Below are 144,179 nucleotides of genomic sequence, written 5' to 3' on the forward strand. Positions count from 1 at the left end.
CTAGTGGTTTCGTCCAGCATTTGTTTTGTGTCCAGCTCTCAGCCCAGTTTCATGCCGTGTCTTGAGCCTTGTTTCAGATACTCGGGCATTTGTGTCCAAGCCATCCTCATCAAGGACTCTCATCACAGTAGGATTGAGCCTCCCATCAGCTGTGGCCAGTCACAGTGAGAAAATTTCAAAGCAGAGCTTGGAGATACATGACCTGCAGGTCTCCATGAGCCAACTGTTGCAGGGAGGAAGCCAAAATCACTCAGGTGAGGCTGCGGTCACTCTGCAGAGCTGGTCTACCTTCCAACCCTGGAGAGATTCAATGGTGACCCGGGTTCTTGCTGCAGCTTCCTCATCCAATGCTCATTGGTAATTGAACTCCAGCCATCCCTGATCCCTTCAGAGCATGGAAAGGTGGCCTTAATTGTCTTTCTTCTGATAGGAAGAGCCCTGGCCTGGGCCACAACGCATTGGGAATGTAGGTCATTGATTTGCTCGGATTCATGGTGGATGAGGAAGGTGTTCCATCACCCTGCTGGAGGCAGCTAAGCCTCGACCTGAATGATGAAGTTTTGATGGGGGGGGGGACAGTGATTGGAATGAGGTGTCCTTGGCCACGCTATACCACCACTAACTCCGGATGAACTGAAGGATGCCCTTGCCTTGGGAGAGTCAGCAGAGAACTTGGAGGTCCTGATAAACCAGTCCGTCCATCTCAATAATGGTCTGGCAGAGTGAAAGTGGGACCACTTCAGGAGGTCAAAGAGAACCTTAATGATCCCAGTCCCTATGTATCATGTTCCACTCTCCTACCTTGGACCGTAACTAGTCCATCGCCAGCTCACGATCCAATCAAATCCACGTAGGGCCAACGATGAGAGGTGCCAGATCAGGGTTGAGGTGGCTGCTTTTACTGCAGGGAAGCAGGTCACCTGCGGGCTGAATGTTTGAGACAACCCAGTGTCAAAAGGCCTGTGATGCTAGCAGCCACTGCATCCAATCCCACATATTCTGGCTTCATGCTGCAGATGGAGTTCACCTGGGTTAAAAACTTGAGGCAGCTGAAGGCTTTTGGGGACTCTGGGGCAGCAGCTAATTTTCTGGAGTTAGGAATCGTCCATCAGCTCAACATACCCCTGCGAGTGTTAAGCCAGTCCATGCCCGCAATGGTCTTGGATGTCCTCCTGCTGGGTTCTGGGCAGATCCAGCAACAGACCATGGTTTTGTGAATGAGGATAATGTGGAGGTTTCCAGATTATTGACTTTCCACTAATACCCCTGACCCTCAGGTACCCTTGGCTCTCCCAGCATAACCCATCTGTGGACTGGAGAGAATCGTTGCTTGGTCCAGTCATTTCAAGAGGGTTTGTATGCGGCGTGGTGAACTGACGTTCAGACTCTCACATGACTAACAACCAATAAGGGGGTAGCCTTCTGTACAGCGTAACCTGAGACCTTCTGGAGACCTCGTCCTGCCCTCAAGGATGCACAAGCTGATTCCAGCCAAAGGGACTGTGCGAGTCCTGACACTGTCTAGTCAGGACCCTACAAGAACTAGAGAGAGGGGAGCTCTACTTCCGGAGAGAACCAAGGAGATATCTGGAAACTTGCAGCTAAACTTAAGGAATCCAACCGCCAGGTCTGAAGGAAAGGAAAGATTCCTTAGCAATGAACCTTGAAGCCGCTTCCTGGGTGGGCTAAGGGAGAGAGGGTCAGGCGGGGTGGGGGTGGAGGGCAAGAACCTTCTGTAACACATCACTGCCATTGATGAGGATATTGTTGGGGTTTTGGACTATGATTTGGCCACTGCTTCTGTGAATGAACTTTGCGAGCCCAGGGAGAGGTCCCTCAAGTCTATAAAATCACCCCTGCTACCTAAGAAGCATCAGGAGTCATCTCCAAAGGAAGGTCCAGAGGGGATAGCAACACCCAATCTGATCGAAATATCTTTGATCTACAAACATTTGGTGGAGGTTGTCAGCAAGGGAAAGGCCTTGACTGTTCCACTGCACTGACCCTACAACTCAGCCATAGACCTGCTGCTCAATACTCATCCCCCATGGGGTTGATTATACACACTCTCAGCATAGAGAGAAGCAAAATGGAAGAGTATGTAAAGGAGGTTCACCTCACCCGCCAGCTCAGGATTCTTCTTCATACAAAAGAACGATGGAAGCCTGCGGCCATGCATTGATAACAAGGAATTAAACTGCATTATGACCAAGAATCATTACACTCTTCCACTCATGAATACAGCCATTGAGATGCTCCAAGGAGCAGGAGTATTAACAGAACTAGATCTACAGAGTGTTTACAATCTGATCTGTTTAAGGGAAAGCAATGAGTAGAAGACTGCATTCATTACACCAATGGGGCTCTATCAGTACCTGGTTATACCCTTCAGCCTTGCAAACACTCCAACAATTTTCCAGGCATTTATAAATGACATGCTCTAAGATCATCTCCATAGCATCCTTACTTGGAAGCTATCTCCATAGCATCGTCTACTTGGATGATATCATAATCTTATTGAGGTCCATGGAAGAGCATGTCACACATGTCAGGTTCATTTTAAAGAGATTTCTAGACCATAGATTTTATGTCAAGTTGGAGCAGTCCGAATTTCACATTAGCTTTGGAGGAATGGCAGAACTGGCTTTTATTGATTGGACTGTCCAAACAAACTTGGCTTATATTTAGGAAGCCAAGAGGCTGAATTCCAGGCGGGTCACGTGGTCTTTGTTCTTTAACCACTTGAATTCATTTTGGCCTATCAACCGGGGTCAAAGAACCCGAAGTTAGATGCCCTGTCTGTCAGTTTGATGAACCAGAACAAGGTGGGCATGCAGGTACAGCAGGTGGTGAAAAAGGCAAATGGTATGTTGGCATTCGTAGCAAAAGGATTTGAGTACAGGATCAGCGAGGTTCTACTGCAGTTGTACAAGGCCTTGGTGAGACTGCACCTAGAATATTGTGTGTAGTTTTGGTCCCCTAATCTGAGGAAAGACATTCTTGCCATAGAGGGAGTACAGAGAAGGTTCACCAAATTGATTCCAGGGATGGTAGGGCTTTCATATGAAGAAAGACTGGATCGTCTAGGCTTATACTCACTGGAATTTAGAAGATTGAGGGGGGATCTTATTGAAACAAATAAAATTCTAAAGATATTGGACAGGCTAGATGCAGGAAGATTGTTTCCAATGTTGGGGAAGTCCAGAAAGAGGGGTCACAGTTTAAGGATAAAGGGGAACCCTTTTAGGACCGAGATGAGGAAAAACTTCTTCACACAGAGAGTGGTGAACCTGTGGAATTCTCTGCCACAGGAAACAGTTGAAGCCGGTTCATTGGCTATATTTAAGAGGAATTTAGATATGACCCTTGAGGCTAAGGGGTTGGAGGGTATGGAGAGAAAGCAGGTACAGGGTTCTGAGTTGGATGATCAGCCATGATCATACTGAATGGCGGTGCTGGCTCGAAGGGCCAAATGGCCTACTCCTGCACCTATTTTCTATGTTTCTATGTAACAAGAGGAACAACCTACCACAATTTTGCCTCTAGTCAGGGCGGTAGCATCAATTCATTGGGGTATTTATGCTCTTGCTCACAAGGCCCAAGTGCAAGGGGAGATTCCGAAGAACAGTCTTCCAGGTTGGCTGTTCGTCCTATGTTCTGTCCAACTTCAGTTATCCAATGGGTCATTCATCAAGAATGACTGCATACTCAGGGATTGCCGGGAGCCTCGAGTTTACCAAGAGGAGGTAATGGTGGCCCAGAGTGACAAAAGAGGTTTGACAGTACATGCTGGCATGCGAAGTGTGCGCCCAGAACAAGGAGCACAAAACTGACCTCAAGGTCTCCTCCATCCTCTACCTGTTCCAGAAAGACCATGTGCATATATTTCTTTGGAATTTGCAATTGGTCTCCCGCCATTCAAGGAAAAGATGGTTATCATGGTCATTGTAGTATCAAAAGCCTGCAAGTTCATTGCCTTAGAGAAGCTACCATCTGTGGTGGTGAGGGCTGAAATTGTCCTGGACCAGGTCCTCAGCATCCACGGAATCCCACTGGACGTTGTCTTGGATTGTGGTCCACGATTCACATCACAATTCTGGAGGGTATTCTGTAAGCTGATAGGGACAACAACAAGCCTTTCCTTTGGCTTTCACCTGCAGACCAATGGCCAGACAAAGCAAACCAACCAAGATTTAGAATGTACCCTAAGAGACCTGGCGTCAGAAGGACTTGGTGAGTGGTGAGGCCCTTTGAAATGGGCAGAGGTCGCCCACACCATGTTACAGCATTTAGTACGTGGGATGTCACCATTCGAATGCCAGTTTGTGTATCCTTCTCCACACTTCCCAGAACAGGAGGCTTGAAATCTCCGTAGTACAGATAACCCGTGCAGCTCCTATAAGGGTTCAGGACTGTCCTGTGAATTGGCAATCATGTTTTGGGTGCTAAGAATTTTGTATTTGAGGAACCCCTGAACTCAGATTCAGGTGCCAATCGTAAGCCTACTAGTGATTTTGTCTAGCATTTGTTTTGTGCTCATTTCTCAATCCAGTTTGATACCGTGTCTCGATCCTTGCTTCAGATACTCCAGCGTTTGGCTCTAAGCCAACCTTGTCAAGGAATCTCATCATACATGCAGTATTGGTGGGGAAGCATGGTAGCACTTGTGGGGGGCTCCAGCACAATCCTCCCTGAATTGACGACACATTTCACTGCATGCTTCTTTGTTTTGATGGAGATTTGACAAATAAATCTATTTTAAAAAGAAATCTAGAATACACCCAGTTAATCAGGTAGGCATTATCCAGCAGGGCCCAGTGGTGTTTGGGATAATCACCAGAATCGAGATAGGAGACTAGAACCAGCAGGAATTAAAAATAAACAGGAATTGTGAGGTTGAAGGGAAATCAGAGAGTTTGTGCAGCTGATGGTTTCAATGGGACACTGCTGAACCTAGAGCAGGTTGGGACCTAGGAATGTGGGTAGATAATATATTCACCTTTGACACCATCTAGGTACTACCTTGACTTGTCACTTTACAGTTGTGTTCAAAGGGAAAATGACAAGTCAACTGAAGGATATAGAAAAGTACAGCAAAGGAACTGGCCATTCAGATCACAAAGTGTGTGCCAAGCCTAATGTCAGATGAAAGTAAATCTCTTTTGCCCATACGTGATCCATACTCCCACCCTGCAATCCCTACAAATTCATACACAATGCGAGAGTAGTATACCCGCTCTTTACCCACGTCCCTCTGCAGTCTCTTGGTGTGGAATTCATATCAGGATCGCTGAAAGGGAACTGTCTGACCAAATTTTCTCGGTGAAGCAAGACAACAAATAGTCATGATCATCATTCACTCAAGAAGAAATAAAGTTTTCAATGACATACTGTCATACAGGAACATTTCCTGCCATTGAATTTCCAGACATATCACAGCAAGCATTTCAGAGAACAAACTGTATCTCCACATTTGTCAGACAATTCCCAATGGAATACTCAAACTTTGATCAGCTACAGGAATATATTATATGAAATATATATCATATTGCAGTAACAACCAGAAGAAATAATCCAGTGAGAAATAGTTAAGAGTTTCAGGTTAGAAACAGTGTCATTGATCTAAAATGTTGGCTCTTTCTCTCCCTCCATGGATGCTATCTGATCCGCTGAATTTTTTTTCTCAATATTTCTCATTCCATTCTTTCATGTAGCTTTGGTGAGGTTCCTTCATTTTATTCAGCTTGCTCAGCGGCGTGGGCCAATATTAGGTGCAGGGATCGAAAATGAATGACCAATCTCAATTCAGTGTGAATATGTAGTAACACAGTCATCTACAAGCTTTGTTCTAGTGTTGAGTGTGCATGAACAAACATTGGCATGAAGATCGCGCTTTTGCACCATGCATCGCTGTTTTGCACATGCACCACATTAGAACATCAGAATACAAGAATCAGGGGCAGAAGTAAGCTATCTCAGTTGCTCAGTCATTCAACATTTCCTTGCACTATATGAATATCTCTTGAATACTGCACAACATATTGACCAGTATATAAAAACAATACATCTGTTTTAAATTAGCAATTAATAAGCTTCCATCACCCTATGGAGAAGAGTATTCCCAAAACTCACCCGTCCTCTGAGTGAAGAATTTCTACCTTATATTTGCCCAAAAATGGCTTGACATTCATTCTGAGTCTTTAGTCCCTGATTCCAGACTTCTCCGCCAGGGGAACATCTTTCTGGCACCCATCCTGTCAAACCTTGTAAAATTATAGCAAGTTTTAATTAAACCTCCTTTCACTCTTTTGAACTACTGTATACAGGCCTCGTCTGCTCAGTCTTTCCTCAGAGAGAAAACATTCCAGAAGCCAGTCAAAGGTTCAAAGTCTTAGAGGTTAATTCTATTATTAAAATATGTGTGAAGAATACAACTCTGAGGTTTGTCTTCTCCAGATAGCCATGAAATACAGAACAGGCATGGATATCGCCGAGAGAAAAAGACATCAACCCTCTCTGCTGGGGAGAGCGACAGCTCAAACTCACTCCTTCCATGGGGAGCAACTGCCAACTTGTGGCCTCCAACCATCATCCCGACACAGCCTTCATGAAGAGCGACCATTGACCTGATGTGGCTTTTGTGGAGAGTGTTCACCGAATGGCCTTCTCCCCAGCTCTAGGAGTTCCTTGCTGCAAGCCATCTATCATTGATTGCTTATGGGTAAGGAGACAAAACCAACACACAGTAGTCTAGATATGTTCTCATCATGGCCACATGTAATTATAGTGAGGCCTCTTTGGGAAAGTATGCAATCCTACAATCATAAAAATGAGCATACCAATATCTTTCCCAGTTGCCTGTTGTCTCTATTTCGTATTGCTCCAAATATAGAATCATCTCACTGTCCTAAGCACATAAATGACCTGCATGTCTACTCCCATATGGTCAAGTGATGCTGATTATAGGATAAGTTACCAATCTCATAGAACCATAGAGTTTCATCTTCTCCCCTGCATATTAGTAGCTGATTATTCAGCCTGCCTGGGTCAGGAGGAAACCCAATGCATGTCATTGATAACATGCAGACTCCACGTCCTCCCTGGTGTCAGCAGTAAGCATTAATGTGTTTCATGTTCCCAACTGGGATAAGTAAGTAAGCAATCAGGATACACACACAAAATTCTGGAGGAACTCAGCAGGTCAGCCAGCTGAGTGCCCGAAATGGAGTGCTAATATCCCTGCGTCTAATATTGGCCTACGCCGCTGAGCAAGCTGAATAAAATGAAGGAACTTCACCAATGCTACATGAAAGAATGGAATGAGAAATATTGAGGAAAAAAAATTCAGCGATCAGATAGCATCCATGGAGGGAGAGAAAGAGACAACATTTTAGATCAATGACCCTGTTTCTAACCTGAAACTCTAACTATTTCTCACTGGATTATTTCTTCTGCTTGTTACTGCAATATGATATATATTTCATAGATAATATATTCCTGTAGCTGATCAAAGTTTGAGTATTACACTGGGAATTGTCTGACAAATGTGGAGATACAGTTTGTTCTCTGAAATGCTTGCTGTGATATGTCTGGAATGGACTATGGAGTGCTGATGTGCCCGAAAAGTCGACTGTTTATTCCTCTCCACAGAAGCTGCCTGACCTGCTGAGTTTCGCCAGCATTCTGGGTGTGTTGGTCTGGATTTCCAGCATTTGCAGTATCTCTTGTGGCTATCAGGATAAATTACAGTAGCGTAACTGAGTCAGAGAGTTGAGAAGGGAATATCAAGTCACCTCTAACTCATAATCGTTCTTCTTGAGGGCGAACTCACAGAAAGCATCGAGCCTGAATGGTGTCCTTGGCTGCATCCTTAGACACGTTGTAGATCAACTGGCAGCTGCTGACATTTTTAACTTCACCCTGTTGCAGGACCTGGTTCCCTCCTGCTTTAAGATTACCATTATCATCCTGCTACCCAAGATAAACAAGGTAACTTGCCTTAATGTCTACCGCCCAGTTGCTCTAACATATATCAGCTTGAAGTGCTTTGATTGGCTGATCATGGCACGCATCTTGGCCTACTGCAAGAGGTCTGCATTGACAACACCTTCCTGGTCTCACTGATCTCTGGAGAACCTGGAGAGTAAAGACATGTACGTCAGACTATTTTTTTATTGACTGCAGTTCTGCTATCAATTCTATTATTCCAAGCCAGCTCATCAGCAATTCTTGATCCTGGAAGTTAATGACTGTCTCTGCAACTGGATCCTTGACTTTATGACCAACGGACTGCAATCAGTAAAGATAGGCAGTAACATCTCTCCCATGATTATTCAAAGCACTGGTGTCCCGCATGTTTGTACCCTCAGATCCTTATCCTACTCCTCATGCACTTCTGACTGCATAGCCAGGCTTTGCCACTCTCCATCTACAAGTTTGTGAATAATATCACTGTAGCGAGCCACATCACAAATAACAATGAGTCAGAGAATAGAAAGGAGGTTTGTGTACATGGTGGCTTGACAATAACATTTCCCTAAATAGCAATAAAACAAAAGAGCTGGTCATTTGATTCAGAAAAGGGGGCTGCGCTCTTGTCCACATCAACCATGAAGAGGTTAAGAGGTTGGATGTTTGAAGTTCCAAAGTGTGAGCATCATCAATAGTCTGTTCTGGTCCAAATCACAGCTGCTTTGCATGAGACTACAAGCAACTGCAGAGAGCCTGTGGACGCAGCACGCAAAACACAGGAACCAGCCTCCCCACTATATACTCTGATTATATTTCTCACTGCCTCAGTGAACATGCCAACATATTCAAAGTCCCCACCAACCCCAAACATTCTCTCTTCTTTTCTCTCCTATTGGGCAGGAAATACCAAAGCCTGAAAGCACACATCAGTAGGCTCAAGGACAGCTTCTATCTCACTGTTAACAAGCTCTTGAATGGACCTTTTGTAGAATAAGATGGAATCATAGCCCCACAATCTACCTCGTTATGATCTTGCATCCCACTCTTTACCAGCACCAGATATATTCAAACACATTAATGCTTTATTCGGAGCTGTTATTGTTTTCATGATTCTAGCACAATGCACTGTGTAATGGTTTGACCTGTAGAAACAGTATGCCATCAAGCTTTTCACTGTTTCTTGGTACTTGTGACAGTAATAAACCAATACCAGTACCATCTCAGTTTGACTTTCTAAACAGAAAGCCACCATAGGCACAGAGTGAAGTCAATACATTTCCTCATGGTTGGACACCGAAAAAGCAGAAAAAAATAAGAGAAAATTAGTGCAGACACAATGGACACCTATGCATTGATGATAGTGTTAATAAATAGAACACAGTAGAACAACTTAATTCTTAAATCTTTGACACCAATAACATATTGCAAATTATTTATTATTATTAAATTAAATGTTTATATAGTGAAACAATGCAAATAGAATAATAGGTAGTTCAGCTAAGTTTAAATAATGTTAAAGATTGATTGGGTTAAATGGTCTCTTTCTGTGCTGTAAAAATAAAGATATTTTATATTGAGCCTTCTTCCAGTATTGGCAGTGATATCATGCCAGGAATGTAACAATATGACATAACTAATTTTAACAGAAAATATTATATTAAATACTTATATTTAATTAAAGCCGTCCTAATGAAAATTAATCGGAGTAGAAACATGTACATATTTAATATAGCATAATAATTTTAACGTTGGAATAGAAAATGCTATTTAGTTTATTGTATCTAATAAAAATGAAAAAATGGTTATAATTTTACTGAAATTGGACTTTAACATCAGTGAAGCAATACCTTTGTTAACGCACTGTCCAGTACAAGTAGTTTTAGTATCTGTGGCACACACATACAACATAATCCAAATGAAGCATATGAACGTTTGAACTGCATACCATTGCATTTAAGGCACTATTCCCAGAAAGCTCCAAACATTACACACTAGACAGTGTGCTAAAAGCATAACCAAATGTCATCAGTTAAAGTCATGGTGCAAACAAACAAGCGGTATGCAAGAGAATTCCTAGAAGTGTGGTTTTCCCCAAACAATTCTGTAAACAAAGATGTAGACCTCAATCCTATTTATGTGCCAATTTGGGCAAAATTCCAGACCACAACACATGAAGTTTGCCACGCAGCCAATCAGCAATGAGAATTCCTCCCCACATCACCAATGAGTTTCCGTAATGACGTCCAATCAGCTGATTGATAAGTATATAAAAGCCAAGCATTCGGAGGACACAGCGCACTGACAATTTCTCCTTGCAGAGTGACAAACACCTACAAGCAAATTGCCGAGGTCAGAGAAGAACTCAACCCAGCCATCAACCACCCGAGTCACACATCTTCTGAATTATTTCAAAATAATCAAATATTTTAAATGCTATATTTACACTAAAAATGCTGAATTCATTTGTGGCTATAACAAATTGTATTGTGTACAGTTCTGGTCACTGAATTATAGGAAAGATGTCAACAAATTAGAGAGAGTACAGATGAGATTTACTAGAGTGTTACCTGGGTTTCAGCACCTGAGTTACAGAGAAAGGTTGAACAAGTTAGGTCTTTATTCTTTGGAGCATAGAAGGTTGAAGAGGGACTTGATAGAGGTATTTAAAATTATGAGGTGGATAGATAGAATTGATGTGGATAGGCTTTTTCCATTGAGAGTAGAGGTGATTCAAACAAGAGGACATGAGTTGAGAGTTAAGGAGCAAAAGTTTAGGGGTAACACGAGGGGGAACTTATTTACTCAGAGAGTGGTAGCTTCCAGCAGAAGTGGTAGAGGGAGGTTCAATTTTGTCATTTAAAAAAAATTGGATAGGTATGTGGACAGGAAAGGAATGGAGGGTTATGGGCTGAGTGCAGGTCGGTGGTACTAGGTGAGAGTAAGCGTTCAGCATGGACTAGAAGGGCCAAAATGGCCTGTTTCTGTGCTGTAACTGTCACATGGTTATAAAAAGACCAATTCTCCATCAAATGCATGCCAGCTGTCAACATATTTAATTTATTTCATTTCATTAAGTATTTCAAAATAGCCTTTTCTCTCTACATGCCATCAAACCACCAGATCTACCACCACCTATTGTATCTATGCTAGTGATAATTTACAGTGGCCAATTAACCTAGTATACAGTGTAACACACATAAAATGCTGGAAAGACTCTGCAGGCCTGGCAGCATCTATGGAAAAAAACAGTCGACATTTCAGGCCAAGACCCTTCGTCAGGACTGAGGAAAAAAAGGTCTCTGGCATTTTGTGTGTGTGCTTGGATTTCCAGCATCTGCAGATTTTCTCTCATTTGTGTTTAGCATATAGAGTGTCTTTGGAATGAGGGTGGGAACTGGACCACCTGGGGATAATCCACATGGAGTTCATTCAAACTCCACACACACAGCACCTGAAGCCAGGATACACAGGATCAAACCTAGATCACTGACGCAGTTTGGAGGCAGCACCTTTGCCCCACTGTGCTATTACGGAGGAGTAGTAGTACAGTAAACATGGAAAATCATTTTGTTTTAACTAAGGTGAGGTCATGACAAGAAATAATCAAATTCAAGAAGGTAAACACTGGTATAAGAGTTTCTGTTAAGATTTTACAGTTAGAATTATTTTAATGACACCTACCTATTAATTTTATATAAGTTTAAGCCATGTCCAATCCTTGCTATATTAAAATTTCTTAAAAAAACAGAAAATGATGGAAACACTCAGCAGGACAGGCAGCATTTGTGGGAACAGAATCAGAAGCAGATTTGTTATCACCAGCTTATATCATGAAAACTGTTGCTATGGGGCACCAGTACAATACAATATATAATAATAGAAAAATGTGAATTACAATAAATATATGAATATATTAAATAGTTAAGTAAGTAGTGCAAAAATAAAAATAAAAAAATGTAGTGAGTTAATGTTCAAGAGTTCAATGTAGATTCAGAAATCAGACGGCAGAGGTGAAGACGCTGTTCCTGAATTACTGAATGTGTGCCGTTAAACTCTGTACCTCCTCCCTGACGGTGACAATGAGAAAAAGGCACGACTTGGGTGATGGATCGACAGTTAAAGTGTCATTTTGTAAACGATCCTTCAGGACCTATCCTTTGACTTACTCATCAACATTACTGATTGTTACCTGTCCTGAGAAGTGCTATCAATCTGTTACCAAACAGGTCAAAATAACTTCAGGATGCACAACAGCATACTTTTTCAATAGTAGTTTCCAATCTGTGGATGTTACTATTAGAAGGATATGGACAACAGGTGAATTCTAAAGTCAAGGCCAATGACCATAATATGGAAGCAAAATAATTCTTATACTATATGAGAAGGATCATTTCAAAAAAATAATGTGCAAGTAATCTGATGCAAAATGTTCTGGCTGCATAGGTTTCCTTGCAGTGCTCTGGTTTCCTCCAAAATCCCAAAGATCTATGTGTTTGTAGATAGATCAGTCACTGTAAATCGTTCTAGTTTGCTGGTCAGAAGTGGAATCTTAGTGGTGGAAATGGTGTGAATATAGTGAGAATAAGTTTGTCCAACAAGTGGACTTTTCCTGTTCTTTCCTGAAGACACTGATAATCAGACTATCCTGACCTGCAACTCAAAGCAATAGCATAAAGGATAAACAAGAATAATATTTGCAGTGTAAAGGTTTCAAAGTTTGAGAAATGGTTTTGGCAGGGTTTTGGTTACACATAATTTAGAGTGAAAGCCTGACTTTTGTCATCAGTACTCATCCATACTCAATATTTGGATTCAAGCCACAGAGAATTTTAATACAGGCTTTGCAGCTCAAAGTGAAATTGAGAAGTTCAGTGGAAAAGCTGTTAGTATTCAGCATATAATGAAATCAAACAGTTCAGTGCTTTCAAGGTTTCAAGAAAGCACTGATGACTTGAGTAGTGATTGAATTGTAATTTTTTCTTTCTGCGATTATTAGAATGAAGGAGTCCACTGAAGTCCGGAGTATGCAAGCTGATATCATTTATATTTACATCATTTCAAGAGATGGTATGGGGTTGGAAGCAAGAGCTTTAAAACTGATACTTTCAGCACAAATATTTAGTTGCTGATGCTGCACCCTTGCTGCGTTGTGTGTTCCTCTAATAGCGCTGCAGAATTTTCACAGTGCAAGAGAGCAACTCATTTGATTAATCATCAATGTCACCTGCACAAGATGCACCTACATAAGAAAAGGCACCATTCTTCATAATCACTAAAACAGGCATCAAAAATGTCATCAGGGCATTTATTTCACAGAAAAAATTATTAACTATTTAATAATCCATAGATTCAAGGCTGCAGTAAATATAGTTATCAGATTCATCATTAATGTGTGCTATTTTGAATCTTCATATCTCTATCAATACACAATTCTATAATGCTTAACACAAGAGATTTTGCAGATGCTGGAAACCCAGAGCAACCCATACAAAATACTAGAGGAAGCCAGCAAGTCAAGCAGCATCTATGGAAGTGAATAATGTCCATATAATTCCTGGCAACCAAATTCTCTTCCTGGCCTCCTCCTCTTCCATGATGAGGCCATTCTCAGGTTGGAGGAGCAACACCTCATATCCCATCTAGGTAGCCTCCAACCCGATGGCATGAACATTGATTTCTCCAACTTTTGGTAACTTTACCACCCTTTCCCTTCCCTGTTCTTCATTTCCCCACTTTGTCCCCCTCTTCCTTCTTCTCCCCCACCCCCACCTATCACTTCTCTCAGGTGCTCCTTCTCCTTTCCTTTCTCCCATGGCCCCTTCTGCTGTATTATCATATTCCTTCTTCTCCAGCCCTTTAGCATTTCCACCTGTCAAGTCCCAACTTCTTACTTCATCCTCCCCTCCACCCATCTGGCTTCACCTCTCACTTTTTAGCTTGTACTGCTTCCCCTTCCAGCACCTTCCTACTCTGGCATCCTCCCCCTTCCTTTCCAGTCTTGATGAAGGTTTTTTAGGGTCTCAGCCTGAAACATCAACTGTTCATTTATTTACGCAGATGCTGCCTGATCTGCTGAGAATCTTCCAGCATTTCCTGTGTGTTGCCCTATAGTGATTATTTTCTCCAGTCCCACAAGTATTTACCACTGAAGTCCAACTAGGGGTCAAATCCAATTATGTTAATTATCTGAAAGAAAAAAGTCTTCAACACCTGTTACGAAGACTGAATACATTTTCAATACTGATTCATATAGTTCAGAAGGACCAACATAGCCAATTAACATGGACCTAGGTTCCTTCCATTCTCTGCCAGGTTAACAAAGTAAAACAAATATACTTGAATTTCTTTAGCAGCAATGCTATAAAGCACTACCGGACCACTGAAGAACAAATACAATTTCATCACTGCTGTGATTTAGGGGAATTGGTAGCCAACTAGTATACAGCAAGCTCTCTCACAATTAATGGGGCAATATATATATTTAGATGATGTTGATTGACAGATAAATATTCAGTCTGCCACTTTAATATTGTGACAAATTAGTACCATGAGTTATTTTACATCAAATTGAGAAAGCATAGCAAGCCTCAACATAAGGTCTAACATCAATCATGTCATCTGGCTGAGAAATAATTTATTGCTTTTTTACCCCAAAACATCCCTTTGCCTTTCTTTTCCCCCCACTCACCACTCCTTAAGTTTCACTAACTCTGGCACTGGCTGTACTGTTTCATATTGAAGGGTTTCACTACCATGATATTTCCCCAAGCCATTGGGCCTTCATTCAATTTTAAATTCCAAATTTACGGACTTGTTTGGATGCCAATTCAGCTTGCTTCTCTGGAGTATATAAGTCGCATATCATGAATCTTGGACTCTGGATCTGTGTTCTCTTTGTCACTGAATACAGACTTCAGCCAGCTGCTGCTATGTTTGTGACTAGGAAGTTACACCCGTTATGTACCCCGTAACTGGGTTAACAGACCAGCAGAAATGGAAGGATACGTTGGAGTCTGGTGGTACTGTAACTAAAGGTGTTTGTTAGTAAACTAAGCAATACAGTATCAATAATGCAAATATACATATAGAACAGTTTAGCAATAATAAAAACAGAAGTTTAGGAATAAGAATCAACAGTAAAAAAACAAGCTCTATCAAAGTCTAGGGGTAAATGAATAGTCATAAGTGAATATAGAGTTCAGTTCGTGCTGAGGTAGTTGTTGTTGTGTTACAATTGTTGGAGAAAGAGAGAGAGAGTTGAGCAGCTGCAGCAGGCAAACTTTCCATCATCTTCTTGTTCCGTTGTACCATTGGGGTCATTGGTTATGACCCTTCTGTTCTAGGCTAAACCGTTCTTCAGTGGTGGACTCGTCACCCAGGCCAGGGTGGACACACACACAAGTCCCCACTGGTCTGCCTTCATCCACCGTGCTGCAAACCGATTCCCCTGAACAGCTCCTCCAGGCCCCCACCTTCCCGTGGGTGCACAACACTCTTTCAGTTAACACTCTTTCAGTCCACTGGTGTGTCTGTGTGTGTCTCCACAGACCTGTCTTTTATTCTCACTGACGGGGCATCAGCCATCCATCAACTCAATATGTATATGTCCATCAAACTAGGCCACTCCCTGCTGTCTCAGCAAGAATGTTAAAGAGCAAGGAAGTGTCCTTGTAGCCAAAAGATTGTTTACCTTTCTGTCAGTGAAGAAGCCATAATACTTAAATCATTTGTCTCTCTCTCTCTCTCTCTTATCTGTAGCAGATGCCTCTACCTCTGTTCTTCAGCTTTCTCTCTCATTAGCAGCATAGTTCCTGGGGGGGGGGGTGGTTTAACTCTGGACCCCATTTCCATCTGACTCATTCAGCACACATAGCACACCCACTTTGTCAGCTTCAGCTGCCTTAAGAATTCCTGAGAGACCTTTCTTCAATTTTGAAAAGTGTCCTTTCTAGGATTTAGGTAGGGTGGGTGCATGTTGAATGCTACATACATAAATGGGAAATGAGCCTACCTGTAAAATGAAACTACCTGTCTAATTGTAGAATGGTAGTTGTTTTGGATTAACGCTCGTGATACTACAGCCAGGATTTGACAGACAGCATCGAGCATCATTCATTTGTCTTTAACACCTGGAGTAACTTCAAACTTACCTCATTATCATCCTCTAAGTAAGAACACTTGAGATTTATTGGAAGGAGTACTTTACAGTGAAGATGACCTTGGTCTATCTACGATAGGACTTCCTAGAAAACATATTAACAGTCAGCTAATACTCACCATTTCCCACTCCCGCTTCCCCTTTCAAATAAGTGTGAGGGAAGGAGGGAAGCTGAGGAGGAGGAGAGGCACCAGTGGCATTAAAAGGATAACATAACAACTACAAATTGCCCTTTTCTACTTATGAAACACAATGTTGTGTCCCCTCCCTTATTTGTAAATCTTTCATCAAATACCCAACCAATTTTACTGATCTTCTCTTTCCCAGTTTATGGGGCTGGTTATTCTGTCCACATGGATCTCTGAACTTCTTTAAGCAATTTACCAATGCTCAATGCTGAGCACTACCTATCTGCATCATATTGCTTCATTGCTTGTATTCTCCATATAATTGCATATTCATTCCAAGAGTGTATCTATCCTAATAATGTGTACATACTGTGAATAGTCCATAACAAATCCTTTACTTGCAATGCCTATGTGTCTTTGGGCATTGCTGCTTTGGACCTGAGCCTATCACTTTCACTTCAACAATTTGTCTTTGTTTTTAACTGCTCTTCCTTTTACCATCCCTTAAATCTTGGACTTTCTCCGATGATCCCATTGTGCTTCAGTTCACCGTGTCTTCTGCTCCCGCATATCCTGACTCAATTCTGCTCACTTTCCCTACTCTCTTGCTTTTGCTTCAGGCTTCTCTCCCTCTTCTGGAAGACTACAGTGTCCTGCCATGCCTGCCATGTCACCCTCAGAAAGCTCTCAAAATATCCTACTTATGACCGTCTTATTCTTCCTGTGATCTCCCTGACAAGCCCTCTTTCTGTGGCATAAGATTGCCAACTTCACACCTGCTTTGCTTATCCTATCCAATGGATATTATGGACTTTTTCAGTGAGCTAGCTAACATTGACTTTCTCTGCTACTACCAGTTAAATGTCCATTCAATCGTGTAGAAAGGCGATGAGATGCACAAGCTCATTAGTGGGCAATCAACTTCATTTTCCTTCAAAGCTGTTATTTCTTTAAGGGCTGTTTCATGTTGCCAATTGCTTTCCAGGCTATAACAATTTATTGAAAATTGCAGTCTGTAAGGAGCCCTTGAAAATGAGGATACACCTTATTTTGATCTCTTGTGTCTCCTGTGTATTTGTCTATGATTTGCAAATTGACTTTGTTGGATGTTGCAATCCACAGGGAACTCTCAGCCCATGCAGACATTAAAAGTGACAAAGTCATTTTGCATGAGTCAAGGATTCAAGGAAAGTCCAGGCAAGGTGAGATGCTGTCTCCAGCAGGGTTGAAAATGGAGTGAATTTGCATTGTTTGAAAGCAATAGGCCAACCGGCTAACTGAGGGAAAGGTGGATAGTATGAAGTGATAGGTCGACAGAAGATCAGAAATCCAGAGATCCTGAAGGCCTAAGAAAGGCTGCAAGTCTGTCAATTCATCCTCAAAAGGTGTTTCTCTGGGTCATCAATACGAATGAAATGCATTCAGAAAGGAAAGCAGTGAAAGTGCAGCAGCTTCATGCAAATATGTGTTCAGCTTAACAGTGTTGAAAATGGTGGAAGATCCAGCGATGAATCTAAGCCATGTGAGCTTAAAGTGTGTGAACACTCTGCGGTGAGAAGCATTGTTATTGTTGTCATGGAAACCGCTCAGAACAAATCTGCGGGTTTAGAGCTTCAAACTATTTTAATTGCTACAAGTAAGGCTACATTGCATTCCAGTACAAGTCTGGACAGACCAGAATGAAATTCTCCCCACTTTTCACCATTTACTCCACCCAGAATATCACATCAATGGTCTGGCTCTCATCTACAAATGACACATCAGTCTGGCCCCTTACTTTGATCACAGAACCTGCTTGCCAGCTGGATCCACCTCCCAGTAAGTGTAATTATATTGTGTTGTTAACGTGTAGCTACAAAATAATGAGAAGGCATAATTAAATGTTAGATGACCCTAATGATCTGCAAGCCACATTAATAATTTAAAGTGATGTAAATATAGGATCTCAGATTTGATCTTTGATTTGTAATTGTAATATTGTCCAAAATTAGAGTGACCTTCATTTCTATTGATAATACCAAATTATCATTCTTGCCTTTTGTCTTTGTTTTACTACAACTGGATCTACAAGAATCCAATTTATTTTATCCTAGTTTTGCACTTTTACATAATACAATGCAAGCTTTCAATTAAAGTGGGACCTAACAAAATGTCAGTGTTGAGTTGGTACTTAATTGCGCTGTATATACAGAAATAATGGTTAAAAACAAAATTTTCAGTTGGCCTTACAGAAAGGGCACAGTTTATTATGCTGGACTCTCTTTTCTGCTTTTGTAACATTGTGAAAGCAACACTTTCTCTGTAGCTGTTGCACTTAATTGTGCACTCTGTTATTGTTTTGCCTCGTACTATGTCAATGCACTGTGTAATGAATTGATCTGTATGAATCATATTGCAAAACAAGCTTTTCGCAGCATCTCTGTACATGAGATGATAATAAAATAATTCCAATACCAAACAAGAAAACATCTGCAGATGCCGGAAATCAAATGGGATACATACAAAATGCTGGTGGAATGCAGCAGGCCAGGCAACATCTATGGAAAAGAGTAAACAGTTGCTGCTTCCTCAGTCCTAATGAAGGGTCTCAGCCGGAAACATCAGCTGTTTATTCTTTTCCAAAGGTGCTGCCTGACCTGCTGAGATCCTCCAGCATTTTGTGTGTATCACTAAATAATTCCACTAATTCCTTGTCTAACATTTTCCATCAGAATCAGAGAAGGAACAGCTTCATTATCTGTCCACTGTACACTAAGGGGATGAAATTTCCTCTTAGTTCCAATCCCTTTACATATATTTGTTTTAATTACCTTTCCTTAATACGTCCCTTGAAGTATTGAGATTATATCCCTTGGGATGTATTGTTAAAATTGTACAAGGCATTGGTGAGGCCAAATTTGGAGTATTGTGTACATTTCTGGTCACCAAATAATGGGAAAGGTGTCAACAAAATAGAGAAAGTACAGAGGAGATTTACTTGAATGTTACCTGGGTTTCGGCACCTAAGTTACAGAGAAAAATTGAACAAGTTAGCTCTTTATTCTTTGGCGTATAGAAGGTTGAGGGGGGACTTGATAGAGGTATTTAAAATTATGAGGGGGATAGATAGAGTTGACGTGGATGTGCTTTTCCCATTGAGATTAGGGGAGATTCAAACAAGAGGACATGAGTTAAGGGGCAAAAGTTTAGGGGTAACACAAGGGGGAACTTCTTTACTCAGAGAGTGGTAGCTGTGTAGAACGAGCTTCCAGTAGAAATCGTAGAGGCAGGTTGATTTTGTCATTTAAAAACTTGGATAGGTATATGGACAGGAAAGGAATGGAAGGTTATGGGCTGAGTGCAGGTAGGTGGGACTAAGTGAGAGTAGGCGTTTGGCACAGACTAGAAGGGCCGAGATGGCCTGTTTCCGTGCTGTAATTGTTATATGGTTATAAGTATCCATCATCTATGTCACTCACAAAAGCTGTGTTCACTTTTACTAGAAAATTACGCTAAGTCTAATGATAGCTTGCAGACTTCATCTGATCTGTGCCTGGTAAATAACAACTGGAAACTGCTGAAAGAGTATCTCAAATCTGCCCGCTTATCATCACCCTAATTGTAATCAGCACGGCTATGTTTAGTCAGTAATGAGCTGTGAAATAAGGATTGATTTTTGATGTTGTTCATGAGCAATAACTATGAGGATACAAACACAGAGAGCTTTATTTAACTGAAATTGTCTTGCATTGAAAAGATTGTAACAAAAAGCTAAACATTATAAGTTTGCAAGAACAATCTTTCCAGAAAATATCATGCTCATTATTTATGAAGTAATTGTCCTTTGTTTAATTGAACAATAAACTTTTGCAGATTTGATATCCGTACCAATGTGTTCTACTTACAATAAGAATACTGCATTCAGTAGAACATAATTATTTCCAATGTGCTTAATGTAATGATTGTGTGTTAGACAGAAGATGAAAACAAAAAACACCATGTACTGTCAGAGGAAGGAATTTGTAACAAAATAAACATGATTTGGGGGATAAGAGTAGGAACGCTGGCAGAAAGGTGAATTGCCTCCCAGGTGCCAGGGTCCGGGATGTTTCAGATCGTGTCCAGGATATCCTGCAGTGGAAGGCAGAACAGCCAGAGGTCGTAGTACATATTGGTAGCAATGACATAGGTAGGAAAAGGGAAGAGGTTCTGAAAAAAGACTACAGAAAGTTAGGAAGGAAGTTGAGAAGCAGGACCGCAAAGGTAGTAATCTCGGGATTATTGCCTGTCCCACATGACAGTGAGAATAGGAATAGTATGAGGTAGAGGATAAATGTGTGGCTGAGTGATTTGAGCAAGGGGCAGGGATCAGATTTCTGGACCATTGGGACCTCATTTGGGGCAGGTGTGACCTGTACAAAAAGGACAGTGGGACCAATATCCTGGTGGGGAGGTTTGCTAAGGCTACTGGGGAGAGTTTAAACTAGATTTGTTGGGGGTGGTAACTGAACTGAAGAGACTGGGGAAGAGGAGGTTAGCTCACAAATAAAGAAAGCTTGTAGACAGTGTAAAAGGGAGGATAGACAGGTGATAGAGAAGAAACTTGCTCAGACTGAAGGCTTGAGATGTCCCTATTTTAACGCAAGGAGAGTTGTGAACAAAGTGGATGAGTTTAGAGCGTGGATCAGTATTTGGAGATATGATGTAGTAGCCATTACAGAGACTTGGATGGCTCAGGGACAGGATTGGTTACTTCAAGTGCCAGGTTTTAAATGTTTCAGAAAGGATAGGGAGGGAGGCAAAAGAGGTGGAGGTGTGGCACTGTTGATCAGAGATAGTGTCATGGCTGCAGAAACGGTGGACGCAATGGAGGGACTGTCTACAGAGTCTCTGTGGGTGGAGGTTAGGAACAGGATGGGTCAATAACTTTACTGGGAGTTTTTTATAGGCCGCCCAGTAGTAACAGGGATATCGAGGAGCAGATAGGGAAACAGATCCTGGAAAGGTGTAATAATAACAGAGTTGTCGTGACGGGAGATTTTTATTTCTCAAATATCAGTTGGCATCACCCTGGAGCAAGGGGTTTAGATGGGGTGGAGTTTGTTAGGTGTGTTCAGGAAGGTTTCTTGACACAGTATGTAGATAAGCCTACAAGAGGAGAGGTTGTACTTGATTTGGTATTGGGAAATGAACCTGGTCAAGTGTCAGATCTCTCAGTGGGAGAGTATTTTGGAGATAGTGATCATAATTCTATCTCCTTTACAGTAGCATTGGAGAGAGATGGGAACAGACAAGTTAGAAAAGCATTTAATTGGGGTAAAGAGAATTATGAGGCTATCAGGTGAGAAATTGGAGACGGATTGGAAAAAGATGTGCTTGGGGAGGAGTGCAGAGGAAATGTGGCAAGAATTCAGGGGATATTTGTGTGGAGCTCTGTATAGGTACGCTCCAATGAGACAGGGATGTTATGGTAGGGTACAGGAAACGTGGTGTACAAAGTCAGTAATAAATCTAGTCAAGAAGAAAAGAAAGGCATACAATAGGTTCAGAGAGCTAGGTAAAGCTAGAGATCTAGAAGATTATAAGTCTACTAGGAAGGAGCTTAAGAAGCAAATTTGGAGAGCCAGAAGGGGCTATGAGAAGGCCTTGGCGGGCAGAATTAAGGAAAACTCCAAGGCATTCTACAAGTATGTGAAGAGCAAGAGGATAAGATGTGAAAGAATAGGACCTATCAGGTGTGACAGTGGGAATGTGTGTATGGAGCCAACGGAAATAGTGGAGGTACATAATGAAAACTTTACTTCCGTATTGACTATGGAAAAGGATCTTAGTGATTGTAGCAGACTGAAAAGCTTGAGCATGTAGATATTAAGAAAGAGGATGTGCTGGAGCTTTTGGAAAGCATCAAGTAGGATAAGTCACCTGGACCGGACGAAATGTACCCCAGGCTACTGTGGGAGGCAAGGGAGGAGATTGCTGAGCCTCTGACAATGATCTTTGCATCATCAATGGGGATGTGAGAGGTTCCAGAGGATTGGAGGGTTGCAGATCTTGTTCCTTTATGCAAGAAAGGGAGTAGAGATAGCCCAGGAAATTATAGACCAGTGGGTCTTACCTCAGTGGTTGTTAAGTTGATGGGGAAGATCCTGAGAGGCAGGATTTATGAACATTTGGAGAGGTATAATATGTTTAGGAACAGTCAGCATGGTTTTGTCAAGGGCAGGTTGTGCCTTACGAGTCTGATTAAACTTTTTGAGGATGTGACTAAACACATTGATGAAGGAAGAGCAGTAGATGTAGTGTATCTGGATTTCAGCAAGGCATTTGATAAGGTACCCCATGCAAGGCTTATTGAGAAAGTAAGGAGGCCTGGGATCCGAGGGGACATTGCTTTGTGGATCCAGAACTGGCTTGCCCACAGAAGGCAAACAGTGGTTGTAGACAGGTCATATTCTGCATGGAGGTTGGTCACCAATGGTGTGCCTCAGGGATCTGTTTTGGGACCCCTACTCTTCGTGATTTTTATAAAGGACCTGGATGAGGAAGTGGAGGGATGGGTTAGTAAGCTTAACGACACAAAGGTTGAAGGTGTTATGGATAGTGTGGAGGGCTGTCAGAGGTTACAGCGGGACATTGATAGGATGCAAAACTGGGCTGAGAAGTGGCAGATGGAGTTCAACTCAGATAATTGTGAAGTGGTTCATTTTGTTAGGACAAATATGATAGCAGAATATAGCATTAATGGTAGGACTCGGCAGTGTGGAGGATCAGAGGGACCTTGGGGTCTGTCCATAGGACACTCAAAGCAGCTGTGTAGGTTGACTCTGTGGTTAAGAAGGCATATGGTGTATTTGCCTTTATCAATCATATAATTGAATTTAGGAGCAAAGAGGTAATGTTGCAGCTATATAGGACCACGGTCAGACCCCACTTGGAGTACTGTGCTCAGTTCTGATCACTTCACTAGAGGAAGGATGTGGAAGCCATCGAAAGGGTGCAGAGGAGATTTACAAAGATGTTGCCTGGATTGGGAGCATGCCTTATGAGAATAGGTTGAGTGAACTCGGTCTTTTCTCCTTGGAGCGAAGGAGGATGAGAGGTGACCTGATAGAGGTGTATAAGATGATGAGAGGTGTTGACCGTGTGGATAGTCAGAGGTTTTTTCCCAGGGCTGAATTGGTTGCCATAAGAAGACACAGGTTTAAGCTGCTGGGGAGTAGGTACAAAGGAGATGTCAGGGGTATATTTTTTACTCAGAGTGTGGTGAGTGCATGAAATGGGCTGCCAGCAACGGTGGTGGAGGCAGATATGATAGGGTCTTTTAAGAGGCTTTTAGATAGGTACATGGAGCCTAGTAAAATAGAGGGCTATAGGTAAGCCTAGTAATTTCTAAGGTAGGGACATGTTCGGCACAACTTTCTGGGCCGAAGGGCCTGTATTGTGCTGTAGGTTTTCTATGTTTCTATGTTCCTATGTAAAGCAAGTTTTAATTTGTGTGCTTTGAATCTGTATGAGGGCATCATTCACCTCAAGGAAATGACTAAAGTTAAACAAAAACACTGAGTTGAAATGAAGTCCATCCAAGCACCACATTATTTTTCCAGAACTAAAAGCACGCTGTCTTGTCAACATATTAAATTACAATATGTGTCAGAAATTTAAGTCTGCTCTTGTCTAATTGAATTTATATTTTTGATTCAATTAACTTTCCAAGCTAAATCCATAAATCATCTAATATTTTCTATTACATGGAGACTTTTTGCTTTTCAACTTGAATGGATTCCATGGGGGTTCAGTTTACCCTCATATAGTGCTCACCATGCACTTACTCATAAACGTTTTCTGTGGTCTCATCTACTCATCGTCTATGATAATCCGTCTCCATTTGAATATGGTGCCTTCTTCTGCCATAGTTCTAAAGAATTAGATGGGGCAGCATTTGTTAATTGGTCAGGAAATGATTTCTGAAACATTATGTAGATGGGACTTCTGGGAAAGTGGTTACAATCGAAATCCTCTAAGGGAATAAGGCTGAACGAGTGGCTAATGAGTTAGTGGGGATGCACTTTGGGAACTGTGACCTCAATTCTAGTACTTTGAGAATAGTTATGGGAAAAAAGGTAGGACTGGTCCATAAGTTAAAGTTCTAACATGAAGCAAGGCTAATTTTGAAGGCATTAGACAGGAAGTTGCAAAGCTTGATAGCGATGGGCTATTAGCAAGTAAAGGGACATCTCCAAGAAGGAAGCTTTTAAAAGTGAGATAGGAAGGGTTCATAGTCAGCATATTCCCACAAAGCTGGTAGGATTATTGAATTGAATTGACTTTATTTCTTACACCCTTCACATACAGTATATGAGGAATAAATATTTTTATGTTACGTCTCCATCCAAATGTGCAATGTGCAAACATAGTAATTTATAATATTTTATAATAAATAGAACAGTCAATGTAATAGAATACACTCAAATCAGTGTGAATTCATCAGTCTGATGGCCTGACAGAAGAAGCTGTCCCAGAGCCTGTTGGTAATGGTTTTTATGCTGTGGTACTGGTGGCACCTGGAATAGATTACGGTTAGGGTGATTAGGGTTCCCAATGATCCTATGGGACCTTTTTACACACCTGTCCTTGTAAATGTCCTGAATCATGGGAAGTTCACAACTACAGATGTGCTAGGCTGTCTGCACCACTCTCTGCAGAGTACTGAAATTAAGGGAGGTACAGTTTCCATACCAGGCAGTGATGCAGCCAGTCAGGATGCTCTCAACCGTGCCCCTGTAGAAAGTTCCCAGGATTTTGGGGTCCATACCAAACTTCCACAGCCGTCTATGGTGAAAGAAGCACTGTTGTGTCTTTTCACCACCCAGTCCCACTTGATGTGGGCATGCAGGCTCTCCTCAGGAAAGGAAGGATATGTCAGATATAGGGAGCTGGGATCAAGCAAGTGTAATTAGAAATTCAAAAGATAAAGTAGACCACTTAATAAAGATATTAGAAGGGCAGAAATGGGTCATGTATGGTAAATAAAGTAAAGGAGTGTGAAAAAAAAAAGATTCTAGAAGTATGCCAAGAGCAAAAGCATAAGTTGGGAGAGAGTAGATTGTCTTAAAGATTAGTGTGGTAATCTATATGTGGAGCTAAGTGATGTGGGTGAAGTTTTAAATGACTATTCTCAACGATGTTTCACATGAGAAGATCAGGGAAACTGCCAAGTTCAGTGATATCTGGAAGCATATTGACTTTACAAAGGAGCAGATAGATAAAGGTGGATAAATCCCCAGGGTGTATACTATAAGACTGCAGGAAATAAGGAAGACAATTGTTATGGTCATGGCCAAGATTTTTGTATCTTCATTAGCCATGAGTGAAATACCAGAAGACAGGAAGATGGCTAATGTTGTCATGCTATTTAAGAAGCACTGTAAAGATGATTTAGGAATCTGTAGGCAATTGGAAGAAGTTCTAAGGGACAGAACATGAGCATTTGTAGTCAAAATGGCATTGTTCATTGGAGATCATGTCTCACATATTTAACTGAGATTTTTTGAGGATTAATGAGGGCATAGTGGTGGATGTTGTCTATGTGGACTTTAGCAGAACCTTTGACACTTCCTGCACAGTAGGTGAGTCCATAAGATTCTAATATATGCGATCAAAGGTGAGATAGCACATTGTCTACAAAATTGGCTTGGTAGTAAGAAACAACGGGTGAAAGTGGAAGGCTACATTTTAAATTGGAGGCCTATGACTGGTGGAGTGCCACAGGGATTACTACTGGGTTCCTTATTGCTTATCATACATATTAATGATTAGGAAGAAAAAATAGGTGGCAAGATTAATAAGTTTGCAGATGATACCAACATTGGTACTATAGTCAAATTTATAGGCATCCATTAGTCTCGTGAGACCATGGATTTGCGCCTTGGAAGGTTTCCAGGGTGCAGGCCTGGGCAGGGTTGTATGGGAGACCAGCAGTTGCCCAGGCTGCAAGCCTTCCCCTCTCCACGCCAACAATGTTGTCTAAGGGAAGGGCAGTAGGACCCAAGCAGCTTGGCACCGGTGTCGTCGCAGAGCAATGTGTTGTTAAGTGCCTTCCTCAAGGACACATATAGTGAACAACGAATGTTATTATTTAAGGTTTCAATAGGATCTAGATCAGTGGTTCCCAACGTGGGGCGTATGCCCCATGGGGGGGGGGGTAATTTGATTTTTAAGGGAGGCAATTCGAGAATGAGTTATTAACAGTGAATTTTTTCTAGTAAGTCTGTGTGAGTATGAGTGTGTGTGTGAGTTACTACATATGTGTATATACAGTATGCATACGTAAAAATACTTGTGTGTATGTACATGTGTAATTGCGTATGTACTGTATATATAGTGTATCACCATCATTACAACCATCAAATGGCTTTCATAATTAAACTAATGAATTGACTGATGTAGGAAGGAACGAATGAACAAGTCCAAACGCGTAAGAAACTCGTACGAGGTTGCGCCAATGCTGCTTTTTGCAGAAGCTTTCGGTTCTTGGTGGTGTGAAGGTGTGTACGTTGCGTCATCTCTTTTAAACGGTATTTGTATGCCATAGAAACGAATCGGCATTGTTTTATTTATTTATTATTATTATTTTAATATCACTTAATGTTCTTTTTTTTACAATTTCTTAGTAATTTCTTCCTCAGAACTTTAACAGTCCTTTGGTTCTTTTATTTTTCTCTTTCATGAATGCCATGTTCTTTGGAAGCTTGTTTAAACCAAGTTAATGGTCTTTTAGGCTTCCTCCAGGTGAATAGGAGTTCACTTTTTGAATAATAAGAATTATATATCACCACAGGGGGCATCAGGATTTTAGAGGTGATTAGTTGGGGCATGGCCAAAAAAAGGTTGGGAACCACTGATCTAGATCAATGGAAAATGGGCAAGGAAAATGAGAAAATGAGCAGCTGGAACATAACTCAGACAAGCATGAAATGATGCATTTTGCGAAGGTAAATTGGGCCAGGGCATTCACAGTGAATAGCAGGGCTCTGAGGGGTGTTATTAACTTCAAACTTTCTGCATAATCACTCAGAGTTGAATTTCATGTGCATGTAATGAGACCTGTATAACTCATCTCCTTCTACCCTAGGCCACAAACTTATCAATCAACCATCTGTGGACCCTTTCTAGAGGTCCAAGATCCATATGCTCCACGACCGCTGGACTAAGTGTGTAAATGTAGGAGGGGATTATGTTGAAAAATAAATGTGCTTGGTTTTCTAAAATTGACTCCCTCTACCTTTGGCCACAAACTTATCAATCACCCCTCGTATATAGTTCCCTGAAAGTTGTGACACACGTAGACAATGCGGTGACAATACTAGCCTTCTTTGATTGAGGCGTTGAGTATTGGGATGTCATGCGACTGTGGTACAAGTCATTGGTTAGGCCAGGCTTGGGGTACTGTGCAAACTATTGTTGGCTGTGTTATAGGACTAATATGATTAAGCCAGAGAGGGTACAGCATAGTACAAAGTACTATTATTATCAAAGTACATGTACTATGTAAAAAGGACAAATCATGCAAGCAATTTAAATGTGAACAAATAACACACAGAGCTCCTGAAAGTTATTCCACAGCTACGGAACTAGTTCAGCACTTAGACAAATGAAGTCTAGTCCAGCAGCCTGATGGCTGCAGGTCACAACTACAGAGCAAGCTCAGTGCTGATGGTTGCAGACTGCAGCTGCACAGACAGTTCAGCACCGAAGTGAGTAAACCTCGACACCTCGACCTTTTTAATCTGGCTCGGCGTTTAAGTCGATCAAACATTGGTTTGTTTTTCACTCTCGGGCCCCGGCCCTGCGGCTTCAGTCCTGACCCAAGTCCACTCCAGCAATGGCTGCTGCTGCCATACCTGCATTCTCGATAGCTCAGTTCACTGAATCCTTCAAAACGCCATAGAAACGCCAGGTTGTATAGACAATACAAAAGCACAACTCCCAAACGTAAATTAAAGAATTACAGACTGCAGATTGCAGAGATCATAGATCATAACTAATAATTAGTTAGTAGTTTTGTTTGCTGCCATGACTCACTAATACCAGAAGGTCAGTTTAAAAGATTCACAGAAATGATGGAAAATTTCAATTATAAGGAGCAATTGGATAGGTTGAGATAGTTTTTCCTGGCTCAAAGGAAGCAGAAAGATGCCCTTATAGAAATTCATAAAATTATGAGGGGCATAGAAGGATTGAGTATGCTGTGACCCTCTTTCTCCTAGGTTGAGGGAGTCTGTAACTAAAGGCAATTGGTTTAAGATAAGAACGGAAAGATTTAAAGGGGATCTGTGGGAAAAGATCTGACAATTCATTGCAAAGAAAGTGGTAGAAACAGGTACATTGTTTAAAATACATTTGAACGTGATAGGAAAGAATTGCATGAATTTGGGCCAAATAGGTTTAATGTAGATAGGCATTTTGGTCAGCATGAACAAGCTGGGACAAAGAGCTGATCTCCCTGCTGCACAATTGAATGGAACGAAGCAAAACACACAACTTTTATAAACCCTTAGTCGACTTTTCAGGCCGAGAACTTTCCTTGGGACCAGCCAGGAAGGGAGAAGATACCAGAATAAAAAATTGGGGGTGGGGGGTGGGAGGAAGGGGAAGGAATCTAGATGGAAAGAGATGGGTGAAGTTAGTTGAGTGGAGAAAGGTCAAGGGCTAGAGAAGAAGGAATCTGCTAGGAGAGGAGAAAGGGAAGGAGGAGGGGACCCAGAGGGAAGTGATAGTCAGAAATGAAGAGGTGAAAGGTCACAGTGGGGACTGGGAGCCGGGGGTAATTTTTTACCAGAAGGAGAAATCGTTATTCAGGTTGGAGGCTACCCAAACTGAATAAAAGGTGTTGCTCCTTATAAGGTATTTTAATAACACTATATTTTGTTTTTGATGGCCTCTAGAATTTCAATAATAGAAGTCTGTCTATCCACTTCTTCCCATGCTCCTGTCCAAAATATTACACTCTTTTTCACAGATGTTGCAGATGTTACAGTGGGCTTGTTATAAGCTTTGTCCTTTCCTCTAAAGTTGAGTACTAAAATATAAATCAAATAATTATTTCATTTCACATCTTCAGTTTGTTTTAAATTATAATGTAGTCTTCGATTCCTTTTCCCATTCTCACCGACCAAAGCTTATCTGGTCCTAATGCTATGTGCACAATTGTTGAAGACATTAATTGAGCCACTTCATTTCTGAATTAGGAATTCCTTAAGCAACACAGACATAGCTGTGTTATAACAAGATCTAAGTTGTTGCCACCTTTACTACCAAGGGACAAGGAGAATGTAAAAATATGCCTGATTATGGATCAAATGAAATGATAATACAATGTCTGATTGATATGATACTGCTGGTAAACTGAAATACATTCATTGAGTATTGGTGGTCACACAGAAAAATAGCTCAAAGTGCCTTAGGATTTTAATGCTGGCTAATTCTCTGCTCATAATAAATGTTTTCCATGGGATTAACACTAATTTGAATCGGGAACAAGTTACAGCTTGTGATTCAGCTGGGAGCTCAGAGAATTCGACCGTGTAGGTAGGATTTAAGCCTACCTGGTCAATACCTGTGGAGGAGGGGGAACTGCGCAGGCGCGAGTGACGTCAGCGTCGAGCGCGCACTTTAAAAGGCAGGACTTCTTTTCAGAGCGGGCAGCGGAGTCCGTGGAAGCAGAGTCCTGGGCTTTGGCTAAGTGGGCTTCGGCGTAAGGGGATTTCGGTAAGCTTGTGTGATTGCTCGCTGAGGGGAAGAAGGTAAGGTCGCTAGGTGCTTTTTAGACATTCTATTAATCCAGTTCAGGTATAGGGGAGACAGTCAGAGCAGTGGTGTGCTCCATATGCAGTATGTGGGAGGTCAGGGTCAACACAGTTGTCCCTGATGACCACACCTGCAAAAGGTGCGTCCAGCTGCAGCTCCTATCAGACCGAGTTAGGGAGTTGGAGCAGGAGCTGGATGAACTACGGATCATTCGGGAGGTGGAGGCAGAGATAGATAGGAGTTATCAGGAGGTAGTCACACCAAAAAACCAAGAAGTAGGCAGATGGGTGACGGTCCAGAGAGGCAGGGGGAGCAGGCAGAGAGAGCAGAGCACCCCTGCGGCCATTCCCATTAACAATAAGTATACCGTACTGGATACTGTTGATGGGGATGACCTACCAGGAATGAGTTGTAGTGGTCCTGCCTCTGGCACAGAGGTTGAACCCTCAACTAGAAAGGGGAGGAGGGAAGAGAAGAGAGCGATAGTTTTAGGGGACTCTATAGTTAGGGGGGCAGATAGGAGATTTTGTGGGGCAGATCGGGAGTCTCGGATGGTATGTTGCCTCCCTGGTGCCAGGGTCCGGGGCATCTCAGATCGGGTGCAGGCTATTCTTGAGAGTGAGGGCATGAACCCAGATGTAGTTTTCCATGTAGGGACCAATGATGTAGGTAAGGTGAGTGAGGGGGTCCTGCTTAGAGAGTTCAGGGAGTTAGGAGTGAAGCTGAAAGGCAGGACCTCCAGGGTGACAATCTCGGGATTGCTACCTGTGCCACGTGCGAGTGAGGCGAAGAATAGAATGATTATGCACATTAATACGAGGCTGAGAGCATGGTGCAGGAAGGAAGGGTTCAGGTTTTTGGATAATTGGTCTTTGTTCCAGGGACATTGGGATCTGTTTCGAAGGGATGGTCTACATCTGAACCGGAGGGGTACTAACATTCTTGCAGGAGTATTTGCCAGTGCTGCTCGGGGGGGGGGGGGGGGGGGTTTAAACTAGATGTGCAGGGGGCAGGGATCCAGATCCAGAGGGTTGGTCAGAAGGTGCATGGGGTTAAATGTGTACAAGGTTTGGGTGATCTTGAGAAGGTCATCAAAATTCAGGGTGCAATTTGCCCGATGGAAGTTCAAGGAGCTGGGTTAGGTACAGTAGACAGTGTTTTAAGCAAAGAGAGGAGGAATGGGCTAAGAATTCTATACTTGAATGCGCGTAGTGTCAGAAATAAGACAGATGAGCTTGAAGCTCAGATGAAAATGGGGAACTACAATATTGTTGGGATAACGGAGACATGGCTGCAAGGGGATCAGGCCTGGGAATTGAGTGTACCAGGGTATACGTGCTATCGTAGAGACAGAAATATGGGAAGGGGGGGGGGGGGTGGGGTGGCCCTGTTGGTGAGGAATGAGATTCAGTCCTTAGCAAGAGGTGACTTGGGAACAGGGGAAGTAGAGTCTGTGTGGATTGAGCTGAGGAACAGTAAGGGTAAAAAGACCCTAATGGGTGTTGTGTACAGGCCCCCAAACGGTAGCGTGGATATTGGGTACAAGTTGATTAGGGAGTTAACATTGGCATGTGCTAAAGGTAATGCAGTCGTTATGGGAGATTTCAACATGCAGGTGGACTGGGAGAATCAGGTAGGTGCTGGACCCCAGGATAGGGAGTTTGTGGAGTGTCTAAGGGATGTATTTTTGGAACAGCTTGTGCTTGAGCCAACCAGGAACGAGGCTATTTTGGACTTGGTGATGTGTAATGCACAGGAATTGATAAGTGATCTTGAAGTAAAGGAGCCATTAGGAAGTAGTGATCATAACATGATAAGTTTTTATCTACAATTTGAGAGGGATAAGGGCAGATCAGAGGTGTCAGTGTTGCAATTAAATAAAGGAGACTACGGAGCCATGAGGGAAGAGCTGGCCAAAGTTAAATGGGCGGATGCCCTGGCAGGAAAGACAGTGGATCAGCAGTGGCAGATATTCTTGGGCATAATACAAAAGATGCCAATGCAGTTCATTCCAATGAGAAGGAAGGATTCAAAGAGGGCGAAGGGGCCACAGTGGTTGACAAAGGAAGTCAGAGATTGTATAGCATTAAAGAAAAAGAAGTATGACAGGGCTAAGATGAGTGGGAATACAGATGATTGGGAAAGTTTTAAGGAACAGCAGATCTTAACTAAAAAAGCAATACGGAGAGAAAAAATCAGGTATGAGCTCAGTCTAGCCAGGAATATAAAAGGGGATAGCAAAAGCTTTTTTAGCTATGTGAAGAGAAAGAAGATAGTTAAGAACAATGTTGGCCCCTTGAAGAATGAATTGGGAGAAATTGTTATGGGAAACAGGGAAATGGCAACAGAATTTAATGCATACTTTAGATCTGTCTTCACCAGGGAGGACAAAAGCAATCTCCCAGATGTATGGATGGGCCAGGGTCATAAGATATCAGAGGAATTGAGACAGATTGAAAGAAACTGTGATGAGTAGACTGGTAGGACTGAAGGCTAATAAATCCCCGGGTCCAGATCGTCTGCATCCGAGGGTTCTAAAAGAGGTGGCTCAGGAAATTGCAGATGCATTGGTAATCATTTTCCAATGTTCCTTAGATTCAGGATCAGTTCCTGAAGATTGGAGAGTGGCTAATGTTGTCCCACTTTTCAAGAAGGGAGAGAAGGAGAAAACGGAGAACTAGCCTAACATCAGTCGTGGGGAAGATGCTTGAGTCCATTATTAAGGATGAAATAGTGGCACATCTAGATGGCAGAAATAGGATTAGGCCGAGCCAGCATGGATTTACCAAGGGCAAATCATGCTTGACTAATCTGTTGGAGTTTTTTGAGGGTGTAACAAGGATGTTAGACGAGGGTAAGCCAGTGGATGTTGTTTACCTAGATTTTCAGAAGGCATTCGATAAGGTGCCACATAGGAGATTGGTGAGTAACATCAGAGCTCATGGCATTGGGGGCAGGGCTTCAACATGGATAGAAAACTGGTTGGCAGATAGAAAGCAAAGGGTAGCAGTGAATGGGTGTTTCTCAGACTGGCTGGAGGTGACTAGTGGGGTACCACAGGGCTCTGTATTAGGACCACAGCTCTTTACGATTTATGTCAATGATTTAGATGAGGGCATTGAAAACTATATCAGCAAGTTTGCTGACGATACTAAACTGGGTGGCAGTGTGACATGCGAAGAGGACGTTAGGAGAATACAGGGAGACTTGGATAGGCTGAGTGAGTGGGCAGATACTTGGCAGATGTCATTCAATGTGAATAAATGTGAAGTTATCCACTTTGGAAGCTGGAACAAGAGGGCAGAGTATTGTCTGAATGGTGTCGAGTTAGGTAAGGGAGAAATGCAAAGAGACCTAGGAGTCCTAGTTCACCAGTCAATGAAGGTGAATGAGCAAGTGCAACAGGCAGTGAAGAGGGCAAATGGAATGTTGGCCTTTGTTACAAGGGGAATTGAATACAAGAGCAAGGATGTTCTTTTGCATTTGTACAGGGCCCTGGTGAGACCACACCTGGAATATTGTGTACAGTTTTGGTCTCCAGGTTTAAGGAAGGACATTCTGGCAATTGAGGAAGTGCAGCGTAGATTCACTAGGTTGATTCCTGGGATGGCAGGGCTGTCTTACGCAGAGAGATTGGAGAGATTGGGCTTGTACACGCTGGAATTGAGGAGATTGAGAGGGGATCTGATTGAAACGTTTAAGATAATTAAAGGATTTGATAGGATTGAGGCAGGAAATATGTTCCAGATGTTGGGAGAGTCCAGTACCAGAGGGCATGGATTGAGAATAAGAGGTCAGTTATTTAAAACAAAGTTGAGGAAGAGCTTCTTCTCCCAGAGAGTTGTGGAAGTGTGGAATGCACTGCCTCGGAAGACGGTGGAGGCCAATTCTCTGGATGCTTTCAAGAAGGTGCTGGATAGATATCTGATGGATAGGGGAATCAAGGGATATGGGGACAAGGCAGGGACTGGGTATTGATAGTGAATGATCAGCCATGATCTCAGAATGGCGGTGCAGACTCAAGGGGCCGAATGGTCTACTTCTGCACCTATTGTCTATTGTCTATTGTCTATAATTACTTCCCTGTACTTTCATTTAAATGCTGAGTAACCTTATTCATGGGAAATGTGTATTTTTTTAGTAATGCTTCAGAGTTGTGTAATGCACATTCTTTTCATGAGAATAATATAAGCTCTTCCACAGATGATTCTGGCCACCCATTTTAAATGGACTTCCCATTTCCTTTTTGTTCATCTTCTTCTCTACTGCCTCAGTAAACCAGACTTGGATGGAGGAACGCCTCATTGTCCTTTTGGCCAGTGTCCAACCAGATAGCATGAACATCAAATTATCTAACATCCACTAATTTATGTCTGTGTTAGCGCGTGGCCTAGTGGGCAAGGCATCAGACTAGTAACCTGAAGGTCACTGGTTTGAGCTTCAGCTGAGGCAGCTTGTTTGTGTCCTTGAGCAAGGCACTTAACAACACATTGCTCTGCGACGTCACCGGTGCCAAGCTGCATGGGTCCTAGTGCCCTTCCCTTGGACAACATCGGTGGAGTGGAGAGGGGAAAGCCTGCAGCTTGGGCAACTGCTGGTCTCCCATACAACCCTGCCCAGGCCTGCACCCTGGAAACTACAGGTGCAGATCCATGGTCTCTCGAGACCGACGGATGCCACCACCACTAATTTCTCTCCCTTCTCTCTTGTTCCACTTCCCATTTTGGCTCCACTCTTACCCTTTCTCTTTTCCTCACCTGTCGATCATCTCGTTCTGGTGCCCCTCCTCCTTCCTTTTCTCCTAGGGTCCACTCTCCTGTCCTATTAAATTCTTTCTTCTTCAGCCCTCACCTCCTCCTCCTATCACTTCCTAGCTCCTTACCTCAATCCCCGTCCCCCACTTATCAGGTTTCACCTCTCAGCCACCACTTTGTACTCCTTCCTCTCCCCCACCTTTTTTCATTGGCTTCTTCCCCTTTCCTTTCCACTCCCGATAGAGGGTCTTTGTCTGAAACATCAGCTGTTTGTTCCTTTTCAGTGATTCTAGGTACTACATTCGGGTAATTGCAAATGTCACTGCAATCTTCAAGAAGGGAGAGAGGCAGAAGAAAATAACTTATAAACCAGTTAGTCTGACTTCATTGGTTGAGAAGATGTTGGTGTAAATTGTTAAGAATGCAGTTTTGGGATACTGGGATGCACTTGATAGAATAGGCTGTTGTCAGTACAGTTTCTTCAAGGGAAAATGGTGCCTGAGAAAACTGTTACAATGCTTTAAAGAAAAAACATACAGGATAGACAAAGAAGAATTGGTTAATGTTGTGTACTTGGATTTTCAGAAAGCTTTTGATAAGGTGCCAAATAAGTTACTTAATAAGTTATAAGACCATAGTATAACAGGACGGATTCTAGCATGGATAAAGCAGTGACTGATTGGCAGGAGGCAAAGAGTGGGAATAAAAGGAACTTTTTCTGGTTGGCTGTCAATGACTCGTGTGTTCCACAGAGGTCTATGTTGGGACCAATTCGTTTTTATGTTATATGTCAGTGATTTTAATGACAAAACTGATGGCTATGTTGCATAGTTTGCAGATGATTCAAAGATAGGTGGAGGGGTGGGTAGTTTTGAGGAAGTAGAGAGGCTACAGAAGAGAGGGAAGTGAATGGTCATGCACTTTGATAGAAGAAATAAAAGGGTAGATATTTTCTAAATGGAGTGAAAATACAAAAAAATTGAGGCACAAAGGGACTTGGGAGTCCTTGCACAGGATTCACCAAAGATTAATTTGCAGGTTGACTCTGTGGTGAGGAGGCCAATATGATGTTAGCATTGATTTCAAGAGGACTAGAATATTAAAGCAAGGGTGTAATGTTGGCACTTTATAAGCACTGGTGGGGTCTCACTTGGAGTATTGTGTGCATTTTGGACCCCTTATCTTAGAAAGGACATTCGGAAACTGGGGAGGTCGAAGATTGAATGGCATGTCATCTGAAGAGCGTTTGTTGGCTCTGGGCCTTTAGTTCAGAAGAATAAGGGGTGATGTAATTGAAACTAATTGAATGGTGAAAGGCCTTGATAGAACAGATGTGGAGAGAATGTTTCCTGTGGTGGGAGGAACTAAGACCAGAGGACACAGCTTCAGAAGAGAGGGGCATCCTTTTAGAATGGAGATATGGAGCAATTTCATAAGGCAGAGAGTGAATCTGTGGAATTCATTGCCACAGGCAGCTGTAGAAGTCAAGTCGTTATGAGGTTGATAGATACTTAAGTGGTCAGGGCATGAAGGGATACAGGAAGAAGGTAGGAGATTGGGGCTGTGATCAGCCATGATGAAATGCAGAGCAGGGTAATTCTGCTCCTGGTCTTCTTGTCTAATACTGCCTGACCTGCTGAATTCCTTCAGCACTTTGTGTGTGTTGCTCTGGATTTATATCATCTGCAGAAATCTCTTGAGCTTAAGAATCTTCCACAGATGAAGCAGGGGCGAGAGAGTTGATGCATTCCTTTCTCAGCTTACACAGGGTTTTCCTAATACATGTATTAGTCTGTGCAGCTAACAACAAAATGTGACAAAATACATTATGAAAGCCACAGAGGGGAAATAAACTGCCACTTTGTCTAATGGTCCTCAGCAGTCAATCAGTCAAATGATTGCCAGTAGTGAAAGTTGAAGCGATGTCACTTACATGAAGACTGATGTGCTCAACACTGAGGCAGAAACCAATGTTAGTTTTGAACACGGGAACAATATATGAAGCAGGAAAGCTAATTTAAGTCAGAGCAGAGATGAAATGCCAATGTGTATGCACCTTGGCTGCCAGCGAGAGTTGATTGACACAATCGAGAAGACTAAGAAATGCCTTGGGAGAAACCCTGCTGAACTGGGCTGATGGACCGGGATTTTTGCCATCCTTTCAATGAAGAGGATGAATCAATGCATGGCTGAGTCAAAGCCTGGCAGCAGGAAGCTTGTGAGCGCCACGCTGAAAAGATTAAGCAGCGTCCACCCTGATTGAGCGCTGCATGCTGATAATTTTAAAATGTTAAAGATAAAGTTTAGCTGCATTTGTCACATGCGCAACAAAACATACATTATTTATGTAAAATTAAATCAGTGAGGAATAATCTGAGCAGCCCGTAATTATTGCCACTTTTCCCATGCCAGTATAGCGCACCCACAACTCACTAACCCCAACCATATGTCTTTGGAATGTGGTAGGAAACCGGAGCACCCAGAGGAAGCCCACGTTATCACCTGAAAATGTTAGAACCTCTTATGTGGCAATACCAAAAGAGGGTGTAGCTGCTCATAATAAGAAAGAGGTCATCCGTAAAGGAACATAGATTATTGGCAGAAAGTGGCAAAGATCTGCAGGTACATTCAGTAGTGACAAACAAGGTCACCTACTGACAGCAGTGATAGAAAAATAAATGCACCTGATGGAGTATTGAATAAGTGCTAAACAAATGGATTTAATATCTACACAGATTAAGAGATAACCCAGGCTAGAAAACCCTCAAAAAATGGGAAAAGTCATTGCTAAAAACAAGTTGAATGCTGATTTGTACATAAATGCCTCGCTGAGAACATCTATCCTAGCTCCTTGCCATTTTGATTTGGGAGCTGGATTAAGAAATAGGCTAAGAGGAATAATGACATCACAGTGAGAACACCAAAGTTTGCCATTGCCTATGCCAAGTGAGTGTCTAGTAAGGTCACAGTCTATTTTCAAGAGACAGATAAAAGTGTTGTCAGAGAAAAACAACCCAGTTTTTATGGTATTTTGTTTTAGGATTGATAGACATATTCTTTGTACTGCAAAATATATTAGAATGATGTTTGGAATGGTACTTTGAAGCTTTTCAGAGAATTCATGGACCAGTTGTGGGCATATTCAATGTGAAATCCATCTCCATCAACAACATCATACATTTAAGCTGCAGTTTTTCATTCCACATTGTTTCTGGTGTGCTGTGTATACAATTCCCTTCAATACTTTAGTGCCCAGCAGCAAACAGTACAAGAAGCATTGGATAGACATCCCCTTATACTTTGAAGATCTTGAGCTTGTAGATGATCATTTTCTCCAGTCATCTATCAAACTCCTCATGGAAGACAAAAAAAAAGTCAATTCATTCAGCCAAAAATTGGACTGAAAATTAACTTCAGCTTCAGAAATTGTGAACGTTAACTTTGCCTCAATATCCCTTTGGCAGATAGACAAAAACACATTCTCCCTAGTGCTGAAACAGAGGCTAAAATACCTAGAATAGAATCATAAAGCCAAGGATACCTTCAGATTATCATCTGTGAGTCTTCAAAATACATTCCTAAAACCAAACTCCTAATAGCAGTATTACCAAACAGCACAGAATGCTATGACATGAGTAAACTATATTCCCTTCATGCAAACTACCCTTTATCTTTTGACTGAGAATGGACTCAAACCCGGATCCACTTATATAGTTCAGCCAAGATTACCAGAAAGTGTTGGAGATGGGTTGGCCTTGGACTTTGGGTGGAACCTGTTGCCTTTGCTAAAATAGTAACAAGCTGGATACCTGAAAAATAAAACAAAATTGAGACCTTCAAAAACAACCCAACGAAGGTTTTTGGAAGCTGACCTGAATCATCTGGGGCACAGCTGGAGAACCATTACAGGAACAAACAGATGTAGAACAGCATTGTTGCTGTCCTAAACACATAGGGTATAATGAATAATAAATATCTCAGAAAAAGCATCAAAGATTATTGACAGGACTAAATAATTTGCTGTGCTGGTGTTAGTATGAACTTGTGATGCATCTAAAATTTACCTCATGACCTATGTAAAGATAATTATTGCACAAAGGAAAAGTCCATTCTGAGAAGAAACCAGTTCTATTAGAGATAGGGATAAAGATTAGTGTTAATGGAAATCTTTCTTGCTGAATGAAGGATAATAAATAAGTAGCTCAAATAATAAATCTGTTTGAGTCCAAAGCTACAGTATACAGTAAGTGTCTTGAGCATGTGACACAAAAAAATATTGTATGAAAATAACTGTGTATTCATTTCCATAGATGCTGCCTCACCTGCTGAGTTCCCTCAGCTTTTTGTGTGTGTTGTTTTGGATTTCCAGTAACTGCAGACTTCCTCATGTATATGAAAACAGTGTCTTTTTTTCCTGCAGTGTGCTGTGACTGGTCCCTGGGATTCGCTATCAATGGGACATCACCATCAATCAGTGATCCCTTTCTTTCTTTATGGTCTTAACTTATAGCATATATAATTATGCTTTTATACAAGTTTGAGAAAAACACTTAATTGGACTGTTTTAAACATTTCTGCATTACTCCTCCTTGCAATTAATCCGCTGAAGCTTTTCCTCCAAATTTTCTCTCATAAAAAATTAAATCTCACTTGAGAATATCTGGCATTTCAAACACAGTGGCACTGCAACTCAGGCTACTGTGATACAGGCTGAATTTAATATTCTTCCTGTGACTGCATGTGTTTCCTCTGGGTACTCCCATTTTCTCTCACAGCCTACAGACGTGCTCAGGTTGAGTGATCATTAGTTTAGGTTAAACAGCAATAGTAAATTAGTGTTAGGTTCTAGGGTAGTTGATAGGAATGGGGAAAAAGAGATTACTGCAGGAATGGTATAAATGAATGGTTGATGTTTAGCATGAATTTGATGGCCTGAAAGGTCTGTTTCTCTAAAGGTCATAATGCCTGATTTGTTGCAGAGACTTTTCAGTGCAATTACTGGTTGAATAAGGCTTTGAATTTATATACAATTGCAGAAGAAACATTCAACTATCAACAATATTTACACACCAGGGATAGGGTTCATTTTGTCCTCACCCACCACCCCACTAGCCTCCGCATCCAGCACATGATTCTCCATAACCCCTGCCATCTCCAATGGGATCTGGCCACCAACCATATCATTTCCTCCTCTGCCACTTTCTGCTTTCTACAGGGATTCATCCCTAGACGACTCCCTTGCCCACTTGTCCCTCCCCACTGATCCCTCTTTTGGTATTTATCCTTGCAAACAGAACAAGTGCTACGCCTGCCCTTGCACCTCCTCCCTCCCTACCATTCAGGACCCCAAAGAGTTCTTCAAGGTAAGGTGAAGCTTCACCTGTGAGTCTGTTGGCATCATCGATTGCATCTGGTGCTCCTGGAGAGGGCTCCTGTAGATCAGTGAGACCCGACAGATTGGCAGAGCACATACGCTCTGTCTGCCAGAAAAAGCGGGATCTCCCAGAGGCTACCCAGTTCAATTCTGCTTCACATTCTCATTCCAACATGTTCATCCATGGCCTCCTCTACTGCTGCGGTGAGGCCACACTCAAGTTGGAGGAGCAACACCTTATATTCCATCTGGGTAGCCTCCAACCTGATGGCATAAACATCGATTCCTCTAACTTCTGGTAATCGCCCACCCCGCCTCACCATTACCCATTCTCGTTACCCTCTCTCACCTTATCTTCTCCCCTGCCCATCACCTCCCCCGGTGCTCCTCCTCCTTCCATTTCTTCATGGTCTTCTACTCTCCCAACAGATTCCCCATTCCCTCGCCATTTATGTCTTTCACCAATCAACTTCCCAGCTCGTTACTTCACTCCCTCTCCCAGTTTCACCTATCACCTACCACCTTCCTCTCCTCCCTACCCCCACCTTCTTATTCTGATTTCTCATCCTTTTTTCCAGTCCCGATGCCCCGAAACGCCGGCTGTTACTCTTTGCCATAGATGCTGCCTGACCTGCTGAGTTGCTCCAGAATTTTGTGTGCGTTGCTTTGGATTTCCAGCATCTGCAGGTTGTAACAATATTTGCTTGTATTCATTTAAACCCAGCTTCCGAAAAGGTTCAAACTGTTGCCTATCATAAGCGGCAAATTTAACCCAGTCTATCATAATTATATCAACATGAATGGAGTGAATCACCTTCATAAGTCTGATTCAATCATAATTTCCCCTAGGGCATGGAACAATATAAATTTGATTTTCCTTCTGACTCAGCATATACAATCTTTGTTAATAAAGGGGATGATTGTAGTGGCTGTATAGGACCACTTTCACTTGTAGTTTCCTGGGTTCAAACTATGGTATATTTTATCCAAACATTTTATAAAGTAAGCTCATCAGAAACACTACAGTGTTTCAAGAAGGAGCCTCGACTTCTTCAATGTGGTTGTGGACAGGCAGTAAAATTCCTTATCTGTGAGGCCTATGCCACTTAGAAATGATTAAATAAAAGAAAAAAATTATTATGAGAAGTGAGATCAAAACATCTCCTTTTGCCCCATTTTCTCTTCAGAGTTTAAAATTGAGAATTTCCCAGCCACATCTAATAGAATAATTTACCCTGATTGCTTTTTGAATTGAAAACTACTTGCTCCTTTATTGAACAGTCATCTTCTTAATAATAGAATAATTGAATCAAAATGTTATAGCTCTGAGAGAGATCATTTACCCCAGCATAACTCTGCTGATTCTTTGATTGAGCCATACAATTAGTCTCAATTCTTCAGTAGGTTTTTCCAATCCCTATGTATATTTCTGTAGTATTTTACTGCACATCAAGAATTCATTGAATCCATTTGCCCTATTTATAAAAGTATTCATGATTTTGAAATTAAATACCTTTTTAATCTTTTCTGCTCACAGATGAACAATTTACTTTCCGGTCTCCACAAAACCATCTCTCTGCTCCAGTCTTCAGTTCATTTATTAAATATTGTTTTTACCTACTGCTCAAGCACTTTTATGCTTAGTTATTTGCCTTTTCTGTATTTCAAGTTCAAGTACATTGTCATAGCCACACATACTCAGGGTATAAATGTCATGAAAATTAGCTTTCTGCTGCTGCAGTGCAAAATATTATAAATAAACATAAACTCAAGGAAGTCTGCAGATGCTGGAAATCCAAATCAGCACAGAAAAACTCAGCAGATCAGGCAGCATCCATGGAAATGAACAAACAGTCAACGTTTTGGGCCAAGATCCTTCTTCTGGACTGGAAAGGACGGGGGGAAATGACAGAATAAAAAATGTGGGAGGAGGGGAATGGAGATAGCTGTAAGATGATAGGTGAAGCCAGAAGGACAGGAAAGATAAGGGACTTGGGAGGAAGGAATGTGATAGGAGAGGAGAGTGGAACACAGGAGAAAAAGAAGGAGGAGAGGATTCAGGGAGGTGATAGGCAGCTGGGAAGAGGTATGAGGCCAGAGTACAGAATAGAAGAGGAAGGGAGGGGAGGGAATTTTTGTTACCAGAATTACAAATATGACATCTATCAGTAAATTAAAATCATAAATTAAAATATTTTTTCTGCCAGTCTATGCCCTCTGTTTATCCTCCTGTTTGCCCATCAATTAACCATTTCAGGTAAAACTTGATCTATATGTTCAGGTCATGAGCATGTATCAGACTAAGCAGTGGAGAAAAGACCAGCATTTGCAGGACACCAATGCGCAAGCTCCTTCAGTCCAAGGTCAACTATTAACCAACATTTTTTTCTGCTTTTTGTCCATTTGTAAATTATTATTATGCTTCTTTCCCTTCAACCGGAGACTTTAATTTGCTGACAAATATATATAATGTGGTACTTTAACAAATATTTCTCATTTCACACTGGACTTCCAAAACCAAAGGCTTCAATCAGAAAGGTTGGAGGAGTGAAGCCACCACTTGTTAAAGACACACAACCTTACCTTCAATTTGGACTATGGATATGCTTTGAATAAAATCAACTTAGTAGGTATTTCATCTTTATCTATTTTATCCATTAAAGTATTGCTTCTGCATTTACATTTACCTTATTAGTAATGTAGTTTTCTTCAGTGAAGTCACATGCAAGGCCCTCATTCAGCAATGGTCTCTGTCTTCTTGGTCGCAATTCTCATGCATCATTTCACTGCCCTTTCCTTGCCCATTGGCTTATTAATGCAGTGCACTCATTTCAGGAGATCTGTCCTGAGACCGGCATGCGTCATTACAAAGGAGGTACGTCAGTGCTTCTATTTTCTTCGCTGAGTCGGCATGTCATCTAACACCTTGAAAAAGTTGTATAGATACACAGTGGAATGTGCCCTGACTGGTTGCATCATGACCTGGAATAGAAATGCCAATGCCCAAGATTAAGAATGTCCACAAGAAGTAGAGGATATGATCCAGTCCATTACAGGAAAATCCCTCCCCACTATTGAGCACATCTACAAAGAGCGCTGCTACATCATCAAGTACTGCCACCATCCAGGCCACGCTCACTTCTTGCTGCTTCCATTAAGGAGATACAGCAGCCTAAGGTCCCACACCACCAGGTTTAGGAACCATAATTTCCCTTCAGCCATTAGGCTCCTGAATCAGCATTAAGGGACAAAAATTTAGGGGTAACACAAGAGGAAGCTTCTTTACTCGGAGTGTGGTAGCTGTGTGGAAAGAGCTTCCAGTAAAAGTGGTAGAGGCAGGTTCGATATTGTCATTTAAAAAAAAATTGGATAGGAATATGGACAGGAAAGGAATGGAGGGTTATAGGCTGAGTGCAGGTCGGTGGAACTAGGTGAGAGTAAACGTTCGGCACGGACTAGAAGGGTCGAGATGGCCTGTTTCCGTGCTGTGATTGTTATCTATATATATATATATATATATATATATATAGATAACTTCACTCACCCTGACACTGAATTGATTTCACAGCCCATGGATTCACTTTCAAGGACTAAGCTCACATTCTCAGTATTATTTATTTACTTAAGTATTTATTGTAATTATTTATTGTATTTGTACTATTTCTCTTCTTTTGCACATTGATTGTGTGTAATTTTTCATGCACATATATTGGTAATAAATCTACTTTGAACTTTGAATAAATGTTCAAACTCCCTTAGCCCCTCTTACGTCCTCTGAAGGATTTTTTTTCACTGTTATTTCCAAATTTTGCAGCTTGTTATGAATCCATTGTAAATCACAACCCTTCATCAAAAGAAACACTTCACGCCTGTATTCAGCAAAGCCAGTAAAGCATTCAAACATGGATTGATAAGTGGTGAGTAACATTTGAGCTACAAATGTACTAGACAATGATTATATCCAAAAAGGCATCTATAAATCACCAACTCTTGAAATTCAATAATGTTACCCTTGCCAATTGCCCCAGAAGAAATATCCTGGGGTTATCATTACACTGCAATGAGCAAGTCAGAGACTAGCTAGTGGAGAGCGAATATGATTTCGGCTTCATCATGGTACAGTTAGACATTTTGCCTCTCAGCTCTAGTGATCCAGGTTCAATCCTAGTCTGCTGGACACTGGAGAATGGAGCCTTCTCTTGGGTTTATGGGACTGTGTATGTGTGTGGGTGGGAGGGGGAAGTGACTTGCTTTACTGTTGCTTGTTGTGGTCAAAAATGTTCTGCTAAGCATTGTGGGCATGTTATGTTGGCACCGGAATGGGTGGCAACACCTGCAGATTGCCCCCAGCACACTCGGATGTGGTGGTCATTTAATGCACTTTGCTGCAGGTTTTTATGGTCATGCAGCAAATATACTTGAATCTTGCATCGTGAACCCGCCCTGGTGTTATCAGTCTTTCACTTGCATGATCTTCCGTGGCCGCATGGCTTTCGTCTGGGGGTTCTGGTTTTCATCCATACCCCAAAGACGTGCCAATTCTAGCTTAATTGACCACTGAAAATTGTCTCTATTGTGTTGGTAAATAGCGGCAAAATATTGAGGGGTAGGCAAAGAGAGGAGTTGATGAAAAGATAAGGTGCATAAATCACTGGGAATGTTAGTGACAGAAGTATCTTGAATGGGAATACTTGAGAGCCACCATAGACTCAATGAGCTATATAGCCCCTTTCCACCATTTACAAGGAGCATGTCAGGATTATGATTGAATACCTTCTATATTCTTGGGTAAATACAACTCCAGTAACTTTCAAGAAATGACACACCATCCAGGACAAAGCACCCCCTTGATTTGTATCTGAACAAACATCCTAAACATTAATTCCCTCCACCACCAGTGGACAGCGGCTAACGTGCGCACCATTTTCAGAATGCAGAGACTACTCTGCTGGAGCCTTTCAAATCCATCATCTCAACTGCTAAGAACAAGGAAAGATAGTTTCTGTAGGGACCTTGCTAAATCACACATCATCCTGACTTGGAACTAACTCACTGGTCTTTGTCATCATTGTCTCAAGGTCCAAGAACTCTTTACACCAGATGTTTCTACAGTGCTATTATATAGCGAGGTTAATCAGCTTCTCAAGGGCTATTATGGATGCAGGATAAATGATGGCATTGCTAGTTATTATCTAGGTGCTGAGAAATGAAAAAAATAAAAATATAAAAATACATTTCTATTAAAAACCATCATTCTGTATGATTTTAACTTTTAATCTTTAGGTTGATAATTATCAATTGTAATGCTAATAAAAAGTAGCTTCTTTTAAAGATGTTCAGTACAACTTAGAGCTCATATCATTACATGCAAGCTGTTGAAATCAAGCAGACTGAGCTTCTTTCGTGCCACGAACCAATTACCATATTTCTAGGGAAAAGACAACAACTGATCCACAACTTTCCCTGAAAAAGCAGAGAGGATTTCATCACTTCTTCAATTGAACATCAAGATGCAAACTAGCAAGCCACACAATTGTAAATTTCAGAATCAAATATAGAATCACACCAGAATCTAACTGCAGGTTATGCAACTCAACTTCAAAGGTCAATACATTGCAAAGAACAATGATTTTTATCCACATTTGTCTCACTAACCATATATTTTAAGAGAAGTACATACACAGATATTTTGCAACATGAGGTTAGTTAAATGCTTGAACCCCAGAGAAGCACGTACAAAATGCTGGCGAAACTCAGCATCTCTGGAGAGGAATAAAGAGCTGATGTTTTGGACCAAAGCCCTCTCTACGTACCATTCAAAAGTGATATGCTGAATGCAATATAATGGAAAAAGATAAAAGAATATTAGAATGAAGGACAGAAGAATTCAATAACTTGGAATTTACTGACTGACATTACTTCCACTGCTGTTGGCCAATCTAAACTAATGGTAAGATGCATACATGCCAAATATATAAATAAATCCAAGTCTTCTGGGAACAGGAAAGACTTGTGTGCACCAGGCCTGCCTGGAACCAAATAAAGCTTTGTGAATTGGATAGATTCTTCTTGCTGTATATCTATCCAAACTCTTATGTTCTTATTCTTGTTGCATACTGCAAGGAAATTGACAAGTGATGACTGTTCCAGGAACAGACACTTCTGCTGGCCAGTTTTATTCTGTCTGCAATTTCAGTAATAAAATTCTCCTTTATAGATCGTGCTTAATGCAACAAAGTGAATCAAACGATTCATAAATCATGAAATAATTGAGTGGCAACAAAGGAGGGGGGCACTGAGAGAAGTTCAAAGCTTGATCAGTGAATTGGATTGCGATTAAAGGAGGAAAGGCAGGGAGCTGAAAACTAGAGGCCATCTCTATGAAGATAGGTTGAGCGAGATAAGGCTCTTTGGTGCAAAGGAGGATGAGGGGTGACGATGGAGGTGTATAAAGTTATGAAAGGCTCAGCTAGAGTGAATAGACAGAGGCTTCTTTCTCAGAGTGGAAATAACTAATATAAGTGGGCATAATTTTAAGGTGATTGGGGAGAAGTATTTGGGGTATGTCAGCGCCATTTTTTTACAGAGAGTGCAAGGTGTGTGGAATGCCCTGCTAGGGGTGGCACTGGATGGTATTACATTAGGGGCATTTAAGAATCTCTTAGAGAGGCACATGGGTGATTGAAAAATGGGGGATTATTTAGGAACAAAGCGTTAGATTGATTTTTTAAAAAGTTAAAAAGTCAGCACCACATTGTGGGCTGAAAGGCCTGCACTGTTGTGTAATGTTTTATGTTCTATGTTCTAAAAGGCAGAGAGGTTTGCAATGGGAAATCATTGGGTGGCTGGCTTTGAATGCTGAAAGCTAAAATAAGAAATTAGAGTTTAAAGAACATTGTGGAGTGGAATTTAGTTTTATAAATGGGAAGAAGTAAGGCCATGAGACAATATAAGTGACTACAGGTGCATTAGAGATTGCTGGGGTGGGTGATGTCATCCCATCGCCCTTCTGTTCATAAAATGCGCAGAATGCCCTCGGATGGTTGGAAAGGGACACAGTTATGTAATGAATGCTGAAGTTGCATGGCCACTAAAAGTACTAATCAGCACCAATAGTTCCCTTCAGGATTCCCAATAGGAAATTATATTACTGCAATTTGACAGCTGGTACTCAAATTATATAGATGAGGGGTAATGCAAACCGGGGGAAGAAATTTACCTTATTTGTATGGACTGAAAGAACATGGAGTAGACTCCAGAAGCCTGTGCATTGACCATGAATTTGGCACATGTGGCAATAGATGAATTTCAAACCCCTAGATCACAGTTTCCCAACGTGGGGTCCACAGACCCTTTTGTTTAATAGTATTGGTCTGCAGCATAAAGAAAGGTTGTGAACCCCTGCCCTAGATGTTTAAATAAGATTAGTGTTGTTGAAATATGATGAAGTGTTCTTGAATCCACAAACAGGAAAAGATCATAAAGGACAAATTAAATTCACAAGGGTGTGCAATTGCTTGTAAAAAAAGGAATCTACTCTTCCAAAGCAGAAATATAGAAAATAGGAAAACATTTTCAAAACAACACTTAACTTATTCAACAATGTCCTTGGTTATTTAAAACTATTGAATCATTTCTACAGGAGGCACATTAACACCAGCCCAACACCTGAAAACATTCAATTAGAGCCTTTTAAATCATATTAAAACTCTTCACACTCTAATAGTAATAGCTTTAATGTTCCCGATCCAAACTACTGTCAATTGCAATTGGGTATTCATGTTTACCACATGAGACTGGATAACAAAATGATTATTAAAGCTTAATTAGATAATATATTAAAAGCAAACAACAATTTGTAATATGAGATAGTCATTAATTTTTCCTTGGCGGGATTTTTTTAAACTAATGATGAAGTCCAAATTTTACCTCTATCTTTTTTCCTCCAGTCCTGCTGAAGGGTCTCGGACTGAAACATTGACTGTGCTGTTTTCCATAGATGATGCCTGGCTCTTGGGAGGGTGTGTGTGTGTGTGTGTGTGTTTTACTTGGATTTCCAGCATCTGCAGATTTTCTCTTGTTTGTGATTAGATAAATATTACACACTTTAATTTAGGGTTTTATTGGGGGGGGGGGGGTGTCAGTTGAGTCACATTGGTCAGGTCTCTGTCCTGAGTGTGATTCAAAAGGGAAGGGAGCAAGAAGAGGTACACAGTGGTGATAGGGGATTCTTTAGTTAGGAGAACAGACAGGTGGATATGTGGATAAGAATGAAATTCCTAGATGGTATGTTACTTCCTGGGTGCCAGAGCCCGGGACAGCTCAGACTGAGTCCTTAGCATTCTTAAGTGGCAGTGTGAATAGCCAGAGGTCATGGTCCAGGTAAGTACCAATGATATGGGTAGGACAAGTTCTGCACAGGGAGCTCAGGGAGTTAGGTGCTCAGTTAAAGGGCAGGACTTCCAGGGCAGTGATTGCAGGATTGCCAACCAGGCCACATGCTCGTGAGGCTAGAACTAGGAAGATTATTCAGTTTAAACTGTGACTAAGGAGTTGGTGTAGAGGTGAAGGCATAAGATTTTTGAATAACTCGGCTCTCTTCCGGGGGAAGTGGAACCTTATCGGAAGAGATGGCTTGTACCTGAACTGGAGGGGGACTAATATTGTTGCAGGAAGGTCTGTTAATGCTTTATGGTGGGGTTTGAACTAGAGTTGCAAGGGAATGGGAACCAGAGTACCAGAACTGTTAGTGGAGAGGCTGTGGAGACAGACCTCAGAGAAAGTTAGGAATCAACAGGTTCAGCATGGTGTGACCAATGTCCTGAGCTGCCTATATTTCAATGCAGTAAGTATTGATGGAAAGATGGATGATAGTACTGATGATGAGGTAGCTGGTTTACAAACAGAGGCAATCTATAGTAAGGAGCGGCTGTTGACAGGGCAGAATTGCAGTCAACAAGATGAGTTGTGATGTAAAAGGGTGAATACAGGACAGAAGGTGTTATACTTGAATGCACACAGTATACGGAATAAGATATTGTAGTGCAGTTGTTGATTGGCAGGTATGATTGTGTAGAGCTCGCTGAAACATGGCTGAAAGACAATATTAGTTGGGAGCTTATGTCCAAGGATATACATTGTATCAAAAGGAAAGGTAGGAAGGACAGAGGGGGTGGTGTTGCTCTGTTGGTAAAATAGGAAATCAGATCGTCAGAAGTGACACTGGGCCAGAAGGTGTTGAATCATTGTGGATAGAGCAAAGGAACTGTAAGGTTAAAAAGACCCTGATGGAAGTTCTATCTAACAGTAGTAAAGGACGTGGTCTACAAATTACAACAGGAGATAGAAAATGCATGCCAAAAGGGCAATGCTACAATAGTCATGAGAGATTTCAATATGCGAGATTGGGGAAAACTGGTTGGTGTTGGACTCCAAGAGGGTGAATTTCTAGAATGCCTACAAGGTAGCTTTATTAGAGCAGCTTATGGTTGAGCTCACTAGGGAATCAGCCATTCTGGACTGGATGTTGTGCAATGAGCCAGAATTGATTAGAGAGCTGAAGATGAAAGAAACCTTAGGGGTTATGATTGAACTCACCCTCAAATTTGAGAAGGAGAAGCTAAAATCAGATGTATCAGCATTACAATAGAGTATAGAGAATTACACAGCCATGAGTAATGAGTGGACAGAATTGATTGGAAAAGAACACTGGCAAAGCATCAGTGGCTGGAATTTCTGGAAGCAATTCAGAAGGTAGAGGATATATACATCCCCAAAAAATGTATTCTAAAGGCAAGATGACACAACTGTGGCTAACAAGAGAGGTGAAAGCCAACATCAAAGCCAAAGAGAGGGCATATAATAAGAGTGAAATTAGTGGGAAGTTAGAGGATTGGGAAGCTTTTAAAAACCAACCAGAAGGCAACTAAAAAAAATTGTTTCAAGAGGTAAGAATGGAATGCAAAAGTAAGCTAATTAATAATATTAAAGAAGATACCAAAACCATCTTCAAAAACATAAAGTGTAAAAGAGAGGCGAGAGTGGATATTGGACCAATGGAAAATGATGCTGGACAGGTAATAATTGGGGACAAGGAGATGGCGAATGAACTGAATAAGTATTTTGCATCAGTTTTCACTGTTGAAGACATTAGCCGTATGGTGGTAGTTCCAGGTGTCAGGGGTTATGAAGTGTGTGAAATTACAATTTCTAGACAGAAGTTTTTTGCGAATCTGAAGGGTCTGAAAGTAGATAGGTCACCAGGACCAAATGGTGTATACCTCAGGGTCCTGAAAGAGGTAGCTGAAGAGATTGTGAAGGCATTAGTAATGATCTTTCAAGAATCACTAGTTTCTGAAATGGTTTTGGAAGACTGGAAAATTACAGATGTCGCTCCACTCTTCAAGAAGGAAGAGAGAAGAAAGGAAACTATACGCCAGTTGGGAAGATGTTGGGTTCGATTATTAAGAGTGATGTCCCAGGGTAGTTGGAGGCACATGATAAAGTCAGCTGCAGTCAGCATGGTTTCCTCAAGGGAAAATCTTGCCTGACAAATCTATTGGAATTCCTTAAAGAAATATCAAACAGGATAAACAAAGGAGAATTGGCTGATGTTGTGCACTTGGATTTTCAGAAGATGCCACATATGAGGCTGCTTAACAAGCTACGAGTCCATAGTATTACAGGAAAGATTCTTGCATGGGTAAAGCAGTGGCTGATTGGCAGACAGCAAAGAGTGGGAACAATAACAACATTTCTGGTTGGCTGCCAGTGACTAATGGCATTCCACAGAGATCTGTGTAGGGACCAATTCATTTAAGTTATACATCAGTGATTTGAATGACGGAATTAATGGCTTTGTTGCAAAGTTAGCAGACGATATAAAGGTAGATGGATGTCCAGGAGGTTTTAACGAAGTAGAGAGGCTACAGAAGGACTTAGATAGACTAGAAGAATGGGCAAAGAAGTGGCAGATGGAACACAGTGTCAGGAAGTGTATGGTCAAGTGCTTTGGTAGAAGAAATGAAAGGGTAGTCTATTTTCTAAATGGAGATAAAATACAAAAAAAAACTTAGATGCAAAGCGACTTGGGATTCCTTGTGCAGGATTCCCTAAAGGTTAACTTGTAGGTTGAGTCTGTAGTGAGGAAGGCAATTGTAAAGTTAGCTTTCATTTCAAGCAGAATAGAATACAAAAGCAAGAATGTAATATTGAAACTTTATAAAGCACTGGTGAGGCCTCACTTACTGTGAGCAGTTTTGGGCCTCTTGTCTTAGAAAAGTTGTGTTGAAACTGGAGAAGGTTAAAAAGAGGATCACGAGATGATTCCAGGATTGAATGCTTGGCATATAAAGAGCATTTGATGGCTCCAGACCTGTATTCTCTAGAATTCAGAAGAATGAGGGGTGACCTCATTAAAACCTATCAAATGGTGAAAGGCGTTAATAGAGTAGATGTGGAGAGAATGTTTCCTATGGTGGATGTGGTAAACTATGTATACCTGTCTGGACACGCCCCTCTGCTGACTGCTCCTGTGTCTCCTCCCACAGACCCCGGTATAAAGGCGATTGGAGCACTGCTCCTCCCTCAGTCTTCGACATGGTAGTGCTCCCTTTTCGCTTTTAATAAAAGCCTATTGTTCACTTCCATTCTCCTAGAGTTATTGATGGTGCATCAGTGGGAGAGTCTAAGATTAGAGGACACAGCCTCAGAACAAAGGGTCGTTCCTTTAGAACTGGGATGAGGAGGAATTTCTTCACCAAGAGAGTGGAGAATCTATGGATTTTTTTTTACCACAGGCAGCTGTGGAGGCCAAGACTTTATATACATTTAAGGCAGAGGTTAATAGATTTTTATTTGGCCAGAGCTTGGAGGGTTCTGGGGAGAAAACAGGATATTGGGGTTGTGAGTAGAATTTGAACAGCCATGATGAAATGGTGGAACAGACTTGAGGGGCAAAATGGCCTAATTCAGCTCCTATATTTTCTGGTCTTATGGTCTTATGATTTGTGATAATGTATTGCAAATCAAGGCAACTTAAAGAGTGTTGTGCACCACTCCACTGTTTAACACAAAACGTGTCGTGACCTTAACCTCAAGATGGTTTTCATTCTGCATTAGCTGTCGGTCAAATTTGCTACAGAAAGTTATCAACAACATGAAAGCCTGTAGATATTGGGCATCGACATCTCAGAGGATCATTCCTGGGCAAACCCGTTGATATAATCACAAACAGGAGAAAATCTGCAGATGTTGGAAATCCTAGCAGCACACACAAAATGGTGGAGGAACTCAGCAGGCCAGGCAGCATCAATGGAAAAGAGTACCGTCGATGTTTTGGTCCGAAACATTATCTGTACTCTTCCCGGCTCTTCCTGCATTGAGGACATTTTCAAGGGATAGTGCCTCGAGAAGGCAGCATCCATCATCAAGGACTGTGAACATCCAGGACATGTCCTCTTCTCACTACTACCATTCAGGAGAGGGAGGTACAGGAGCCTGAAGTCCTACACTCAATGTTAAAGGAACTACTTCTTCCCCTCTGCCAAAACATTTCTGAGTGACTCACAAACTCATGAACGTTACCTTGTTACTCTTTTTTGGCACCATTCATTTACTTAACTATTTATTTCAAAGTTCAAAGTAAATTTATTATCAAAGTAATGTACCATTTACAAGGGGACATTCATTTTCTTGTGGGCATACTCAGTAAATCCAATAAGCATAATAGAGTCAATGGAAGACTGCACCCAACAGAATGCAAAAGACAGCAAACTATGTAAATACTAAAGAAAAAAAACCCAGAAATAATAATACTAAATAAATAAGAAATAGATATTGAGAACATGAAATGAAAAGTTCTTGAAAATGAGTCTATAGTTGTGGGAACAGTTCAGCGATTGGGCAAGGGAAATAGTGTAAAGTTATCCCCTCTGGTTCAAAAGCCTGATGCTTAAGGGGTAATAACTAATCCTGAACCTGTTGGTGTGTATCCTGAGGCCTATGTATCTTCTTTCTGAAGGCTGCAGCGACAAGAGAGCATTACCTGGGTGGTGGGGGCCCTGATGATGGAAGCTGATCTCCTCTGACAACACTCTACCCGTGGTGCACTGAGGCACATTCACGACTCTCTGTGGCCTTAGTAAATTTCATGTCATATAGTGTATTGATGATGCAAAATAGCAGATTTCCTGGCATAACTGAGTGAAAATAAACCTAATTCTGATTATGAATCTGGAGCAACACACAAAATGAAGTAAGAGCTGGGACATGACAAGGAGAAGTGACAATTGAGAGAGCAGTTGGATTGTGATAGGAAAAGACAATGGACCACAGAATAAAGGGAATGAGATGAGGAGGGAGACCAGAGAGATGGGTGATTGGCAGACTGAGAGGGCAGGAGAGGAGAAAAAAAAGGGGTGCAGGGGCTGGTCGACTAAGAGAAAACAAAAAGGGGGACAGAGGGGAATAATTCGATTAGAAATAGGAGATATCGATGTTCATCCCTTCAGGTTGGAGAATATTAAGGCAGAATATGAAATGCTGTTTGTCTAATCTGCGTCTAGCCTCAATTTGGCAATAAGGGAGGCCACGAAAGGATGTGTTGGTGTGGGAATGTGCAGGAGAATTAAAACTGCCGGCCACTGGGAAATCTTGGCTGTAACGGTGGACAGAGAGGAGGAATGGTCAGAGCACATTTAGAGTATTATGAAAAGTTTTGGTCCCATATCTATGAAAGGTTGTGCTGGCGTTGAAAAGGATCTAGCGGATGTTTATGAAAATGATCACAGGAATGAGGAGAATTTAATGACTCTGGACCTGTACTCACTGGAATTTAGTAGAATCAGAGTGGATCTCATTGAAACCTACCGAATATTGAAAGACCTAGATAGATTGGACATGGAGAGGATGCTTCTGATAGTGGGAGAATCTGCCACCAGATAGCACAGTCATAGAACAAAAAGAAATCCCTTTATAACAGAGATAAAGAAGAATTTCTGTAGCTGGAGGGTAGTGAATTCATTCCCATAGATGGATGAGAAGGTCAAGTCATTTGGCATATTTAAAGACGAGGCTGATAGATTCTTGATTAGAACATAGAACAGTACAGCACAAATCAGACCCTTTAGCCCATCATGTTGTGTTGACCTTTAACTTACTCTAAGATCAGTTTAACCCTTCCCTTCCACATAGTTATCCATTTTTCTTTCATCCCTGTGTCTATCTCAGTGTCTCTTAAATGCCCCTGATGTTTCTGACTCTTTTACAACTCCTGGCAGTACGTTCCATGCAACTGACACCATCTGTGTAAATAAAAACATCCCCTACTCTTTCCTCCAATCATCTCAGCATTATGCCCCCTTGTAAGGGTGTCAAAGGTTATGGGGAGATGGTCAGGAGAACGAGGATTTTAAGGAAAGTAAATCAGCCATGACTGAATGGTGGAGCAGATTCAATGGGCCAAATTGCTGAATTCTACTCCCATGTCTTATTGTTTTATAGTCCAATTACACTGGACAAAAAAAAATCAAAACTGTTGCTTCCTCCGAATTTATTTTCTGTTTAAGATAGACCACTTGAAGCTGAACACAAATATAATTTCAGACTACTTGTATCACGTAGGAATCTGTAGAAACAAGAAATTAGCTTTTTATTGAATATGATGTGTTTTATTACAAAATAGTGCTGACATTTAGCAATAGTCCAACTGAGCTAAAAATGTTTTGTTGGTGATTTTCATTTGTATTCAGTGTCCAAGGCGTCTTGCTTAAGTGTTCACCAATAATCAGCCAGCATTGATTCCAGTTGCTCTGGTACCATTTCCCCAAGACTGCAATACCCTGGTGAAATCTTTCACCATGTCCATCAAGGACAGCACCAAGATTTGCAGGGGAGAATTCTAAATGGGAATGCAGAAAGTGAATCTGTCGTGACATGCTGCACTTCATGGTTTGGATGCTTGAAGCATGTTGTCAACCAGCTGCATGTAGTTTAGTGCTCTGTGGTTGCCAAGAAAATTTTCAAGAACATCAATGCTTTCCATGCAATTTTCTCCAGTCCCGCTGGAAGTTCTTTGAATTGCATGTCACTGAAGATCTGTTTGACTTGTGGACCAGCAAAACTGACTTCCTTGATCTTGGCATCAATTATTCTCGGAAACATCTGTATCAAATATTGAAATACTTCATGGAAGTTTGTAGCCTTTTGTAAAACCTATCCAGCCATGCAGCATCTGCACTGCCTAAGCAAGCCCAGGCAAAACTGAACAAGATAGAAAACTTTTCAGCTTACATTATGGGCAAAATGAATTATGAATTGAAATAACAAATATAGGCTATTTCAAAACAGTGATATGTGAGAGGGAAATTTCATGGTGATTTTAATGATCAGCACCCCAAAATCCATAAGCTACGCCCAAAAGTATTTGGGAAGCAAAGTCTTTGCTGCCGGGAGTTAGCATTGCAACGGATAATGCTGAATTGAAAACAAGGCCATTCAACGTGACAAGAGTTACTGGTAAACCAGAGTAATGAAACTTTTTAGGAAAGAGACCCAATATGGAGCACATAGCCCCGTCATTCTGCAACCATGTTTCTTTAAGAAAGGAAAGAAATTAATTTTGAGAGAAAACTTGGACATAGTAGGAAAACCATAGTAGGCTTCTGTAGATATACAAATTGGAAGAGGGCAACTGTGGTTAGTGTAGGCCCTCTAGAGTATGGCTATGGTGAATTACAAGTATCAAGCAATGGAGATGTTGCTAATATCCTGAGGATATTGGAAATAATGTTGGAGAACTTACAAAAATTACAATTACAAGGGATAAAGTATTGCAGAAATTAAAGGGGAATAAAGGCAAACAAGTCACTAGGGCACACCAGACAATACAAAATGGCTAAAGAGCCAGTAGACTCTAGGCTAAATTCATGGCACTAAATGTCAGAAAATATCACAAGACTGGAAAACCACAACTGAGATTTTGCTGTTCAAAACAAGAGAAAAGCAGAAGATAGGGAACTACATGCCAATTTGTTTTAACAGCTGCTCCTGACACGATGCTGCAGTTAATACTCAAAGAGGAAACAGTGCATGTTTGGCTCGCACTACTTGTTACTGTGGAGGTTCACGACTGTGTGGTTGTCCCTTCAAAGGAGAGGCAGTGAATGTCATTTGCTTGGATTTTCAGAGGGCATTTGATAAGGTGCCACATGTGAGGCTGCTTAACAAGATAAAATTCTATGGCGTTACAAGAAAGATACTGGCATGGATAGTGAAATGGCTGACAGGTGGGAGGCAGTGAGTGGGAATAAAGGGGGCCTTTTCTGATTAACTGCCAATGACTAGTGGTGTTCCTCAGGAGTCAGTATTGGGACTGCTACTTCTCACATTGTTTGTCAGTGATTTGGATAATGGAATTGATGGCTTTGTGGGAAAGTTTGTGGATGATACTGTTATGAAGGTACCACAGCTCTGAGGGGCCGAAGGGGCAGGAACAGCCCCCTCCTTCCGGAGAATTGCAAGAGCACTATTAATTCGGGTCTCGGACCCAGGAAAATGAGAGACAATGTAACAGTTTTGGCCATGGCTCTTAGAGACACTTGTGCTGAGGGCATGACCCTGCTACGTGACAGCTACCACGGATATGGACACCCTCGGGCAATGTGGGGGTGGGGATTGCATCACCCTACTTTGATGGACATCTACAACTCTGCAAGTCAAGATAAAAGGGGACTGCAGAAGGCGGTACCCCAGAGAGACGCACCAGAAGGACTCGATCGCTCAGCGCTCCCGTGATAGCTGGAAGCCAGTCAAAAGCCACGTGCGCTCCGTAACTTCTCTGCCTGGGGAGCGGGTGGCTGATGATACCGAGAAGGACTTCGAGCTAATAACAGGAAAACAACGCTCCCCTGATTCAACGGTGTTGCTTCGTCAAAGACCCGGGCAAGTTTTCCCATTTCTCCTCACTCTCTCTGAAAAACGTGAAACCCAGCGATTCCCCAAAAAGACTGAAGCCTGCAGACTTCTGAGTGACTTTTATATTTCCAACGGACAATATATTATCCCCTAGACAACAGTCGAGATTATTTCTTAATGATGATTATTGCTATACCCGTGCTTTAGATTGAGTTTTGCCGATGTATATGTTCTGAATGTTTGTATTAACCTTACTTTTGTGCCCCCCTTTATGAATAAAACCGTTCGAAAATAGTGCCATCAGACTCCAACGGACCTCTCTATCTTTGCTGGTGAGTTATCCAGTTACGGGATACGTAACAATACGATGATAGGTGGAGGGATAAATAGTGTTGAGGAAGCAAAGTGATTGCAGCAGGACTTACATAATTGAAAGAATGGGCAAAAAGGTGTCAGATGGAAGACGGTGTTGGGAAATGTATGATTAGGCATTTCTGTAAAAGGAACAATAGTGCAGACTATTATCTAAATGGGGAGAAGGTTCAAACATCAGAAGTGCAGAGGGAATTAGGAGTCCTCGTGCAAGACTCCCAGAAGGTTAATTTACAGTTTGAGTCTGTGGTAAAGAAGGCAAATGCAATATTAGCATTTATTTCAAGGGGAATAGAAAATAAAAGCAAGGAGATAATGCTGAGCCTCTATAAACACTAATCAGGCCGCACTTGGAGTATTGTCAACAGTTCAGGGCCCCATATCTCAGAAAGGATGTGCCATCATTGGAGAGAGTCCAGAGGAGGTTCACGAGGATGATTCTGGAAATGAAGGTTTTGACATATGAGGAGCATTTGGCAGCCTTGAGCCTGTGCTCATTGGAATTTAGAAGAATGTGTGGGGCTCTCATTGAAACCTACCGAATGTTGAAAGGACTAGATAGGGTGGATGTGGAGAGAATGTTTCCTATGGTGGGAGTATCCATAACCAAAGGACAAGGCCTTAAAATTGAGGGGTGAACAGAGGTAAAGAGGATTTTTTTTGCTGGAGAGTAGTGAATCTATGGAATGCTCTGCCACAGACTGTGGTGGAGGCCAAATCCATGGGTATATTTAAGGCAGAATTTGATCGCTTCCTGATCAAGGTGTCAAAGGATATGGCAGGAAGGCAGTTGTATGGGTTTGAGTGGGATGATGGAATGGCGGAGCAGACTTAATGGGGTGAATGGCCTAATTCTGCTCCTATGTCTAATGGCCTTATAGATAATCATTTAGGAAAACTAAATATTAGTAAAACTAAACACAAGAAATTCAGAAGATGCTGCATATCCAAGGCAACGCACACAAAATGCCGGAGGAACCCAGCAGGTCAGGCAGCATCCATGGAAATGAACAAACAGTTGATGTTTCTGGCCAAGACCCTTCTTCAGGACTCATTATTAAACCCAGTCAATGCGGCTTTATGCAATGTAAATTCACTCAAAATCTTTGTGGATGTAAGAGGAAGGGTTGATAGACGGTACTCTTTTAACAAGCAAATGGAGTTTACTCTGAGGAAGTGTGAAGTCATGCATTTTGGTTGGAGAAATCAAAAGGCGGTGTCACCTGAGAGAGCTAGCGGAGTTGGTGAGCTCCACCAGGGGCAGTGTGGCACAGCATCCAGTCTGGAGTTGCTGCTTCCTCCCTAGTGGTCACTCAGAGGAAGACTAGCTCTATTGAGGTCCACTATAGATTTATGGTGCGAGTTTGGACTCTTTTACCTCATGATTGTGTCACTATATGTGCTTGCTATCTTGCACTTGCTGTGTGTGACTGTTGGTATTCTGTTTTGTACCTTGACTCCGGAATAACGCTGTTTCATTTAGCTGTATTCATCAATATTCATAGATGATTAAATTACAATTAAATTTGAACAGAATTAGGCACATTCTTATTTAAATGAAGAGATACCTATGGGTGGATGAAGTATAGGGACATCTGGTTCTACTGAGTGAGTCACAAAAAGTTAGAGAACAGGTTTAAAATGTAGTTAAGAAGGGAAATTTCATCTTGACCTTCAGTACAAAGGGATTGGAATTTTGTTGGAATTGTTCAGGGTGTTGGTAAAATCTTGCCTGGAGTACTGCATACAATTCTATGCCAGGGTTTTTGACCTGAAATATTAATTCTGTTCCTGTTCCCATAAATGTGGCCTGGTCAGATGAGTGCATCCAGTATTTTCTAGTTTTATTTTAGATTTCTACCATCAGCAATTTTATTTTTTGATTTTCAAATTAAGAACCTAAACATGCAATTATAATTCTAACTAAACTGATTTATTATGATGAAGTCAACAGGTTAAATGTTGGTTATGTTTCAGCAATGAGAACACTTGTCTCCACATCATTGTTGGTGAAATCCTACTCTAAGGAAATTTGACTGTGGGCGTTCATTACCTACACAACTTTATATTTCAATTATTAATTGAAACAATGAGATTTGACAGGCTATTCAACTGTAAAGGTATTGCAATCAAACCTAATGCGATTTTACGTTCTGATAAAAATTAATGGGATGCTGCGAAAATACTGATTTCCAATCCTCCACAACCAGTGGTGGGCCCACTATTTAGACAATCTTGATCAAGGATCAAGGATCAATGATCAAATTTATTCGCCATTGGCACGGTCCCGACCATTAACTCCCAATATTCTCCTAATTCCCTTTGATTGCAGTGCACCTGATTCTCATCTAAACCTGCAGCATAAATTTCCCGGCTTTGCAGCCACTCATCGCCAGTTTGTTGTTTGTAATTCACGTTCCTGGTTACTTAGGGTTGAGTATTCTAAGTTTTACTTCCGTACCGAGGTTTACCTGTGTAACTCTGTCTCTCCGTGTCAAGATAAGTATTGCCTGCCACCTGCCTTTCTGTTTGCTGTTCAACTCCAGCAATGCTTCATGTCAAGTTCCAGCCATGCTTATGCCCTCATCTGCATCCTAACACTATCTCCGTGCCAGTGTCCTGCATTTAGGTTCACCCAAACGTTCTCCGCAACAGCCATATGCTTTTATATGTATTAGGAATTTGCTGTGGTGTGTTGGTCAGCATGCATCATACAACAAAAGACAACATTCAACAATTTTGAAATTCAAAATAATTTCAAGAATGAAAAAAATAAAAAATAAAGTTAGATGTTAAAGGATGGATATAGCACAAAACGTGCATAAACACATAAATATCATCATGTACTTAACCGTGTAAACTGAATTGGTCGGTGCACAGCAGATTTAGTTCACAAGTTTTGCCACCTTTTTTATTTCCTCCTGATCACGATGAAGAAATCTGTGGGCTAGATTATTTTTCCATTATTGGCCACAGGTATCCACTAGATGCACTTTATACCGGGAAACACACAAGATGCGTGGAAACAATAGAAAAACCGCATCATTTACTTGATGAAAATTTCAATTTTCTTCATGCATGGCCTTTAAATCAGTGGCAAGACTTTTTTATATCAGTTTTGTTGGCTGATTCACCTCTGGAACTTCTATGTTACTTGTAAGGCCCTCAAGTCAATTTCTCAGTCCTGTTAATCTTTTTGTTCCTTCAATAAATTTCTGCTTTTTGGTCTACAGCATGTTCGAAAACACAGCTCGTTGAACACCATAGACAGTATTGACATCAGACTGAATTAGTGCAGATTACAATCAGTGACCACTTTACTCAGTATCTTCTGTTCCTAATAAAATGGCCACCGAGTGTATGTTCATAGTCTCCTGCTGCTGTAGCCCATCCACTTCAAGGTTCAATGAGTAGTTAGTTCAGCAATGCTTTTCTGCTCTCCACTGTTGTAACATGTGGTTATTTTAGTTACTGACATCTTCCTGTCAGCTTGAACCAGTCTGGCCATTTTCCTTTGACCTCTCTCATGGATGTTTCTTTTTGTTTCCCACACCATTCTCTGTAAAATCCACACACTGTTATGCATGAAAATCCCAGGAGATCTGCAGTTTCTGAGATACTCAAACCTCCCTGTCTGAGGTCAACAATCATTCAACGGTCAAAGTCAATTAGATCATATTTTGTCCTCGCTCAGGTGTTTGGTTTGAACAACAACTGAACCTTTTAACCAAGTCTTCATGCTTTTATGCATCGAGTTTCTGCCACATGATTAGCTGGTTCGATATTTGCATTAACAAGTAGGTGTACAGGTGTACCTAATAAAGTGGACACTGAGGGTACACTTTAGTAGACAATAGACAGTAGGTGCAGGAGTAGGCCATTTGGCCCTTCTAGCCAGCACCACCATTCACTGTGATCATGGCTGATCATGCACAATCAGTACCCCATTCTTGCCCTCTCCCCATATACCTTGACCCCACTATTTATAAGAGCTCTATCTAACTCTCTCTTGAATGCATCCAGATACTTGGTCTCCACTGCCTTCTGGGGCAGAGCATTCCACATATCCACCACTCACTGGGTGAAAAAGTTTTTCCACATCTTTGTTCTAAATGGCCTATCCCTTATTCTTAAACTGTGGCCTCTAGTTCTGGACTCACCCATTAGCGGGAACATGCTCCCTGCCTCCAGTGTGTCCAATCCCTTAATAATCTTATATGTTTCAATCAGATCCCTGCTCATCCTTCTAAATTCCAGTGTATACAAGCCCAGTCGCTCCAATCTTTCAACATATGACAGTCCCGCCATCCCGGGAATTAACCTTGTGAACCTACGCTGCACTCCCTCAATAGCAAGAATGTCCTTCCTCAAATTTGGAGACCAAAACTGCACACAATACTCCAGGTGGGGTCTCACCAGGGCCCTGTACAACTGCAGAAGGACCTCTTTACTCCTATACTCAATTCATCTAGTTATAAAAGCCAGCATGCCATTAGCTTTCTTCACTGCCTGCTGTACCTGCATGCTTGCTTTCATTGACTGATGTACAAGAACAGCTAGGTCTCGTTGTACTTCCCCTTTTCCTAACTTGACTCCATTTAGATAGTAATCTGCCTTCCTGTTCTTGCCACCAAAGTGGATAACCTCACATTTATCCACATTAAACTGTATCTGCCATACATTTGCCCACTCACCCAACCTGTCCAAGTCACCCTGCATTCTCATAACATCCTCCTGACATTTCACACTGCCACCCAGCTTTCTGTCATCAGCAGATTTGCTAATGTTACTTTTAATCCCTTCATCTAAATCACTAATATATATTGTAAACAGCTGCGGTCCCAGCACCGAACCTTGCGGTACCCCACTGGTCACAGTCTGCCATTCCGAAAGGGACCCATTAATCACTACTCTTTGTTTCCTGTCAGCCAGCCGATTTTCAATCCATGTCAGTACTCTGCCCCCAATACCATGTGCCCTAGTTTTGCCCACTAATCTCCTATGTGGGACTTTATCAAAAGCTTTCTGGAAGTCCAGGTACACAACATTCACTGGCTCTCCCTTGTCTATTTTCATAGTTACGTCCTCAAAAAACTCCAGAAGATTAGTCAAGCATAATTTTCCCTTCATAAATCCATGCTGACTCGGACTGATCCTTCTACTGCTATCCAAATGTGCAGTAATTTCCTCTTTTATAATTGACTCCAGCATCTTTCCCACCACTGACGTCAGGCTAACCGGTCTATAATTCCCTGTTTTCTCTCTCCCTCCTTTCTTGAAAAGTGGGACAAAATTAGCCACCCTCCAATTTGCAGGAACTGTTCCTGAATCTATAGAAAATTGGAAAATGATTACCAATGTGTCCACGATTTCTAGAGCCACCTCTTTAAGTACACTGGGATGCAGACCATCAGGTCCCAGGGACCTATCAGCCTTCAGACTCAACAGTCTATCCAACACTGTTTCTTGCCTAATATAAATTTCCTTCAGTTCATCCTTTACCCTAGTTCCTTTGGCCACTATTACATCTGGGAAATTGTTTGTGTCTTCCCTAGTGAAGACAGATCCAAAGTACCTGTTCAACTCATCTGCCACTTCCTTGTTCCCCATAATAAATTCACCCGTTTCTGCCTTCAATGGCCCAATTTTGGTCTTAACTACTTTTTTTGCTATTCACATACCTAAAGAAGCTTTTACTATCCTCCTTTATATCCTTGGCTAGTTTACCTTCGTACCTCACTTTTTTCTTGGTGTATTGCCTTTTTTGTTATCTTCTGTTGCTCTTTAAAAGCTTCTCAATCCTCCGGTTTCCTGCTCATCTTTGCTATGTTATACTTCTTCTCTTTTACTCTGTTTGTCTTACTAAAGATCAACCTGAGGAAATATTGTATAATGTAGGCAAAGGAAATGTAGGGTGATGAAAGGATCAATTCTAACCCTTAAGTAATCAAAAATGAATCTAAAGCAGTAATCATTTAAAATGGAACTACATGAATAACTGTGAAGGAACCAGTAATAGGCTGTCAGTGAACTGGTCAAACACTGTCAGAAAGATGCTGAAATGTGAATTGTTTTCAGTTGCTGTTGTGCCTTCAGAACTGATTAATCAGGTACTGGAAACTATTGTTCCTTAAAAGTGAAAGAGAATATAAAACCAGGGAACAATCTAGTTTCCCTGTGATTTCCTTCCTGAGTTGACCGACAAATTAGCTTCTCTCAGGTTCTCCAGGGAATGTCAGCTGGGCAGCTTAGACTGCTGTGCAAGCTAACAGTGTAATAGAATTCATCACCAGCATTTTCAGAATGTAATTCCTTTGACCAGCAGGTGAGTTTGAATGTGTTGCTTACACAGAATGTCAATCTGATTTCTACCTAGCTGAGCACCAGCCTGGAGGTGCAAATGGTTTGATTCCTTTAGTGGAAGAAACTTTCCTGAGGAGTTTCTGATCTAGTACTCACACGTCAATTGAGCATTTGAATAATAGCAGAAATTTGTATTTACATTGTGTATTTAATAGGTTAAAATACTCTAATGTACTTCACAAGAGTGTTAACAAAGGGCAAGTCACTAAAAAGGCTTGGAACGAGGATGAAAAGGTATTTTATTTTTTAAAGGTAAGTTACTTTGAGGAGGAGAAGAAGAGAACAGCAGAAAAGCTAAGGCAAAGAATTCCAGAGGTTGGGGCTTGGCAACTGAAGGCGAAACATACCTCGGGGTAGTTAGCATAATGCTTTACAGTTCCAGCGACCTGGGTTCATTTCCCACCGCAGCCTGTGACTGTGAGGGTCCTCTGGGTGCTCTGGTTTCCTCCCACAGTCCAAAGATATAGGGGTTGGTAGATTAATTGGTCATTGTAAATTGTTCCGTGATTAGGCTAGGAGTAAATTGGGGATTACTGGGTGGCATGGCTAAAGGGTCGTAAGTGCCTACTTGGCACTGTGTCAATAAATAAATAAATAAGTGGCCTCTGACAGAGTGATTAACGCTCACAAGGAAGGAATACAAGGGGCCCAGATATCCCAATGGGGTTGTATGGCTGCAGGAGTGACACAGTTAGAGAAGGGTAAAGACATGCAGGATATCGAAAATCAAGTGTGGCATTGATTAGGCCTTTATTGAGGGGGGACTTGATAGAGGTATTTAGAATTATGAGGGGAATAGATAGAGTTGACGTGGATAGGCTTTTTCCATTGAGAGTAGGGGAGATTCAAACAAGAGGACAAGAGTTGAGAGTTAAAGGGCCAAAGTTCAGGGGTAGCATGAGGGGGAGCTTCTTTACTCAGAGAGCGGTAGCTGTGTGGAACGAGCTTCCAGTAGAAGTGGTAGAGGCAGTTTTGATATCGTCATTTAAAAAAAAATGGAGGGTTATGGGCTGATTGCAGGTCGGTGGGACTAGGTGAGAGTAAGCGTTCGGCACGGACTAGAAGGGCCGAGATGGCCTGTTTCTGTGCTGTAGTTGTTATATGGTTATATTGCCCAAACAGAAACCAATCTGGGTCAGCAATAAAAAAAGGGTGACAGGTCGACAGGATATATGTGTTTGAGAATTCGAAAGGATGAGCTCAGGTTAAAGGAAGCTGAAAGATGAGAAGTCAGCTGAGACCTCACTGAAATATCTGTCATATTTTCAGATGAGAAAGATTCAGCATGTCCGTCCATCAAGTCCGTGCCGGTTCACAGATTCATTTATTTTTCACAAGTAAATCAAAATATCCAGTGAAATGTGTTGTTCAGAAGGATCACATCATCCCTACCCTTACTTCCCTGTAACCTGCTCTCTCCCACATTCCCATCAACATCAACCCACTTTCTCTTGACACTAGGGTTATTCTGCAGCAGCTGACATGGTAACAAAGAAGACCCGGGAAGTCTGTAAAGTTGGCAGCTGAGATCAGCATTGAACCTGGGTCCCTGGAGCTGTGAGACAGCAGCACTACATGCTAAGGCACTGCATGCCTAGTCAGCAACTTGCTATTAGGTTCTCAGGTTATTATCCCTGGACCATCTGACTCAGGTGAAGTGGTGTGGGAGTGAAATTGCTACACTACTGACATGGGAAATGATGGCAGTAATTATTTTCTTGCACTACCTGGCAGAACTGTAAAAATTATCATTTGTGGTCAATTACAACAGGGAGGGATGTTCATTTTAAAACTTCCCACCATTAATTCCTGTCACCGAATACAGAAACACTTCAGTACCTTTAGTGTGCAGAGAAACAAAACTCACCTTGTCACCCTCAGGAATTACATTCTTTGTTTATGCCCATTTGAGCACATACACTCAGTTTTGAATTAAACAGTTTTAAATGCCTAACTTATCAGCGTGGATATTTACCAGAGAAGCACAGAACATTACAGCAAAGAAACAGGCATTTTGGCCCTCCTTGGCTGTGCGGAACCATTTTTCTGCCTAGTCCCATTGACCTGCACCTGGACCATATCCCTCCATACACCTCTCATCCGTGTACCTGTCCAAGTTTTTCTTAAATGTCAAAAGTGATCCCGCATTCACCACTTCATCTGGCAGCTCATTCCACACTTCCACCACTCTCTGTGTGAAGTAGACCCCCCTAATATTCTCTTTAAACTTTAAATTCTCCCCCCTTCACCCTTTACCCATGTCCTCTAGTTTTTTTCTCCCCTAACCTCAGTGGAAAAAGTCTGGTTGCATTCACTCTATCTATGCCCTTCATAATTTTATTTATCTCTATCAAATCTCCCCTCATTCTTCTATGCTCCAGGGAATAAAGTCCTAACCTATTCAACCTTTCTCTGTAACTCAGTTTCTCAAGACCTGGCAACATACTTGTAAACCTTCTCTGCACTCTTTCAACCTGATCAATATACTTCCTGTAATTCGGTGACCAAAACTGCACACAATACTCCAAATTCGGCCTCACCAAAGCCTTATACAACCTCACCATAACATTCCAACTCTTATACTCAATACTTTGATTTATAAAGACCAATGTATCAAAAGCTCTTTTTACTACCCTATCTATCTGTGACACCACTTTTAGGGAATTTTACATCTGTATTCCCAGATCTCTCTGTTCTACTGCACTCCTCAGTGTCCTACCATTTGCCTTGTATGTGCTACCTTGATTTTTCCTTCCAAAGTGCAATACCTCACACTTGTTGGTATTAAACTCCATCTGTCATTTTTCAGCCCATTTCTGCAGCTGGTCCAAAGCCCTCTGCAGGCTTTGAAAACCCTCCTCACTGTCCACTACACCTCCAATCTTTGTATCATCAGCAAATTTGCTGTTCCAATTTACCACATTATCATCCAGATCATTGATACAGATGACAAATAACAATGGACCCAGCACTGATCCCTGTGGCACACCACTAGTCACAGGCCTCCACTCAGAGAAGCAATCCTCCACTACCACTCTCTGACTTCTCCCGTTGAGCCAATGTCAAATCCAATTTAATACCTCACCATGTATACCTAGCAACTGAATCTTCCAAACTAACCTCCAATGCGGGACCTTGTCAAAGGCCTTACTGAAGTCCACTGCCCTCCCTTCATCCACTTTCCTTGTAACCTCCTAGAAAAACTCTAATAGATTTGTTAAACATGACCTACCACGCACAAAGCCATGTGGACTCTCTCTAATAAGTCCCTGTCTATCTAAATACTTGTAGATCCTATCTGTTAGTACTCCTTTCAATAACTTACCTACTACCAATGTCAAACTTACTGGCCTATAATTTCCCATATTACTTTTAGAGCCTTTTGTTAAACAACAGAACAACATAAGCTATCCTCCAATCCTCCGGCACCTCACCTGTAGATTTCTTCATTTCCTTTCCCTAACTAAGAGTAGTTAGAGTAATGGTTAACTTGAAAGCTTTGATTTACATGTTTCATAGACACTCTGTTCTCTGCACCCTACCCACCTCTGTAACGTAAAACACGTGTCATCTCATTTTTCCAGGTAAGATGAAAAGTCCTCAATCTGAGCAACTAAGGCAGCTCCTCTCACCTCAGGTGCTGCCTTGCCTACTGAGTGTTTCTGGCATTTTCTGATTGCGTTTATGGTTTCTCATATCTGCATTTTAGTTGTTCCACATACATTCCAAGCCAGGTTTCATTTTGATGTGTTGGGAAATCCTACACATCATGGAACGTATGTGACAGAAAAATCTGAGTCAGTAACCAGATAATAATCAAAATTATTGTCAGATGCTGTATATGCAAAATAAAATAGGAAATCAAACTGAGTACTGAAGGAGGAAAGAATTTTACAGATGAGCTAACCAAATTTTTCACTTTCTGTATCAACTGTGAATAAGGCATAGTAACAGAATTAGGCCATTCAGCCCATTGAGTATGCTACATAATTCCATTATTCCTCTCAACCCCATTTTCCTGCCTTCTCCCCATAACCTTTGATGCCCTGACTAATCAAGAACCTATCAAAATCCATTTTAAATACACCCAATGATTTGGCCTTCACAGCCATGTGTGGCAAAGAATTTCACTAGACTCTGGTTAAAGAAATTTCTCTTCATCTCTGTTCTAAATTAATGTCCCTCCATTCTGAAGTTGTGCCCTTTAGTCCCAGACTCACACATAGAGAAAACATCCTCCCTACATCCACTCTAACCAGACCTTTCAATGTTTGATAGGTTTCAATGAGATCCTTCCTCATTCTTCTTAACTCCAGCAAGTACATGCCTAGATCCATCAAATGCTCCTCATACATTCACCCTTTCACTCCCAGAACCATTTTCATGAACTTCTGGATCTTCTCCAATGCCAGCACATCTATTCTTAGATAAGGGTCCCAAAAGTGCTCATCAATGCCTTATAAAGCCTCAGAATTACCTCATTGTTTTTATATTCTATTCCTCTCAAAATGAATTGTAACATTCCGTTTTCCATCCTTACCATCAACTAAACCTACTAGTTAACCTTTGGGGAATCCTGCACAGGGACCTCTAGATTTGTTTGCACCTCTGAATTTTGAATGTATTCTCTATTAAAAATAGTTTAGACCTTTATTCCTTCTACGAAAGGCATAACCACATACTTCCCTACATTATATTCCATAGGTCACTTCTTTCCCATTTCTGCAATCTACCTAAGGCATTCTGCAGACTCCCTAATTCCTCAACACTATCTGCCCTTCCACCTATCTTCATATCATCTGCAAACTTGGCCACAAAGCCACCAATTTTGTCATCCAAATCACATAAAAGGAAGTGTTTGCAACACTGATCCCTGCAGGACACCACTAGTCACTGACAGCCAACCAAAACAGGCTCTGTTTGTTTCCACACTTTGCCTCCTGCAGTCAACCAATCATTTATCCACGCTAGTTTCTTCCCTATAATAGGTTGTTATCAGTCTCATGTGCAGTACCTTGTCAATGGTCTTCTGAAAATCCAAGTAAGCAACCTCCATTGATTTTTCTTTGTCTATTCTGCATGTTCATTCTTTTCCCTTCTGTCATCTGATTCCTAAATGGACATTGAACTCGTGAACACTACCTCACTTCTTAATATATATTATTTCTGTTTTTGCATGATTTTTTCAACTATTCAATGTACATATACAGTAACATTTATTTATTTATGTGTTTATTTCTCCTATATTATGTATTGCCTTGAACTACTGCTGTTGCTAAGTCAACAAATTTCACGACACAGGCCAGTGATAATACCCTTGATTCTGATTCTGTTATTTCCCTTTCCAAACAACTTTTGCCAGCTCCTTTCTCATGCCTCTGTAACTCCCTTTACTCCATGGTAATATTGATACATCTGACTTTATATTCTCCCTCTCAAACTGCGGAGTGAATTCTATCATATTATTTTCAATGTCTCCTAAGGTTTCCTTTACCTTGAACTCTCTAATCAGATTTGGTTCATTACGCAATATCCAATCCGCAATTAAATTCTGCAATTGTGCTCAAAAACAAGCTGCTTTTAAAAGCCATCTCGTAGGCATTCTACAAATTTTCTCTATTGGGATCCAGTACCAACCTGATTTTTGAAATCTACCAACGTATTGAAATTCTCCATGACTGTTGTAACATCACCCTTTACATGTCTTTTCTTTGTCTCATTGTAATTTGAACTGTTCAGAGGCCTGTATATAATTTCCGTCAGGGTTTTTTTTTCACCCTTGCAGTTGCTAAACTTGATCCATAATGATTGTACATCTTCCAATCTATGTCATTTCTTTTGAAAGATTTGATTCCTTTTTTTTTACCAACAGAGCAAACCCCTTGGTCTCCCTGCCTATAATTTCAATCCCAGGTGTATCCTTGGATGTTAAACTCCCAACCTCTTTCTGCCATGATTCAATGATGCCCATAATATAATAAACACCAATCTCTAACTGTGCTACAAGATCATCTACCTTATTGTGTATACTGTGTCCGTTCAGATATAACACAATCAGTCTTATATTCATAACCATTTTCAATTTTGCCTCCATTTTATACTTCAACTCATCCGATTGACTACAATGTTGTCCTATCATCTGCCTCTCCTTCTTCACCATCTCACTCACACTACATCTACTTTAGTACCTACTTTCCATCCTCAGCACTGTCACTCCAGTTCCCGACCCCCTGACAAATTAGTTGAAACCCTCCCCAGCAGGTCTAGCAAATCTTCTTGCAAGGATATTGGACTCCTCAGGTTCAAGTGTAACCCATCCTTTTTGTACAGATCATATAATGCAATGATCCAGAAATCTGAAACCTTGTCCCCTACACCAACTCATCTGCCATGCATTAATCTGCTAAAACATCCTATTCTTACCCTCTTTAGTACACGGCACAGGCAGCAATCCTGAGAATACTACTCTGGATGTGCTGCTTTTCAGCTTTCTACTGAACTCCCTGCATTGTCTCTCCAGGAACTCCTCCCTTTTCCTACCTATGTTGTGCTCAATTCTGGTCATCTCATTATAGAAAGGGTGTGGAAGCTATGGAGAGGGTGCAGAGGAAATTTACCAGGATGTTGCCTGGTTTGGAGAACAAGCCATATGAAGCAAGGTTAGCAGAGCTGGGACTTTTCTCTTTGGAGCGTAGAAGAATGAGAGGGGACTTGATAGAGGTCTACAAAATTATGAGAGGCATAGATAGGGCAGATAGTCAGTACCTGTTTCCCAGGGCACCAATAGCAAACACCAGAGGGCATATGTAGAAAAATTGAGGGAGGGAAGTTTAGGGGAAACATCAGGGGTAATTTTTTTACACAGAGGGTTGTGTGTGCCTGGAATGACTTGCCAGTGATGGTGGTGGAGGCTAGAACATTAGGGGTATTTAAGAGCCTCTTGGACAGGCACATGGATGAAAGTAAAATGGAGGGTTATGGGGTAGTGTGGGTTTAGTACTTTTTTTTAAGGATTATATGGGTCGGCACAACATGGAGGGCTGAAGGGCCTGTACTGTGCTGTAGTGTTCTATAGTTCAATGTTAATATGTACCACAACTTAAATCTCCTCATCTCCTTGTGTGTGTGTATATATATATATAAAAAAAATCACATTTTGGGAAAGCAAACAGTCATCACTATGATGCAGCTAGTAGATTTACTCCATTAATCTTGATTCAGATTCAGAATCAGATTTATTTATCACATGTACATCAAAGTACACAGTGAAATGCATTTTTGCATTAACAACACACACACACACACACACACACACACACACAAACACCACCACCCCCCACCAACCAAGGATGTATGTGCAGGGCACAATTTGCAAATGTTGCCACACATTCCAGCCCCATCATAGGATGCCCACAATACACGACCAAACAACACAGTGCAGAACAAAACAGAAACTAGAACAAGCAACAAAACAATCCCCTTCGCACCCCCCCCCCCACTCCACATACTCACACACATGCATAGTCCTCCAACTCTAGGACAGGTTTCCGGGCCTCTGGGCCTCAAGGCTTTGCCCATCAGGTTTCAACTTCTGAATGACCCCCAGGCTCAATCTTTAATATCTGCCTTGGATTTAAACCTCACATTTATTGATGTCTGTGCGGAGTTTGCACATTCTCCCTCTGACTGCTTGCACATCTACCATGTGCTCTTGTTTCCTCACAAGTCTCATGGCCATGCCAGTTGGTAGGTTAGTTGACCATTGTAAAATCACCCTCAGTGACTGGATGAGTGGTAGAACCTGATGGATCTAATGAATATGTACGGATAAGTAAGAAAATGATATAAATGTGTGCTCGATCGGAGATGGATACCTATTTCCTGTTGTAAAGCTCTTTAAACTAGACAGCAGTTACTGTGTATGGTGTGTACTACTTATAAAATGCACTGCAACTACACACCAATGTACCTAAGGCAGCCCCTTCCAGACCCACGACCTCTACCATCTAGAAGGACGAGAACAGCAGATACCTTGGAACACCACCACTTGGAAATCCCCCTCCAAGTCACTCACCAGCCTGTCTTGAAAACATATTGCTTAATTGTCGCTGGGTGAAAATCATGGAATTCCCTCCCTAAGATCACTGTGGGGGTACCTACACCTCAGGGACTGCTGCGGTTCAAGAAGGCAGCTCGTCACCCTCTCAAGGGCAACTAGGGATGGGCAATAAATGCTGGCCTGGCTGGCGAAGCCACATCCCAGTAAATGAATAAATAGAAAAAAAAACAACTAGTTAAGCAACCACTACTGTCTTACATTCCTTCATGATAATCTAATGGTTAAGCTCAAATATTGTCACACGCTCTTGCTAGCTGATTAATTTCGGTATCATAAGTTTGGCTGTTGTGGGATTTACTCACAAGTCATGGATATGTTCAGGTCTGCTTCCACACAAAATCACATGGGGGCAGATAGAAAATTAGTAATTGTTAAAATATGAGAACAGCAGAGGGGATGTAGACTGCTCTTCTTCACACTGTCACCCTCAGGCCTGGCAATGAGTAAAACCCATTCATTTTCAGTTGTGATCTAATTTATCATTGTATTGTTACCACTCCCATCTCATTCAGCAGGGTGAAACTATCCCAGGTGTTGTATCAATATACTTAGTCTTAGGATAGCTTCATGCCAGACTTCTGCTTGTTTTACAAATAACCATGCACTCCACTGGTGTTGTCAGCAGAAATTTTAAATTTATTCTTGACAGGGCGGTAGATCAAGTTTTTTTTCAGGTTGCACCATGGGTAGTTGTGTTCATTTCACAGACCGTGCAGATGGGATAACCTATGCAGTGTCATTCTCCTGAATATTTATTTCATGTAAGTCAAATCATGGATTGTTCGCATAGATTATCTTGCTTAATATTACATTAATTGAACTCATTTTAATGTGATAGTAAAAGGTTTGCTTTTGAAAAGTAAAACAGAAAGTAATTTTTATTCCAGGGGAACAGAGATCACTGGAATAACAACATAAAAGACAAAGGATCTAACTTTCTCAAAGTGGAAATTGCACTAATTTGCATCACAAACAAGAGGAAATCTGCAGATCCTGGAACTTGAGCAACTCAAACAAAATGCTGAAGGAACTCAGCAGGCCAGGCAGCATCCAAGAAAAAAATGTACAGACGACATTTTGGCACAAAGAATCAACTGTTTACTCTATTTCCATAGATGCTGCATGGCCTCCTGAGTTCCTCCAACATTTTGTGTGTGTTGCACAGCGATTTGTATATTGCAGGCTGGGGTATAGATAACATATGGTAGTAGTTGGAGGCACATACTGTAGGCAACAAACACAAATTTATGGTTGCTTATACCATTAACTATACTGAAGTGGAGAGACAATTGAGAAATGTAAACACAAAGCAAAATACATTAATGCTAGGATTCTGAAATAAATGCTGGAATTACTCAAAGTTTAAAAGTTCGAAGTTCAAAGTAAGTTTTATTATCAGATTACATATATGTCACCATGCAAAACCCTGAGATACATTTTCCTGTGGGAATACTCAGCAAGTCAACAGAATAGTAACGACAACAGGATCAATGAAAGATCAACCAGAGTGCAGAAGACAACAATCTTTGCAATGCAAGTGTAAATGAATAGCAATAAATAACAAGGACATGAGATAAAGAGTCCTTCAAGTGAGATCATTGTTTGTGGAAACATCTCAATGGTTAGGCAAGTGATTGTAGTTAACCCCTTTTGTTTAAAAGCCTGATGGTTGAGGGGTAGTGACTGTCTTTGAACGTGATGGTGTGAGTCTTGAGGCCCTTGTCCTTTTTACCTGATGACAGCAACGAAAAAAGAGATGGTCTCGGTGGCAAGGACCTCTGATGATGGATGAGGCGTTCCTACGACAGGAGATGGGCTCAATGGCTGGTAGGGATTTACCTGTGATGTACTGAGCAGAGTTCACTACCTTTTGTAGGCTTTTCCATTCAAAGGAATCGGTATTTCCAAACCAGGCTGGAATGCAGCCAGTCAATGCACTCTCCACTATACAAATAGTAATACCCAGGAATTTAAAGTTGCTAACTCTCTCTACCTCTGATGAGGACTTGTTCACGGAACCGCTGGTTCCCCCCTCCTGAAGTCTACAATCAGTTTGTTGGTCTTGCTGACATTGAGTGACAGGTTGTTGTTATGACACCACTTCACCTAATTTTCAGTTTCCCTCCTGTATGTAGATGCATTACCACCTTTGATTTAGCCCTCAGCAGGTCAGTCAGCATCTGCGGAGAGGGGAACCCCTTCAATATTTTAGGTAATGACCGTTGTTAAAACTTATAAAAAGTCCAAAAACAAGCATAGATTGCATTGCAGATGAGAGGGAAGATTGGAGAGATCCTGGTGTTAGTTTTATTCAATCCACTCTGTCTCATTCACCTCTTTCTATTTCTATTTCTTCAGGCAGGTAATCTGTGATTAACAAGTCTTCTCCATCCTGTATCAGCTAGTACCATCACCACGTATCTAGGTCCTGTCACACACTCTCCTGTGCTCCCCATCCCTCCTCCTTGCTGCAAATTAAACATGTATGCTTGTTGTCTGCTTCTGCTTAGTTCTGATGACAATTCATCACCTGATTATTTCTTTCTTCACAGACGCTGCCTGACTTGATGAGCACTGCAGTATGTTGAGTGTTTTTTTTAATTTGTAGGATGAAGGTCTGAAAATCAATATATTCAAAACAATTGATATTTCAAAAACAAAAGTAATTAAATACATTTGCGCAACAATGGAAAATATATGAAACCAATTTCTGTGTATCACTGCTACCCATCTCCTTTAAAATGAATGGAGATTGTAAAGCCTCCCAGAATCTACCTTGGCATGGGTAGAGTAGACTGATTCTTTAGCAAAACTACCAGGGAACTATTGGGGAGGGAGGAGGTGAGCACTCCATAGGCAGAGGAGTCCAATGTCATTAGAAAAAGGACCTATGAGAAGAAGTGTTAGCATTGAATGCGCAAAGAATAAAGTGGAACTGTACAGCACAACAATTTTGAAATAAAAGGTTCAGGACTGACCTAATTGTGCAAGCTTGCATCCTGGAAGAAAATGATTGCAATTCCACTGAAAAGCTGGAATATCCAGTCAGCAGTCATTTATCCTCTGCTAGCCATCCAGACAATGGATATTTTTCAATTCTCTCATAAATCTTAGTTCTATCCTGTACTCAATGTAAAATTAACACATCCTTATAAGAAAAGAGGAAAACCACTATAAATTAATTCTGATATGAAATGTCATTAATTAAGCCTGCAGAAATATTTTAGTTGATTTATATTTTTTTTTCAAAATAACTTTAATTTAACCAAGTTCAGTGGTAGTGGTTGCCAGGAGTTACTAAGACAGACAGAATGAGGGAGGTAGAATTGATTATCAGAAGAAGCATTATCCTTGTACTTCTGTTATTTTGTTAGATACAGTATCTCCTCTTGTTGACAGCTGTCGTAGCATCTCGAAAAGGGGTCATCATTACTGTCGACATTTGCAGATAGGGATTCTCATCATAAAGTAGCATGATAGAAAGGTTAATGATAATTACACTCAATTACCAACAACTTTATTCTAAGTGTTTTAAGATGTCAATCTAAGAGGCGTGAAAACCTCGAAATTTGTCCTGTTTGTGCATATATTTTCTGCATGTAAATCATGCATGAATGTAGCTTTACCTTCAGAGACATTTCGTCCGCGATCACTTCTGCGTGAAATCGCACTCATTACGAGTTTGTTCACTGCATGTCCGAGCAGGGCTCGGTGTTTACCTGACATAAGCTGTGATCCACATGATGTGATGTGTCTTGTAAGTAAGTGCATGTCTTCGACACTGCTGGCAGAAACTGGAGCATGTTGATGTGATCTGCCCACTAACAGAAAAAACCTAGCAACTCATCAGTCAAGGCTGATAAATGAAGCGGGCATTAAAACAACTGCTTTTTGAAGCCGCGTTTTATGGCACAGTGGTGCAATGTTTCGTGCTACTGCTGTACATTTCCAGAGACCTGGGTTCAATCCTGATATCTGAGGGAGCTTGCACAATCTCTCAGTGCCATTGTTAGTTTTCTTTCTGCTTACTTTTCCTCCTATATCCCAAAGGTACTTTGGTAGATAGGTTTGAACACAGAATGTTATGGCACAATACGGACCCTTTAGCCCATGATGTTATGTTGCTCTTTTAACTTACACTATGGTCGGTCTAACCTACACTATGATCAGTTTAACCTATCGCTCATTCTTAGCCCCCTATTTTTCTATCAATAGGATAAGTTGTTGGACATTGTAATTGATCCTTGTATGTTGGCGAGTGATAAGAGTAAAAGGACAAAGATGATAGGTTTACACAAAAGAACAAATTACAAGGAAAGAACAAGGGTAATGGGATGTGTGGGACTTTTCTGAGAGCTGTCATGGACTTGGTGGTCAAAATGTCACAAGAAAATATGAATTATGATAAACCTTGAGGAATTAGTTAACCTCAGTGTCCAATAGTCAACTTCATGTAAAATATCTCAAATGAGCTCTCTTCAGAAACAGAATAATAAAATCAGGTTTAATATCACCAGCAAATGCCGTGCATCTTATATATATATATATAATTGTTAAATTAAATAAGTGATGCAGAAATAGAATTAAAAAGAACTAGTCTGTTCAGAATCAGATGGCAGAGGTGAGGAAGCTGTTCCTGAATCGCTGATTGTGTGCCTTCAGGCTTTTCTACCTCCTTCCTGATGGTAGCAATGAGAACAAGGTGTGACCTGGGTGAAGGGGGTCCTTAATAATGGGCACTGCTGTTTTGAGATAACACTCCTTGAAAATATCCTGGATACAATGGAGGAGAGTGTCCATGATGGAACTGACTGTTTATGACTCTCTGGAGCTTATTCTGATCCTATGCAGTACCCCACCCCTGCAAACCAGACAGTGATGCAGCCATTTAGAATGCTCCCCATCTATAGAAATTTGCAAGTGTCTTTGGTGACATAACAAATGCTGTCAGATTCCTAATGAAATAAGACCACTATCATGCCTTCTTCATAGCTGCATCGATGTATTGGAACCAGCATAGATCCTCAGAGATATTGACATCCAGGAACTTGAAGTTGCTCACTCTTTCGGCTTTTGATCCCTCTATGAGGACTGGTGTTCACTGACTTTTATTCAGATCACGGCTGAGCTGTGTGCAGTGATCATTGATCTCTCAACCTGCTCACATCTCACAGCGTCTGGATGCCCAGGCAGACCTGTTGCTTTCACTCAGCTCCATGACCCCCTCCTTTACCTTTCTACACCGGTTGTCGTAAAGTCAGTTCTTTAACTGATGATTTGCTTCCCAATGGTCATCATGACAGTGGCTGTGACCTCCACATCTTACTCCTAATGGGAGGGCACAGAATCCATGGAGCCTGGTATGGAACTGTTTCTGAACAAATTTCAGTCTAATTTCACAGATCTTTTTTAGTGATCTAAGTGGCAATGGGCAGTATATTTTCAATACTATCAAAGTGGATGAAATTCAATCTTCCAACACTAATCCAGCCACAGTAAGTTTCTAAGATGTTGGGTGATTGATATAATTGTGTTTAATATGCCAGGCTGTGTTTGTGCAAAGGTGCCATGAGATTTCTGCATACACCCAAGTAAGCAGAAAATATTTAGCTTATTACATCATCTCAAATAGACAAAGGCTTTTATTATTCTATTGTCGTTTGTAGCCATAGTCATGTCAAAGCTCTTTACAACAAATTTGAAATGCATTCACTATTGCAATGTAAGAAAAACAGTAGGCAATTGGAACATAGCATGCTACAACATTACCAAGGCCAGATTAACTCATTCATCTGAAGGTGAAAAAAGAATTGACAGATTTGGGGGGAACTTTGATTATTAAATCTATTTTCACCATTTCAAGGAATTTCTAGCTCATAACAACTTGTTTCATAAAAACAAGTCCTCGGTAATTTATAAATGTTTTTATTTGTATAATTCGGTGATTTGTGATTACAGATATTACTGCCATTCCAGCCAATTTTCCTCTTATCAATTCTATGAATATTGATGTAATATCGAGCTCATTAAATCACTCTATAATCTCCTCCGCTGCAAGTACAATTACAATTTATCAAGTCCTTCTACATAACTGAAGTCTATTAACCCAGCATCTTTCCCATTAGGTACAAGATCTTTGACATGTTTCTTGGAGTGTGTTGTGCACAATATTCAAGCATGTCCTATCCCATGTTTCTTTAGGACTGGAATTATTGTTTTCTTCTTTTATATTTGTTTTCTATTTACAAGGTCAAGAGTTCTTTATCCCCTTTCACACTCTTTTACAAATGATCTTGCCACCTTTACTTGAGTACATGTGCCCTCATATCTGTTTTTGCATGCAAGTCCAACTGATCAGAACTCTTTGAGCTCGTCAGTGGGATGTGAGTCTTGACTTTCTTTTCAAATCTCTGGAACGGGGCATAAACCCACAAACTCCGACTGAGAGACATAATACCCTCAAAGCTAGATTAAATTTTCAATGGATCCTTTGCGCTTTGCGCTACTTTCTGTAAACACATTTATTGAAAGTTCAATCAGTCTACAGAAAACATTCATAAGAAAACTCTAACAAAATTTCTTCTGATACTTTAAATTATGATAAAAATTGGATAATGTCTCTACCTCATGGGGTGATGTAGTCTGTTCCAGTACTTAAAACGCATTTTATTCAATTTGGAAAAATTATGATTTGCTAAATAGATATTTAAATTATTCATAGGAAGAACAGCTCACTGATTGATTGAACATCTGATAATAATGATTAAAACATGCACTAGCATAGTTTATATCTCAGGTAACAGTGCAGCATGAAGATTTAATTGCAGTAATTGTAGTTACTTTTCTGGCTGCTGGTATGCGGTTCTAATAGCTTTTTGGTTTTCTCATGACACTTGTAACATACAATCATTGTTCCTATTGATCACTGAATCTTCTAGAAAGCAAAATATTTATGATGCCAAAGTTCAGCAGATAGCTTCCTTCATCCTAAAGACCTAAGAACTCAAGCCTGTTAATAGCCCTTCTTTCATTTGAAAATAATGGTAATCCCTAGTGTGCTGGCCATAGCAAGCAATATTTAACCATTAATTTTTAGATCACGTAGAAGGTGATTTTATTTGGGAAGTAGTTCTTAAACAAAGGCGATCAGATTGCACATTGGAGTTGAGGTTAACAGACACACAGGCATATGTGTGTGTGACTGCGTGTGCACATGCGTGTTTGAGTGCGCGCGCTTGTGTGTAGAGAGGAAGTAAATGAGAAATGATTCTATAAATACAGTCAAATTTTTTGAGGATAAAGAAAAAATCTCACTGAGATATCTATTTTAATGTCTCAATCTAGTTCAAGGAGGCACATATCAGACTTGATGGACTGAATGACCTAATTCTGCTTCTATGTCTTATATTTAAACCAAAAGAGGCTACTTTTATTGCAAAAGCCTGGTTATTCTTCATTAGAAATCAAGTAATAGAATAAATATTTTGATTTGTGACAGGAATAGCCCTGAAATAATTTGAAATACTGTGCGGCCTTATATTGTGATGACTTCGGGATATAGATGGATGATTTAAATTGTGCCTGGTGGCCCCACTTCCTTTGGTTATTACTTCATAATTTTGAGAAAAATGATGGAACGTAAGTGATGGACATACAACCAGCAAGGACAGAGGTGGCAGAAATCCATTTCAGGTGAGATATGTAACCAATGACAGCATGGCATACAACATTCCATCCGAGCAAATTGCACTGAGAGTTTAATGCTGTTATTAGCTTTCCAGGTCACACTCTCCTGAAAGCATCATTCAAAGGTAAGAGCTCAGGACTAGCACACCACTGCACCACATTAAAACATAATGAGGTGCAATTTAAGATATCTTACATGGTGAAGCTTCATTGGGTTTTAAATCCATTAAATCAGCTAATGCCATTTTTTACGCTCAAATATCTACATAATCCACATTATACAAAAAACTCTATGCACACATGTTACACTTACATGACATAAAGAATATAGGAGGGCCAGGATTATGTTCCCAAGCTGGATGCTGTATTAACAATTCTCTGAACTTAAGTTCCATTTAAAGAATTTGACCAGGCAGGTTACTTGGCAGCTGTTTTTGGCTCCCCTCCCCCTCACTTTCTCAAAGCAAGTGTAAATAGGCAGCAACTACAAATCCTGACAACTGCACTCATGCTCTGGAAATAAATAACTGTCAACATTGGGACAACCAAGTTTTTTTTGGTTAGATGTGATTTTTTACCATTGCAAGACAATTTTAGACCAGTACTGCAGTACTACCCTGTCAGCGAGCTGCTTGCTGATCAGAGTAGCTGTACTGGGTGTTGATGGACCAGCCAGCATGTCAAAGCAGCTGATCTTGGTGTAGATGTATTCCACTGTTGTTGTTCGTCCTTCGGAGTTGAAGACGACCACGACTTCTGTCAGGTGGAGGGTTTGTGACTGTGGGTCCAGAGGTGACTGGTGAGGCCAATCCGGGCCCTAAAAGCTCGCCCACATGTGGGACACATAAGGGTAGGTGCTGCAGCAGAAGTGCAGATAGCTCGAGCCTTGCGCGCTGCGCGTTTCCTCTGAGCATCTGCGGTGCATCTGATTTCTGATTCCACTGTACATTTTGATGTACATGTCACAAATAAAGCTAATCTCAATAGACAGCATCACTGTGCATTAAACTCCAAGGAACATTAATAACTGCTGTACATCAGTTATTTTTAACTTCACCAGCTCTGATTCTACTAGTTGAGAGAGAGACTGTTGAGTTTCTTGCTCAAACACGGCATCCTTCTGAAATTCCACAGCATCTTCCATTTGTTGATTAAAGTTTTGAACTTAATCAGTGGTCCTCAACAACCTCACTGCGGAGTGGAGTTAACCAAGACAGTAAACTTTTTCTTTGAACCAACAACCTTTTGCAATTTGGGAGGATTTGCCACATCAATAAAATATTTTGGCTTTTTTGCTCAATTCAGGGACATTTTGTGTGTTTCAGGTGCTAAATGCCTTCCCTATAGTTCTGACACATTCTTTGCTGCTCTCTCCACTGATATTGCAATGGTCAATGCCCCCTCTAAGGTTAGGGCACTTTCTGATAGTAGCGTCTTATGAGTGCTTCGACTTTGCATGTCACATACAAGCCTGTCCCTTAATGCTTCAGAAAGTCCATCTTCAGTATTGGGAAAGTTTGTGCAGTTCTGCAATGTATTCATCCTTTGACTGGTTCCTTTTATGAAATTTAAATCTCTCAGCTAACACTAGCTGTTTTGGACTCAGGTGATTTTGTAAAATTTCAACAATTTCATGAAATGTCTTTCTTGCAGACTTTTCAGGAGATACTAAGTTGTGTAATAGACTGTACATTTTAGCACCCACTAAGCCAGGAAGTGAGAAGACTTTCTTTCCCTCATCTACATCATTAGCATTACAATACAGTTCAACCCTCTTGATATACACTTCCCAGTCCTTATGAGCACTATCAAATTTGTCAACTTTCCCAGCTAAGGCTGTTGTCATCTTAACTTCAATTTAGCTTTGCAAGTTGTGCATTTCTCACTGTGTACTGTGCACTGTCACTCCTGCATTCTCGTGCTAGCCTCCATTACTGTCTTCTCTGTACTGGTTCACTCTTCCTTCTCACTGTCTCTCTCCGTTCCTCCAAGTTCTGCCTTCTTATGACTGTCAGTGCAGTTGGTGATATTTGCTGACATTGAGGTTCATACTTGTCGCCAATTTGTTGAGTCTGTAGAGCTCCACATCAAATAAATAAAGGCATGCACTTTGCAAAGAGAGCTACAAATCAATAAGCATGGGTAAGTTAAAGTCAATAATTGGTGCTAAGGGGAGTCATTGCGCTAAAAGAAATACATCAATAAACTACATTTCCCTTATTTGGTGACATGACAGGCAGCAGGGAAGCTGCGTAGCCTTGGTTGTAGCAAGGACTAGGTCTCAAATCATGGTCTTGCCTGCTGCTGTAGTCCAGGGAAGGACATACCGGAGGTGGTGCATCATGGTGTCCTTGCTTGTTTGGGGGCTGGCCTCTCCTGGTGATGCCCTCCAGTGGTTGATTGGTGAAATGACAGTTTGGATTGTTGGGAACTGTACCATCAAAATGTGGGATATGTCACTCGTGGTCTTGGGCGATATATATGTGCTTTTTTGCGTGACTTTTTTTTATATGCTTGCTATTTTGATTGTTATTTTGTTACACATCTTGAACCCAGAAAAATGCTGTTTCACTCAGCTTTGTCCATGTATGTTTAAATGATAATTAAACTTGATTTTATTTGATTAGAGCAACACGATACATGAATCAAACTGCAACACACTACTAGTTTTATTAAGCTGAATTCGTAATTTTACAATCACTGTGGAGAATTCTGGGGCAATACATACACTCAGTGGCACTTTATTAGATACAGGAGGTAACTAATAAAGTAGCCACTGAGTGACTGTGTATACCTGTAAACCCATCCTGCATTTACTGATGTTGTACAATAAATCAGTTAATCCCTTTCTCTTTTGCAACACACAAAATGCTGGAGCAAATCCGCGGTCCAGGCAGCATCTATGGAAATCAATAGTCAATGTTTTGGGCTGAAACTCAGGGTCACAGTCTGAAATGTTGACAATCAATTCATTTCCATAGATGCTGCCTGACCTGTAGAGTTCTTCCAACAGTTTGGTTGTGTTACTCCGCATTTTCAGTATCTGCACATTTTCTCTTGTTTATTATTTGCCTATTCTCCTTGTTTGTGTTGATTTATCTGTTACCTTTGACCCAGCTGACAATATTCTCTTTTCCCCATTTTTTAAAAATATTCATCTGAGGGTGTTGGCGCTGCAGACTGAGCGGGTACTTAGTTGCCCATGGTCAGGTGCCCTGGAGAAGGTGGCGGTGATCTGCCTTTTTGGACCACTGCAGTGCTGAGGTCTGAGCATATCCACAATGCTGTTAAGGAGAGGCTTCTAGGATTTTGACCCAACAATGGTGAATGAATGGCAATTGTATTTCAGATTAAGGATGGTTTGTGGCTTGTAAGGCGGTGGTGTTCCCATGTTTTTGCTGCTTTTTTTTCTTCTAGCTCATAGTATTCATAGGTTCTCAAGCTGTTCTCTAAGAAATCTTGGTGAGCTGCTGCAGTTGGTACAAACTACTGCTACTACATTCCAGTGGAGGACTGAGTGACAGAGCACCTATCAAGCTAGCTACTATGTCCTAGCTACAGTGTGGAGCTTTCTGTGTGTTCTTGAAGCTACAATAATGCAGAAAAGTGAAGAGTATCCCATCACACTCTTGATCTGAGCCTTGTGGATGGTGGATCAGCTTTGGGGAGTTAGGTGCTGAGTTAACTTCTTGCCTCTGACCTTCCCTTGTAGCCACATTGTGTATATGGCCATTCCAGTTGAGCTTCTGGTCAAAGGTAATCCCCAAGAATATTGACAATGGGGGATTCAGTAAAGGCAATGCCATTGAATATCAAGGGGTTGATAGCTGGACAACGCACACAAAATGCGGAAGGAACTCAGCGGGCTGGGCAGCATCCAGAGAAAAGGGTATAGTCAACGTTTTGGGGTGAAACATCAACTGTACGCTTTTCCTAGAAGCTGCCTGGCCTGCTGAGTTCCTCCAGCATCTTGTGTGTGTTGCTCAGATTTCCAGCATCTGCAGATTTTCTCTTGTTTGTGCTTAATAGCTGAATTTGCTTTTGTTGTATGTCATTGCGTGGGTGATGACATACTTCCTTGTTCCATTACTTTCTAGGCAGAATCAGATAACTTCTCTTTCCATTCCAGTATTTCCAATGTCCTTTAAAGATCCATCTTTTGTCGCCAGCCACATTCCCCAAGATCATACACCGACTGAAAAGCAAAGAGGCAGCAGAAGCAGATGCTATATCTGCTGAACTTTCAAAGCTGAACGATGAAGGACGGATACTCAACCTCATTGCCGTATTTGGGAAGAGGACGACACATCAGCAGATTTTGTAGTTGCCGTAATTGTGATAAGTTTCAAGAAGAAAGGCCAAGCTGAGTGCACAAATCACAGCGAGGCCATCCTACTATCTGCCAAGATGAAAGCTCTTGCAAGGGTCCATTTCAGCAACATCCTCCCAAGATCAATGAGCTGCTTCCAAGACACAGACTGCATTCTGAAATCTAGAAGCATGGGCAGCATGGTACCATAACGGTTAGCGTAAGACTTTACAGCACCAGATCAGGGTTTAATTCCTGTCACTGTCTGCAAGGACACTGTCTGTACATTCTCCCTGTCACCACATAGGTTTCCACCAGGTACTCTGGTTTCAACCCGCTCCCCCACATTCTAACGATATACAAGTTAGTAAGGTGCCAGGAGCATAGGAACACTTGCTAGCTTCCGCCAACACATCTCAGACTGTGGTGGTCATTGACACAACAACATATTCCACTGTATGTTTTGATGTACATGTGACAAATAAAGCTTATTCTCAATAGACAGCATCAATCACCTCCTATTGAGAAAGGAGCAGCAATAACAGCCATATATCAGTTACTTTAAACTTTGCAAAAGCTCTGATTCTGCTAGTCGAGAGAGACTGTGGAGTTTCCTTCTCAAACTTGGCATCCTTTTGAAATTCCAGTCCCTATTCCACTTGCTGATTGAAGTTTTGACCTTAAAACCAGCGGTCGTCAAGGCTCTCATTGCAGACTGCAAGCAACCAAGGCTGCGATATTGTCAAATCTTCCTGTTCGTCTTGATATACCTCTCCTCCAGTAAGATTTCTGCCGGAGTGGAGGTAATGCATGTAACAAGTGAAAACATGATCAACCTACCTTGCATCCACACAGAAACCAAAATCATTCTAACAGCCAGTGCAGAGTACCCCTGCAGCCACCCCCTCAATAACAGGCATACCATTTTGTATAATTTTGGGGGTATTACCACACAGAGGAAAGTCACAGCGGTCAGGTCTCTAGCACTGAGTCTGGCTCTGTGTCTCAGAAGGGGAGTGGGGAGAAGAGGCAAGCCGTAGTGATAGGGGATTCATAATTAGAGGAACAGAAATGAGGTTCTGTGGGCAAGAATGAGATTACCAGATGGTAAATTGCCTCCCGATTGCCAGGGTCCAGAATATTTCAGGATGGGACAATCAGCATTCTTAAGTGGGAGAGTGAACAACCAGAGGTCATGGTCAGTGTAGGTACCAGGTAGGAAAGGTAGCAAAAGTTTTACAAAGGGAGTGTGGTGAACTACATATACCTGTCTGGACACGCCCCCTGCTGACTGCTCCTGTGGCTCCTCCCACAGACCCCTGTATAAAGGCGATTGAGGCCCGAGCCCGGGCTCTCAGTCTCCAGGATGTAGTATGGTGATCAACTACTGCTTGTTCCTTCTTCCAGTCAATAAAAGCCAATATCTTGCCTTTACGTCACAGAGTGAGTTATTGATGGTGCATCAATTTTATTGACTGGAAGTTTTAAAACATGGAAACCATTTTACATCCGGAAAGATTAGATTTGGACCCCCAAGCCCCTGAAGCAGCTCTTGCCTTTGAACTCTGGCTTGCATGCTTCCAATCATACTTGGAGGAGGTTAGTGCAACTGAACCTGCTGTTATGCACAGAATTCTCCTCTCCAGAGTCACCCCAAAAGTTTATTCATTTATCAGAGACCTGCCAACCTACGAAGGGGCACTGGATGCCCTCAAAAGACAGTACCTGCGGCCGGTGAACACCGTCTATACAAGACATCACTTAGCTACGCGACAACAGCGGCCTGGAGAATCAAGCGCCCAGTTTCTCCGAGCGCTACAGACGCTCGTCCAAACTTGTGACTGCAAAACGCTCACGGCGGTACAGCATGCGGAGCTGCTAGTACGAGACGCCTTTGTGACAGGAAGTCGGCCAGTGTACATGCGCCAGCGGCTGCTGGAAAATGCCGATCTTACCTTACGCTCGGTGATCGAGACGGCCGACACGCTGGAAGCTGCTCTGCACAACGCTGACACTGTCCAGCCACGCGATTACCCGCCGGTTCCGTGGACACCTCAGACCCCACCGCCGCCGGTTCCCTTGAGTGAATTCGTCAACACCGCTGCCAGTCATGATTCCACGAACTCCCCGAACCCGACCACGGCTGCGGCCAGGCGAAAGCCTGAGCTGCGCAACTTCTGCGGACTCGAAAAGCACCCCCGAAAATGCTGCCCGGCCTGAGAAGCGACCTGCTCCAGCTGCGGGAAGAAGGGCCATTTCGCCAAGGTCTGTAAGTCTGAACCACGAGCAGGGTCGGGCAGCGCTGTGTGTGAGGCATGGGGGCCGCCATCTTGCATGCCCGGATGTTGGCGGCCATCTTTGTCGGCATCACCATGCCCTGCCCCCGACCCACCAATGCTTACCGGGTATCAAGACGGCAGTTCAACTCTGGCCACCGTAACCCTCAACCAAAGCACCCCACACCAGTTTGCAAGGTCAATGATGGACATCCTGGTGGAGGGGCACAGGACTAGCTGCCTGTTTGACACGGGCAGCACTGAGAGTTTTATTGACCCGGACACAGTGCAACGCTGCGGACTCGGGACACAGCCGGTAAGCCAGAGGGTCACCTTGGCTTCTGGGTCGCATTCCACAGACATCCGGGTGGGTTGTGTAGCGACATTGGTGGTGCAGGGCACAGAATATCAGAACTTTGCGCTACTGGTCATGCCTCAACTGTGCGCACCTGTGCTATTGGGGCTGAACTTCCAGAGCCACCTCGAAAGTGTGACTATGGCATATGACGGGCCCCTCCCACCACTCACTGTCAGGAATCCTCAGTTTGGTGGGACTTCGCCATATACCCCATTACTGACCACACACACACAACGAACCACACATCCCACCCAGCACCATGCCGACAGCTGCGCTACCGACACCACTTGCAGCCTCTCCACCCTCAAGATCCCTCCCCCATCGCTGTTCGCTAACCTGAACCCCGACTGTAAACCTGTGGCATCTAAAAGCAGGAGGTACAGCACGGGGGACAGAGCCTTCATTCAGTCAGAGGTGCAGCGGCTGCTCGGGGAGGGGATCATTGAGCCAAGCACAAGCCCTTGGAGGGCTCAGGTGGTTGTTGTTCAGACTGGGCAGAAAGATAGGATGGTCGTGGACTATAGCCAGACCATCAATAGGTTCACACAGCTTGACGCATACCCCCTACCCCGCATCGCGGATATGGTCAATCAGATAGCTCCAAACGAGGTGTACTCGACCATAGACCTGAAATCCGCTTATCATCTGCCCAGAGGACTGCCCCTACACTGCCTTCGAGGTGGTCGGCAGGCTCTATCACTTCCTGCGCATCCCCTTCGGTGTCACAAATGGTGTCTCTGTCTTCCAGAGGGAAATGGACCGGATAGTGGACCAGTACCGACTGAAGGCCACATTTCCCTATCCGGATAACATCACCATCTGTGGTCACGACTGGTCGAATCACAATGCCAACCTCCAATGATTTTTCCAAGTGGCCGAAGCTCTGAACCTTACTTATAACAGGGACAATTGTGTGTTCGGAACCACCCGCCTTGCTATCCTTGGGTATGTCGTGGAAAATGGGGTCATTGGCCCTGATCCTGACCGCATGCGTCCCCTGTTAGAACTCCCTCTTCCCACCACTCTCAAAGCCCTCAGATGGTGTCTGTATTTTTTTTCCTATTACGCCCAGTGGGTCCCCCATTACACAGACAAGGCCCACCCCCTGGTCAGGTCTACCACTTTTCCCCTCTCTGCTGAGGCCTGTGTGGCCTTCAGCTGCATTAAAGGGGACATTGCCAAAGCAACGATGCATGCGGTGGACGAGACCATTCCCTTCCAAGTAGAGTATGATGCCTCCGATTTCGCACTGGCTGCTACCCTCAATCAGGAAGGCAGGCCAGTAGCATTCTTTTCTCGTACCCTTCAAGGCTCTGAAATTCGACACTGCGGTGGAGAAAGAAGCACAGGCCATAGTGGAAGCTATTAGGCACTGGAGGCACTATCTCGCCGGCAAAAGGTTCACCTTGCTGACCGACCAGCGCTCGGTTGCGTTCATGTTCAGCAACCAACAGCGGGGCAAAATCAAAAATGATAAGATTTTGCGGTGGAGAATAGAACTCTCCACCTACAACTATGATATCCTGTACCGGCCTGGCAGACTCAATGAGCCCCCTGATGCCCTATCCCGGGGACTGTGTGCTAGCGCACAGCTCGGCCAGCTGTACGCCCTTCGTGCACATCTTTGCAATCCGGGGGTCACCCGATTTTACCATTTTGTGAAAGCCCGGAACCTGCCATACTCCCTGGAGGACATCAGGACGATGACCAGAGACTGCCAAATCTGCGCTGAGTGCAAACCACACTTCTACCATCCTGAAACGGCGCAACTTGTCAAGGCCACCCGCCCTTTTGAGCAACTGAGTGTTGACTTTAAGGGCCCCCTTCCCTCCACTGACCGCAATGTCTATTTTCTCAATATTATCGACGAGTACTCGCGGTTCCCCTTTGCCATCCCCTGCCCCGACACCACTGCCACGTCCGTCATAAAAGCCCTGCACCAGCTCTTCACTCTGTTCGGATATCTCTGCTATATCCACAGTGATAGAGGGTCCTCCTTTATGAGTGACGAGCTGTGCCAGTACCTGCTAGCTAGGGGCATTGCTACTAGTCGGACCACGAGTTATAATCCCCGGGGTAATGGCTAGGTGGAGCGGGAGAATGCCACAGTGTGGCTGGCCACACTTTTAGCCCTTAAGTCAAAAGGGTTGCCAGTCTCTCGATTGCAGGAGGTCCTCCCTGAGGCACTCATCTCTATCCGCTCCCTGTTATGTACGTCCACCAACGCCACCCCTCACGAACGCCTATTCTCTTTTCCCAGGAAGTCTGTCACTGGGACCACCCTACCAGTTTGGCTGACGTCCCCAGGGCCAGTGCTGCTCCAGAAACATGTGAGGAGTAATAAATACTCCCCGCTGGTCGAGAGGGTTCACCTTTTACATGCGAACCCCCAGTATGCCTACGTGGTTTTACCTGATGGGCGGGAGGACACGGTCTCCGTCCGCGACCTGGCGCCTGCAGGAGCAGCAGACCACTACCCCGAACACTCCACGGTAACCATGAACCCTGTACCCGAGGTGACACCACGCACACCAAGCCCTACACTGACTCCTCACGACACTCCTATACTGGGCGATTCGTACGCGTGCGTGAGGGATCACTGACACCAAGCAGGCTGACACCTCCAGTTAGGCCGGAACCAGCACAACCTCCATCTCCGGTGCAAGCACCACTGGCACCTGTGCAATCACCACCACCGGCATCTGTGCAATCACAGCTGGTGCTACGTAGATCGCAGAGACAGATTCGACCACCTGATAGACTTAACCTGTAAGAAACTTCACCAGATGGGGACTCTTTTTAAAACAAAGGGGGAGTGAATGTGGTGAACTACATATACTTGTCTGGACATGCCCCCTACTGACTGCTCCTGTGGCTCCTCCCACAGACCCCAGTATAAAGGCGATTGAGGCCTGAGCCCGGCCTCTCAGTCTCCAGGATGTAGTATGGTGGTCACTCACTGCTTGTTCCTTCTTCCAGTCAATAAAAGCCGATATCTTGCCTTTACGTCTCAGAGTGAGTTATTGATGGTGCATCAGGGAGTTCAGGGAGTTAGGTGCTCAGTTAAAAGACGAGACCTCCAGGGTTGAGATTTCAGGATTTTTCCTGACACCATGTGCTGGGGAGGCCAGAATTAGAAAGATTATACAGTTTAAAACAAAGCTATGGAGTTGGTGTAGGAGGACAGTTTTCAGAGTTTTGGGTCATTGGGATTTCTTCCAGGGAAGATAGGGCCTGCACAAAGAGTGTTTGCACCTGAACTGGAAGGGGACTAAGATCCCAGAAGGAAGGTTTGTTCATGTTGCATGGTGGGTTTAAACTGGAGTTACAGGGGGATGGGAACCAGAGTGCCAGAACAGATAGTAGAGAGGTGGTGGAGAAAGATGTTGCTGAGACCTCAGACAAAGTCAGGAATCAAAAGGATGAGCACGGTGCGACTAATGTCCTGAGCAGCCTAGCTTTCAATACAAGAAGTAATGTAGGAAAGGCGGATCGAGCTCCGAGCATCAATCACACCGGGAATTATGATATTGCAGTCTTTAGTGAGACTTGGTTTCAGCAGGGGCAGGACTGGCAGCTCAGTATTCTGGGTTCCATTGTTTTAGGCATGACAGAGTGCAAGTGATGGCATTACACTTCAAACAAAATGTCACAGCAGTGCTCAGTCAGGACAGACTGGAGAACTCTCTGAGCAAGGTGTTATGGTTGGAAATAAGGACTAAGAAAGTTATGACCATGTTAATGGGACTATATCACAGACTACTCAAAAGCCCATGGGGTTTAGAGGAGCAAATTTGCAGAGAGGTTGCAGACTGCTACAAAAAACATAAAGTTGTTATAGTAGCCAATTTTAACTATTCACATATTGACTGGGACTCCCATACTGTAAAAGGTCTAGATAGAATAAAGTTTATCAAATGTGTTCAGGAAAGTTTCCTTAATTAGTACATTGAAGTCCCAATGAGAGAGTGTGTGATACTTGATTTGTTATTAGTGAATGACATAGGGAAGGTGACAAAAGTTTGTGTAGGGGAATACTTCACATCTTGACATCATAATGCCATTAGTTTCAAAGTAAATATGGGAAAAGTTAGGTCTGGTCCATGGGTTGAGATTATAAATTGGAGTACGGCCAATTTTCATGGTATCAGAAAGAATTTAGCAAGGGCGGATTGGGACAGGATGTTTTCTGGCAAAAGTGTACATGGTAAGTATGAGGCCTTCAAAAGTGAAATTCTGAGAGTACAAAGCTTGTACATGCCTTTCAGAATAAAAGGTAAAGATAATAAGTTTAGGGAACCTTGGTTTTCAAGAGATATTGAGGCCCTGGTTAAGAGAACAAAAGGTGCATAACAGGCGTAGACTGTTAGGAACAAATGAGGTACTTATGCAAAATAAAAAAATGCAAGAGAACACTTAAAGAAAGAAATCAGGAGGAGAAAAAGAAGGCATGAAGTTGCCTTAGCAGACATGGCGAAGGAGAATCCTAAGGGATTCTACAGATAAGGTAAGATCAAAAGGATTGCAAGGGACACATTTGGTTCCCTGGAAGACCAGGATGGTAATCCATATGTGAAGCCAAAAGAGATGGGGGAATCTTAAACAGATTTTTTCATCTATATTTACTCAGGAGACAGGCACAGAGTCTAGAGAAGTGAGACAAAGCAGCATCGTGTTCATGGACCCTACGCAGATTACAGAGGAGGAGGTGTTTACAAATTGAGGCAAATTAGAGCAAATCCTGAAGGTCTGACAAGCTGTTCCCTCGGCCCCTCTGCGAGGCAAGTGCAGAAAATGCAGGGGCCCTATCAGAGATATTTCAATCATCATTGGGACAGATGAGGCATCGGAGGGTTGAAGGATAGCCTATGGTGTTCTGCTGCTTAAGAAAGGCTCTAAAAATAAATGAGGGAATTATAGGCCAGCGAGCCTGACATCAGTAGTGGGGAAGTTGTTGGAAGATGTTCTAAGGCCCTGTATATATGAGTATTTGAATAGATATGGACTGATTAGAGATAGTCAGCATGACTTTGCGCATGGTAGGTTGTGTCTAAACAATCTTATAGAGTGTTTCAAGGAAGTTATCAGCAAAGTTGATGAAGGCAAGGCAATGAATGTTGTCTACATGGACTTTAGCAAGGCATTTGACAAGGACCAACATGAGAGGTTAGTAAATCCTGTTCAGTCGCTCGGTATTCAAGATGAGGCAGTAAACTGGGTTAGACATTGGCTTTGTGGGAGAAGCCGGAGGGTGGTAGTAGATGTCACCTCTCTGACCGGAGGCCTATGACTAGTGGAGTGCCGCAGTTGGCAGTGCTGCATTCGTTGTTGTTTGTCATTTATTTCAATGATGTGGATGATAATGTGGTTTAGTGTATCAGCACATTTGTGGATGACACCAAGATTGTGAGTGTAGTGGACAGTGAGAAAGACTATCAGAGCTTGCATCCAACGGGAAAAATGGACTGAAATGGCAGATGGAACTTAAAGCAGTCAAGTGCAAGGTGTCCTTTCAGAGGACCAACCAGGGTAAATCTTACACAGTGAATGGTGGGGCCCTGAGGAAGGTGATAGAACAAAGGGATCTGGGATACAGGTCTGTAATTCATTGAAAGGGGTGTCATAAAGAAAGCTTGTGGCACATTTGCCTTCATAAATCAAAGTACTGAATACACAAGATGGGATGTTGTGCTGAAGTTGTATAAGATGTAAGTGAGGCCTAATTTGGAGTATTGTGTGAAGCTTTGGCCAGCTGCCTACAGGAAAGCTATAAAACAAGGATGAAAGAATATAGAGAAAGTTTACAAGGACGTTGTGGGGACTGGAGGACCTGAGTTATGAGGAAAGATTGAATAGGTTAGGACTTTATTCCTAGCAACTTGGAAGATGGTGGGGAGACTTGATAAAGGTATACAAAATTATGAGAGATGTAGATAGGATAAGTGCAAGCAAGTTTTTTTTTCCCCACTGAGATTGGGAGGATCTGCAATAGAGGCCATAGGTTAAGGATGAAAGGTGGAAAGTTTAAGGGGAACATGAAGCGATACTTCTTCTCTCAGGGTCATGAGAGTGTGGAACAGGCTCCCAACCCAAGTGGTGCATGCAAGTTCAATTTAATGCTTAAGAGAAATTCAAATAGGTACATGGATGGGTAAGGAGGGCTATGGTGGTAGTGCAGGTCAATGGGAGTAGTCAGTGCAAACGGTTTGGCATGGACTATATGGGCCAAAGAGCCTGCTTCTGTGCTGTTCTTTTCTTTGACTCTAATCTTGCTCACTGAGCTCCAGTGCGCAGGCAGTAATGAAATATAAAGGTATGGAAAATGAGAACAGCAGCAGGTCCTGCAAGCATGCAGGCCTGTTCCAGCTTACAAAAGTTTATTCCTGGTAATTTATCTCTATACCCTGTTTCCACTTCCTTCCCGTAGGAAAGGTTTAGAAGTAAATGGTCTAGTTCAAGTTGATAATTCTGGATAATTCTACAGTACTGTGCAAATGCTTTAGGCACATATATAAAGCTAGGGTGTCTAAGACTTTGGCACAGTATGGTATTTGTCAAAGTGAGTGGAGAGTAAATTTGTAAACCTGGCGGGAGCAAAGAATGTTGGGAATGGCAAGGCTGGAGCACCATGGGAGGGGTGTGGACAGGAGAAAGAGTGCTGGGACAGTGGACGGCACAGGTGCAGAGGCACCCACCCCTGAGACACCAGGCAAGGTCACTTGATTCCAAACAATTGGTTTATTGATCATTACAGAATGTCACTCTGGGGCTTCCCACACCCCCTCCTCTCCTTTCCTCTTTTCCAAAGCATGATTCTCTTCTACCTGCCCTTTCCCAATCTCAGTCCACAGAAGAGACCCTAATCAGAATCAGGTTTATCATCACTCATATATGTCATGTTTTTTTTTAGTGGCAGCAGTACAGTGCAATACATAACAATACTACGGTACTGTGCAAACTTTTAAGTCCCCTAGTTACATATAAGCAAGTAGCATGATTGACTTTAAGGCCCTCATGACCCAATATCAGCTTAAAAAGACGTGATGTCTTCATGCCAGAAAACAGATTGGTGAAATAGATGCTCTATTCTGAGCCCTGTCAGGGCAAGTGATTGTTATGTAAACCAAAGAAGCGACTCAAAGCTATCCTGGAAATTTGCTGTATCCCCACCAACTCCTAGGAACTTCTGATCTGTGATCAACAAAAACAAATAGCCAGGATAACATTGAAACATTTCATCACTTTGTCAGGAACACGCGGGCAAGTCAATAGCGAGAAGAATATATCACCTCCTGGTTCATGTGTCTGCCTACCCCTTCCTGTCCTATCTGTAGTCGGGTCCATACATCTCAGCAGCTACCTCAAAACCCACAGAATGAGCCTGCTCTCAATGCAGATAATAGATCTGCATTATCCTTGTTATGCAGTATGTGTCTGTCGCAGCAGCCAGACAGGAGTCAATCTCCAACAGATGCAGGTGTAGTTACAGCTCTTTCACAATGCTTGTGGGAGAATGAAGACACCCTTACTGCTGAACAGAGCTGTGAGGTAAAGAGGATATTAGCTGGAACACTGAGGAGCTAAATGATAACATTGTATGTTAAATTAGCATTAGAATCTGCTTACGTGTCCCACTTTCAGCATTGAATCATAATTATAATTACAAGTCATTATCATTATCACGTCACAGCTTCACACATGGACAACAGATGCCCACTGAAAAAAATACTATGCAAGAGCCTAATTCTTGGTCTAACTAACTTCCAAGTAATTTATAATCCGCAAAGGCTTCAACATTACAGCCTGAAATTGTACATGGACCTAGGAATAATGGTGCATAGTTCCCTGAAGGTGGAATCTCATGTGGATAGGGTGGTGAAGAAAGCTTTTGGTATGCTGGCCTTTATAAATCAGAGCATTGAATATAGGAGTTGGGATGTAATGTTAAAATTGTACAAGGCATTGGTGAGGCCAGATTTGGAGTATTGTGTACAGTTCTGGTCACCAAATTATAGGAAAATGTCAACAAAATAGAGAGAGTACAGAGGAGATTTACTAGAATGTTACGTGGGTTTCAGCACCTAAGTTACAGGGAAAGATTGAACAAGTTAGGTCTTTATTCTTTGGAGCGTAGAAGGTTGAGGGGGGGGGACTTGATAGAGGTATTTAAAATTATGAGGGGGATAGATGGAGTTGACGTGGATAGGCTTTTTCCATTGAGAGTAAGGGAGATTCAAACAAGAGGAAATGAGTTGAGAGTTAAGGGGCAAAAGTTTAGGGGTAACACGAGGGGGAATTTCTTTACTCAGAGAGTGGTAGCTGTGTGGAATGAGCTTCCAGTAGAAGTGGTAGAGACAGGTTCAATTTTGTCATTTAAAATAAAAATGGATAGGTATATGGACAGGAAAGGAATGGAGGGTTATGGGCTGAGTGCAGATTGGTGGGACTAGGTGAGAGTAAGCGTTCGCCACAGATTAGAAGGGCCGAGATGGCCTGTTTCCATGCTGTAGTTGTTATATAGTTATATGGTTGACTGCAAGTTGTTTCTTCAATTGATAACTAAACTCTTAGTTGAGATGCTTCAATGATCAACCTTTCCATATGATAGTTATGGAGTTTTAACCTGGTAGAAAAGAGAACTTCAGTCTGCTACACCGAGAGCACAGGGCAAAATAGTCGACTTGTCAAGACTGATCTTAATTTGTGTGAAATTAACCAAAGGAAGTTATCTAAGAAGCTGACAGCTTCTTGAAAAATGCAACAGAAAAGGATTGGGAAAATTCAGCCACCTGGCTAAAAACACTACACACAGTCGAGTTACATTTACTCTATTAGAGTAAGGTATAGAATCACACCACTGAGAAGCCAACCTGTCAGTTCGAGTGACATTTACCCATGTCACATCGGCATAATTACTATTATACTGTTACTAAATTGTAGACTCAGCAAAAAAAAGTGATACGAGAACAGGGCTTTCTGATTAATTGCCAACAATTTTCAATTACAGGTTGATTTTTTTTTGCCTGAGTGAACATTTTTTTAAAATTCCCCTCATGCAATTTAGCCTTAGTTACACACTCCAGATATTCACATCAAAATGAGTACGAATAATTTCATAATATTCAGTGATAGCTTCTGGACGTTTTTCTGGTCTTGGGATGTGAGTAGTGTTGATGCAGCCAACAATAATTACCCATCACTAACTACTCTTGAAATGGCAGTGCTTTAAGTGTTATAATAGTACTCTCATTGTGTTTTTGGATAGTCAGTTTCAGTATTTAGAGTAAAATTAAGGGGTATATCTGCAGTTTTCTGCAGATGTAAACAACAGTCCCAAAAACTGGGTTAACACATGCATAAGGCTGGAGGAACTCAGTAGCAGAGGCAGCATCTATGGAGAGGAATAAACTGTCCACATTTTAGGCTAAGACACTTCAACAGGGCAGAAGTGGAAGAGGGAGGAAGGGTGAAGGAGGCAGAATAAGCAGGTGGGTGGAGGGGAAAGAATACAAGCTGTCAGGTGAGAGGCAAAGCCAGGTACAGTGTGAGGGAGAGGATGAAATGAGAAGCAGGAAGAGGACTGGTGGGAGAGGTAACTGGCTGAAGGAGGGGGAATCAGATAGGAGAGGAGAGTGGACCAGGGGAGAAAGGGAGTGGGGCACCAAAGGCAGGTGAGAAGAAGAGAAGGAGGAAAAAGGGGAATGGAAAAATAAAGAGAAAGGTTGGGGAAATTAGCATAAGTTAGAGAAATCAATGTTTATGTCATCAGGTTGGAGGCTATCCAGACAGAATCCAATCTGAGAATGGTCCCACCGTGACAGTAGAGGAGGCTATGTCAAAATGGGAATGGTAATTGAATTGGAATGGGTGACTACTGGATATCTCATCTTTTGTGGCAAACAGAGCAAAAGGTGCTGGACAAAGTGGTCCCCAATCTACGTCACTTTTCACTGATGTGGAGGAGACTGCACTAGCAACAACAGATACATTAGATAACAGCAACAGACTCTCAGGTGAAGTGTTGCTTCACCTAACTCAGTTGTCTGTCTGTTGTCAGTTTAAAGACATCTGTTCAAGCCTAAAAATAAATTAAATAGGGAGGGGTGTGGTGTTTGTAGGATTGGAAATCTAATTGTATTTTATGTGGCATAGATAAAAGTTTCTAAAAAGGAAGCATTCAGAACTGAGGTCTGGTGCATGAGAAATAGGTTTCAACTCATGGAGCACTAGTACCACAGTTATTTAAACTAGAAATTATTTTGACGAAGCATCCATAATGCACATTGAGCTGGGTTGATATCCAAGTGAATCTAATGACCAGAGATATGGGCTTTAACCTAAACAGCTGGGGGGTGGGGAGGTTTAGAAATTTAGAAACTCAAAGAGATAGGTCAAAATAGTGAAAGAGGAAATAATGACAGGAGTTTTGTCTGAAAGAGAAAAATCATATGAACATGTCTATGCTTCTAATCAGAGTCAGAGTAGGACTTTTTTTTAAATATTGAAGGTTCTTCCTCTTCAGCAGTCACAACAAGGTAAATAAAAAGGCACACAAAGAAATAAAGGAGGACTTTGTAATTGTCACTGCAGAGACCTGAATGTTCAGCAACCAAGGTTAATGAATATAACATTCCAGGATACTTAATATTCAGAAATCTTTGATTCACATATACCATCGAACAAGCAGACCAAGTGAGGCAGCACTGATGGAAAAGAATGGAATCAAGATCATGTTGGGAAAAGACCTGAACGTAGACAATCTAGAAGTGGAATTATTTTTGATGGAGCTAAAGAACAGCCAGGGATGGAAAACATTGGTGGCTGTTGCATATATACCGTTAAAGTGCAGTGCAAAGACGAGGCATATCATAAATTAAGAAAATGAAGATGGCCATAATAAGGAAAGTATTACTAGGAGCCTTTGATTCACATAAATTAGTAATATTAATGAGTGAGACAACTTCATGGATTGACTTTCTAGATCAGTTGTTGAATGACCAATGAGGGAGCAGAATTGTGCAGATATATCAAGCAATTAATAAGGCAAGAAGTATAATGTCCTTAATTACAAGTGGATTTCAGTGCACAATTAAAGGCATCTTGTTATAAATATGAAGGAATATGGTGATACTGATCTACAACACTGTGATCAAATTTGATCTCCCTACCTTATGGAGCATATACTTATGACAGGTGAGGCCAGGTGTGTAGGAAAGGCAAAGGGCTGGAGTGGAAGGAAACTGATAGGAGAGAGAAATGGACTGTAGGAGGATGGAAAGGAAGAGGGAATTCAGGGGGAGGAGATAGGCAAGTGAGAAGGAGTAAGCAGCCAGAGTGGGGAATAGAAGAAGGGAGCGGATGTATTTTTTAAATATAATCAGAAGGAAAAATTGATATTCATGCCATCATGTTAGAGGCTACCCAGACAGACTATAAGGTGTTGATGAAGGTGGCCTCATCTTGGCTAAAGAGGGCCACGTACTGATATGTTGGAACATGAATAGGAATTAAAATGTTGGGCCACTGGGAAATTCCAGTTTTGCCGGATGGAGCAGAGGTGCTCAACAAAGTGGTCCCCCAATTTATTACTGGTCTCATCACTGTAGAGGAGGCAACATTGAGAGCACTGGATTCAATAGAGGACCCTAGAAGATTTGCAGGTGAAGTGATAGCTTACCTGGAATGACTGCTTTGGGCCTGAACAGAGGTAAGGGAGGAGGTGAATGGGCATGTGTAGCACTTTGGCCAGTTAGAGGGATAAATGCTGAGAGGGAGATTAACATGGAGGGGTGAATGAATAAGGAAGTAATGGAGGAAGCGATCCCTGTATAAAGTGCGGTGGGAGAGAGGTACTGATATGTTTGGTGATAGGATACCTTTGGATATGGTGGAAGTTGCAGAGAATGGTGGAGGCTCGTGCGGTGGTAGGTAAAGGCAAGAGGACCTCTAACATTGTTAAGGAGGCAGGAAGGTGAGGTGAGGTCAGATGTTGAGGAAATGGAGCAGCTGCGGGTGAGGGCAGCATCAATGGTGGAGGAAGGGAAACCCTACTCTTTGAAGGAGGGCATCTCAGATACCCTGGAATGGACAGCTGCATCCTGGCTACAGTGGAGACAAAGGAACTAAGAAGATGGAATATCATTTTTTTTAAACAGAAGATAGGTGGAAAGAGGTATATTGAATAGTGGAGTGAGACTGAGTGCACAGATGTCTTACTTGTGGTTCTATTTCTCATACTTTAACTAATTCTGCTGGTGCCTTTTACCATTTGGACAGGACTTTCCAGCGATGGCTGTCAAGACATCTGGGAAATTGGTATCATTCTGTGAGGGTGATAGGCAGCTCTTGCACTTTGCTATTGGGCAACTCTCCCAATGAGACTCATCTTCTGGTGCTAGTGAGAATGATTTTTAAAGTCATCCAACTCAGGTGTGCTTCAATCATTCCTGAAACCAATGTACAGGAGGGGTCATACAACACAGAAACATGTTCTGTAGAAGTTATCAAGCACCCAGTTACAGTAACATGACACTAGTCCCGTTTTATTCTCTCCATGTTCCCATCAACTTCTATCACTTCCCTACACACTTGGAAGAATTTACAGTACTCAATTAAATTTACTCACCCCACACATTGTTGAAATGAGAAAGGCAACTACAGTACATTTATTTGTATTAAATGTTTCAGTAGTCTTTAAGTGTATTGTAAATATATTGTTTAATTAACTATTCTTGTTTGATTAAATAATTCATTATGGTTTATATGTAAAAATGCTTGTGAACCTTGATTAAAGTAAAGAACAAGCCAAGACCCATTTTCCTCGGCTCCCATCCTTTCGCTTCCAATGGTTTGGCTTTTAAGGTTTGGAGTTGCAATACATAACAGTGGTGATGAGATATTTTTGAATTGAACCCAGGATGACGATCTACCTGTTGAGATGTTCGAGTTAAAACAAGGTGCAGTGAGAAACAATCAAGTTTAACAAAAAGCACAGCACATTTTTTTTTTTTGCAAAAGGAAGGATAATTGAGTTAAAAAAGGCACAAAATGAAAGAATTCATGGGTTCCTAAACAGGGAATATCAAGTAATGATAAAATAAAGAACAGAAATGGCTGGAAAGAGATGTGTTTGATTGCACAAGAGATAACTGGATTTTGTAAATAGTACCAAACCGACTGAGCAGTATCTTAAAGCAAATGAAAAAGACAATGAGAAGTGAGTGCCGGCTTTGCTGAGTGCATTGGGTTTAAAGACGTACAGTTTCAGAATCGGAATCAGATTAAATACCACCAGCTCATGCTGTGAAATTTGTTAACTTTGTGGGACCAGTACAACAGTACAATAAACTACATGATAAATAAATATAGAAAAACTAACTGAGTTATAGTAAGTATATATATATATGTCTATGAAATAGTTAAGTTAAATAAGTAGGGCAAAATAACAGAAATAAAAATATAGTGAGTTAGTATTATTGGTATCAATGTCCATTTACAAATCAAATGGCAGAGGGAAAGAAGCTGTTTGTGAATTGCTTTAGGCTTCTGTACCTCCTTTCCAATGGTAACAACGTGAACAAGACATATCCTGGGTGGTGGGGATCCTTAATGAAGGACACCGCCTTCCTTATTCACTGTGCATTGAAGATCTCTTGGAGGCTGGTACCCATAGTAGAGCTGACTAATTTTACGTTGCTTGTACAGTCGCAACCCCCCCCCCAACATTCCCCCCCCCATGCAGCCAGTCAGAATGATCTCAACAGCATACCTGTAGAAGTTTTCAAGTGTTTTAGTTGACAAACTGCATCTCCTCAAACTCCTAATGAAATATAGTTACTGCCTTGTGGTCTTTATAGCTGCATCAATATGTTATGTCCAGGTTAGGTCCTCGAAGATATTGACACCAGGGCCTTGAAACCTTCCTGAAGTCCCCAATAAGCTCTTACGTCCTGCTGACATAGAGTGCAAGGTTGTTGCTGTGACACCACTCAACTAAAGGGTATATCTTGTTCCTGTAGGCCCTCTCATCACCATCTGAAATTCTGCCGACAATGGTTGTATCATCAGCAAATTTATAGATGCTGTTTGAACTATGCCTAGCCACACAGACAGAGTGTGGAGAGAATGGAGCAGAGGGCAATGCATACATACCTGTGGAGCACCAGGGTTAATTGTCAGTGAAATGGAGATGTTATACTCTGATTAGCACAGATTGTGGTCTTCCAGTTAGGAAGTCAAGGATCCAGAGGCCTAACTTCTGTAGCTTTTCAATCAGGACTGTCGGAATGATGATGTTAAATGTTGAACTATGGTCAATAAACAGTATCCTGACAAAGATATTTACATGGTCCAGGTGATCCAAAGCTATGTGAGGAGCCATTGAGATAACATCTGCTGTAGACCTATTGTGGAAATAGGCAAATTGCAATGGGTCTTGTTTCCAGCCATGACCGACTTCTCTCAAAGCTTTTCATCACCATTGTCATTGAGGCAGTTTACATTGCTTTTCTTGGCCACAGGTGTATTTGCTGTCCTTTTGAAACAGGTGGAACTTCTACTGTAGCAGAGAGAGATTGAAGATTTCTTTGAATACTCCTGCCAGTTGGTTGGCACAGGTTTACCGAGCCTTACCAGGCTCCATTGGGCCCTGTTGCTTTGCATGGGTTCTCCCTCTTGAAAGACAGACTGACCTTGGCCTCAGAAACAGAAATCTCAGGGTCATCAGATATTGCAGGGAACCTCATAGCTGTGATTTTCAAAGCGCGCATAAAAGGCATTGAGCTCATCTGGTAGTGAAGCATCGCTGCCATTCATGATGTTGGGTTTTGTTGTATTGGCCTGCAAACCCTGCCAGAGTTGTGTAACTGATGTTGCCTCCAACCACTCCCTGAATCATTTCTTTGCTCTTGAAATAGCCCTCGGTAAGTCATACCTGGCTTTCTTAGACAGACCTGGATCACCCAACTTAAATGTCTAGCTCGCAGCAGACTACAAACCTCCTGGTTCACCCACAGATTTTGGTACAGTAAGTTTTCATAGGCACACACTCATCCTCACAGGTTTTAATGAAGTGGCATACTCATCCAGGCTCTCTGATGACTCTCTGAACACATTACATTCCACTGATTCAAAGCAATCTTGTGCCTCCCTGGTCCATACCTTCTTGGTATGCAGGTGCTACAGGTGCTGCAGTCATCCGTTTCTGCCTATACTCAGAGTGTAGAAGTACAGCCAGGTGGTCAGACATACCAAACAGTGAACATGGAATAGCACAACAGGCACTCTTGAACTTATTTAAACAGTGGTCAAAGTGTTATTTGCTCTGGTAATACAGGTGACTTATGCTAAGTAAGTTGACAGCTCCATCCAAACCAGCTGAAATGAGCTATGCTGATATCATGAAAGTTATGCAGGAACATTGAGAACTGAACTAATGTTGATTGCATGACACTTTAGGGGGAATTGAAAAGAAGGGGTTTCTATTTCAGTGTATGTAACTAAATTGAAGAGATTGAGCATTGTCAGTTCAATGATGAACTTAATGATGCACTGAGAGATGGTTTAGTTTGTGGAATCACACAAGAAAGTATTCAAAATTGGCTCCTAACTGAAGCACAATTTACATTTAAAAGAGCAGCTGAAATTATTCTACAATTGAACACAGTATTCAGACTCACAACTGAGTTGCAGACAGGAATGACAATGAACATGAATAAAATTGCAATGTCGAAACAGAACCCTGCCTGGCTGAACGAATTCTGTTACAGTTGTGGCAGGGGCTCCCATACACTAGAACAATACAAGTTTAAAGGTGAACCTTGCAGAAAATGTATCAAAATAGGACACATACAAAGAGCATTTTGGGCAGATAAAACAAAGTGGATTGCACAAGGAAGGAAAACAAAATAAAAATTCAAGCTGCAGTTTCAAAAAGAGCACTAATCTGCGTACTGTTGATGAAAAGTCTGATTATAATGAGAGTGACACAGGACTAGATAGCCTTGAGATTTGCAATGTGTAAATTAACAAGACACAAGCAGTACAGCTTACACCAAAAGTGAACAGCAAACTAATTAAAATGGAATTGGACACTGGCTCGGCTGTTTCAGTCATTCCACAAAATGAGTTTGAATGGCACTTCAATGACACTAAACTGAAGCCTGCAGATATCCAGCTAAGAACTTATACTGGAGAACAGATAACTCTATTGAATGGTATTTGTAGCAGTAAAATACAACAACTAGCTACAACAGACTTGTATGTGGTATAATAGGATTGTGGGGGCATGACCGGCTGAGACGGCTACACATTGATTGGAGATCCATTCACCATTTGCATGCCACATTCTCTGCTCAGAATCAACTGAAAGGAAATTAAGAAGGGTACCGGAAGATAACACACTGTCTCCATGCTGTACGTCATGAACTGTTGCCCAACAGAGGGCAAACAGGTGTTGGTGCCAACCTCTGTGCCCCTGATTGAAAAGCTTGTTGGGCAAAGGAAGTACCCCACTTCTCAAAGGAATCTTGAAAGTGACAGAGGCAGTAATCTGACTCAACAGTTTTTATACGCAATACATCTGAGAAAGCTTCTGATATGTTAATCAGGCAATCACTTGTGAAATGTGGCTGGGTTTTAAACTGAAAGAGTACTCAAGGAATTTGAAGGAAGTTACAAGCTTTTGTCTGTTGTGAGTATGGTTGGTTGGCATCCGTCTGTCTCGAAGGACAGTGGGAGATGATTATCACCATCACAAGCCCGGATGGAAAGTATGGAGAAACTGAGATGCCCGTTCATCAAGATCCCCCTCTCAACCTCACCAGTGTAGTCCAAGGCAAAGCTTATGAAACAATATGTTCAGCACCAGCTTGGCTGCAGGAGCTGCCAGAAGAATGTTCAATGATGTCCAGCTCCACACTGGATTTGCTGTCTGGGTTTACCACCGCAGCTTTGTCTCTCCTGAGGCTGCCCACAAGGCGGTGGGGTATTTACCCATAGCTGGGGATCTGCTTCACAAGCACCAGGACATGTCCACACACCAGTGTTCCTGTGTGCTGCATAAGCAGGGACCAGATCTCCTCTTCATTCTCTGTAGTTCAGCCTGAGTCCAAAAGGAGTTTAGTTTCCATGTGTTGTCAGCGAGGAGGCACTATATGAGGCTTGCTGCTGGAGAGGCTACATACTGGCAGGGAGAGATTTACACATTCATCTCTCCTTTTCTCAAGACTGCTAGCCAAGTGGAAGCTGCAAGTGAGAGCGGCAAGCACTACCCACTACACGACCACACTAGATGCATCACAACCACCATTTTGACACCTTTGTGAGTGTAAAGCACCAGAATCTACTCTATGTGCATTAATGTTACTGCATGACTCTCAAGACAAAAAGCTGCTTATAAAAGTAGATGCAAAGACCAAAGCCCAGCTGGATGAATGGAAGGCCAAAAAGTAAGGGGTCAATGGAGATACAAAAACAAAGAATTCTTCAGATGTTGTGGATGAGGAAACCAGGAGAAGGGATCAGATTGTAAAGGGAGCAACAGAAGGATTAATAAGAGAAAACTCCAGTGAACTAAATCCCCAAGATCACGATGCCCAACCTAGAAGAAGAAAAAAGGAGGAGAAAGATGTCCAGAGCTGTCAAAACCACTTCCTGCCATCTCAAAATCAACTCCTACAACTGCCATGGAGGAGGCCCCAGAACCTGAGATTGTTACCATAGCAACATGTTTTACCGACAAATCAGAGTGACCTCTGTTGCCAGGAAAGACGTTATCTCATAAGACGTGACCATGCTTTCTTGGTGCCAGAAGTGTGGTCTGCCCAGAACATTCATCAGTCATTTGATTGGACACAAAAGATGCATTTCACTGCATGTTTTAATATTTCAATGTATATGTGACAAATAAAGCTAATCTTTTAAAAAAAAATCTGATCTTTATCTTTAGTTGGGGACTGCCCTAAAAATGATTAGTTAATTAGAATAGGTTTTTAGACTAGGTGTTTGCTTTATGATCACCATTATTCTTACCACATTTCACATTGGTTAGTTTATTAAATTTGATCTCCAGATGATATGTAGAAACTTGTATTTATGTCTCCAGATCAGTTCATAAACAAAACCGTAAACTTCTCTATTGCTCAAGTGACTAAAATTCGCCAGTCGAATATCTTAAGACTTCTGTTCTAGTCCAGCGAACTTTCTCAGAATGGTTGCTGCACATTGATTTCACCTGGTAAAATAAACTAAATGCATAATTCAGGAAAGATACGAGGATGCTGATCAAGAGAAAAGATTCTAGAGGTGATTGCTGCATTTTACTGTACAAAGAACCTTCTTTCTTATGTCCACTCAGGCCTAGAGGGCCGGCGTCAGGCACGAAGACAGACTCTCCTCTCCTCCCTCTCCCTCATCAGTGTGTTGAGTTCATCTACATTATCCGTGCTGCTATCTTCTAGGAGTGTGTTGACCATAGTCTTGGGAGGGCGCCCAGGGTTCATCCTCCTATGCTTGAGCTCCCATGTGATGACTAGGCTGGCAGGTAGCTCAGAGTGGTGTAGTCAGTGCCCCACTAGTTTCAGTCTTCTCACCTTGATTTTAGTAGTGAGCATCGGTAGATCGTCGTAGAGCTCAGCGTTCATCATGTGCTGTTGCCAACTCATGCCAAGAGCCATCCGGAGCATTCGTGTATAGCAACCATCTAGTGACTTTCACATGGTCTTGGTGAGTGTCCACGTTTCGCGTCCGTTCGTGAGAATGGACTCTATGACTGCTATGAAGATCCTCTTTTTGAGCCCTTTGGTCAGGTTCGACCTCCTGATTTCCTTCATGTTGTTCATAGCCCTCCACCCCAGCGCCTTCTGTAGCTTTATGTCCTTCTCCAAACTCATCATTCTTGACCTGAGGTAGTCTAAGACTTTCTTAATCATTCTTTGTGGTCTTGAGAGTACCTTTGTCACAGTTGAATGCCATGTACTCAGTCTTTTTAACATTTAGGTTTTGCAGATGACATATTACAAAGAACCAGTTTAGTTTAAATAGGTTATGGTAAGTAATTGATCTCAAGTAAAGCAACATCTGGCATCCACAAGCTTAATGAGATCCTACTTCTGATCTCCATCTTGTCAAGATTATAAAGAGTCTAAAACTATGGGTAAAACTGGTGATGTAGAGATCTACAGCATCATTTGCTATGGATTCAAGAATCACCAGTCAGAATACTTTATGATGGTAGATTTTACAGTCAACAGTGTCTCTGAGTGTTTTGGCACAAAATTCACTACAAGCTAGTGAATAGGTACAGGCTATGATTTTTATGTGCTAATGAAAGGTTGGCCTTTATGGGAGAAATAAAAAGAGGGGAAATTGTGCTTCAGCTGATAACAGCCTTTTTCAGATGCAATCTGGGACATAATGTTCAGTCTGACCGCCAGAGCACTGAAAGGATATATTGGGCATGGAGGGGACACAATGCAGAAATATTAGGATGATAATACAGCTTAATGGCTTAAATTTTGATGATGGTTCACATAAAACCTGACTTGTACTTGGGAGAGTTTAAATGGTTCATCCAGTCAAGGTATTTAAAGTTATAAAATTATTCGGTAAAATGGGGAATGTGGAACTATAGGGCACAAATTTATAATCAAATAAGCCATCAGCAGAAACTTGTGGGTTTAGAAGTGGGGCAGACTGGAAGCACTAACCTACTTGATTTTAAATGTACCATACATTTATTGCATTAATTTCAGTTAATTCCACATTATTCTTAGTCAGTTGGAATGGAAGTGATTAAGTAAGAGTATGTTCACAGCCTACAATTAGAACATCTGTGCTTCTTCTCTACCCTTGATTAATACACTGTCTGGGAATTCATAAATCCTCTTTGATCTTAGTAAATATTTATAGCACTTACTACTTACATGAAAAATATGGAACAAATCTAATCAGCACCCAAGGAACCTCTGAGTTACAGGTAGTGATTGGATGGGTCAAATGCATTAAGTACCAGTTTGGCCAAGAAACCCAATGATAAATAGCTGAGTGAATAATTGAAGCAATTAATCAAAGTTAATTATTTTGGGTATGTATTAAATATAGATGTATGGTGCTACGGATATGCGTACAGATAAAAATATCCAATACTTTGCTTTGTGTAGCTACTGAAAGGATTCAGCAGAGTTATTGTAGTCTGTGGCGCGTGGTAAGAAATATGTAGTATTAGCTGTGTGACAAATTGCCCACAGCAGGGGAATGGACATTACATATGTTTTCTAGTTGCAGAGTATCCCAGATAAATGAAGTCACAAATCTTACAGTCAAGCTAAGCCAGTGGAGGAGATGACAGATACTGTGAGGGGGTGGCGTGGTAGGAGTCGAACGAGATGGCTTGAGATTCCTGAAACATCACCTAATTTTCTCAAGGTAAAGTACAAAATCCACTGATGTTTCGGCAGACAACTTGTGCATTTTTTTCCCCCTCCTTCTTCTGGCTTGCTCAGACTAAGCACTGTGGCGAATCTGATCAGAGATCAGCAGCGTTGAGATATCAGCCATCTCTACTTTCTCATCGGACTTAGCCATGGTTTCATTGCGCTTGAAAATGAAATCAAGTTCTCAATAAAGTGCCAAATGTGTGCTTCGCTGCTGCCTTTTAATAATCTATTAAACTTACATCCCACCTACCCTCCCCAGGAGGATTTAAAGATCCTATGGCATTATTCCAAAGAAAACTGGCAAGTAATCATTTCTTAACCAAATTGCTTAGAAAGAGATTATCTAGTTATAATAGCTGGTGGCAGATTTCTGTGGGCACATTGGCTCCTACATTTCTTATGCTATCATCATGACTGAACTTTATGAGTTGTTCAGCACTTTATCAAGGTTGTAAGCCCAGCGTATGTGCTTACAAAGGATTGCAAGGTTTGCTGAGAGGATCATCAGGGTCTTTCCACCACCCATTCGAGATAATTATCAGGAGCTCCCTTAGTATTGTCAATGATCCCTCCCATCTGTCCAACAATCTCTTTGACCCCCTACCATCAATTAGGAGGTACTATTGCATTAGGACAAGAATTATTGGGATAGGAAACAGCTTCCTCCCGCAGGCCGTAAGATTACTGAACTCCCTGCTACCACCCTGGTCTCATCATGTATGAAGCGCAGTAGTTTTATACTGTAATCATTGTACATGCACCTTATTATTTGTAAGTTTATTTGTGGTAATATTATTTTATATGCACTCTGTTGTGCAACTTGGTCTGGAGGAATGTTGTTTCATGTGGTGGTATAGATGTGTAGGGTTGAAAGACAACAAACAGAACTTGAACTAATTCTTTTTATGACATATGAAAAGATTTCAAAGGTTTCAAAGGTACATTTAATGTCAGAGAAATGTATACAATATACATCCTGAAATGCTTTTGACGTATATGTCATATTTCAATCCAATAGTCAATTAGATTAAGGTTTGGTTACAGGCATCAGCCAAATTCTGGGCTATAGTAATCCTAATTAAATTAAATTAAAAAGCACAAGCTTTGACGAGATACACCAGGTGAATAAAAGCTTATTTGTTTGTTTGTTGATAAAATGCTTACATTCATCATGCTTTAAAGGTAGACACATCCACCAGGCAAATCTCAGTTCTGGTTTCCATTAATCAATTGAATTTTTGCATTCTTTTCTCCAGCAATCTCATGAAAGTGCTACGCTTACTCAATGCAGCGGAAGTGAAAAATACTCCAACCTGTTCATAAAGAATAGAGACTGTTGCAGTGAGGAAAATTTCCCAGAAGTAAAGCATGCAGATAAAAGTGTGAACCAATTAATGAATGTATTGTAAATGTAATAATAAAAGTGGTTATATGTACCTGCATGAGCTTAATTGTTACAAATGTACATCATTAACGCAGCTGATACAATGTGAACCCAGAGGACTCACATCCACTCATTGATCTTATTGACACTAACATGTTACAATACTCTCAATCTCACTACTATGGTGCATAAATCAGTTAGCACAAGCATAATTCATTAAACCAATTGTCTTAGGTTTATTTAATGTGGATGGATTGTATGCTTTTCTGAAAGTTTCTTTGACAAAATTGGTAAATTAGCAATGCACAATTCTAGTCTTGTAGAGAATCCATAATATATATGCATTGTGGTTCCTTAAAGTTGTCATAGCTGGAGAAGGTAGTGGGGATAAGCTCCTACTATCTCTTGCTCCCAATGGTGAGTGCCTCAAATAGTATCTGACCCACCAAGCCTAACTCTTGGCCTTCACCTGTGGCTTAGCTACTAAACATGGGGGACCTGTTTCTACTGACAGGAAAAGGTGCAAAGACAGGTTACTGGTACCTTAAAACCAGTCATTTTAGGCAAATTGGGCTCATCAGCCATGGTTGGCAGCTAATCTAGGAGAAGGGAATCACTGATCTCAAGTTTCTGCTGCCCTATGGCTATATCCAGTCATTGGGAAGGCTTCAAGAGTAATCCCTGAGGAAAAACCCAGAGCTGCAGTCCCAAAGGCAGTCCTACATCGTGATCAGCACTGACTGGCAACTCCTGTGATGCCCTGGTTCCAAACTGTATCGGTTTCTGCCATTCCTTTGGATTTATTGGCTACTTGGAGAGGGGGAGTCTGCTGCATGGGCAACAGCTTTCTCTCCATAATGTACTACCTGGATTGTGTACCATATAAACTGCTGGGATGCAAAATCCATGTGCAACCCTGACCAACGGAGGTCTGAGCTGCATTTCATGTTACAATAACTATGGAATGTGGAACATATCTGAAAACTATGCAAAGTCTGTTCACTTTTCACACAAGGAAATGCAGATAAATAAATAAAGGAATGTGGGAAGATCCAAAACAACTGTAAAATTTTACCTTAAATATTTGTACAGTCCTAGATGTATCAGTAAATGTTTTTGGAGGATTCAAAACCAAACAATCTCATTCTTCTCAACTCACATTCACTACTTTTATGACTGAATACATATCGAAATTACTCCCGACATCTGTGGTGTAAAACAATCAAGCCAGTGTTAGTTTCTAGATCATGTAGATTGGAACAATATTCTCTTGGGTGAAATTTGGGCTTTAAAACACAAGTATTTGACTTCTATTAAGTCCTGTGCAGACTAAATACCTTTTAAATTATTCTCAACATCTCATTGTATGAAGCCATCACACCAGTGTAAGTTTCCAGACAAAGAAGTTTGAAACAATATTTTGTTAAATGGTATAATTTTATGTTGACTTCAATTAATACCTTTTCTAAGAGTAGTATGGATGCTGGAATTAAATTTCTGGGTTCAACCAACATATAAAGGCACAAGATTCACAACTTAAAGTGAAAGATGAGCTTCCAGCCTTCTATGAAACCAGCCATATGACCTGAGAAATGGCAGATGGATTTTAATCCTGATAGATATGAGGTGATATATTTTGGGAATAGTAATGAGGCTAGGCTATGAATTGTTGGATCACAGGGAGTAGAAAGGAACAAGGAGACGATACAAGCCATCAGATTCTTCAAAGTGGCAACACAGTTTAAAGAAGGTCAATGGAGTGCTGGGCTTCATGAGGTGAGGCATTGAATACAAACGCAGTGAGGTTATGCTCCAACATTATAAAACATTGATCATACTTCAGATGGAGTGCTTCATAAAGTGAACACTACAGGAAAGATATAATGACATCGGACAGGGTGCAAAGTAGACTCACCAGGATGTTGACTGGGATCACAAAACACAAGGACATCTGCAGATGCTGGAAAGCCAAAGCAGGACTGATGAAGGGTCCCAGCCCAAAACGTTAACGGTTTACTTTTTACCATTGATGCTGCCTGGCCTGCAGAGTTTTTCCAGCATTTTGTATGTGTTGTTATTGACTGGGATGAAGCATTTCAGTAATGAGGAGAGACTAGAGAGTCAGGATCTGGTTTCTCTGGAGCGGAGGAGATTAGGAGAGGAAGTGCTTGAGATATGCATTATAAGGTTATGAAGTGTATAGATAATGGACCCAGCAGAAAATTATTCCTCATACCCAAGGAAGATAAATTAAGACTTCTGTTTAGGTTAAGTGTGAGGAGATTTTAGGGGGAATCTGAGAGGGAATCTTACCCACCCTGAGAGTGATAAATACCTTGAATGCACTGCCCAAAATATTGATGGAGCAGAATTGCTAAGAACTGACTATATTAAATCTTTAATTACCTGGGTATAGAAAGCTGTTGCCAAATTGCTGGATGATAGCATTAATGCCAATGAGTACCTACAAGTCAGCTTGGAAGAGGTAGACCAAATGGTCTGTTTTCATGCCGCATGATCATGGTGAGGTGTCTACAGCTAGAGAGCATAGGTTTAATATGAAAAAGAAAAGGTTTAAAGGAGAGATGAGGAGTAAATTTTTCATTCAAAGATGAATTGGTATCTGGAATGAACCTGTTGTGACAGGAACAGTAGTAATATTTTAGAGGCAACTGGACGTCACTGAATTAAAGATATTGAATTGATGCTGGCAAATGGGATTAATAAAGATAAGGATGATGGTCAACATAGACATGATGGGCTGTAGGCCCTGATACTTTTATGTGTTATTTCTGACGCTATGACCGGATAAAAGGTCATTCAATTTTAACCTGGTTACAAGAGGAATTAGTCAAAAGGCATCAAGGTATAAACACCCCAGATTGCAAACTTGATAAGAAAAATAAATAATATCTTGGTGACTCGAAGTTTCAAAGATTCAGTTTATATTACATTTATTATCAAAGCATGTATGTAGTAGACAACCCTGGGTTTCATCTTCTTGCAGACAGCCAAGAAACAAAGAAACCAAAGCATGGAACCTGTTGAAAGAAAAACAACAAACTGCCTAATGTGCAAAAAAAAAAGAACAAATCGTGTAAATGATAAAAACAAAAAAAATTGAATAACACAGAATATAAAATGCCAAACCACATATCATTAAAACATTTAAACACATTCAGTTCAGTTCCAACAAGCTCTGTGTCATTTGTTAACTTCAGGCCACAAAGCCAGTCCATCCTGATCAAAGACGCACAAAGTAACAACAAAAGAGTGACTAGAAAGCAGAAACACATCATAGCATGAACTACAGAGTCCAATTACAAACCACATCGACTAAACCTTGCCTAAGACCCAGTACTCTGGCACCATCCAGAGCAAGCCTAAGTAATTAACAAGGAATGTAAACAAGAGTTTAAATATTAGCTATGATTTTTATTTTGTTGTTAAGCTTATAGACAAACTCTCATGACTGAATATGCTTTTTCACAGATAATGCTTTTGGAATAATATTCTTCTTATTAGACTAACTGGCTTCTTCATTCCATTGCAAGACGAGTGAATCTGCAGATGCTGGAAATAAATAAAAAACACAAAATGCTGGCAGAACTCAGCAGGCCAGACAGCATCTATGGGAGGTGGTAATAAATACGTTTCGGGCTGAAACCCTTTATCAGGAGTGAAGTAACATGGGATGGTGGAAGGGGGATAAGAAGTGGGGGGAGGGATAAAGTAGAGAGCTGGGAAGTGATAGGCTGGAGGGAAATGGGCTTGGGGGAAGGTAGAGAATTATGGGAAATAAAAGAGAAAGAAAGATAGGACTGGGGGGATACATTATAGTGAGGGGGGAAAAGAAAGAGAAAGAGAACCAGACTAAAATAATAGATAGGGATGGGGGAAAGGGTGGGGGGCAGGGGTATCAACGGAGGTCAGTGAGTTGGATGTTCATGCCGGCAGGAAGGGGACTACCTAGGCAGGAGATAAGGTATTGCTCCATTGACCTGCATGTGGCCTCATCTTGATGTTAGAGGACTGGGAGACCGTTTTGCCGAACACAGGCAGTGGCAGGATCTCCCTGTGGCCACACACTTCAATTCCACAGACCACTCCCACTCCGACATGTCTGTCCATGGCCTCCTCTACCCAACCTTACCCCCATCCCTATCTATTATTTTAGTCTGATTCTCTCTCTTTTCCCCCCCTCGCTATAATCTCTCCCCCCAGCCCAACCTTTCTTTCTCTTTTATTTCCCATAATTCTGCACCTTCCCCCTAGCCCATTTCCCTCCAGCCTATCACTTCCCAGCTCTCTACTTTATCCATCCCCCCCACTTCTTATGCCCCCTCGACCATCCTATGTTACTTCACTCCTGATGAAGGGTTTCAGCCCGAAATGTCGTTATTACCTCCTCCCATAGATGCTGTCTGGCCTGCTGAGTTCTGCCAGCATTTTGTATTTTTTTTATTTTCTTCATTCCATTCTTTTTTTATAAGAAAAGGAAGTATTAATTTTGTTTGGAAGAATTACTATGCTTTTTTATTTATTCTTTTGCATTTACTTGCAATTTGTCTATGAAACAAAAGCTGTTTTTAATGTGTGACATAAGTCCACTTTCCAGCTCAGTCATAATCTATATATTATTGCTTCTCCAATCAATATATGGCTTACCCATTGAAAATGCGATATAGTTAAACAACTTGGAACATGCTGTTCAAGCAAGGATCTTTAGCCACTGTTTCCAACCACATGAGAAGAAAAAACAAGCTGTCTAAACACTTGCAATGGAATATCAACACTAGCCTTGTTGCCAACAAACTAAAACTGAAAATAGATCTTTTGCTTTTAATAGAACAAGAAACATAAACCAGTAGAGCACAAGAACAGATCCTTCACCTCAAAACACTGTGTTAAACTAATTTTAAATTAATAATCAAATATCCAACTGAACTAATCTCATTCGCCTACACAAAGACCACCTCCCTACACTTCCTCACATTTATTTGCCCTTCTAAGATTCCGGATTGTTCAATATTGTTTCCAATGCAGAAATGTAATGCAGAACAAAATAATTGTTACCCCCAATATCGCATTAAAAAATCAATAAAATTAAGAACACAATAAATATAAATAAATAAGATAGGTTTAGGTACATAGATTGATTGTATGTATATAAAGTGATGCTAGGCACAGGATGTCAGTACATAAGGAAATGATAAAGTAGTGGTGTTGGGGCCGTGGAGGGGTGGGTTAAGGGGTGGAGCTGTTGATCAGCTGTACTGCATTGAGTAAAGTAACTGTTTTTGAGTTTGGTAGTCCTGGTGTTGGTGCTATGTAGCCTCCTCCTTGATGGGAGTGAGACAAACAGCCCATGAGCAGGATGGGTGGGATCTTTTATGATGTTATTGGCCCTTTTCCTGCACCTTTCTGTACGTATGTCATTGATAGCAATGTGCACCACAACCTCTGGCTGTTCACTCTCCCCCTTGAGAAAGTTTTACAGCTACTCTGAGACATTATTGTCGCTAAAATTGGACATGATATGAATGAGATATGAAATCTTTGTCTCTACAATGCGTGTTTGGTAGAGAGGAGAACAGCTTTGCAACCCATAGTGTATAATGCCAAAGGTCAAGGCACAGTAATAATCTAAGCACAGATGGGGTATAAGATCCTGAGATTCATCTTCCCACAAAAAGCCACAAAACAACAAAACTCCATGGAACTCACTCAAAGAAAACATCAAGTATCCAACAGATTAAAAAAAAAACAACATATCACATAAATGGCAGAAAATGAGCGAAAAACACAGAATATAAAGCATAAAACCATTCAATCAGTCTAGGAATGCTCACAAAGTTTCTAGTTCCCAGAAACAATTTTGATCAAGTAGAAGCAATGAGATCCAAAGTGTGAACAGCTTCAAGTTCCTGGACATCAATCTCAGAGGGTCTATCCTGGGCCCAACACATTGATGTAGTCATGATGAAGACACTCCAGTATCTATACTTCATTAGGTGTTTGAGAAGATTTGGTATATAACCAAGCAAGCCAGCAAATTTCTCTCAAAGCTCCCTTCTCATTATTACCATCAGCGTGGAGGTACAGGAACATGAAGATGCACAATCAATGTTTTAAGAGCAGCCTCTTCGCCTCCGCCATCTGATTTCATAACGGCCCTTAATTCCATGAACACCACCTCACTATTTTGCACTCTTTTTACACTATTTATTTACTTTATATATATATTTCTTTTTGCAAATTATAGTAGTATTATTTCTACAGCAAAACACCAAATTTCAGGACATAACAGTAATGTATAGACCTATTTATTTTAGTGCATTGTCCCCTTAGCACTAATCATTGAATAATAATGTATGTATGTACATTGATTTGTTAATCTCTCTGCAAACTGAATATACATGTTAAATTCTCTTCTGAGTGTGTGCCTTTATTTACTTGATATGTAGTTTTACAGACAAAACAAGTGAGTGACAACTATGAAACTGAATGCCAGCAATTATCACCAACTGTACCACCAGATACGAGATGACATAATTTGGAGGAAGGGGAAGAGACAGGGAGAGGAAAGAGTTAAATGTGTCAGTGTGGTGACGGAGAAGGCAGTTACGGGGGATAGAAAAGGGGGTGTGAGTAACAGTAAACAGTACACAGTGAGAGACGTACAACTAGCAAAACCAACATAAAACCAACATAACAATTGCCTTAGTCGGGAAAGTTGATGAATATGATAGTGGTGTTGAGGACTGGGAATTATATAGTGAGAGCATTGAACTGTGTGATAATGCTAACAACATAGATAAGGTAAAGAAAGTCTCCACTTACTGGGTGTTAGAACATACAGTTTCTTACACAACTTATTAACTCCTGAAAAGCCAGTAACGTTCAACCAAAATTGGTACAATTTTTAAAGAATCACTTGAGCCCTCAACTGCTGGTAAAAACTGAAAGATTTAGATTTCTCAAAAGGAATCAGTCAAAAGATGAAAGCATTTCTGAATACATTGAGTATTGCAAAACCTTCCCAATAATATGACTTTAGAGATGAACTTTCTGATGAACTAAGGGACAGGCTTGCGTGTGGCACGCATAGTCAAATCGCTACTTTCAGAAAGAGTACTGACTATTGCAATATTGTTAGACCCTGCAGCAAAGGATGCACCCAGATTACAGAAAAATACTTCAGAATGTGAACTGCACAAAATGCCCCTGAACGGTGCAAAGAGCCAAAAATTTTATCTATGTGGCAAATCTTCCTGTGATGCTGATGACTGTTGTTTCAAAGAAAAAGTTTACAGAAAGTGTCATAGACATGGCCATGTAGAGAGAGCGTGCAAATCAGACAAAAAGCAGAGCCAAAGAGTAAAAAGACACAGAGTGAAAAGTTACAAAAACAATATTAAACTAATGCATCAAATGACTGAATGTGAAACAGCGTCAGACAACAGAGTCTGAAAAAGGTGAGCTGGCATGCATAAAACAGCATAGCATCGCTGAGGCAGATTGCAAAATCATATGGATCACAACAGAAATATCCGGCATAAAACTGAAAATGGAGCTGGATACAGCATCAGATTTGTCTATAATTTTAGAGGCTGACTACAACAGACTGTTTTCTAAGCTACCATTAAAAAAGACCTCTGTGATGCTGAAGACCTATACAGGTGAAAAAGTGTCTCCCAAAGGTAAACCAAAAGTAGATATGATGTACTGGGGCAAAACACAACAGTTAGAGCTTTATGTATTGAGAAATGGAGAGCCTTTGGACATAAAAGGTTAAGAAAAATCCAACTAGATTGGCACGTAATCAAAGCTCTCAATGTGTCACCAACAGGCAACTACAACCCAAATGGCAGCACTAATCAGAGACTGTCACAGTGGCTTAATGCTAATGAGAAGGTGTTTGAAAAGGACATTGGTAAACCCAAAGGCATGAAGTCCAGAATTAAACTGCTTAAAGCAACATCACCAAGATTCCATAAAGTGTATCCACTGCCTTACACACCACATGCTGAACTAAAGTTCATGCTGAACTTCAGAGCTTAGAGGCATCTGGCATTCTATCCAAGGTTGAGTGGAGTGATTGGACTATGCACATTGTCCTGGTGATCAAGAAAGGGAAGGCCGGAGCTGTTCGCATATCAAAGTGGGTATCAGCCCTGTGCTGCGTACTGTGCAGTTGTCCCTTGCCATGTATAGAATACATATTTACATCTTTGGCAGGCAGGGAGAGGATTTTTAAAAATTGACTTGTCTCAACCCTATCTGCAAATGAAGATTGAGGAGTCAAGCAGGAAGTTACTCACATTCCACACTCACAAGAGACTGTTGTCTGGTAAACGTCTCATCTTTGGCATCACATAAGCCCCAGCAATTTTGCAAGGAGCAATGGACCAATTGCTCCAAGGTATCTCAGGAACACAATGTTACCTTGGTGACATCATCACGACTGGCAAGAATGATAATGAGCACCTCCAGAACCTTGGTATAAAGCAGGAAGAGTGAGTATTGTCTGCATGCAAAGAGAGGGGAATGTAAGTTTTTCAAGAATAATATCTCATATTGTTGACATGGCATTGACAAGCATGGCTTACATAAAACACAACAGAAGGCTAAAGATTGCCAGCACCCAAACATGAAAATGTGTCACAACTCTGGTCATACTTGGGCCTTGTTAACTACCACCACGGGTTTGTCCCAAATCTTTCTATAATGCTGCACCCACTGAATGCATTGTTGCAGGCAGGAGGAAAGTGGGAGTGGTCAGAAAGATATAAAAAAGCATTCAGGGAAACAAAGAGACTAATAATCTCAGATGAACTGCTCACACATTATGACCCATCCCTGACCCATCAGACTGGCGTGTGATGTGACCCTTTATGGCACTGGTGCCATTTTGTCACACATTATGAAAGATGCATCTGAATGCCCAATTGAGTTTTCTTCGAGGTCGCAGAGGAGCACAGAATGTAACCACACACAGATCGACCGAGAGGATCTTAGTCTAGCATGGGGAGTAAAGAAGTTCCGCCACTACCTCTGCAGACAAAAGTTTGCTTTAGCAACAGACCACCAGCCCCATTTTCAATCCCAGGAAGGAAATCCCAGTAATCTCTGCTGCCCAGTTGCAACATTAGGCAATTTTCTTATGAGTCCACTCTTACAACATAGAATTCAATAGTACCAAGCAACATAGCAACACTTGGCGGCTTGTCACATCTTCCAGCATTGAGAGCTGATGAAGAAAAGTCTTTGTTCTGTGACTGAACAGAGGCATTCCACGCTGCATTGTTCAACCAGCTTCAAGTCACAAATTCTGAAATACAAGGAGGACAATTTCCCTTTTGTGTATCAGAACTCTGTTCATGCGACAACAATTCAAACACTTGATACGCTGTTCATGAGCAGGAATCTGAGATCTCGCATGGTACCAGATACCAGACCTATGGAGGGAAGTCAGAATTAGCAGTTCAGCCAGTTACCATGTAAATCAGAGAGGAGCTTCAACGTTGGACAGGAAGTTCTAGTGGAGGTGGGAAATCATATATGGAGACATTATGATACTGGATGCTCCGCCGAAGAACACATCTGAATCAGCTGCATCCAACAAGGTGAGAACATTGCACCCATCAGACTTGCCTCTTGGTGATGATCATGTCATCAATAGCAATGTGATTCCTGCAACAGAGACGGTTGTCTTTGACAAGACACCTGCCAAACCTGATACCACTCCACAGATCCAGAGGCTCTATCCTAAAAGAAACAGAACGCCACCCAAAAGACTAAATCTTTAGCATCGTGAATTTAGTTATGGATTTTTATTTAAAAATAGAGAAATATCAGCACTAGACATCAACTTTACTCTTTTCCATTGATGCTCCCTGGCCTGCTGAGTTCCTCTGGCACTTTGTGTGTGCTGCATAGACTTCCAGAATCTGAAGATTTTCTCTCATTTAAAATCAGGAAAATGCTGCTATTGCGAGAACATATTTATTTGAAATATGGTTTGTTAAAAGGAAATTGAATGTTTTGTTTCATTTCCAGTTTTATGTTCCATTAATCTAAAGGGGGGAGGAAGTGTAGTGTATGGATCTATTTCTTTTAGCATTATAACTCCCCTTGGCACAAATTATTGAATGATAACTTATGCACACGCATTGATTTGTTGCTCTCCCTCCAAAGGGAACATACACATTAACTTTTTCTCCAAGTCTGCGCCTTTATTTATTTGATATGAGGTTGTACAGACACGACAACTACAGTGCTAATAAGTCTGATTCTGATTCTTATTCTGAGATCTTTAGCTTGGCATTAAACATATAGCAGAATATGTCAGATTGTTTCAATGAGGTAAAACATCTGACCTCATAAATATGAACAGCATCTATCACTGCAGAACGCTTTGGAAAACCCCTCTCCTTTGACCACCATGTAATATTAATTTAGTGACAGGATAAAAGCCACAAAGTGAGTGCCATCAAGTCAATATTTTAGGGGACATTTAATGAGTTGGTAAACTGAACTGTTATTTTTCAAGATCCCTCTGGAGAGATGGGTCTAGCTTACTTCTCCTGTGAAATACACATTTCCAAGTCACATTTTTTAGTTTTCTCTAGACAAAAGAAATCATAATTTTTACCTCCAACATGTTGTTTCTTAGAAAGCTTGCTTGAAGTTCTGCTTTGCTGCTTTCCCTAGAGAAAGAACTGCATTTGCAATGTCAAGAAACAAAGAGATTTGACGTGGAGAAACATCAATATAAAAATATGAGATTTGCCACTGGGCTTTTAGGGAGGGGGGGGGTTCAGATTCAAAAAGAAGCTATTTATGGATGTGGCTCTGAACTTGAGATGGGAAAGCTATGAGACATCACTTCACTGTTCATTTGGAATAAAGTGATAATCATAATTAGTTTTCCTCCACTTTCCTTTTTCTTTAATAATTTTTCTGACCTGAATATAGATAGATATTATATATTACACAATTACCAGTAAAGATATTAGTTGAGACCAATTTTCATTAGTAAACTCTGTATCAGAGGCATGCAGAGCAGCTATTTGCTAGAATAAATGAGATCTTATGACAATGTATTGTGAATGAGACAATTACAGCACCAAACAATGAAATGTTATGACAACTAATAAAATGATTAAGGTAATATATAGGAGAAAGCTAACCTTTCCAAACTGGCTGCTAGAATATAATGTATAATTGCATCATTCATTTTAGCTGAATGGGTTTTGGTTCTGTCGTTCAACTAGGAATGCTTGCAGCAAGAAGTACTCAATACCCAGGATGTCACAGTCAGAGAGTTTGAGTTATTCAGCAGGGAAACAGGCCATTTGCTCCATGTCAAACATCACATACTCATTTTACACTAATCCTGCACTTAACCTATTTTGTGCTCTCTTCTTTGTCCTATAATTCTCGCTGCCTTAGAAAAGTAGCCGGCATAGTTATAGACCACAACCACCTCCAGACATTCTCTCTTCCCACCCCCAACCTCCTTTGGACAGGAGGTACAAAAGCCTGAAAGCATGTACTACCAGGCTTCTACCCCCACTGTAATAAGACTATAAAATGGTACAATACAATGGTCTTGTGACCTCACAATCTACCTCGTTATGAATTTGCACATTATGGTTCACCTGCAATGCACTTTCTTCATAGCAGTTACACTTTATTCTGCATTGTTATTGTGTTATGTTGTTCTACCTTAATGCATTGTGCAATGAATTGAATGGTATACAAGAACCAATTTTCATTGCATCTCGGTACATATTCATAAGAGATTAAAATGAAAACCAATACCAAAGATTGTGTTATTTGCCTACATAATACGGGCATGTTTCAGTAGGCAATTAACCATCGACTCACTCACCCTTGGATGTCAGAAGAAATCAGGGATTTACACGAAACCTACACAGCTGCACAGTCAACCCCAGCCACTAAAGATGGGTAGCAGCTGTGTTACGGTGCCGTTGGTGAAGGGAGTTCAGACCAGGCCTGAGAAATAAAGATTATCAGAACAACAATATCTTTTCATTGCTTCCTATGAGATTATCTAGTGTTAGAACCTATTCCGCAGATGCTCACACCTCAGACTACCTATACTGGCAAAACTTAAAACACTTAATCACTGAGGCCACAGAAGGTTAGTTGGGAAATAAAAATGTTCAATATTGATCCTCTACCTATATATTTCTGTGGTGGGTGCTGGTTACATTTATTGGGATAGAAAGAAAAGAAATTTACCCTGCATCCAACTTGTACTGTAGTTGGCTTGGGAATACTTGAGATCTCAGTGATCGACACATTTGAATCACCCGTTCTCACACCTTGAGCAATTGAAATAAATTGAATGTGAAATTTGACATATTTAAATTAACGAGGGAATGGAATTAATTTCCCACTAGTCTTTGTGCTTTGGGCAAATCTGACATTTGGGAAAAAAAATCTGTTGAAAAATAGCAAATAACTTGTAAAGCAGGTATAATTTACCTTGGAGATAACAGGGTAACTTTCCTTTAGAATTAGCTTATTTTAACAGCAGAATCCACCCAAATAAAAAATAAGCTAGCAGTAAAGATCAAGAATTTTAAAAACCCCGTAACAACAATGCAAATTAAATTTTCACATTCTACAGAATTGAAACACATTGCACAGAAAGCAAGATGCAAGTAGAGTTTCCTCTGATAGGGTCTATTTATGATCTTTGAAAGGAGCTTTCCAAATCATTTTTATGTGCATGGGCACAAATTTCAAAAATCAGTTTAATTTACTGAAACTGGCTTGTACCTGGCAAGGAACTATGCAAATATTTCTATTTATTCTTTAAAAAGATATTTTCTGTTACTTAAAATCAGTTACTCACAGGGGGAGATATAAACATATTTTAAAAGATTTATTTTGTGACAAGCCCATTTTTAGGTGTATTAATTTGCTAATAGCTACTTCACCACACCAACAAGTGACTAACTTCATTGCTGTTTGAAAAATTTTGCATTTGTTCGTGTGTAAATATTCATGTCAGAAAAGTGACAGACTGAACACAGTGCAAGATAGGCTAATGGTCCCCAAGTAGTAATCATGCACAAATATTGGCAAATTATCGCAGAGCTGAAATTCAAAACTGAACTGTCTTCTCAACATTTTCTAGATAGAGAACAAATAATTACTATTAATGCCACAAGAAGAAATGGGAATAAAGGAACCAGGAAAATTAATTTCTATTCCAATGAATAAAATTCCACCACTTCCTCTATTCCCCACTCTGACCTTTCACTTCTTCTAACCTGTCTATTACTCCCTTCTGGTGTCTCCTCCTCCTTCCCTTTCTCCCATGGTCCACTCTCCTCCCCTATAAGATTCTTTCTTCTCCCTCCCTTGACCTTACCCACCCACCTGGCTTCACCTATCACCTTCCAGCTAGCCTCTTTCCCCTCCAATTACTTTTTCATTCGGCCAACTTACCCCTTCCAGCTCAGTCCCGAAGAAGGGCCTCGGACCAAGATGTTGACTGCTTATTCTTTTCCATAGATGCTGCCTGACCTGCTGAATTCCTCTAGCATTGTGTGTGTGTGTGTGTGTGTGTGTGTGTGTGTGTGTGTGTGTGTGTGTGTGTGTGTGTGTGTGTGTGTTGCTTTGGAGTTTTGGATTCTGCAGATTTTCTTGTGCTTCTGTTTATATGGTTGTTTTTTTAAAAAAAGGTAAATCCAGCAAAATTTTGAATAAAACATTTAGTAAAATACAAAAGAAATGTTGGTTCATTGTCATTTTCTGTGCTTAAGAGCATACAGATTAAAGAAAAATGAGATTCTTTTGAAAAAAAACAACAACCTTAATACATCCCTTAACCGAAACATGCCAAGCTTCCTATTACATTCATATGGGGTGCTAGACATTCACCACAAGTGATTGACTGTTAGCTATAAATCCCATAGAAAACCACCAGCTAGCTGCAGAGTAATCCAGATTATGCTGCTTCTTGCTTTGTTTGCACACATATCATAGTGTGTTTTCAAATTCCCTAGGTGTCTGGTTTCTTAGCTAACCATAGATGTACATTGATTGCATCTTCATTCATTTGAAAGGATGTCTCTAACCCACCCTAAACAGGAAAGTGTAGGTGCTTTTTCAGCTTTGATTAATATGAATGGTTTCAGATAATTTACACGAGTAAATTTATTTTATTTTAATGTTTACTTATCTAAAAAAATACAGATACATGCATTTTACCATAATTAATTGTCCCTATGAGAGGGCTATCAGTTTAACCTCAGTGTGAAGCATGTGACATAGTCACAGCATGTGAAATAGTCTGTTTGACGAAGTTTCTCTGGTAGTCAGACTAAAATATCTTTATGACTTGTGTGACCACTTGACAGAGTCAATATATGTCGTACACATTGATTAGTAGTACAGTTTCACATTCAATGATCCTCATGTACCACACTGAATCAATCATCTTAATTTAGTCTTTACATTGTTACAATTAGTTCACAATTTTACTATTGGCCTTTTTAATTTATATCCCAGTAGCAAAGCTTGTGATCATTCATTGTGGGAGACTCTGATATCCTGCTAAATCATGCTCTTGATGAAGCCATGGTAGTCATTGGAGAAAAGACATCATCCCAATCCACGATTATCCATATGTGGCACTGGTAAAGAATTGGTTACTATTATGATAATAGAAAAACCCACATTCCTAGTATAACTATTTTAATTTCAAAGTTCAAATTTCAAAGTATATATATATATATATGTTAACATATACAAACCTGACATTCATTTTCTTGTAGGTATTCTCGTATTCTCAGTAAATACAAATAAACACAATATAACCACTCACATCAAAGATGGATGATCAATCAATGCATAAAAGGCAACAAACTAACAAACTGATAAATACAGAGAGAAAAAAAACCTCTAAATAATAATAATTAATTAATTAACCAACCAACAAACAAACAAGTAAATAAATATTGATCATGCATTGTAGAATCCTTGAAAGTGAGTCCACAGGTTGTGGAACCAGTTCAATATTAGGGTAAGTGAAGTTGAGTGAAGTTACCCCCTTTGGTTCAAGAGCCTGATGGTTGAGAGGAAATATTTGTTCCTGTTGGTGTAGGACTTGATGACAAAAGCGAGAAGAGAGCGATCCTGAAAGAGTGAGATCCTTAATGATGAGCAATGTCTTACTGAGACAGCACTCCTTATAGATAAGTGGGAATGACTTTACCCATGATGGACTGAGCTATATCCACTACTTTTTGTAAGCTCTTCCCTTCTTGGGGATTGGTGTTTCCATACCGGTGTTTCCATTCCATACTGATGCAACCAGTCAGCATACTCTCTACTGTGCACCTATAAAGTTTGTCAAAGTTTTAAATGACAACCTAAATCTTTGCAAAATTCAAAGGAAGTGTCTTCTTTGAAATGGTACTTACACGCTGGGCCCAGGACAGATCCTCTGAAATGATAACTCTGAGGAATTTAATGTTGCTGACTCTCTGCACCTCCGATCTTTGGATGAGGATTTGCTCATGGACTTATGGCTTCCTCCTCCTATAGTCAATAATCAGCTTTTTGGTTTAACATTTTCATATGCTGATTAAAGCTTTGCTGTTAGAGCTAATGTAAAAATGGGCTCTTTGCAATTTCTGTCTAAGATCCATGTGAATAAACCTATTTAGTAATTCAGTCTGGTAGTAGAGATTCTGGAATGACTCATAATAATGATCTCCTGAAGTGACATCGGCATTTTGTAGCAGTCCAATTATAGGAACCAGGTAACAATAAACAGGTCTCTTCTTTGCCTGTGGGAAACTATTGCAGATTACATTGCACGCAAGGTTGTGCTTGATATCATAAGCAGTATGTGCATATGTTCCACTTCCAGAAGAAAGACATCTGCTGAGACCTTACAACATAACAATGATATCAGAAGAAACAAGAAAAAATGACACAAATTGTAATTACTCACATACAACCACCAAAGCCACAGATTTACTGAAAGCCCATTTTATTCCTAGGTATTTTATAAACTTAGCAATCGATAACTTTTCTTCTTCATTGCTACTGTAATGTTTTTCATATACTATTAAATTTGACAGGGAGATATTGAAGAATTGCTGTAAATTATTTGAATAAATCGACTGGCAAAATAAAAGCAGGTGTGTTATTGTAATGACTCAGGCTACACTGAGCTTCCATTTAGAGGCTGCATATAGGGAACTCATCAAATTTAATCGGTAGACCCACTTTGGAACCTTTTTAATTTAAATACCTGCTGATCATCCCAAGTCTGACAGTGCACCATTGTGTACAATAAAGAATTACTGCAGCTAATTGATTTGCAAACCACTGAGAAGCAAACTAAATTTTGCCCATACTTAAATGCAGCAATCAACAAGACTGGATAGTACCCACCATGAGATGCAAGAAATTAACCAGTTTAGCACTGGCTTTATTCATTTTTATCTGAAGTTGACCATGGCTTCCAGATCATATTTTACTAGTCTGGGAGGTTGACTGGACAGTTCCTTTTTGAGTAGGATAGGAGATTTTGGACCATGCCCGTAGGCTTATTGTTGAGCACTCCCAAGATCACACACTTATCCGCAAACATGAGACTTCAGGATTGACTTACTTTAGCTCTTGACCACTGTGTTCTATTAAGTTTTGTAACACATTGAATGAATGCCTGAATGGTTCAATATGACAATTTAACTCGTTGTGACCTCACAGCATGTACATAGACTGTCTGTACAAGGTAAACGCTGTAGGTTTGTTAATGTTGAATGTCTGCTGGTAGCAGCTGAATCCTTTCTTAGTCTCGGGCACCATTAATGTGAGGATGGCTGTTAAGGAGAAAATATTCTGTTGGTCACTTTGAGAGCTAGGTTGATAGATTCTTTCTTGGTGTGGTTTCATGAGTGAGTCAGAATTTGGAGTTCACCCGACAACAGCAACTATCAATGGTGACTGAGAAATGTAAGCCCTGAAATCTTTGTATAACTCTTTGTGACTTACTACATAGTATTTTGTGTTGCTTATTTGTGCTATGATAACAAATTCAACTTATTTAATTTGTTGAGCTTGTACACACATTAACATGTCTCCTTGCAGTTAAATAGTTTGCGTCTGATCAGCCCAACTCATTGCAACCATCAAATCATATTGTATAGTGAGCCCTCACAAACACATCTTAATCTTCATCTCACCTCCCCACGCCTTCAGCTGAGGCTTCCTCCCTGCTAAACATTGCTGCCCATACGTATCTCTAAGTTCTCCAGCAATGAGTGCTTGGCATTCAATACCACTGATCCTTCTATTTAATTATGGAGTGAAAAAGGCCCTTCTGGCCCTTCAAGCCTTGCTATCCAACAATCCCAATTTAAACTTAGCCGAATCATGTGACAATTTACAATGGCCAATTAACCTACCAACCAGTAGGTCTTTGGACTGTGGGAGGAAATCAGAGCACCCCAAGGAAACACATACAATCATGGGGAGAATGTACAAACTACTTACAGACTGCAACCGGAGTTGAAGCTGGGTTGCTGGTACTGCAAAGTATTGTGCTAACCACTATACCCCGGTGCTATCTCATCCTGATCCTGATGAAGGGTCTTGACCCACAGCATTGCCAGTCCTGTTTCTTATACCGATGCTGCCTGACCTGTTGAGTTCCTTGAGCATTTTACTTTTATCTCCAGATTCCAGCAACTACAGATTCTTGTGTCTCCAATAATTAGCCCTGGTGACTTCCCGATCTCAATCTTCAACCCAAATATGTATTGGAATCCCATTCAGCCCATCCACTGTCCACATCACGATCACAATGGGACTTGTGGTTGACAAGCTGCAGAGCCCAATCATGGCATATAATCACAATCACTTTATGCCAGTACAGGATGTGAACCATCAGGACATTTGAACAGACTCAATAATTATCACTAGAACAAAGCGAGCAAGAAAAACCATTGAACGGCTGTTGTGCTACACCAGAATGAGTTTTTCTGGGAAGCTGGACAACTGCAGGAAGGAAACCTCAGAGATGACATGAAGTCCTGTTGGTGATAAACCTGTAGTGTCTCCCTGATGGCAATTTGTTGAGAAGGTGACTGCTAGGATTGGAGGAATCAGCAGATTTTTTTTTCATCTCTTTCCTTCGCTCTGGTGATGAACAGATCTTTTAATATCGAGAACTGACAAGCAAAGACCTTCTCCGCTGAGTGGACCACTCACTACATCCTGGACTTGGAGAGGGAGGAGATGGTGGGAAACAGAGGAGGCCATAGCACTCTCAACAACAGCTGAGTGAATATTCATCAGAAGAGATGTTAAGTGTTAAGTTTCTATAATGTATGGATCTATTTATTTCAGAGCAATGACACCCCTTAGCACTATGTACGAACTGATAACTTACATTGATTTGTTGTCTATGTATGCCCATTGATCTGTTCTCTTCTCTCTCTACAATGTGAAGATACCAGTTAAAGCCACCTCCAGTGTGCATGCTTTTCTTTAATATATATGTGGCTGTACAGACACAACAAACTGGCAATGAGTATGAACCTGAAGTCAGCGAATATCACTAACGGCACTGACAATTACAAGATGTCAAGACTTGGAGGAAGGCAGAGACACAGCTAGAGAAAAGAGCGAACCAGTGCCGAGGAGGTAGTCATGGATGTTAGCACATGGAGGCGTGAGGTCAGTGCACAGTACACAGTGAGAGATGCACAACCAGCGAAGCTGAAGTGACAATAATGTGACAATGGACTTAGTTGAGAAAGCTGACAGATTTGTTAGTGCTAATGTGGACTGGGAATTGTATATCGAGAGGGTTGAACTGTATTGTAATATGAATGATGTGGGCAAGGAAAAGGAAGTATCTACACTTCTTAGCTTAATGGCTGCTAAAGCATACAGGTTCTAATGCAACTTAGTAACTCCTGAAAAGCCAGCAAGCAAGATGTTCAACAAAATTGTTACAGTTTTGAAAAACCCCTTAACCCCTAAAACACTGGTAATAGCTGAGAGATTTCAGTTTTACAAAAGGAACCAGTCGAAGGATGAAAGAATTTCTGAATGCATTGCACAACTATGTAAACTTTCCCAACACTGTAACTTGAGAGATGGATTTTCTGATGCATTAAGGAACTTGTATGCGGCATGCACAGTCAAAGCACTCAGAAGTGGCTACTGTCAGAAGAAGGTCTGACATTAAAATGGGCATTGACCATTGCAATATCAATGGAGACAGCAACAAAGAATGTGCCAGAATTACAGAAAAAGTGTTTAGAATGTGAAATGCGCAAAATTTCTCAGAATGCGCAAAAAACCAAAAAAGTTATCGAATGTGGTAAATCCACCCCGATGCAAATAAATGTTGGTTCAAAGAAAAAGTTTGTAAGAGGTGTCGCAGACAAGGCCACATAAAGCAAGTATGTGAGTCAGACAAAAAGCACAACCGAAGAGAAAAAACACACACACACAGAGTGAAAAGTTCCATACCCAACACTAAACAAATAATGTGACAGAACGTGAAACTGAATCAGACAACACAGAGTCTGACAGAGTGGTGTAAAACTGAAAATGGAGCTGGATACAGTGTTAGCTTTGTCTGTAATTTCAGAGGCTGATGACAACAGACTCTTTTCTAAGTTACCATTTGAAAAGATCTCTGTGATGTTAAAGACCCACACAGATGAAAGTGTCTCCCAAATGCAAACTGAAAGCAAATGTAACATATGGGGATAAATCACAGCAGTTAGAGCTTTATGTGTTGAGAAGTAGAGGGCGCACACTTTTTGGACTTGAATGGCTGGGAAAAATCCAGTTAGACTGGCACACAATCAAAGCTCTCAACATGTCATCAACAGACAACTGCAGCCCAAACGGCAGCACTAACCAGAGACTGGCACAGCTGCTTAATGCTAATGAGAGGTGTTTGTGAAAGGGATTGGTAAACTCAAAGTCATGAAGGCTAGGATTCAACAGGATGAAGTAGAAACACCAAGATTCCATAACACACATCTAGTGCTTTACGCACTATGTGGCAAAGTGAACGCTGAACTTTGGAGCCGGCATTCTCTCCAAGGTTTAGTGGAGCGATTGGACCACACCCATTGTTCTGGAGCAGCCAGGAGCTTCGAGGGTGGACAGGAATTCTATTGCATGATTATCGAGAAGACAAGTGGACACCCAGTAGGATAGCTACAAGGACAGGACCACTGATGTTGGAGACCATACATGAGAGATCATGTGGGCTAGATACCGGATGCTCAACCAAAGAACACATTTGAGTCAGTTGTATCCAACAAGATGGGTCCATTACAGCCATTAGACTTACCTTTGAGTGAAGCAAATTTGAACCCATATTCAAATAAACATAGTTTCACCATAACATTCCATAACTAATTTCACTATAATAATGATTCCATCTTTTGAATGATGCTCTGTCCCTTTCAGAATCTTTGGCTGTTTGCACCTTTCACGGACATTTTGTGCATTTCACATTCTAACCTTTTTTTCTGTAGTTCTGCTGCATCCGTTTCTGCCATCTCAAATGATGCTGCAATGATCAGTGCCCATTCTAAGGTTCCGTCTCTTTACACAGTAGCCTGCTTTGAGTGCTTTGACTATGCATGCCGCATACAACCCTGTCTATTAATGCATCTCTGAAGTCACAGTACTGGGCAAGTTTGCGCATTTCTGTAATGTATTCTACCTGGACACATCATAGCTTGGTACGGCAACTGCTCTCCCCGAGTCTGCAAGAAAATGCAGAGATTTGTGGACACGGTGCAGCGCATCAGAAAAACCAGCTTCCCCATCATGGCCTCTGTCTATACCTCCTAGTCCCTCAATAAAGCAGTCAGCATAATTAAAGAACCCACCTGCCCAAACGTTCAGTCCACTCTCTTCTACATTGTGCGGAAGATACAAAAACCTGAAAGCACGTACCACAAAGCTCAAGAACAGGTTCTATAAGGCTGTTGAAGAAAAGTCTTTGTACAATTACATGGGCTCTTGACCTCAATGCCTCCTTCATCATGGCCTTACACCTTATCATCTGCCTGCATGGCACTTTCTCCACAAATGTAACATTTTATTCTGGATTCATTTATAGCTGTTCCTTTATACTACCTCGATGTACTGGTGTGATGTAATGATCTGCATGGAAGACATGCCAGCTAAGTATGTCAGTGTCCCTTGTTCCATATGACAATAATAAAACAATTTAACAGTGTGAAACAGCACAATACCGGGGTTCACTGCAGATTTGTAAGTCGCTCCTTCAAGCGTTGAGATTCTACAACACACATAGCTCAAAGTGTTGTGCAAACAGGTTGAACACAGGCAGTGCTCTTTCTTCCAAGCAAGTCAGGAGGGTTTCCAGTCATGGCGCAGTAAGAGAGTAGACAGAGTAGTGCCTGATGAAGTGGTGGGGAGGGTGGAGAGATGGAGCCTACGGATTGGTAATTCAAGAGCACTGGGAAAAGGTGCACAATGAGTTGAAGGCCAAGCAGAATTGGGACTATCATAGTCCCAAATGGGTAGTTATTGGACAGCGATGGACATACTGTTAGATGGGGTGCCGAGGTAGAGGTTATGAGATGGACATCTAATCAGGGGTCTAGTGGAATCATTCACAAAGGCGTGCATTGGGAAGGGTGGGAAAGGTGTAGACAGGGTACAGCTTGGGAGCAATTAAAAAGCTACGTGTAAAAAGCTGACAAGGAGCCTCACATGAGGCTGCAAAATATGGCATTACTGGAAAGGTGGATAGATGATTGGCCAACTGTCGGGAAGCAAAGAGTGGAAATAAAAGGGTTCTTTTTTGTTTGGCTGCTGGTGACTAGTCGTGTTCAGTTTTGTGACCGATTCTTTTCTCAATATGTGGATGATGGAATTGATAGTTTTGTGGACAAATTTTCAGAACGCTGATGGAGTAGGAACACGTAGTGCTGAGAAAGCAGGGAATTTCTAGAGGACTTGGATTTGGAGAAGGGGAAAAGACGTTGCAGGTAGAATACAGTGTAGTGAAGTGCATGGTCATGTACTGTGCTTTGGTAGGAGGAATAAAGATGTAGGCTGTGTTCTAATTGGGAGAACATTCATAAATCAGAGGATCAAATAGTCTTTATCCTCATCAAATTCTCATCCAGATTCCAAAATGTTCAACTTGCACGTTGAATTGGTGTTAAGGGATGCAAATGAAATATTAACATTCATTTCAAGAGGACTAGGGTATAAAAATAAGGATATAACACTAAGGCTATAAAAGTCATTGGCAAGAATACAGTTGGAGTAAGAGATAGGGATAATAAACCAGCCTTGATAGAATGGCAGAGCAGATGTAATGGACCAAATGGCCTAATTCTGCTCCCATGTCTTATGATCTAAAAAACAAGCAGAATAGTGAGTTCCAATCACAAACAGTGTAGTAATCCAATCACAAAAGTGTGAGGTAGCATTTATGAGTTGTGGAGTGTTTAAGAGGGGAAGAACCTGTTCCTAGAGTGTCTTGTGTACGCCTTCAGATTCCTTTACGTCCTCCCTAATGGAAGGTAAGAGAAGACAGCATGTCTTGCATGGTATGACTCCTTAATGATGGATGCTGAATTTTGTGTATCACCTTTTGAAAATTTCCTCAATGGTTAAAATCCTTCACAACAGGTTAACAAACAAGAGAAGATGCTGGAAATCAAGGTAACGCACACAAAATGCTGGAAGAACTCAGCATGCCAGACAATATCTATAAAAAAGAGTAAATGATCAAAATTTCAGTCTGAGACCCTTCATCAGGACTGGAAAAAATAAGAGATAAGAAGTCAGTGTAAGAGGTTGGAGGGAGATTCGGAATAAGTACAAAGTGGTAGGTGATAGGTGAAACCAGAAGAGAGGGAGGGGTGAAGTAAAGAGCTGGGAAGTCGATTGGTGAAAGAGAGAAAGGGCTGGTGAAGCGAGTATCTAATAGGAGAGGACAGAAGGCCATGGAAGAAAGGGAAGGGGAGGAGCACTGGAGGGAGATGATGGGCAGGCAAGGAGATATAGTGAGAGAGGGAAATGGGAATGAGGAATGAAGATGGTGGGGGGGGGGGAGGGTCAATTACCGGATTGAGAGATCAGTGTTCATGCCAGCAGATTGGAGGCTACCCAGTCGGAATATAAACTGATTTGGCAGTATTTCTCCTTTCAATCAGGTTGTCAGAGAATCCTGGAAGTAAAGGTGAAACGTTGATGAAGTCCCCCTGATACATTCCTGATGTACATCTTATCAAGAGCACTGTAGTCATTTGCCCTCAAACAGAGTGAAGAGTACTGAACTAAAGATTAATTGTTCTCATTATGTTTACCATCCTCACATCCTTGACTCCACTTCTCATTAAAAGTTGTTGATGGAAGCATTAGCTAGCAGAATAGTCTGCAATCTTGGCAGAGGGTGTTAGGAGTCTATTTAATTATCCACTAAAGTTTTGGGCTCTGTTTTTTTTTTCCTGCAGTTATTCCAATGCATTTTTAAACTCATTTACCAAGCTAGCACATTGTGATTGAAAAGAGCATCTTGGATTGAAGATAGGATTCAGGTTAAATTGATTTCTAAGCTTTTGCTCTCAAAGTTTTAGCGAAACATTAAGGGTCACTATTGTCCGTCTTCTAGTGTTTAGTAGCAAAATGGAATGCTCTATTTAATGCTTTGCTTCCCCTGGTCACATTTCAGACTGGCTAAAAGTAAATGACAATAAAGAAACAGGGAAGTAATATGTCTCAGGTAACAAAGTTCTACACACATTTATTAGATACCTAATAATGATGCAACTGAGTGCATGTTTGTCGTCTTCTGCTGCGGTAGCCCATCTATGTCAAGGTTTGACATGTTATGCATTCAGAGATGTTCTTCTACACACTACTGTTCTATCACGTGGTTATTTAAATTACTGTCACCTTCTTGTCAATTTGAACCAGTCTGGACATTCTCCTCTGATCTCTTTCGTTTACTTTTACCCACATAACTGTCACTCACTGGATTTTTTTTCTGTTTTTCCCACCATTCTCTGCTGTGTGAAAATCCCAGGAGTTCAGCAGTTTCTGAGATATTCAAACCACCCCATCTGGCACCAACAAACACTTAGACCACATTTCTTCCCCATTCTGATATTTGGTTTGAACAGCAACTGAACCTCTTGACCATAACTGCATGCTTTTATGCATTGAATTACTGCCACGTGATTAACTGATTGGATATTTGCATTAACAGGAAGGTGTACTGACGTACCTAATAAAGTGGCCACTGAGTGTATGTCACTGCCGGTTTTATACTTTAACATAATAAGCAAACTTTCTAAAGAAGTACATCTACCTATCATTGAGAAAAAGGCAGACCAAAACCACTTAATGACAGAATGCTCTCTCAAAGCATTTTTCTACTTTGTTCTTTGCCTTCAACCTCAGCCCAAAGAGCCTCAAATAATTCCTTCAATTCATTGTTTTGCATGCAGCAACAAGACATCATCCTCAAATGGCTAATATCCATTGGTTTCTGAGGAAACAAGTACAGTAAAATGTGAAATCACTTAGCCAGTGCAGATTAGTGCTAATCACGTGTCAGGTACCACAGACATGCTGACTTTTTATTTGCTCTGTGTTGTTCTTTTAGGAAGCTTAACAACTCAAAAGCCTAAAAGGGCATTGCACAATTTGTTGAACCTTTTAAAGTATGTCTGATAACTAGGCATACTTTTTGAAGAGCGCTGCAGCGCATCGAGTCTATGTCGAACTGTTGTTCTGCTTAGTCCCACCAGCACCATATTCCTCTATAGCCCTCCCAACCACATACTGTATCTATCCAAACTTCTATTAACTATTGCAATAAAACCTACATCCACCCCTTCCAGTAGCAGTTTGTTCCACACTCACACTACGCTCTGAATGAAAAAGCTTCCCCCCCACTCCACCAGTTGCCCTTAAATATTTCACATTTCACCTGTAACTCGTGATCTCTAGTTCTAGTGCTGCCTTGCATATACAGACCCTAATTATAGTTGTTATAATTCTACATACCTCCATCAAATCTCCCTTCACTTTCTTGTGCTCCAGGGAATAAAGTCCTAACCTATAAAACATTTCCCTGTGACTCAGGCCGTCAAGTCCCAGCAACATCCTTGCCAATTTTCTCTGAACTCTTTTATCCTTTGATACATTTCCTGGTGGTGAGTGAACAGAATTTCATGCAGTTCTCCAAATTAGGCCTCACAAACATCTTAAAAATGTCAACACTACATCCCAACTCCTGTACTCAATACCCTGAAGGCCAATGTGCCAAAAACATCCCTTAAGACCCTTTCAAGAATTTATGGATCTCCACTGCCAGATCCTCTTGTTCCACTGTACTCTTAATTTCCTACCATTCATTCATTGTGTCCTACCCAATTTGTTCTCCCAAAGTGCAACAACTCACAATTGTCAGAACTGAATTCCATCTGTCATTTTTCATTTCATTTTTCTATCTGGTCCATATCTCGCTGCAAGCTTTGATAGCCTTCCTTGCTGTTTATTATGTCCTCAATCTTGGTGTCATCCACAAATTTGCTAATCCTGTTTACTGCATTGTCATCCAAAATATTAATATATGTAGATGACAAACAACAATGGACTCAACACAAATCCCTGTGGCATTACACTGGTTACAGACTCCCATTCTGAGAAATAACCATCTACTACCTGCTTCTCCTGCTAAGTCAATGTTGAATTCTCTTTAGGGCTTCACTTTGAATGTCAAGTGACCGAGTTTTCTGAACCAGCCTCCCAGCCATGCTAAAGTACACATAGGCAATGTCCATTGCCTGTATCCTTCATCAGATTTCCTGGTAACCTCCATAAAGATTGGTTAGGCATGACCTGCTATACACAAAGCAATGTTGACTATCTTGAATCAGGCCCTGACTATTCAAATACTTCTATATTCTGTCCATTAATTTACCTAATACTGATGTCAGGCTCACCAGCCTATAATTTCCTGGCTTTTTCTTAGAGCCTTTCTTGAACCATGGAACAATATTAGCTATTCTCCAGACCTCCAGCAACTCACCTACGACTTACAATGTTTTAAGTACCTCCATTTTCTGCCCTAACCTGCCACAAGGTCCAAGGGGACATCTTGTCGAGCCCAGAGATACCTAATCTGCCAGAAACTCCTCTTCCGTAATACGGATCTATTCCATGAACTCACTATTGGTTTGCCTCAGACTTTCCATCCATCACCCAAGTAAATATGGATGCAAAAAATGCATTAACCATCTCCCCCTTCTCTTTCAGCTCCATGCATGGATGACCACAAATTATCTTCAAATGGACCAGTTTTATCTCTTTTATTCCTTTGTTTTAAAACATATGCAGAAGCCTTTGTGGTTTTACGTCTCATTGTCTGCTAGAGCCGTTCCATGCCTTCTTTTAGCCTTCCTGATTTCCCTCTGATGTGTTCTCTTGCATTTCTTACACTTCTCAAGAACCTAACTGGTGCCTTGCTGTCTATACTTGGTATGCACCTCCTTCTTCTTCTTAACATAGTCATATTATTGGAATCATTTTCCAGTCCTTTTGCTGATACTCTCAGCATCTGGTACCTGCAGTGTGTGCATTTTCTACTGTGATTACGAAGATTACTGAGATTGTTCAACTGGGACACAGAGAAGCATAGGAGAACCTGTGGGATCTTGAAGAAAATGATCTGGTGCAGATGCTTCCTTTTGAGAGGAAGTCTGGAACTAGAGGCCACTGTTTAGAAATGAATCCATCAATTTATGATAGAGATAAAGCAAGTAAGCTAAGAGAATCACGAGGCTGAATATTTTCAAACCTGAGATAAACTGATACTTGTTAAACTAGAGGGCAAAATTGTCCAGATGGCTGGTGGTAGTAAAGTGCTTTGAATCTGTGCATTTGTATGTTCGTGAGATGATTGTATGATTAGTACCATGGGTCTAACCTCTCTTGAGATGAGAGGTGTTAAGGGCTATAGGTCTCAGTTCTCTTTAGAAAGCCTTCCTCTTCCAAGTGAGGAATCTTATTCCCATGTAAAATGTTGGCCGGTTGAGGTGCTAACAAAATTAAGCTCAAGCAACATGTTGTGACATGAGGAAAACTGAAGTTAAAATGGAGCTTGTCTTCTTGTAAGCACACTGAAGATGTTAAGATTAACAGAAAACATCTATTGAAACCATATCTATTGAGTCTCCAGGAAGTCATGCATTGCAATCTGACTCAGGAAAGAAATGACAAGAACTTGTGATGAAGATAAACAGAGTTTCATTAGACATATCAGAAATTGTTTATTCTCATCTTTTCTGAATATTTCTTTGGAAACCACAGTGAGTGAAGAGGGTAAGACTTCTGTGTTAAAAAGGTGTATAGACACAGCCAAATAGTGGAGCGCCACTGTAGTATAAATAGTGGGGCGCCACTATTACATCTCAGGCCACTGGGGTTCAGAGTTCAGTTCTAGCATTCCCTGTAAGCAAGCTTGTATGTTTCTTCCCTGGGCACTTTGGTTTCCTCCCACAGATCAAAGATGTACTGGTTAATACCATAATTGGTCATTGTATGCATGTTGTCCCATGATTAAACGATGGTTTTTTAGTTAGATTAGTGGGTTGCTGGGCGGCACAGTTCAAAGGGCCGGAAGGACCTGTTCAACAACGTATCTCTAAATAAATAAAGAAATGAACAGTTTCAACCATTCAGTTGCAAATCTATCAGTAGGATTGTCACTATTGGAATTCTAATCAAATCAGGACTACCTCTGTCCTCACTTCAAATTTAACTGGACCACACAAATTAAGCAGGGACAATGATGTTATCTTTAATTCTTCGAATTCTAATTCAGCGTCTAACACAAAGAAAAAATGAAAATGGAAGCTTGAAACTTAACAATAAATTTCTACTATCAGTTTAGAAATAGGTGAAAGATAATATATTTTTATTAAAACATCTTCAATTATGTGTTTTGACCTGATAACAAGGAAGTTGCACACATCATCAGCTCTGAATGGTGGTAATATCCTAGCAAACAATTCTGTGTTTCTTCACACCTAGAAACCTCTGCCATAGAATCCATCATTCTTTCTCAGCCTGAAACTTTGGAGTATTCATCTATTGCCATAATTGTCTCTCCCTCCATTCACTTCTTCATCAAAATTGCTTTCTTTTGTCATATTCTACCTTACCTGTTGTGACGATGAATTAGGTCACCAGTGAGACACTGAAGCTTGTTGGTATTAAGGTCTTTACTCATTAAGACAGGGAGGCATTCTCCTGGATATCCTCTCAGTGGAGTCTTCCAAACCAAAAGTGTATCAAGTTTTGATACAAGGGTAACAGCAGGAAATTCAATACAATTTTAGCAACTAAAATGACAACAGTTACTTCGATATATTGACTCTGCTTCTATTAAATTTCATGCCTACAGTGGGAGACACCACTGAATATTCAAACATCTATGCTGGTACTAAGTAATTCATATGGATGGCGAACACAGACATTCGAACTTAGTTTAGCGAAGGCCAACTCTCTGTGCACACAAATACTCGAATAACTCATGGAGCAAACATGCCTGTGATCATGTTCCATGTGCTGGGTGATAAAACCAGACTGATCTGGAAGCACCTTTGTATGAGATCACAATTCTACTGAACAATTTAACCAGCATTACCTAGTTTGGCATAGCTGAACCAACATACCTCCCTGGTAGTGTAGTGGTCAGCCTAACACTATTACAGCTCGAGACATTGGAGTCTTGAGTTCAAATCCGATATCATCTGCACAAAAGTTTGTACGTTCTTCCTGTGTGTATGTGGGTTTCCTCTGGATTCTGCAGTTTCCGCCTACAGTCCAAAGGCACATCAGTGGTAGGTTAACTGGTAATTGTAAATTATCCTGCGATTAGGTTAGGGTTAAATCAGTAGGTGGAATGGCTCACTAGGCTGAAAGGACCTACTCCATGCCATACCTCCAAATAATTTTTTCAAAATACCTTACATTTTGCTGATGCATACAAGGATGTGTCATTGTCATGTTAGTTTGCAAATAACATCCTTTCAGCAGCCAGCCCCTGCTGTGCAAAGGTAGCTTGCTCTCTGTCGACAATATGACATGCTTACAAAGCTGCTCATTTTAATTTCAAACTGCTTACTGCCTGCAATTTACATTAAGAACTGAAGAATAATTCTTGGTTAATTAATGTCTTCTTTATTCATACAGTTCCATAATTCCCAATTATCTAACACTCTCCACTGTCAAAGGTAGGATGACAGGTCTTTACTTTGACCTTTAGTTTGGCCTGCTTCTCCAAGGATTGATTCAGCAACCTAAATTCTCCCTAACTTTTCTCATATTCAGCCATTGCTGTTCACATTCTTGTCTGCACTGATTCTAAACCTGCACTCCCCCAGTACCCCTCTTTCACCTGTGCTTGTTTCCTGTGTCAATACTCTCATTTTCAACTTCCTTCAAAGCACTATCTTTTCACTAATCCACAACCTTTGTTTATTCCAGCTTCAGGATTTGCTGGTGTCAGATGTGCCACAACGTTCTAGCACTCAGACTTAATTGACCTATCAGCTTCACTGTATAATAACACACTCAGTGTTACACACTTTTAAAAACCTCCTCTTGACTCTTTCTTTCACTGGCATTATCCTGCTGGTGCAAACTCCTAGGAAAGGAAGCTATAGTATACGTTGGACCTTTGATAGTTCTGTCAAAGCACCTTTGAGCAATTTATTATTTAGAATTACAGTCATGAATGGGAGATATAGAGAGCACTCTTGCAATAAGTGAATGGTAGAGCTTGTTTCAGTTGTAGAAATGTTTCAGAATCTTAGAAAGTCAAAAAGGGCAACATGTGATCCTCTACAGAAATCCCCAGCACCTCTGGCTCCGGAAAGACTGTTGAAAATTTAATACAGTGACGGACTGTTGCACATATATAAAAAATAATTAGAGACCTAGCAGCAGATTTTCCAGGTAATTCGATAACTCTTTAAAGATAGGGTTTGAGTGTTTAGGAAGCCAGAATATAAGCAGTTGGTGACCATTCAGCCTCTTTGCCATCTCCATCATTCAGTAAGCTTTTAGGTGTTATCTTTACCTCAGCAACTGGAATAACGCAATATCACTTGACTTTCTATATACCTAAAAAAAAACTATCGAAGAGCATCCACGTACCTGTTTGGAGAGAATTCCAAAGATTACCAGTCTTTTGGATGGAGAAATTGTTTTTCATCCATCTCTCTGATCTCGTATTTAATGCTGTCTATTGAGTGCTCTTCTGGCACTTTAATAAGTTCATAATTTTCGCTTCTATTGAAGTTAGTCTAACTGGTCAATAGTTATTTCTTAAATATTATGATTATATTTTCTAGCTTGTAATCAGTTCTAGAATGCAAGCGACATAGGAAGAAGACTGCCAGTGCATCCCTTATTTTAATACTTACAGCAGCTTCTTCAAAACCTTTAGATTAGATTAGATTCAACTTTATTGTCATTGTGCCGTGTACAGATACAAAGCCAAATGAAATGCAATTAACATCTAACCAGAAATGCAAAGAATACTGTTATTTACAAAATAGCTGCAAATAAAAAGTAAGTGCTACAGCACACAAATATAAAAGTACTGAGACAGTACAATATGGGTGCAATACTGCTTAGTGCTGTGATGTGAGGTTCAGCAGGGTCACAGCCTCAGGGAAGAAGCTCTTCCTGTGCCTGCTGGTGTGGGAGCAGAGGCTCCTGTAGCGGCTACCAGATGGGAGGAGAATGGGAAGTCCATGTTTAGGGTGATATGCATCCTTGATAATGCTTTTCACCCTGCCCAGGCAGCGTTTATGGTAGATGTTCTCAATGATGGGTAATTGGGTGCCGATAATCTGCTGGGCAATTTTCACCACATGCTGGAGTGCTTTGCTGTCCGATATGGGACAATTGCCATACCACACTGAGATGCAGTTGGTGAGTATGCTCTCAATACTACTTAGATGCAGGTTATCACGTATTCATAATTTATCACCTTTCAGTCACATTAATCTCTCCATCACTGATACTAACTTATTTCAGCTTGTCAGTCACTCTCCACCTATATTTTTCCATATTTTCTGCAGTGTTTTATGTTTCTTCCCATAAATAGAAACAGAAAATATCTGTTTAACTCTTTTGCTATTTCATTGTTCCCCAATGTAATTTCTCCTATCTCAGTCTATAAGGGACTTACATTTATTGCAGCTGTTTTTCTATTTTTATATATTAACAGAATCATTTGCAATCTACTTTTCAAACCCTCACTGGACTATTTTGTTTTACTTTCCATTTCCTTATCAATGTTCTGCTTTTTCTTCAATGAACTCCGAAATTTTCTCAGTTTTCTCAACCCAGCTGCCAGCAACAGTGGTGGAGGCGGATCTGATAGGGTTTTTTAAAGAGTCTTTTGGATAAGTACATGGAGCTTAGAAAAATAGAGGGCTTTGGGTAAGCCTAGTAAGGCAGGGACATGATTGGCACAACTTTGTGGACTGAAGGCCCTGTATTTTGCTGTAGGTTTTCTATGTTTCTATCTTACTGTTCATTGTTGACAACATTTCAAGCCTTTTCTTGCAATTTAATGCGCCCTTCATTTCTTTCTATATTATCTTTAAACTCTCAAAATAGTAACAAGTAGAAGTGATTTAATGATAATCTATAGGACCAGGACAACAAATAATTACGACCATAACTTCAAAATGCATATCCTCTAGAATTGGCATCTGATAAATCTATTATTGATAGCAGCCTCTCTACATTCCTCTTTTGTAAGGGAATCAGTGGGGAGCTTGTTTACCTCTTCACTTTTTGTTTTAAACTACTCTCAGCCTCGAGTGAATTACTGTGACATTTCCATTTCCCACACTAAATAGACTTGCTTCCTTTGAGCGAAATGTATGACAAGATTGTGCCAATTATTGCAGAACTGTTGCGCTAGCTATACTGTCTAAACTAGTTAGGAATCTCGCAACCAAGAAGGAGGGGATACTTTGATCCCATCAGTCTCAACTAGATTAAAACAAGAATCCCCAAGGTGAATGAACGGTGTTTTAATGAAATCTTGACATATACTGTAACTATTTTTGAAATATTAAAGAAGATAACTGAATAACTAACTCAGGCCCCTAGAGCACATTATTACTTGGAAGCATGTGTTATTATTGAGTCACGCATTCTCCTCCCTAAGCACATACATACTTTGAATATATGACAGCAATTAATCATATTTTCCATTCGTGGATTGGCTAATATGCAGATCCAGAATCCAGGTGTCCTGAAGAAGTTTAATGAATTGGCAACCATCTGACAGGGCACAAAGTTGAACATCAAAAGCAAACTGCGAAGTGAATAATGACAAGCCAGATCTGGAGCAAATGCGACAAGAGTACAAGAAGCTGGGGAAAGAACACAAGTTACCCAGGAGGAAAGGCAAAAGAGTCAGCTTACAGCAAGACAGTGATCAATGAAAAATGGAGAGAGAGAGTGTGAAGCCATGAGACAAAGCACTGTCAACACCATACTGAAGTAGGTCAGGAAAGTGAAACAGCTCATGGGAAGAGACTCAGGAAAGCTGTGAGCCATCAGTGAAGGAAAGCAACAATCAATGAACTGAACACCTTTCATCTGGCTTGGTGAGGACACAGGTGAAATCTATTCGGATGGATTGCCTCAACACTTGATGTCAATTACCTTGCACCAATTGAAAGAACTATCCTTACAAAGACATAAAAAGGCTAGGTATTGGAAACTGAGGTTTTAAAAAATAAATAGGAAATATTCTCTGTGAAAATCACTGGCCTTCCAAATAAAAGATTATTGACCTGACACTTAACTGTGGTTCTCTCTCTGTGAGTGGGGTCTGTCTATCTTATCAAACATATTTACAATGGTGTGAGGACTTTGTTCATACAAAATTGCTTATTTTTGAAGAAAGTGCTCTTCACACTCAATCCAAGATATTTATTGATAACAATTAAATCAATGTATTCAATTCCAATCTCTGGGTGATTCCACAACATTAAAAAAAAGTAAATTTAAAAACATGCAGATGCAGGCTCTGGCTGTGCAACTACAGCAACTGTCAATGGAACCAGTAGGGTCCTTTCAAGAGTAGACCGCTTGATCCCCTCTCTCCATAAAAAACTCTGCAAGCGATTCGAACTGGGCTTCTCCACCGTCATGTGTTCAGTGTTCACCATCAGCACAGGTGCACCACTGGGCTGAGTGCTCTACCCTCTGCTTTACTCAATTTAGACATGATGGTGTAGCCAAGTATAGGCCCAATACCATATTTAAGTTTGCTGATGACAGCCCCCCCTGTTTGCCGAATCAAAGGTGTTGACAAATTGACCTATAGGAGGGAGGTTGAGTGGTCCTGCAACAGCAACCTTTCACTCAAAGACATCAAAACCAAAGAGCTGATTATTGACTACAGGAGAAGGAAGATGGAGATCCATGACCCAGTTTTCATTAAGGGAAAGGAGGTAGAGTGAGTCAATAGTTTTAAATTTCTTGGTCCCAGCAAAACAATCAGTACTAAGTTGCTTAGTTCAGAGAAGTTTGCAGACCAGTGGATATGATCATTTAGCACATTAAATAACTTATGTGCTTATAGTTGGAAGTTTTATATACTCAAGGAAGTTAGCTTTAAGAGTAGATAGCTTGAGTCTGGGTCTCCAAAATGCTTTTAGAACTTCTGTGTGAAAAGGGTTTCTGAGGAGATATCATATACATGTGAAGTCAGCCAAGTGGTAGAGAAACTGTTGAAGTGTGGATAGCAGTTCAGGCTTATTAGCGGTGGGATAAGGAACATCAGGAAATATGAAAGAAACATGGAGTGAACTAGAATCCATTCCTCAGGCATCAGTTACCATGACAGGCAATACTTTCATTTGTGTCGTTGTTACGTGTGCTTAGTTTATAAGAATTGTATTTTGGAAATCTTAGTTCTTTAGAAATTTGTTGTAATTTGGAAATGTTTAAGTTAGAATCCTTTTTAATTCTTAAATGTGTTTTAAATATGTTTAGATTTAAATGTGTGTCACTGAAAAACACTGTACTGTGTACTGCTACTTTGTTAGCAGGATGTATCCTCTTCTCGGGAGGGAGGGGGGAACCAAAGCTTGAATTTTGAGTATTGGTAGATAAACTCACCATGGGGAAGTGAACTAGTCTTTGCAGATTGGGTAGTTACAGCATAATTTCCATTCAGTGAGAGTACTTGTGGCTATTTATATATATTATGGGAATTAAGGTCTTCATTTGAGTTTAGACAATTGCGGTCAGCAAACCCAATACCATCACAACCGTCAATGAGCACATTTATATGAAGCACTGCCACAACAAAGCAGCATTCATCATAAAAGTCCCCCATTATCTAGGCCATGCTTTCTTCTTGCTTCTACCATGTGGTAGTTACAAAAGCCTAAGGCCACACACCACCAGGTTTAGGAACAGTTAATACCCTGCAACTATCAGGCTCCTGCACCAACATGCTTAATTTCATTCACCACAACACTGAATTGATTCTGTGATCTACAGTTTTATTTCTATTTGCTTAGTTTGTCTGAATGGTGACGTAGATCCGCTTCAATTCGCCAACCAAAGGAACAGGACTACAGCAAATGCTATCTCATTGGCACTTCACATAATCTTGAAACATCTGAACAGCAAAGATGCATGCATCAGGATGCTCTTTATCAATTACTGCTCAGCATTTAACCCCATCATTCCCTCAAAGCTGATCAGTAAACTCCAAGATCTGGGACTCAATACCCCCTTGTGCAATTGGATCCTCGATTTTTTCACTTGTAGATCCCAGTCAGTTCTGATTGGCAACAACATCTCCTCCACAGTTATGGTCTTCAAAATGACCTTGAAAGGGAAAAAAAAATCCAAGATAGAAGTAAAGTTGTTTCCAAAGATGCAAGCAAAGGAGTTGTCCTTTAGCACCATTCTCCTTAAGCTCCACCCTCTTTAAAGGGGGTGATGAATCAGCATATAGGAGCGAGGTCGAAAACCTGGCTGAGTGGTGTCATAACCACAACTTCTCACTCAATGTCAATAAGACCAAGGAACTGATTGTAGACTTCAGGAGAGGGAAACCAGAGGTCCATGAGCCAGTAATCATTAGAGGATCAGAGGTGGAGATGGTCAGTAACTTTAAATTCCTGTGTGTCACTATCTCAGAGGACCTGACCTGGACCCATCACAAAAATATTATTGCAAAGAAAGCACAACAGCACCTCTACTTTCTCAGGACTGTGTGGAGGTTCAGTATGTCATTGAAAACCTTGGCAAAATTCTATAGATGTGTGATGGAAAGTATACTGACTGGCTGCATTATGGCCTGGTATGGGGACACTAATGACTTTGAGGGGAAAATCCTGCAAAAAGTAGTACATTTAGCCCAGTACATGATGGGTAAAACCCTCCCAATCATTGAGCACATCTGCATGAAACCATGCTGTAGAAAAGCAGCATCCATCATCAAAGATACTCACCACCCAAGCAATGTTCTTTTCTCACTGCTACCATCAGACAGAAGATACAAGTGCCTCAGGACTCACACCAGCAGGTTCAAGAACAGTTACTAGCCCTCAACCATCAGGCTGTTGAACAAAAGTGGATAGCTACACTCGTTCAAGGACTCTGTTAAACTGTTAGTTTTAATCTCATTGCTAATAG

At 41.2% G+C, this 144,179-nt stretch overlaps 1 long non-coding RNA gene across 1 annotated transcript; it reads left to right on the forward strand.

The window, feature by feature from the left end:
• Positions 1-43,996: 43,996 nt before the first annotated feature.
• On the forward strand, positions 43,997-108,379 carry LOC132383343 (uncharacterized). Its single transcript, XR_009508630.1, has 3 exons — positions 43,997-44,087; positions 106,845-106,991; positions 108,259-108,379. It is a non-coding gene; the product is annotated as an uncharacterized LOC132383343 (long non-coding RNA).
• The last annotated feature ends 35,800 nt before the right edge of the window (positions 108,380-144,179 follow it).

This window comes from Hypanus sabinus, chromosome 30 (assembly GCF_030144855.1).
Source record: "Hypanus sabinus isolate sHypSab1 chromosome 30, sHypSab1.hap1, whole genome shotgun sequence".
NCBI lineage: Eukaryota > Metazoa > Chordata > Chondrichthyes > Myliobatiformes > Dasyatidae > Hypanus > Hypanus sabinus.